Here is a 144,179-nt window from a genome sequence, read left to right on the forward strand (position 1 = left end):
CAATAGTATACAATAATCCAAAAGCCCTTGCGTTGGAGAGAGAAAGATAGTATGTTTTTGCCAAGAATTATTTTAACAAGAATATATTGTGGATCATTTGAACATCATTTAGTCAATCCGTGCATACAAAAACCTTAATATTTTTTTATCACTAAATAATTGTAAAGGTACCACAAAAATAATTTAAGATAAAATCAGTTAGTACACAATAATCCAAAAGCCCGAGAGAGAGAGAGAGAGAGAGAGAGAGAGAGAGAGAGAGAGAGAGAGAGAGAGAGAGAGAGAGAGACAGAGAGAGACAGAGAGACAGAGAGAGAGAGAGAGAGAGAGAGAGAGAGAGAGAGACTCACAATATTTTAATCTCATTTATGTTGTGAATTTACTTCACCTATAATCTTAAATAATCTCTCAAGTATAATCTCTAATAATCTTAAAGAGTTTCTCAAGTATAATCTTCAATAACACCTCTACCTTTGAGTCAATAGTTATACATTACATTGTATAAAGATTGCAAGATTTCTACATGATATTTTGGTGATTTCCTTTAACTCAATTTTTTCTACTCATAGCATTATTACAACCAATTATTAAGGATTTGACACTCTTACTCATGAGAGTTGATATAAAGGTTACAAGGGATTTGACACTCTTACTCATGAGAGTTGTTTGGGACTATAATAAAATTTGATATAAAGGTTATTAAGAATATTTTTCATGTTAATATTTGCTATATGCTTATGAACACAATGCTTTAATAGTCCATGTTTTTCTGCTTCACTTGCCAAAATTTTGAATTGATTTACTACTAAGGTTCTGTTTTATGAGGGCCGTAGTATACTTCCACTTTCCATCAAAACCTTGCACAATTAATTTCTCTATAATTTGGGTCTATAGGTGTTACTAGGCCTAGGGCTAGTCATGAAAAGCTCCCTATCTCCGCCTTTACTAGCTAATACAAAAACATCTACTTAAGTACAAAATATCATAGGTACTTCAACAATGAACATTCTTCATTCCCACATGCTCTTTTCATGATCACAAGTATTCCCTAACCATAGTAAGATTAGACCATTTCTAACCAACTTCATGGTGGCCACATGCTCTTTATATGACTACACCACAACCATAGTAGGGTTAGAACATTTCTTGCACAACCACAATTATGCCGTTGGAGTGCTACATAAGCTATATTAAGAATTTCACTAAGCTTGGATTTGTCCAAGAATACCAATGTAAGGAAGCACATATAAAGTGTGTGAGAATCTACCTAAGGATCCATGAACCACTAGTACCATTAGTAATCTCATCACATGATGATGGAATCTTAAAGTAAGTATATCTCTAGTAGGCAACTTGGAATGATGGAATGGCATTAAGTTCATCATTGTAATTATTCAACCTCATTCATGGTCATAGTAATAATAAGCATTGATTATTGGTACTTATTATAATGCTTGTGGTACACCCAAAAACATTTAATGATTTACTATAGCCATTAAGTTCATCATTGCAATTATTCAGCCTCATTCAAGGTCACAATAATAATAAGCATTAATTATTGGTACTTATTATAATGCTTGGTACCCAAAAACATGTAATGACTTAAGCCAAGTAATAATAGACTTGCCTAAGGTGTATTAGAGCATATTACATTCTATTTTCCCATGAATTTTTAGCAAAAAAATTCATACCATCTATGTTGTTAAAAAACATGGATCTGGGCTAGTAGGCTATGGAAGACCAAAACTAATTAACGTCATATTCAAGTCATTAAGAGAACTAAAAGGCTTGATAAATGATGTAATTCATAATAGATTAACTTAAGGCAAAAGACAGAATAATTGTCTTGCATTAGAGTTGATCCAAGTACATTCTTTTATAGCTCTCATGGAGCTCCTAAATCACAAGCTTGTGCCATTCATGTGTCAACAAATTCTCACACTCTGTGTGCCTCCTTGTGCTTTCCATGTAGCTACCTTTTTGACCATTGACTTCAACTTTTACAAGTAGTCGTACAGATCAACCTTTGAGTTTGGACCTTTAGTATTTCTTCCTTTCTAATGTGCATGTTGTCCCTCTTGCTCTACTCATGTTATACCCTAACACATTGCTATTTCAACACTCCCCCTCGATGTGATGAGGGTCTGTCACCTAACATGCTACACTAGACAAGTACACTCCTAATCATATGTTAGAGTGGTCCATCTAGCTTGCCCCATGGGCTATAATGTTGGCTTTGACTTGACACTTTACACCCGAAAAGGGATGGGGTTATAGGAATGAGTGAGAAGCCATGATGTTGCTTTTTTACTGGCTTAAGTAGCCTTTGATTGCTTGGTTTATTGACTTGTTCCACTTGAAAATCGGAGGCTTTAAGCTGTTGCAAATAGGGTTGCAGGAATGCACACGTGCACACACACACACACACACACAGTGGAGAAGCTCAAGAGAGCACACAATGAGATGATAGATTGATAACGAATGTGTGATGTAAAAAGATGATAAGTATACCCCAAGATGGATGTATACTAGCACAAGGGAAAAAACATCCTAAAGAGGGAAAAAGTGCCCCGGTTTGGCCTAGTGTGTTCACACACATCACTACCAAATATGGCTACAAATCCCCCTAGAAGTGATGATGTGAACAAGGGGTGAGCTGGCACTAGAAGTACAGAGATGTGCCAAGCTCTTTGGACTGTGATAGGGAGTCGGGACTAGTCCTCAAAGGGAAGTAAGTTTAAACCTTTGTGAAAAGCTGCAAACTTCTCTCATGGGAGAGCCTTCGTGAATAAATCTGCCAAGTTGTCCTGTGTTGGCACATAAGCCAAGCTAATTTTCGCTATAGAGCATCTCTCCCTAAAATGATGATCGTGCACCTCAATGTGCTTTGTGCGAGCATGAAAAATTGGATTCCTCTCCCATAGTGCTCTAACTGTTAGTGAAGATGGTATTGTGTCTGAGGAGACTGCTAGGCCAATACCCAAATCAGCAATAAAGTGCTTGAGCCAGACACACTAAACTATAGCTGTAAATGCTGCCTTGTACTCAACTTCACAACTAGAAGTGGTAGGGTTGCTTCTTGTTGATCCATGATATACATGAATCACCAAGGCAAAAGAAAAGACCGCTTGTTGGATACTCGTGTGTCATAACATCCAGCCTAGTATGAGTCTGTAAATGCATGCAGCTGTGATTTACACCCCTTGGGATAAAATAACCCAAAGTGCTTAGTGACCTTTAGGTAACGGAACACCTATTTTAATAGACTGTCAATGCTTTATGCTTGGGTTATGCATAAATATGTTCAATATTGAGATCACATCCTGAATGTCAAGCCTGGTGTTACACAAAAAGATAAGGCATCAAACAACTTCTTGATACAAGCCAACATCAAAAGAGTCACTTGCATCTTCAAGACTTAGTTGTAAACCTAGCTCCATAGGTGTAGCCATAGGTTTACAGTCTTCAAGATTGAACCTCTTCAACAATGCATCTATGTACTTTTTCTACAACATAGCACACTGCCAAAACTCAATGCTCAAATAATAGTGCAACGATCCAAGATCTGACATCTCAAAAGACTTCTCTAAATCAGCTATAAAAGCTGAAATATGATCATATCGGGGCTTGTGATGAGTAGCATGTCATCAACGTATAACACGATGACCAATAAAACATCCTTAGTCCCCTTAATATAGAGGGTACTATCAGTTGGGTTGTTTGTAGAAACCCTGTGCAACCAAGTATGCATGTATCTTTTCATGCCATGCTCTTGGAGCCTACTTAAGACCATATAAATCTTTCTTCAATTTGCATACTTTTCATTCCTGACTTTTTTGAACCAAACCACGAGGTTGAGATACATAGACTTCCTCATGCAAATCTCGATTCAAGAAAGTAGTTTTGATATCCAACTGACGTACATTCCAACCTTTATGTGCTTCAAATGCAATGATAGCGTGCATGGTAGTTATACAACATGTGGGTGCAAAGGTTTCACCATAGTCAATGCCTTTCTCTTGTACATAACCCTTTGCAACAACAAGCCAATCTTTGTATCGTTTAACACTACCATCTGCTCTACGGTTGAGCTCATAAACCCATTTTATACCAATGGCCTTCTTGCTAAGAGGCAACTCTACCAAATCCCATGTTACATTTTTGAGTATCAAATCATACTCAGATTGCATAGCACTCATCTAATTTTCAGATTCCTTTGCTTCATCAAAGGAGACAAGTTCCTCTTTAGCACATAAATTGGCAAAATAAGAGCATAACCTGCATCAACATGAGATGCATGATGAGAATCTGCATGTGTTCTACCAGGCAAAGGAGTGGCCAATTTGCTATTACATAATGTTTGCACCAGCCATTTTGGCATACTTTTTGACTCCATAATTTCCCTTCTTTCCTCATCACTACATTATCCACATTTGTCTCATCATCCAATAGGCTGATTAGTGGTGGGTTGAAAAACATGTTGATTTATAACCTATGTGTGCTGATTTTCATCATTCCTTGGATTACCCAAATGCTCTATATCAATGTGTCCTGCATTGAGCAATGGAAGGAGAGTGTCAAATATGTCATGTGAACATACATTTTACTATTTTTTACATGAAAGTAAGGGCCGAATTTTATCTTCCACAAATACAACATCTCTACTCACAAGAATCTGCTTGATAGCAGGATGATAGAGATGGTAACCCTTACTTTCCGAGCTATATCCCACAAAAATACATTTAACAGCCTTATCATCAAGCTTGCTCTGCGAATTTGCTTACGCACAAGTGCATAAGCAAGACAACCAAAAATGTGTAAGTGAGCCACAGAGGGCTTTCTACCATTCCAAGCTTCAAAAGGTGTAATTGTATGTAAAGCCTTTGTAGGACACCTGTTCAAAACATATGTTGCATACATGACTACTTCTAGCCAGAAACCATGAGATAACTCTTGACTTTTGACCATACAACGTGCCATCTCCATGAGAGACCTACTTTTACATTCAACTACACCATTTTGCTGAGGTGTATAGGGTACAATACATTGGTGTTTTATGTTTTATCCCATGATCAGCCACCATGTATGCATGAAACTCCTTAGACATATACTCTCCCCCTCGATCAGTACGCAGTGTACCAATCTTACATGTAGAAGAATTTTGAACCATAGTTGCAAAGTGCCTAAAGCATATAAAAACCTTTGATTTTTGTTTCAATGGATATACCCAGGTATGTCTAGAATAGTCATCAATGAATGTTATAAAACAGAGTTTGATTTTTGTTTCAATGGATATACCCAGGTATGTCTGGAATAATCATCAATGAATGTGACAAAACAGAGGTAGCCCCCAATAGATGGTGTCCTCATAGGACCACATACATCGCTGTGTATAAGCTATAATTTTTGGACAGCTCTAGTAAAACCATCTTTAGGAAATGATGCTCGCTACATTTTTCCAAGAGTACAACCCTCACAAACATGTTTGATAGGGGCTTCAAGATGTGATAGCTCAGACACCATGTCATTTTTATGTAAAGGCAACAAGCTACCAAAGTTCAAGTGACCAAGGTGTGCATGCCATAGCTTAGCATCACCCATTGCCTTTGTGGCAAAAATTGTACATAGAGCATGCCTTTGTCTTTCATATGCATCTAGTCTATAAAGGCCATGAGGTAAAGTATCATAAAAGCAACAATTGTCTTGCCATCTGATCATGAACAATACATCTGTCATTCTCAAACTGAACCACTAAGCCAGCCTTAGTAATGGGCATAGACAGACAACAAGTTCTTCTTGATCCCTGGTACATATAATACATCTGAAAGCGTGATTGTTCCACCATTTGCAGTAGTGAAAACAATTCTACCAACTCCTTTTACAAGATATGAGGAGTTGTTTGCACATGTGATAATGTTTCCCTGTGAAGCAGATTCAAGTGATAAGAACAAATGATGAGAAGTAATATGCTTACTAGCACCACTGTCAAAATACCAGACATCTACATCTGTAATAGCTATGCATACATCCTTATGCGAAGGGTCATAATTGCATTGCACAATGAAAGCCCAATCATCATGTGCATAGTTTGCAGATTCTTTGTTTTCTACATTGGATGTTGATGCATCAGCACAGCCATACCTGAGTCTTTCTATTTCTCCTTCTCTAGTTGTTTTCTACACTCATTAATGTAGTGACTAGGTTTCCTACAATAGTTGCATTTTTTCTTTTTCTTTGGCTTGTTGCCTTCCTTGTCTACATGCTTGCCCCAATGACTCTGCTTTTGGCTTGTAACTACCCTCCCGAGGAAAGGATTTACCTTTGCCTCTATGTTAACTGGGAGCAAAAGCCTGATCTCTTGTATGCATGACAGATCTATTTTGCCTGGATTGCTCTTCTTGCATGAGACATTTGGATTGCCTTTCATTCATGAGTCTGATGTGTAGTAGAAGCAAAACCTTTATATGAGTCCGGCAGACAGTAGAGGCACCAATGAATTGCTAGGAAGCTAGGACCCGGGTTCGATGCCATTAGACTGCATGACTGGGGTATGTGTTGTGAGCCAATATATATATATATATATATATATATATATATATATATATATATATATATATATATATCTTTCTACAAACACGATCGCTTAATTAAATGTTACTAAACTGTTGATGTCAGTAATTAGCTTCTTAATCAAAGTTGACTTACTAGCTTCTGACTAACTTCTTAATTATATTATCATTGGACCAGTTAATTGTGGCAATCCTTTCTCTCTCTCTTTTTTGGTTGGGGGCTTCACTGCTAATTAAGAATCAAGCCAAACTTGGAGGTAAAACTAATTGTTATGATTTTTCAATTATCTCAATGACTTTCTTCTTCTCAACCCCTCTCAATCTTGAGAAGCTTTCAAAATGATGGTTTTTATTCAAATCAAGATTTCCCAAAGTCTCTTAATGTCTATTTAGATTAATGTTGAATTTTATGCTTAATTTTAATATTTTTCTTTAAGAAAATCTCTCAGTAATGGCAGCAAAGCTATGGTAAAATTTTCAGAAAATAATACATATCTTATTTTTATGCATAATGCTAAAAGAGGACTTCCTACCATATTCTAGTATTAGACATCTTATGCAAAAAGAATGATTTTCATCATATTCATGGGAAATAATTTTTAAGTATTTATGCATAATTATTTGATTATAAGAAAAGAGTAATTTTTTATAAATTTATTTTTATGCAAAAAGAGGAATTCCCATGATATTTGAGATCCAAACAATTAAATGTTAAAAGAGGAATTTTTGGCATAATTTAAAATATGAGTATTTATCAAAAGTGGAATTTTGAGTATTATCATTTTTATTGAGAAATATGGGTAGAATTGATTTTTGTAAATCCCATGAATCTTTTATTCAAAAAGAAGATTATTGAATATATCTTATTTGAGAAATTTGAGAAAGAATGTGAAAATATCCATCGAGAAAATTTAAATAATTTCTTAATTAGAAGAGGGCATCTGGAATCCCTGGGAGGATCAAGGATCCAATAACAAGATGGAAGTTTAGATTTAATCCTCATTAATGAAGCTTAAGGAATGAAAACACAACACGTAAATGCTCTTTCTGAGTTTTTACTATAAAATTCTGATAAGGTTCATTTCTCCTTTTTAAACCTTCAACAACACTCTGATACTTCAATTTAATGGGATTGCAAAAAAGTTACCTTTAACTAAGCCAAGCTATTGGCTGAAATGTAGAAAAGTCCTATCAGTATCAAAAATAGAGAAACCGTACTAAAAATGGATGTGACGAGATGTGAATGAATGTGACGAGATGTGAAAGGATGAGATGTGATGTGAATGGATGTGGTGAGATATGATGTAAATGGATGTGGTGAGATGTGAATGGATGAGATGTGATGTGAATGGATGTGGCAAGATGTGAATGGATGAGATGTGATGTGAATGTGATGCGATAAGATGTAAATGGATGTGATGAGATGTAGATGAGATGTAAATGGATGTGAGTGTGATGTGATAAGATGTGAATGGATGTAAATGGATGTGAGTGTGATGTGATGAGATGTGAATGTGATGTGATGTAAATGTATGTGAGTGATGTGATGAGATGTGAATGGATGTAAATGGATGTGAGTGTGATTTGATGAGATGTGAATGTGATGTGATAAGATGTGAATGGATGTGATGTGGATCTAAATGGATATAGATGATGAGATGTGAATGTGATGTGATGTAAATGGATGTGAGTGTGATGTGATGAGATGTGAATGTGATGTGATAAGATATGAATGGATGTGATGAGATGTGATGTGGATCTGAATGGATGTAGATGGATGTGATGAGATGTAATGTGGATCTGAATGGATGTGATGAGAAGTGATGTGGATCTGAATGAATGTACATGGATGTGATGGGATGTAAATAGATGTGATGAGATGTGTTGTGGACGAATGTGATGTGATGTGGATAGATGTGAATGTGAATGAATGTGATGAGATGTGATGTAAATGGATGTGAATGTGATGAGATGTGGATGTGGATGGATGTAAATGGATGTTAGTGTGATGTGATGGATGAGAATGAGATATGAATGGATGTGATGGGATGTAAATGGATGTGGATGTGGATGTGAATGTGATGAGATGTGATGTGGATGGATGTGATGTGATGTAAATGGGTGTGAATGTGATTTGATGATATGTGAATGAATGTTATGAGATGTGATGTGGATGGATGTGATGTGATGTACATGGATGAGAATGTGATGTGATGATATGTAAATGTGATGTGATAAGATGTGAATGGATGTGATGAGATGTGATGCGGATCTGATTGGATATAGATGATGAGATGTGAATGTGATGTGATGTAAATGGATGTGAGTGTGGTGTGATGAGATGTGAATGGATGTGAGTGTGATGTGATGGGATGTGATGTAAATGGATGTGAGTGTGATGTGATGAGATGTGAATGGATGTGAGTGTGATGTGATGAGATGTGAATGTGATGTGATAAGATGTGAATGGATGTGATGTGGATGTGAATGGATGTAGATGATGAGATGTGAATGTGATGTGATGTAAATGGATGTGAGTGTGATGTGAATGTGATAAGATGTAAATGGATGTGAGTGTGATGTGAATGGATGTAAATGGATGTGAGTGTGATGTGATGAGATGTGAATGTGATGTGATAAGACGTGAATGGATGTGATGAGATGTGATGTGGATCTGAATGGATGTAGATGGATGTGATGAGATGTGATGAGATGTGATGTGGATCTGAATGGATGTAGATGAGAAGTGACATTGATCTGAATGAATGTACATGGATGTGATGGGATGTAAATGGATGTGATGTGGATGAATGCGATGTGATGTGGATAGATGTGAATGTGAATGAATGTGATGAGATGTGATGTAAATGGATATGAATGTGATGAGATGTGGATGTGGATGGATGTAAATGGATGTGAGTGTGATGTGATGGATGAGAATGAGATGATGATATGTGAATGGATGTGATGGGATGTAAATGGATGTGGATGTGGATGTGATGAGATGTGAATGCGATGTGATGTGGATGGATGTAATGTGATGTAAATGGATGTAAATGTGATGTGATGATATGTGAATGAATGTGATAAGATGTGATGTGGATGGATGTGATGTGATGTACATGGATGAGAATGTGATGTGATGTACATGGATGAGAATGTGATGTGATGATATGTGAATGGATGTGATGAGATGTGAATAGATGTGAATGGATGTGACGAGATGTGAATGGATGTGAATGGATGTGACGAGATGAGAATGGATGTGATGTGATGTAAATGGATGTGAACGTGATGTGATGATATGTGGATGTGATGTGAACGTAAGTTAAGGATGGATGTGTTGTGATGAGATATGGATCTGAATGAATGTGAATGGATGTGATGAGATGTGAATGGATGTGAATGAGATGAGATGTGGATCTGGGTAGATGTGAATGGATGAGATGTGACGTGGATGGATGTGATGTGATGTGATGTGGATCTGGGTAGATGTGATTGGATGAGATGTGGATGAATGTGATGTGATGTGATGTGGATTTGGGTAGATGTGAATGGATGAGATATGATGTGGATAGATGTGATGTGATGTAATGTGGACCTGGATAGATGTGAATGGATGAGATGTGATGTGGATGGATGTGACGTGATGTGGATGGATGTGACGTGATGTAATAAGGATAGATATGGATAGATGTGATGAGATGTAATATGATGTGATTGGATGAAAATGGATAAAGGATGACGGGAATAGATATGACTGGATGTGGAATAAGCAATGTGATTTGATGTAGAAGAATGTGGAATAACGAGAAATGATGTGGAACAATGTGGAAAGGTGAGAGTTCGTTAGAAACTATATTTATAAAACCTGTTTTTAAAAGACTATTTTATGTCAAGAATGATGGGGAAGCATTTTGACCATCTTGTAAATGAGGTCGTGGGAGACCTAAGTGAAAAGTTACAACAGCCGATGGAGAGTCAATGGGAGGACGTCTCGCGTAGCAAGGTCGCTCGACTGAGGTCTTGACCAGCCTCAGTTCGATTTAAATGGTGAGCTTCCGGTACGGTGGATGAGGGACCAAGGAAGCGGCCTATGAGTGAAGCGCTAGGTGACCTGCGAGACCCTAGAGGGTGCTGACCATACGGTGCTTGGGCTCTGGGTCGCCGAAGATACCCACACGTGCGTCGAGGAAGAAAATGAAACAATGAGTTGGAGTTGTTTTCTGAACACGAGCATGGATCTGGTTGATTGGCCTTGCTGGTCCTCAACAACGGATGAGTCCATGGCTCTTTTATATGGATATGTTGGTTGATCTTGCTGATCTTGAACGGAGAGCCTATCTGGATTTTTCTTATGTGATCATATTTCCAGGTACTATGAGCTAGGCACTATTGAACAGGCCCGAGTGAGCAGGCGGTGAGCGTTCTGGTTGCCAATGATGCCATAGATACACCAATGAAGGAATGATTGGAAATTGGAATTAAAGCTAGATATTTTGGAGGATTATGATCAGTGATACCATGGTTTCATTAAAAGATTTTTTTAAAGACAATTGAATCTGTGGAAAAGGTAATTTCATATTGGGTGTGTAAGTGGTGTGACTATCTTGAACTTTGCTTGAATCTTGGAAACTCTTTTCCCTGGTACCCGAGACAAAACATAACCAAATTTTTAAATGGATCCTATCAATACAGTGGTTGGACCCATGGGATTAGGCTAGAGTGATGGATCCTTCGAATAAGACTCAATTCTGTTATGTTACGATAGTTGAAGTAAAATCACGGATAATCCTTTTCTATGGAAAAGAATCAACGGTTGTGCCTCTTAGTGGGGAAAAAAGCGTTGGTCTCTATGATCCAAGTGCAAGTTCCTCCCTTGACCCGGCCATGTGACCTGCGGGTTCGGTCGGAATGTCAATGGGTAAATTAAGACTCTTGACTACGTTAGAATAAAGTTTCTTGGAGGAATCGCCTATGCCTTCTGGGCGAGGGAAGTTTTTTCCAGGTTTGGAAGAACCGAAGAATTAGTCTCTTGCCCGGATATCCGTTTTGGCAAGGCCCCAAGTGAGAGGCTCTGCCCTGCACAAGAAGTGCTACTTCCGCTGCTAGAACCCCTGAATTCGTGCGGTGGGGGCAAGGATCTTTCAGTCTTAAATTGAGGCATCCTCCTAGGTGAAGAAAGAGAACCCACGTGTGTGCAGTTAACTTTGCTAACTAAATTTAGCGTATTTCCATGTGATTCAAATGTATTTCGGGCCTTGTTTTAGATTTGCAAGTTTTTTGCAAAGCACTCTATGAAAGTGCTGATTTTGACTGTATGACTTGCAAAGCACTCTATGAAAGTGTCGATTTTGATTGTGTATTTCCAATTTGTGGTTTGGTGAAAAGTTGTAGAAAAAATTTGATTACAGGACTATTTGTGCAAAGAACATAAGTGTTACAGGTGTTAGTGGATATATGTATATGTGACTCATTCACATATAGTGGCATTACAATAGGTTTATATTATCCCAGAAGGCAGTGACTGTCAAAGTTTGTAAAGAGAATGTGGGGGAGAGGGATTTGAAACATTTTCACACCAAGTTCTGCCATGCAACTAGAATGTTGACATCCTATATGTGTCCACTCATTGTGTCTGTGACACTCATCAAAAGCCAATACATGACTTTCCTTGCAACTTGATTCCAATCCTTGAATGCCTTTATATCTCCTAGAGTGGCATTCTCTTCAGGAAACTCTAAAGGCTTCTCATTGTCTCCTTTGACATAGTCCCAAAATTCTTTACCCATCAAAAAATTAGTTATTTTGAACTTCCAAGCATGGAATTTGTTCTTGTCTAGCTTCTCACTAACAATCTAATTGAGTCCTTTAGACATGTTTTCCTGCAACAATCAGAAACCTGCAAAGAGACAATTTCTGTATGCAACCTGTAACACAACAATATCTTTAGCACAACCTATAGGTCACTAAATCTGACCAGAGTACATGTACATACACCCAATATCAATAATATATGTGCAAACACTGTCTGCACTCCCAAAATGCACTGCTGCATTGCAATAACCAGATTTCGACCATAAACAGTTCTCCAACAAAACTTCCTGAAATTGAAACTGTTGAAAATACCTTGCCGTCAGAACAAACGGAGACCAAGACATGCTCGAAACGCAATTTTGGCCGCAAAAGAGAAGTAAAAACTATTTCTTATCACATAGGAACCTCTAAACCTACAAAGACAGCTCCTCAATTGGAGATGTGTAGCTCCCAAAGCTACCGAGGAGTGTTGTATCTAAACCAAGAAGGGAAAGAGATGATGATTCTCTTACCCGTGTACTGCTTCCTTGCTTACATGTTCTTGACTCTTGATTTCTTCCTTAGCTCTCACACAAACCGGAGCTTTGATTCCATAAAGAGAATATAAGGGAGAGGGAGAGCTTTAGTTCCTTTGCAAGCAACCACACATACACACAACAGAGTCCAAGACACAATAGAGAGATGGATGGCCGAATTTTGTTCTATCTTCTTCTCTTCTCCTATAACCATATAACTAAAAGATAAGAGTGCATATATAAAGGAAAAGTGCTCTCCTACAACAACATACAAATGATCGGTCCATAGTGTAAACTAGACTATATGAGTTGGCGCTATAAGTCTGCCATAACTTTAGTACTCCAAAGTGGCTACTGTCACACACAGCCTTTCATCCCCACTAGTGGCATATCAACCATAATCTCACCGACCATACCAGTGACATAAATGTGGAAGCTATCACCCAGGTGGGTAATCAATGTTCATCTTAGCACTAGTTGATCGATATCTCAACAGTTTGTAGGTTATAATTTTAAAAGCATAAAGTCTAGTAATACCATATGATAGAAAAACTATTATTTGGATCAATATCTAATTATGAACTTGATTCCCAAGTTTTCCATTAATTTAAATAGCATAAAAGCATTAAAAAGCCACTTCTTTGGCCTCAAATTTGACAAGCATAGAATTTACTTTTAGATTTAAGAATTGCTTCATGAGAAGCATCATTTGAATATAGAATAGGTCATAGGAATGACCATTCTTTGGGGGAGAGAGAGATATGCTTTACAAAAAACATTTAATTTAAGCATAAATGGAAACTTTATAAAATTTATCACTAAAATTCATTAGAGAGCTTCAATTGCATGAAAGAGCCATTCAATTGAATACTTCTCAAGCTTGAGAGGGGTTGAGAAGTGAGAAACATTTAGAGATTAAGAAAAAGACCATAAACTCACACTTTACCTCTTGTTTTGCTTGATTCTTTAGTCATTGGAGAGGCCCCCAACCAATCAATTGGTTAGTATGTTGAGGAAGGCTCCAAAGAAGGTTGAAGAGAGAGAGAAACTCCATTCTCTCCAAATTGTAGAGGATAATAGAAAATATCATTATTTCAGTATAATACTGGCATGGTATAGTTCTCATATTTTTTTACAAAGGGCTAAGGGTCTATTTATAGGTGAGGGAGGCCTCTAACCAAGTCCAACTAGTTTCTAGAATTTTCCACGTTCAGTTTGGCTGAATTTGAACAAGATTTAGACCAGTTTGGCTCCCTTTTTTATTTGGTTTGATCCAGGAGAGAGGAGAGATAAAAATATCTTATAATTTTTGAGTTTAAAACTCCTCCACACACGTGAAATACTCGCCTCCTTGAAGAGCCCCCTTCTCCTTACCAAGGTGTCAAAAATGTATCATTATACCTAAAATATATCATTTTTTAGTAATATTCATAGTTTTTTACTAATAAACCTTGTACTCAGTCAACTCTTCATCTTATGTGGGCATTTACTCATTTTTGGGTATTTTTCTTTTATAAATTGGATTTATCTCCTCCCCACACTTGGACTAATCCTATTGGCCCCCCAACCATAGGAACCTTAATTGGACCATAAATCCAAAATTTTCAGAAAATCTAGACCCTTAGGCTAAGGTCCTTTATACCTATTTTCAATTAATTCCAATTGCACATTGGAAAGTTCTTTTTGAATTTCTGTTTCAGGGGAAACCATTTTAGACACTAGGAGGATTTTTATATTCAAAAATATCTCAATTTTGGATTACCTCCCTCTAGATATTTTCTCTCTCCAGGCCAAAACAGGATAAAACATGATCTTTCTTTTATTTCAGAGAGGGGAATAATTATAAGATCACAAGGGGAGGTTCTTACACCTTCACACCTCAAAAGTTGGAGGGAGTAATCTTACACGACATCTAAACTGTTGCAAAACCTAGGGTAGATCTGGTCCCCAAGGTGAGTATAGCGAGTGCTGCTAAACCACGCGGTGAAAGCAGGGGGAGGCGGCCATGATGGGTACTGGGGAGAGCTAGAGAATAGATAGTATAAATTAGTTTGATCTATAACTTATACTCATATTTATACTTACACTTAAATTCATAATATTTTTAATAAATTTATACTTGTGTTTATTATATTACTTACAAATACCTATAAACTTATATTTATTTTTATACCTTATGTTTATTCTTGTGTTTATTATATTACTTACAAATACCTATAAACTTATATTTATTTTTATACCTTATGTTTATACTCAAGTAAATAAAGGATATTTTATTAAAATATAATAAATAATAAATCATTCTTCTATTTCATGTTACACATTATGCATCTTTCTATGCATAGAAATTAAATTTAATAAGAATAACACTTTTATAATTAAAAAAATCCATTATGCATCTTTCTATGCATAGAAATCAAATTTAATAAGAATAACACTTTTATAATTAAAAATTTTCCATTATGCATCTTTCTATGCATAAAAATTAATTTTTTATAAGAATAACGCTTTTATAAAAAAAATTCCTTTATGCATCTTTCTATACATAAAAATCAATTTTTAATAAGAATAACACTTTTGTAATTAAAAAGTTTCCTTTATGCATCTTTCTATGCATAAAAATCAAATTTAATGAGAATAACACTTTTATAATAAAAAATTTTCTATTATGCATCTTTTGATGCATAGAAATCAATTTTAATAATTAATATCAGTGATATCCATGCATATTCATAGGTGAATATGTACATGGAGTAATTAGAATATTTCTTTTAGATGCAAAAATGGTGGGAATTACTCTTTTGGAATCACATAAAAACAAACTTTCTTTTCCATAAATTTTCTGGAAAATTTTACCATAACCTCCTTTATATGGCTGACCATTTCTCATTTTGATCATTCTTTATTTAACTTAAATTAACCCAAATTAGATTTATAGAACTCTAATCTACACAATTTTCTAAATTCAAGAGAGTAAACAATAAGAAGAGTTTAATTAATCCCTTAGTTAATCTTTCTAGGATTGAGAAAGGTTGGAATGTAAAGAAGAGAAGGGGGTGGCTTTTTTATCAAAGGCATAGCATTTGAATTTAATTTAAACATTTGCAAAGCATAAAAATTAAGAAAACCATAGATTTTTCATTAAACAAGTAAGAAAATTAGCTTACATGGAGCTTGTAAGCTCTCCTTTGACTTGAGGGATTGAGGGTTCTACTCTTGTTTGAAGCAAGAGTGGCCACCAATTCACTTTGGAGAGGATTAGGCCAAAAACAATTGAATTATTAAAGCTTTTACAAAGGGGGAGGCTTCTATGTATAGGAAAAAGTGAGCCTCTAACCAAGCAAACTGATTCTAGAAATTTTCAGATCAATTTGGTCAATTTTTGACCATTTCTGGGTCAATTCAGCTTACTTTTTGGATCTAGTTTTGAAACAGGAGAGAGGAGAGATGAAAATATCTCATTTTATTGATTAAGAATTGGGGGTAATGATGAGAAAAAAGGCACCTACTTCATGAGGAGAGATCCCCACTCCGAGGTGTCAAAATTCAGTTTTTTTATTGTTTTCTTTGGTCCTTAGTCCACTCTTCATCTTATGTGAGCATTTACTCATTTTTTGGGAGGTTTTTCTTTTGTTCTTCAATTTATCTCCTCCCTATATTTGGATTAATCTTATTGGTCCATAGGAACCTTAATTGGACCATAATCCAAAAAATTTAGAAAATCTTGTCCCTTAGGCAAGGTCTTTTGTGTACATTATAATTTATTTCTAATGCATCTCAGGAATTTCTTTTTAAACTTCTGTCTCGAGGGAATTTATTTTAATAAGAAGAGATATTTTTCCATCCAAAGATATCTAAAAACTGAATTACCTCTCTCTAGAATATTTTCTCTCTGTAGGCCAAAACAGGTAGAAACAAGATCTTTTATTAATCTGAAAAGGGGATTGATTACAGGGGAAGAAATTGGACATCTTGAGGGGCTGGGGAGGAATCTTACATCCTCTCCTACTTGAAAAACGCGAGATATCCTCATCTCGCAAACTGGGGGTAATCCTGCATCAGTTCGGCTTCTTTCTCCCAGCAGGTGGCGTCTTCAAAAGGATAGAACGTCCATTTGACTAATAATTATCACAGAATTCTGTTCCTGAGAACCGTCTCTTGAACATCAAGGATTTCTTCAGGTTGGAGTTCCATCTGCCCTTGGGTTGAAGAAGTTAAGAGTTCATCTCTGTGAGATCCCCCTGTTCCCACCGAGCAACGGATTCGGGTACTAGCAGTGGAAGTAGCACTTCTCGCGCGGGATAGGGGTCCCACATTCAGGGCCTCGTCCACGAATATCCGGACAAGAGACTAATCCGTCGGATTTTCCAAAACCGGACTCGAAAAAACTTCCCTTACCCGGAAAGCACGGGCGATTCCACCAGGATAACTTTTTACTCTAACGTAGTCAAACCCTTACTGATCAAACAGATCCGACTGTATCTATAAAGATACTTGGTCAGATCAAGGAAGAAACTTGTACTTGGATCATTGGGATCAACGCTTTTTTCCCCATCAAGAGGCACAGCCGTTGATTCCTATCCATAGAACAATTACTATCCGGGATTTACTTTATCTATCGTAGTAACAGAATTTGAGTCTCGATTTACGGATCCATCAGTCCAGCCTAACCCCATCCGATCCCATGGGTTAGCCAACCGCCCAACCACTGTAGTGATGGGATCCAATTAAGAATTTGGTTAGGTTTTGTCTCGGGTACCAAGGAAAAGAGTTCCAAGGCCCCCTAGCCGGAAGTTCATGCAAAAATAAAACTAGTCACACCACTTACACACCCAATATGAAATTGCCTTTTCACAAATTCAACCAGTTTTAAAACAATCCTTTAATAAAACCATAGTATCATTGATCACCATCTTCCAATTTATCCAATTGATTCTTAATTTTCCATCATTCCTTCATCAGAGTATCTATGACATCATTGGCAACTAGAACGCTCACCACCTGTCCACTCAGGGGCCGTTTCAATAGTTCCTAGCCCATAATACTCGGCAATATAATCACTTATCAAGATGGACTCTCGTTGAAGATCAGCAAGATCAACCAACAGATCCATATAAAGAGCCATGGACTCATCCATTGAAGACCAGCAAGGTCAATCAACCAGATCCATGCCCGATTTCAAAAAATAACTCTTACTCCTTATTCCAATATCTTCCTCGACGCACGCGTGGGTATCCTAGGCGACCCAGAGCCCGAGCACCGTATGGTCTGCACCCTCTAGGATCCTTCGCAGGTGACCTAGCGCTTCACTCATAGGCCGCTTCCTTGGCCCCTCATCCACCGTACTGGAAGCTCACCATTTTAATCGCACCGAGGCTGGTCAAGACCTCGGCCGACCTTGCTACGTGAGATGTCCTCCATTGACTCTCCGCCAGCAGTTGCAACTTTATCAGTTAGGTCTCCACGACCTTAATCACAAGACGGTCAAAATGCTTTCCCAGCATTCTTGACATAAAATAGTCATTTACAAACAGCATTTACAAACAGTTTACAAATACAGTCTCTATATTAACTCTCATTTTTCCACATTATCCCTCAGCAATCCACATTACTTATTCCACATTCCATTTATATGTGTACTCATCCCATCACATCATATTCCATCTCATCACTTTAGATTCCTTCACATCACATATCATATATTCACATCCATACATATATCCACATCCACATGCACATTCACATCCATACATCCACATCTACATCCATACATCTATTTTCACATCACATCACACATCCACATCTACATCCATACATCTATTTTCACATCCACATCTACATGCACATTCATGCATCCTCATCCATACATCCACATCTACATGCACATTCACATCCATACATCCACATCTATATGCGTACATTCACATCTACATGCATACATCCACATCTCTATGCATACATCCAATCCACATCTCCATGCATACATCCACATCCACATTCACACTCACATCCATACACCTACATCTACATGCATACATCCACATCTCCATGCATACATCCACATCCACATTCACATTCATACATCTACGTCTCCATGCATACATCCACATTCACATTCACATCCATACATCTACGTCTACATGCATACATCCACCTCCACATTCACATCCACATTTATACATCTACATCTACATGCATACATCCACATCTCCATTCACATCCACATCTATACATCTACATCTACATGCATACATCTACATCTCCAATCACATCCACATCTATACATCTACATCTACATGCATACATCCACATCTCCATGCATACATCCACATCCACATTCACACTCACATCCATACATCTACATCTACATGCAAACATCCACATCTCCATGCATAATAAAATTCTTTTAATTAATCTAGGATGATAGTTCCTAGAATATGGTAGGAAATCCTCTTTTCATGCTTTGAATGAAATTATTTTATGTGTATATTTTTATAAAATTTTGCCATAGCTCCGCTACTATAACTAATAAATCTCAATTATTTTAAAAGATAGGTTATCTTTAAGGGAATGATTAGATCTTTCTATGCATAGAAATTAAATTTAATAAGAATAACACTTTTATAATAAAAAATTTCCATTATGCATCTTTCTATGCATAGAAATTAAATTTAATAAGAATAACACTTTTATAATTATAAAAATTTCTTTTATGCATCTTTCCATGCATAAATATTAATTTTTTATAAGAATAACGCTTTTATAATAAAAAAATTTCCTTTATACATCTTTCTATGCATAAAAATCAATTTTAAATACGAATAACACTTTTGTAAATAAAAAACTTTCTTTATGCATCTTTCTATGCATAAAAATCAAATTTAATGAGAATAACACTTTTATAATACAAAAATTTCCATTATGCATCTTTCTATGCATAGAAATCAATTTTTATAATTAATATCAGTGATATCCATGCATATTTATAGGTGAATATGCACATGGAGTAATTAGAATATTTCTTTTAGATGCAAAAATGGTGGGAATTACTCTTTTGGAATAATATAAAAACAAACTGTCTTTTTCACAAAATTCTGGAAAATTTTGCCATAACCTCCTTTGTATGGCTGACCATTTCTCATTTTTATGATTCTTTATTTAACTTAAATTAACCCAAATTAGAATTATAGAACTCTAATCTACACAATTTCCTAAATTCAAGAGAGTAAACAATAAGAAGAGTTTAATTAATCCCTTAGTTAATCTTTCTAAGATTGAGAAAGGTTGGAATGTAAAGAAGAGAAGGGGGTGGCCTTTTTATCAAAGGCATAGCATTTGAATTTAATTTAAACATTTGCAAAGCATAAAAATTAAGAAAACCATAGATTTTTCATTAAACAAGTAAGAAAATTAGCTTACATGGAGCTTGTAAGCTCTCCTTTAACTTGAGGGATTGAGGGTTCTACTCTTGTTTGAAGCAAGAGTGGCCACCAATTCACTTTGGAGAGGATTAGGCCAAAAACAATTGAATTATTAAAGAAATTCAATGTAGATGGCTCAGGGCAGGAGTAGAGTAACAATGCATAAACACCATTAAGTTTTTACAAAGGGGGAGGCTTCTATTTATAGGAAAAAGTGAGCCTCTAACCAAGCAAACTGATTCTAGAATTTTCTAGATCAGTTGGTCAATTTTTGACCATTTTTGGTTCAGTTCAGTTCGAATTGGGGGTAATGATGAGAAAAAAGGCACCTACTTCATGAGGGGAGATCCCCACTCTGAGGTGTCAAAATTCAGTTTTTTTATTGTTTTCTTTGGTCCTTAGTCCACTCTTCATCTTATGTGAGCATTTACTCATTTTTTGGGGGGTTTTTCTTTTGTTCTTCAATTTATCTCCTCCCTACATTTGGATTAATCTTATTGGTCCATAGGAACCTTAATTGGACCATAATCCAAAATTTTCAAAAAATCTTGACCCTTAGGCTAAGGTCTGTGTATGGTAATGTAATCTTGTAACAGTCGGGCATAACAGCCTAAAGGCATCTTGTAAAAGTGCAGACGAAAGGGGATAGAAGGAGGGGAAGAAAGAGACAACAGGAGGCATCTTGTTGTATCTTTTGTATTTGAATTAAGAGAGAAGAACATTGTCTCCTTCTCTGTGTCATTTATGCTTATGCTGTCTGAGAGAGAGAGAGAGAGAGAGAGAGAGAGAGAGAGAGAGAGAGAGAGAGTGTTGTCTGCAGTATCTTTGGTGTAGAACTGTAGTACAGAGCGAATCTATGGGCACTAGGCATTAACGGATCCTCAGCTGGACTAATTTCGTCTTGCCAATCGGATCGACCCCTAACACTCCATCTCCCCAAAACCTACACCAAGTGTTCTAGTAGCTTCGTGGCTCAACACGAGAATTCAAACCTTGCCCTCACGTGGTCTTGACACATCTCATGTGCTACACATGCTAACACATGAGATTTTTCTCATGCAAAAGCTGGGCAGAGCTAACCGAAGGACAATTTTCAATTTTGGATAAGCTAAGTGATGAGAGGAGAGGAGGTGGGCGGAGAAGGAAATAGCCACAACAAACCAAATAGGTCAAAGTGGGTCAAAATGCCAATGGCTCTACTTGTCTAGTGCATATTTCAGGTAACAATCGGTACATCCTTCTCCTAAATATATGTGGGAATATGTATCTTGCATAGATGTGTGAAGTATCTTTTTCTATGAATGTAGGACGAATTAAAAAAGAAGATGTCTTTACATTGTAGCTCTTAAATGTTTTAGTGAAGGTGCCTAATGTGGATGATAATGTGCCCTTAAATCCATAGTGGCATGGAGATGGTCTTTTTTATCCCAATTGATGGCATGCACCTATGTGGCCACCCAACAGATGGCATGCACCTATGTGGCCTCTTTGTTTTCTTGCTAAAATTTGAAGTCTTCAAGGGGCATCAAAGCCCTTCAAACCTTCTAAAGAAGGCCTCTTAGAAAATAGGGTTACAAAAGAAGGCCTCTTAGAAAATAGGGTTACAAAAGAAGGCCACTATTTTAAATATTTCTCTCTATTTTACATTACATGTAAACATACATATTTAGTTAATTTTTGAAGGTCAAACTATGGCCTTCAAAATGAAGGTTAGGGTGGGCCTTCAAATTTCAGCCTTGCAATTTGCTACTTGCACTTGTTCAAGGATTCTATGTATGGGTGTCAAGTCTTCATATACAAAGAGAGTGATTTCCTTTAGAGGTGGAGGACAACCATATGGGTCTCTCCTTTTGACTATGAGTGGTTTGCCTTTTTCCCCACTTGCTAGATATTTTCATTTCATGGCTCTATTGTTCCTTGAATCGCTTTACTGATTTTCTTTTGAATTAAGAGTTTTTATTTCGGCGATTACCTTTTGAGTAAAAGACTCTTAAGAGCTTTTGTTTGTGGTTTGTTTGTCGGTACATCAAGGTGGGTAAGTTTGCCCATTGGGCACTAGCTCTCATCAGTGTTCGAAAAATACATATTTTTTAACCAATCAAAATAAGGATAACTCTTAAATCTATCCGGTTCGTTGCTTCTCAAATCTCTACTATGTTTTATAACTAAAATACATGAAAAACCATTCCCTAAAATAAGGGCTACTTAAAATCTCAGCTAGTTTTTCTTAATTCCGGCCGGTACACATACACTAGAATGCCGTGATTTTCGAGCATTGGCTCTCATGCCTCCCAAAGTGAAGATACCGAGTTTGAATCAACCAAAAGGGCATCTGATTTAGTATCCAATCTTGAAAAAAGTAAATATAAAAAATTGGGGTTCTAATGAGGGAGAGGGAGAGAGCCAGGAAGGGTTAGTTCGAAGTTTTAATGGGACTTGGAGATCTCCCCATGGCCATGAAGCCTTCTTTGAGGGCGTATGCAGCAGTGCTGCGGCTGGTTCGTCTGCTGCCCCCCGAGACCCGATCCTACTACTCCAGGTTTGCTAGAGAGAACTTCGCCACCTACAGCGACGAGGTCGACCCTTCCACCATCGCCAACCTTCTCAACCGCGCCTACGAACACTCCTGCTGGGTCCTTTCCAAGGTACACACTTCCTCCACTCTAAACCCTAAAATTATACTCACACGCCAAATCGTACGTGCATCACGGAACCTCTTAGAAGGACATACACATCTGTGCCCGTCTGCATTGAACCCTAACCCTACACCCACTTATCTCAGAAACTCTAACCCTGAAGAAAGCACAAATCCCAATTCTTTAACCCTAGCGATGCAAAGATATCTGTCAAGGAAAGAGTAAGTATAGATCTGTCCATGCCCGCCCATGCCATGTCTTACTGTAACCCTAACCATTGACTCATCTGCCCATAGAAACCCTCCTAATCCTAACCAACAATAACTGAAGGGGTGCTTTCTTTCCAATTTTTTGTTTTGTTTATAGTATGGAGTGGACAAAGCCGCAGCCGAGAACCTGAAGCAGATCTGTAAGTGATATACCACTGTGTTTAGCCAGTGTAGAAAAGTTCTGTGTTAATAACTGCACTTTTTGTTTGTTTGATCTTGTGGTCTTTTGTGTATAGAGAGACCACATGGAACTATTGCTTGGTTTGATCTGCGGCAGATGGTAGTCCTTTGCAAGGCCTTTATAGAAGATAATTGTGCGGATATTTACTACTCTTTTACAAAAGGAATGGCCTCTGCAAGCTCTCTTGTGAGAGTGCTTGATGATAGAATGTTCTGGCAGACACCTTTTTAATGCTGCCAGTGCCTTATCTACATGTAATAATAGCTTCTTTCTCCAGGTAGAATTGTTCCCATGTTGTTTGGTGAGGGTCTTCTTGGTGATGGTTGTCCAAGATATAGTGGATAGATGAGGAGGGGTGGAGGATATCTTCACTTTTCTTTGCTTGTTTTGATATTTTCTTATGCATGGATGCATAGTCAATGGAAAAAGTGTAACATATGCAATGAGTAACAAGGTGACGTGAATAAAAGTAAGAGGGTACCAAGTGTCATGTGCACAGTGTGTATCTACCGTGTGCTACATGCACGCAAGACTAGCTTCGAGGTTTGGGGAAGCTTGGAGCTAGGCAGGCTGATTTTGGCGAGCTTAGTTAGGGATAAACTAACAGGCGGGCACCCAAGTATGGACGCCCGATGACCGGCCAAGAGCCTATAAAAGGGTGGCCAAGGTTAGTCATTAGTGATATAGAGTCTCGTGAGATTTGTGAGAGCTCTATGGTCTGGAGCCTGGATCTAGTGCAGACGTGCACTTGCTTTACGCAGCCGAGGCCGGCGGCAATCTTAAGGCTCGCGAGGGTAGCTTCGTGGCGGTATGGGACGTCGCGAGGTAGAGATTGGTTGGTACGTCAACCTAGTTAGCTCAGTTCGTGGCTTGGTGGGGACAGCCAAGTCTGTGGGCTTGCCCACGGCTGTCATGGATGGGTGGTGTGTCAAGCCTGCACCCCCTTCTTGTTTATTTATTTGTTTGCAGGTTAGGAGCGTTCTACGAGGAGATCCTTTGGGTTTTGATAGTGGTATCAGAGCGTGCCTCGTGAACGAGCAATTCGGTAGGTAGAGAAGATGAGGTCGAAGAAAGGTATGTGTGCAAGAGCTTGCTGTTTTGTTTATGCATACTGTTGTTTTTTCAGATAGTATGTGCTTTTTCATCAAAGAATCCGTGATGGAGAAGGTGATCTAGTAGGGTTGATTTGTTTTGCAAGAAGGCTAGATTTGTTGTTTGTGCAGTCGCATGAACGGTTGTGAGAGAGAGAGGAAAAAAAAAGCATGTTCGCTTTTGGGTTGAGAGAGAGAGAGAGAGAGAGAGAGAGAGAGAGAGAGAGAGAGAAGGTCGCGACTGTTGTATGTGCAGGGTGGGTGCAGCTGGCCGGGTCTTGCACACGGGTAGTGGGCGCAGTTCGTATAGGCGGGCATCACTAGATGCATAGGCGGCGCAGGCGCACAGCGTTGAAAGACAAACTGTCGGCAGTCCAATCGCAGTCAGTCGTATGCAGGCGGCCAAACACGTGCGTAGGCAGCAGTAGTTTATAGGCATATACTCGCAGTCCGACGGGTGGCAGGAAGGAGGCGATGGTTTTAGCGAAAAAGCAACGGAGCGTGGGTTTTCTTTTTCTCATGCTTTCGTTTTTTTTCTAGACCTTAGTAAAAGAGTTTAAAGCTCCTAATGTTTAAAGGTGTTTTTTTTAAAAAGAAAATAGAATATATATATATATATATATGTATATAAAAACACAAAAGCAAAAGCTCAAGTTGCTTTTGGGGAAGATTATATAAACCCCTTAAGTGGGCTTCTTGCCACACATCTCTCAAGTTTTCAAGCTCTCAAGCTCTCTCAAGTTCTCTCACACTTTTCTTGTGCTAGATCGAATTTTCTTTCCACTTGTCCTCTTCAAGATGTCGACCAAAGACTCCAAGTTGGAGTCCCTTGTCGAACGCGAAGGCTTGCCGGCTACTTATGTTGATCTTTTTGATGATTATGTGTCAAAATCAGATTTCCAAGAGTTTAAAGTAGCTCTTGAAGCTTCTTCTTCGGAACCTCAGGCACAAATCGCCGCCCAGATGCAGGCCTTGCAGAACTCCATCTCTCCCTTGACCACTACTGTATCTACTCTTTCGGGTATGGATACCTTGGCCTCTGCTTTAGGTCCCAACATTACTCCGGAACAGTTCGGGGACAAGCAAAAGTAGCGTACCAAGGAGATCGTGGACATTTGGCTACATAAGGGCACGTCCATTTTCAGTTTCATCCATATGATGATGAAAAAAAGATCCAGTTAGCAGCAGGTTTCCTCTCAGGCAAAAAGGAACTCAACCTTGAGCCAACGACTTGGGCACAATTTGAAGACGTCTTCAAGAAGAAATTCCTCAAGAAAGAGGATGATTATGATGATGTTGCCCGGTTTACCACTTTGACCATGACCTCGCAGCACCTCACTTATGAGGTCTACCTCGAGAAGTTTAGGGACTTGCAGATGAAAGCTACAAAGATGAATCCCACTACTCTTTTGGGGTTCTTCGTAGCCGGTTTACTAGACTCATACCGTTTACAGGTTAAAAATAACAAATGCAAAACATTAGACGAAGCCATTCATTTAGCTTGTATCTATGATGATACAATGGTCTCTTCCAAGTCTAAATCCGTTACCAAGTAGGGGAACTAGCATAAAAGAAAGTTCTCCGCACCTATGGCTAACACGACTGAAGGAAAGTCTTCGGACCAACCTTCGAAGAATTCTAGTTCGACATCAACGAAGAAGAAACGACTCCTTAAGGCTTTGAATCTCAAGAAGGAGGGACGTTGTTTTATCTGTGAAGAAAAAGGGGACATGCGTAATGAGTGTCCGAAACAAAAGGGTGCAAAGACCAACGCAGGACCCAAGACAAAGGTAGCTAACCAGTTGTCTTTGACAGGTACGTCAGTTACTGTACTTTCTCGCCCTAGTACATGTTCTGATTGTCTGTTCAACTCTAAAGTTTTTGGCTTGCATGATCTTCTCCGAGTTTATGGAGAAGTGAATGGCCATAGAATCCACATTCTTCTAGACCCTGGCAGCTCACACAATTTTGTTAACTATAAACTTGTGCAGTAAATTGAGTCTTGATACGACACCCAGCGATCATACCTATGAGGTACGCCTACGTGCGGGAAGGCAAGTATGGGATCGAAAGGTGGAGATGCTACCAATCCGGATTCAGGACTACAAAGATACTCTGGAATGCTATGTTATGCACCTAGAACGTGTAGACTTGTTATTAGGGATTGAGTGGTTTAAGACTCTTCAAGTCCAGATAGATTAAGTTCAGATAGATTGGTTTAGTCATATTTTGTCTTTTCAGCATAGGAACACCCAGTATAGTATTTTAGGTGATTGTATACATCCCTCTTAGGGTCCTCTTGTAAATACAGTTGATTTTGGAAATATAATGGATTCTTCTTTGTATATCGCTTTTCATTGTATATTGATTCCACTTTCTTCATTTCTCATACCTTCTATGGATGTCAATGAATTAAGTGTATTTGAAAGCAAAGAATTACAGAAGATACTTGATTCGTTTCAAGATGTATTTCCTAAGGAAGTACCATCGGGTTTACCACCTGAAAGGGCAGTAAATCATCGTATTGACTTGATACTTGGTGCCCATCCTGTCAATATTCCACCTTAGAGGATGAGCCAAGCTGAGGAAGATGAGTTGTCTAAACAACTTAAAGATTATTTGAGGATGGGCCTAATCTGCCTAAGTCAATCACCTTGGGGTGCACCTGTGTTTTTTTTTTTTCCCCCGAGAAAAGATCCTTTCATTAGTTATAAAAAGATGCCCATAGGGCTACAAAAGATCCTCTCCTACTCGCAAGAAAAACAGAGCAGTGGACAAAGCAAGGCAGCTCGGGAGACTCTCCCTAGGTGCTGAAAAGTACAAGCATCAGTACAAAGAACTGAGGGGCTAAATCATACAATAGGCGGGGGGAAAAGCCAAACAGGTGGCCTGTAATGCCAACGGGGGGACCCCGCGTGTAGAGTATAGAAGGGGTCGCTGCGCCAGGTGGTGTGGAAGGCCTGGCGCCGCAAGATCGCCTCATCCGAGTCACCCCGGATGCGGTCATACTGTCCTCGCAGGGTGTGGATCAACTCCTGCGAAATCCCCCGTACAGTCTCTGCTGCCTGGTGGCTCCAATCTCCCCTCAAAGGCCGTGAAACATCGGGCCCTCCAGGTGAACCAGATGGTGAGGCTGCTGAGGAGCTCCCATCGTAGATCCCTCTCTTGTGTCCAGCTGGCGGACGAGAAATCCGGTGAATGAACAAGGCGAGGCTGGCCCCTAATGAATCTGATGGCTTGGCTGTCCTGCTCCGTCTCATAGCCCATAGCAGGCCCTGACGAAGTCGACCAAGCAGCGGCACCCCACGTATACAAACCCTCTGGAGAGAGGGGCCAGAATACGCAGCATCCGCAGCCAAATCTGCTGTGCCTGAGGGCAATCCCAAAGGCAATGTCTCTGTGTCTCCATAGGGTGGCCGCATCGGACGCAGGCCGTCGGAAGACCGCTGTAGACAAGCCAAGTGCCAACTGCTGATCCCCTATGGGCGACCAGCCACTGAAAAGTCGAGATCCTGCGGGCCTGTCGACTAGCCCAGAGCCGGGCCCAAAAATCCTCCAGGAACTTCTGTGAAAGTCCCCGTAGCCGCTAATGCCCCGCTGCAGCTGGAGAGACCATCCTCCTCGCCGTCAAAATATGCCGCCCCAGCCGAACAGTATATTGGAAAAAGGTGATCTCTGTGGCCTCAAGGGCTGCATGAGGATCATGCCACTCGTACTCACCAGGGTCCCACTGTAGCCGGGGCAAGGGGCGCGCTGCATATGCCCATATGCGCCAATCCGAGAGCACATCTGCAGGGTCTGGGTCAATATGCCACTTCCGAGAAGCGGCGGCCACTACCCGTATCCTCTGAAAGGTGCACTCTGCAACCAAAGGCGACTCCACCTGAAACCGGCCTCTGATAGAAAACCAGAGTGCGGTAAGAGCTAACACCCGTCCACTTGTAGTCTAGATGATAAACAAAACACAGATTGGAGCTAAAGTGCCCAAATCTGAAAACACAACGACACCTGTTGGCCCCAAAGCTTGGCGCCCCTTGCGGTATTTCTTTATTCCATTAAAATAATATGTATGGCTGAGTACAACACAAAAACCAGCCAAGAGTTTACACCTGTAGTCCAATCTGACTGCCCACAAATCCTTCTCAGCACAGAGGATCTATGCACACAGATCTGTGTCCTCAAGCAACACACTGTGCCTCCCTCTGATCAGCCAAGTTCACAAAGCAGGCCAGCCATGGGCATACATCTGGCATAACTCAAGAGCATGATACATCTTCTCAGCTCAAACATACATGTGCTGTTCAATCCCTGTCTTAATCCCTTGTCAATCTGCCATACTCCTCCTCTCACAAGGAGCCAGATAACACATACCTGTAGCAGACATCAAGCAACAGAAAGAGAGATAGATGAACAGAGTCAAGGCTTACCAAGTTCAGCTCGTGAAACAGCTCTTGAGGAAGCAACAGCACCAATCTGTGCCTGCAGGCACTTGAATCCACAATCCTGCTTCACACGTGTGCTTGCACTTGCCTGTATCCTCCTCCTGATGCTCACTCCTATGCTGTCCTTGTAAAGTACAGATCTGAAAATCAGCACAGTACCCGTCTGTACCACCTCGGGATACGTGCCAGGCGTTGTACTTGCATAAACAGCCTGCTGTCCACTTCTGTACCAGCCTGAATCAGCATACACAGGTCTGTCCAGCACCTGTCTGCACCACCTGCAGCACTGTACTTGCTGTACCTGACTGCCCGTACACTGTACGGCAGTCGTACAGTAGGATTTGGGCTGGAAAACAGTCTGTACTGCCTGTACAGAGCTTCTGCGCAGCCACCAGCAGCTGTCCTGTGCGCCGCCAGCAACAGAGGAGAAAGAGAGAGAGAGAGAGAGTGCCCTGTTCTGGCCGTACAGTGCTGTACGGCTGGTTCCTTCAGAAAAACAGCAACAATCTGCAGCAAAACAGCCGCCTTCTCCCTTCTCTTGAGCTTTTCCACGATTGAACACAAGCGCATGAAGGGAGCTCCACTTTTGCTACACGACTCCCCAAAAAGGGAAGAGAGAGAGTGAAGAGAGAGAAAACTCCTTTCCAATTTAATCCCTAGGGCCCCAACTTAATAAGTTCCTAGGACCACTAAGGCCTAGGGGCAAACTTCAATAATCATTCAAACTTAATGTTTTAATGTTCCCCCTTCACACCTAGGGATGTCCACACATCTTAAACACTGTCCGGGCACCCCCCATGTGAATCATAAAATATTCTGACTCTGCAACCACCATGCCCACACTTGTCCTGCTCCATTTTCACAGGGCCATGACACCACCTCCACTCTCTGAAGTCTGCCCTCATCCTGAATCTCATAGTAGAGGCAACTGCCATCCTCAGTGCAAGCTCTGACTGCAATCAGGATCTCCAACTGTGTAAAGGCTCCCATCCACCGTGGGGCCACTAGCTCGAGAGGCATAAACCACTCCTCTGTGAGTGCCTCCTGAATGTCATCCCTCATAATCAACCCCCCTCTGAAGTGACTCAGCGTCTCCACCTGTATCTCCTCTGGGAGACTGCAAAAGGCCTGCCAGTCTCCAAAGCTAGGTGTTGGGCCTGCCGCCAAAGGTCCCCAGGCTAGACGAGGCCGAGAACCCAGCATATGACCCTACATGATTAAGACTTAATTAACAAACATAAGACAAATGTTGATAGAAAGATTGAGATGAGATGTTTGCATTGAGACAGGGGCCTTTCTTAAATAGAGGCCGAAAGGGTACAAATGAAGAGACACATCCCTGGGAAGGGGAGTGGCCCTTGAGTCAATGGTTATGTCCTTTGGACTTAGGGGTATGCCTTTTAATGAATAGACATGTCCTTTGATAGTGACCCATGTGTAAGGGTGTGACCCTTCACAGGTGTCCTTTCAGTTAATAAGGGAATTAAGGAGAGATTAAGAGAGTTAGTCACAATCGTGACATTCCCTCCCACTTAAAATAAGACTCCGGCTGAGAAGAGATGGTTGTCTTTGAAAGAATTCCCGAAGAAGTTCTGGATATTCCTGTAAGTCTTCATCACTTTGCCAAGTAGAGTCAGAATCATCAAGATCTCTCCATTTAACTAAAAATTCTGTAGTGAGTTTATGTCTTGTTTCTTTCTGTCTGACATCAAGAATTATCTCTGGAATTAAGAGTATGTGTTCATCTTCGATTTCTGGAACATAATCCAAATGATCTAAAACTGGAGAATCACCGTCCACATACTTCTTAAGCCAAGAAATGTGGAAAGTTGGATGAATTCTACCCCAAGAAGGTGGTAACTCCAACTTATAACTGAGAGATGAGTTCTTCTTAATAATATGAAAGGGTCCATAATATCTTGGATGAAGCTTTGGGAAAACTGATTTCACTGTCTTGTATCGATGAGGGGCAATATATAATAATACCAAGTCTCCTTCTTGAAATTCAATGTGACGACGACGCTTATTAGCTGTGCGTTGATATTGCTCTTGGACGCTGATCATCTTATCCTTAATCTGTAATAGAATATCTTGCATTTCTTGAATGAGGTGATCTGCTAAGGCCACTTTATGTTGAAGAACAAAGTTGGCAGGAATAAGGGGAGTATGGCCATAAGCTGCTTGAAAAGGTGTCATTCCAATAGCTGAATGATAAGAATTGTTATAAGCAAATTCTACCAACGGTAAATATTCTTCCCATGAAGCTAATCGAGACTGAACATAATGTCGCAGCATTTCTTCCAGAATCTGATTAACTCGTTTCGTTTGGCCATCTGTCTGAGGATGATAAGCAGAGCTAAAGAGTAAATTTGTACCAAGAGAATATCGAAGTCCAGAAATGTCCTGTAAACTTTGGATCTCGATCCGAAACGATAGATTTTGGCAATCCGTGAAGTTTGAAGATATACTGTATAAACAATACTGCAATATCTGAAGCTTGGGCTGCTTTCTTGCACGGGATGAAATGTGCCATTTTAGAAAATCTATCAACCACCACAAGAATCTGTGTATTGCCTTTAGAAGAACGTGGCAATGAAGTGATAAAATCCATACTAACACCTTCCCAGTGTTCATTGGGAACTGGAAGTGGTTGAAGAAGACCAGCTGGAACTTGTTTGCTAGCTTTCATACGTTGGCACGAGAGACACGTTGTGACAAACTTAATAACATCTTGCTTCATTTGAGGCCAGTATGTAGGTGTCAAAAGACGATAAGTCTTGTTGATGCCTGGGTGTGCAGCATAAGTGACCTCGTGATGTTCTTTCACCTATACTCTTCGAACATGAGTATCATGAGGTACACAAATACGGTCCTGATAATATAATAAATCATCCACGATTGTATATGCGCCATAAATCTTTAAGTCGGAAGGAGTTGCATTCTGAGAATTGAGAATTCGAAATGCATTTCCAAAATCACGATCTGTTGAATAACAGTCCTTGAAACTTTGAGGTATATCCATTTCAACTGTAGAAATAGCCAAGACCGAAGCTGACAGCATACGACTGAGGGCATCCGCAACCACATTGGTAAGACCAGGAACATACTCAATTGTCATATGAAAATTGGCTAAGAATTCGACCCAACGTGCTTGCCTAGCATTCATAACTGGCTGCGTGAAGATATATTTCAAAGAATGATGATCTGTTTTCACCACTGAATCTGCACCAAGGAGATAATGTTTCCATGCTCGATAGGCATGAACAATAGCTAAAAATTCCTTGTCATATACCGGGTATCTTCCTTGAATTGCAGAGTGCTTATGATTGTCAAACGCAATAGCACATCCTTGTTGCATTAAGACGGCACCAGTGGCAATATCAGAAGCATCCGTGTAAACATCAAAGGGGAGAGTAGGGTCTGGAATAGCCATGACAGGAGTTGTTGTCAAAGCTGTCTTTAAATTTTCAAAAGCTTCTGTTGCGGCTTCAGTCCATTGGAATGCAGGAGCGGACTTTAAAAGTTCAGTGAGAGGAGCAGCTATTTCGGAAAATCGATGAACCTTTGTGTGATAGAAGTTGGCAAGTCCCAAAAAAGAACGAACATCATGGATGTTTGTGGGAGTTGGCCAATTGACAATAACCTGTATTTTCTTTGGATCCACGGAAATTCCGTCTGCTGAAACAACATGTCCAAGGTATTCCAAGGATGTCTTGAAAAATTCACTTTTGCCTGGATTAATATAAAGAGCATTGTCTTGAAGCACCTGGAAAACGATCTTAAGATGTGCCTTGTGTTCTTCCATATTGCGACTGAACACCAGGATGTCGTCAAGATAAATAATGACGAACTTGTCCAAAAAAGGACGAAAAAGATCGTTTATCAGACTCATAAATGTTGCAGGGGCATTGGTTAACCCGAATGGCATGACCAGGTACTCATAATGACCATATTTTGTGCGAAAAGCTGTCTTATATTTATCACCTTCGCGAATGCGAATTTGATGATATCTAGACTTAAGATCAATTTTGGAGAAGACCTTTGCATGGAGCAATTGATCAAACAATTCATCAATGCGTGGAGGAGGATACTTATTCTTGATAGTTAACTTATTAAGGGCACGATAGTCGATGCAAAGACGCATAGACTTATCCTTCTTTTTCACCAAAAGCACTGGAGCTCCAAAAGGGCTTTTACTTGGTCGAATATGTCCTTTCTCCAAAAGCTCAGTAAGTTGTCGCTGTATCTCTTGAGATTCCGTAAAAGAAACTCGATATGGAGCACGAGTAGGTGGAGCACTGCCAGGAAGAATATCAATAGCATGGTCGATTGGTCGACGAGGTGGGAGGACCGCAGGAAGCTCCTGAGGAAAAAGATCCAAGTATGGAGCAAAGAAAGGTTGCCTGAGATACATCACCTTTGTATCTATGTCCTCGGGAGGGTCGTTTGCTGAATAGACCATTAAAAGTGCTGAGGAACAACCACTCTTGCGGACCCACCGTTTCACTTGAAGAGCTGAAAGGGTTGGTGTAGAAGGTTGGTCTCTGATTCCTTCGAGAGCCACAAGCATATCATTTTGAGCAGATTGTATAGAATGGTTCCGGAAACTGATCAGGGGATCATATTGATACAACCATTCTTGACCAAGGATCATATCATAATGTGCCAAATTCATGACTTGGAAATCCAATTTGTCACGATAGTGTTGAATTCGAAAGGAGAGATGTTTGACAATGGTGTTACACGAGGATGTGGAACCATCGGTAAGCTCTACTTCATAAACAACATTACTTGGAGAAGTCCGAATCTTCAATCTCTGAGTCAAGGTGGTTCCCACAAAATTATGAGAACACCCACTATCAATGAGCACCTGAATAGGGTGACTGGAAATAGAACCTTGAAGAACCAAAACTTGAGTAGACCGCTGAGGCAACGGTGAAGAGGCAGGTTGTGCTGTAGCAGTAGCGGTGATTACTGAAGCATGAGCAATAGCATGGTGATTAAGTGCACGCTTTCCTTTGTCAGCAACTAGGGGTTTCTTCGCAGAAATGGGGGGTTCAGCATTAGAATTCTGTCGATGAGTTGGTCTTTTGGGGCACTCAAACCAACGATGAGGTCCATTACAAATTGTGCATAATCCTGTCTTTTGTTGATCCCGTCCAGAAGGAACAGTAGAAGGACGAGGATTGCGAGATTGGTCACGTCGTTGGTCGTGTCCACGATCTGAACTGCGTGGTTGGAAGGAGTTAGGACGTCGGAACCGAAAAGAGGACGATCCTTCCGATCGGCGAGGTTGTTGAGAATTATTCCATTGAGGATTAGGCCGGGAGTTAGAAGAGCCAGATGACTCTCTGCGACTGTCTCGGCTCATACGAGATCCACTGGCTTTTTGAAAGTCATTAGTTCGACCGGAAGAGGTCGAATTTCGAGAATTAATGTCTGCAACACGCTCGGCATATCGTATGGCATCGGCAAGATCGACAGGGTTATATTTCTGGACATCGGCACGCAGTGTGGGATTAAGCCCTTCAACGAAGGCATGAAGTTCGTCCGCTGGGGACAAAGAATCAATCTCCAGTATCAAGTTGGTGAACTGGGAGATATAAGAGGCCAAGGAACCAGTTTGGTCCAAATGGCGTAAGCGTGAAACCGATCCCGTCAAGTGGGAAAGACTCCGTTGGACATCCACACGCTTAATAGCACAACTTTAAAACCACAAATATGAAATGGACAACTTAAAATAACTTGAACTTTAAATGAACAGAAATGGAAAGATGGACACCAGCACTGGGGCCGGAACGGGCCGACCCCCCCCTCAATATATGATATATTTATTGGGAGTATTTAAAGAATACAATGCTCCATGGGTTCTGAGAACCAGATAATGTCCATGTACATATGAAAACAATACCAAACAAATAGCTCGAACTTCGATGTAGAAGCTCGAAGCAGATCGACCACTAGTGTGGTCCAATCGCTACGGTCCTGTGCTTTCACTGGACTCCGCGGAGAGCGCCACACTGGTGTTCCGAGACCACGCACAGACAGGCGCTCTCGTACTAACGCCTGGCTCTCCCGATCTCAGCACCTTTGGACCGAGGTTCGCCCATATAGCTTGGACAACCCGGCACCGAACGGGTGTAGGCCGAGCGGGACGAATCTTTTACCAGATTTAAACATATAATACTTTACTCAAATCTGAAAATCACTTACTTGAATATGGTTGATAGAAAACCAAAACTTGCGGAATGATGAAGTCTTCCAGGTGATGCGGAGTCTCCTTGTAGAACACCAATGGAGATAGGATGTACCACCTTGTAAGAGAAAACAAGCAGCACCTATTTGCCAATTTACTGCCGCCTGTAAGAGCATGTAAAAGGGTTTTGGCTGCAGCCTGTAGTGTAGAAGATAGGGCAGCCTATTAGTAGCCGCCTGTGCGAACAGCCACAGCAATGCCTTGGTGAAGGTGGCCCACGTCTGAGAGCAGTGGAGGAGAGGCAGCGCAGCCTGTAGGAGCAGCCGCCTGAAGAAGCAGCAATACAACAGCCACCGGGTAGAGGAGGGAGAAGTAGCCGTACAGCAGAGAAATTGCAGCCAGCCGCCAGGGGAGTGAGAGAGACAGTCGCCTGTAGGTGTGGTTGCAGCCAGCCTGTAGAGGGGCAAGCGCAGCCAGTGCAGCAGCAAGCTCAGTCGCTTGTAGATGGGCAGGTGCAGCAGCGGCAGCAGAGCGAACAGCCGTGTAGAGTGGTTTGCCCGAGTACAAGCGCAGCCTGAGGAGCATGCTTGGCTGCAGCCAGTCCACAATCGCCTCCAAGAAAGGAAGCGCAGGTTGGTGAAATAAGCGCCTGAAGGAAGCGATGGATTTTCCACGCTTGAAGGGGTAAACCTTTTTAATAAAATTTAATGTGTAGTTAACTCTTGATATCCACGCATGCATGAAGGTGGGGGAGTTTGGGTAGGTGCCCTTGCCCACCCCCACACTCACTTAAATGGGGCTCCCCACCTTGGCCCCAAAGTGGGTGCCCAAAGTGGTGCCCACATTTAAATGAATGTGAACACTTCACCTTATAAATCAAAGGGTTAGAATTTAAAACATTAAAACAACATGTACCATATACTTACCACCTGTTCACATGCACTGAAACTCGTCAGAATACAGGGCAGACTTCACGACTCACTGGCAGGCGTCCCCGCTCAGTAAGTAACACGTCAGGCAGGCAAACACACAAATACATGTCATGCGAAAACAGTTTCAAACATGCAAAATATGTGTGCATGTGCAAAAAGTAACATGGACATATCTCCCGTTCATGGAACAAGTACAAAATATCTGTCGGCACAAAACTGGCACGACATAAAAACATAAAAACCTGGTCTTCCTATGGAGTGACAGTCCCATAGGTAAGACACAGTTCCAGGCACGAGTTTCCCTATGGTGTGACAGTCCCATAGGTAAAACACGGCACGAATACTGGCTCTTCCATGGCGTGACAGTCCCATGGATCGAACACAGTCCAGGTCATACACGGGTGGCACTGATCTGGCTCCCGTCCATACGACACCATCCTGCTAACACACGGGTGGCACCAGTCTGGCTCCCGTCCATGTCAGCAAAATACTGGCCTCTTCACATGAGACACCGGCCTGGCCTCAAGTGAACGAGACGCAAAAACTAGGAATGGACCAAATGGTCGGCCAATTGGTGACATCCCCCCGGGCTTCTAAAGAGTTGACCTCAACTTAAAAGCCTCAAGATATGTCTGCAACAATTGCGGATAATCTGCAAAATAATCCTCATTTACCCATTTGGCATCAATAGGCAAATAATTCTTAAACTTCACAAGGTATCTCCTGGAAAGCTTTCCTGCAGGTAGCTTTCTCTCCTTGTGAAAAACAATCTGTTCTGGCTGGAGGATCTCCTCAAGCTCTTCAATCTCTGGCGGATCTTCTGTGACAGGCTCATCAGGATCTGGCCCCACATATTTCCGAAATAGACTCACATGAAAAGCATTGTGAATCTTCCAATGACTAGGTAAAGCAAGCCTGTAGGACACTTCATTGATTTTGTGAATCACCTTGAAGGGTCCATAATAGCGAGGAGAAAGCTTAGGATATGATCCTTCTCGTCCTGGCCTCTTCCGAAGCCTAGCCTTCTCAAATTTGAGCAATACCCAATCACCTTCTTTGACTTCCATGTCCCTTCTATGCTTGTCAGCAGCCATTTTATGCTTATCCTGAGATCTTGCAATGGCTGTCCGCACCTGACCAAAGGCAACATCCAAGTCACGAACATATTCATCAGCTGCAAAAATCTCATCCTTGGTACGAAGGATGGGTGGCAAGACCACTCTGCCATAAATAATCTCAAACGGAGCCTTTCCTGTGGAAGCATGGATCGTATTGTTGTAGGCAAACTCAACAAGTGGAAGATACTTCTCCCATGCACTCTTTTGATCTGCCACATAACACTTCAACAAATCCAACACGGCTGAATTTGCAGCTTCACTTTGGCCATCCGTTTGGGGATGATAAGCTGATGAAAACTCAAGCTTAGTACCCATATTATCAAATAGAGCCCTCCAAAATAGGCTTGTAGTCCTGGGATCTCTATCCCCAACAATGGATTTAGGCATACCATGATGCTTGAAAATATTAGCAAGAAAAAGCTTTACCATATGATCAGTTTTGATGGTTTTCTTGACGGGCAAGAAGTGAGCTTGCTTGCTAAACCTGTCCACAATAGTCCAAATAGCATCATTCCCATGCTGGGTTCTAGGCAAATCCATAATAAAATCCATCGTGATACTTTCCCAAGGTTGCGAGGGAATAGGCAATGGCTGAAGCAAACCTGGAGGCTTTTGCCTATCAAATTTCACCTTTTGGCAAGTGATACATGCACGCACATAAGCCTCAATGTCTTTACGCATGCTTGGCCAAAAGAAATACCTCTGAATCATGCGAGTAGTAGGCATAATTCCTCTATGACCAGCATAAGGTGGAGCGTGACATTCGTCCATAACCTTTGGACGCAAATCCTTCACCACACATAGGCAATTATCCTTCATGAGATAACCCTCGTTGATAACATAAGAGGCATGTGAATGACCAGCCATCAAATCAGTCCATATATGGCAAAAATCAGCATCCAAATGATACAAATCTCTCATAGCAGATAGATCTCCATGAGAGGCCACTGAGACTGCAGCAATATAAGGCCTCCTAGATAGTGCATCGGCCACCACATTTTTCTTTCCTGGAGTATGCACAATCTGAAAATGAAACATGGAAAGAAAGTTTGCCATCCTCATTTGCTTCTCTGAAAGCTTGGTTTGAGATAGAAAGTATCTCAAGCTTTGATGATCTGTCTTGACTACAAATTCAGCCCCAAGAAGATAGTGTTTCCAAATCTTTAAGGCGTGAATTACAGCCAAGAGCTCTTTCTCATAGATATCCATATGAAGCTCAGCATCATGCAAACGACGGCTCTCGTATGCAACTGCATGCCCTTCTTGATTTAGGACAGCTCCTATGCAATCACCACAAGCATCACATTCAACCACGAATGACTTGTGCAAGTCAGGAACAATCAATACTGGACCACATATGATCGCATGCTTGAGCTGCAAGAAAGCATCCTGTTCCTTTGAAGTCCATTTGAAAACAGTTTTCTTCTTCGTGAGATCATGTAGAGGAGTGGCAATCATGGCGAAATGCCTTATGAAACGCCTGTAGTACGAACATAATCCCAGAAAACTACGTACTTGATGTACGTTTTGCAATTTGGGCCAATTCCGAATAGTCTCTATCTTTGCAGGATCCATTGTAACTCCATCTTTGGATACAATATGTCCCAGATAATGAATCTCTGAAAGGAAAAACTCACTTTTCTTGGCATTGACGAAAAGTTTATGCTTCCGCAACTCTTCGAACACTGTGACCAAATGAGTTCTGTGTTCCTGCTCATTCTTGGAGAAAACCAAGATATCATCAAAGAAGACTCCTGTAAACTTGCGATGGGATCGGAATATCCTATCCATCATTCGATTAAAGGTAGCAGGAGCATTGGTGAGACCAAAAGGCATTACCAAGAATTCATATAATCCGAAGGCTGTCCTGAATGCAGTCTTATGGACATCTTGTGGCACCACTCGGATCTGGTGATAACCACTCTTCAAATCAAGTCTGCTAAAGCAAGCTGAGCCATCAAGCTTATCCAAGATATCATCAATACGTGGAATAGGGAATCTGTTCTTGATGGTAAGCTTGTTCAAAGCTCTATAGTCTACACACATACGGAATGATCCGTCCTTCTTTTGAACAAGAAGCACAGGAGAGCAGTAAGGTGAGGAACTGGGCTGAACCAAACCTTTCTCTAAAAGCTCGTTTACCTGCTTCATAATTTCTTCTTGCTGTGCAGCACTCACTCGGTATGCGGGTTTGTTAGGAGGAGAACTACCTGGCACAAGATCTATACGGTGATCTTCGGGCCTTTGGGGAGGTAATTCACCTGGCAATGAGTCAGCAAAACAGTCTTTGAATGCATTAAGAAAATTCAGCCTAGCATTAGACATAGCATCCACATTTTGATGATTTGGCACAAGACTATCACGCACAAAAACCAAGTATGCTGAAAGACTCTTTTTCATTGCTTTATTAATTTGGATGTGTGATACAACTGGGATGGAATCCCCTTCTTGGCCAGCATCAATAAAATGCATGCGGCCTTTATGCATAAAAGAAATCATATTGGACTTGTAGTCTTTGCGGGGCTCAAGCCTATGATGCCACGGCTTGCCCAACAATACATCACATCCATTCAGAGGAGCAACTAGGAAATGCTCATTATCAAGATAGCCCTGTATATGGATACGCAACTTCCCAATCAAAGGGGTAACCTGCACCTCTTTGCCAATAAATGCAGCTTCAGCTTCAATCTGAGGTCCCATGTTTTCAACCTCAATACCCAATGCAGCTGCCATTTGCATAGAGATGAAATTGTCAGTTGCACAATCATCAAACATGAATAATGCGGGCTGATCCTTGATTTGCCCCCAAGCCTTGCAAACCATTCTCTCTTTAGCATCATGACCTGTATTACCTTGCACATCAGGAACTGCATGAACATTTGCTTTGGTGTGCTTGTCCTCGTGCTTTGGTTTGCGATCTGGGCATTGTCGGAACATGTGGTCTTTGCCACCACAAGAAAAGCATTTTCCATCCTTAGCATATTGCTCTCTTTGCTCCGGGGTTAATCCAAATTTGTTCTTTCTTGGGCCCTGTTCTTTATTTTCAGCTTTACCACCCTTGTAAGGCTCCCGGAAGTTCTTTTTAGGTGGCTGTCCACCCTTTTGCTGATTTGGGACAGCCTTGTCCTTCCCCTTAGAACCTCCTTGATCTTGCTTGATCTTGAGCACCAATCGCTCTGTAGCAAGGGCAGAAGCTGTGAGTTGTTGCAACGTATGTTTTGGGTGCAATTCAATACCCGATCTATATGCAGGTTGCAATCCAGAACGAAACTTCCTTTTTCTTTCATCCTCTGTGATTAGCATGAAGGGAGTCACTTCCAGCAACACTTTCCAAAATTTGTTAACATACTGTTGCACACTCTCATTATCTTTTTGTTCCAGCCTATCCCACTTTTGAGTGAGAGTTTGCTCTGCATTGGGTGGCAAGAACTGAGCATAAAATCTATCTTTGAATTCCTTCCAAGTAGAGATGGGATCCTTGGTGATCTTTTCGGTGATCCACCAATGGGCAGCAATGCCTTTCAGAAACATGCTAGCATGGCGCACTTTTGACTTTTCTGTAAAGTCCTCATCGCTAAAAGCAATGTCGAACTGTGCCACAAATGCTAACACCTTAGAAGCATCATGTTCACCATGAAAGACATCAAATTTGACAGATTTATCACCTGCTTTGAATTCCTTGAGCTTCCTGGCATGAGGCTCATGGTCCTCTCTTTTTCTTTTCCCCTTATCCAACGGGGTAGCCCTGTCTGCATGGGCTCCATGGGCCGTCAAAGAAGCTTCATGGGGCACGGTGGCATGTGCTCCACGAACTCGAAGCTCAGATGCATGTGACTTACCTGCATATGGCATGGTCTCTCCATGAGACAACTCAGAAGGCAAAATTTTTCTGGAAGCAGACCTGTCACCATGAGATACATATCTGGCATGCATGTGACTTTCGTGCCCTCCATGAGCACTGGCATACATAAATCTGTCAGGCTTAGTGCCTTGGGGAGAGGATGCATGTCGAGAGGTGGCAGTCACCTCTTCCTTTTGCATATAAGATTTCAGCCTCTGGGATGCGGGATCTCCATGCTTCAAACGAGGTGGATTTCTGAATTTTAGCTCTCCGTCATCCCCCTCTTTGATATCACCTTTGCGAAGGAGATAGGCAAGTGCCAACTCCCTTGGTTTCTTGCCCACTTCACGAGCCATTGATTCAAAGGTTACATCAACCATAGCATCAGCCTTCCTGGCTTCAATAGCACTTTGTAGATGAGGATCTTCATGCAAAAACTTCAATTCTTGCTCTTGAGCCTGCAAAAGTTTTCTCATATGTTCCATTTCAGCCCTCATAGCATCAGGGTCTTGTTCAAGCATAACTGTCTTTCCTGGAGACAGTTGACCTTTGGATTCACTATCCATAACCCTTTCAAGGGGCTTGTGCCTACCACGCAGGGCATCAGACCCACGAGAAGCACTAGATGGACCCCTCGAATTTGGTACTTCCAAAGGGTTGCCTTGGCTGTCCATTGTGTTCAAAGTTTGCTAAAAGCGGGATGTCCAGTACACAGGTTCGTTTCCCCACTAGAAAGAGGGAAACAACCGCGCTCTGATACCAATGAAACCGATCCCGTCAAGTGGGAAAGACTCCGTTGGACATCCACACGCTTAATAGCACAACTTTAAAACCACAAATATGAAATGGACAACTTAAAATAACTTGAACTTTAAATGAACAGAAATGGAAAGATGGACACCAGCACTGGGGCCGGAACGGGCCGACCCCCCCCTCAATATATGATATATTTATTGGGAGTATTTAAAGAATACAATGCTCCATGGGTTCTGAGAACCAGATAATGTCCATGTACATATGAAAACAATACCAAACAAATAGCTCGAACTTCGATGTAGAAGCTCGAAGCAGATCGACCACTAGTGTGGTCCAATCGCTACGGTCCTGTGCTTTCACTGGACTCCGCGGAGAGCGCCACACTGGTGTTCCGAGACCACGCACAGACAGGCGCTCTCGTACTAACGCCTGGCTCTCCCGATCTCAGCACCTTTGGACCGAGGTTCGCCCATATAGCTTGGACAACCCGGCACCGAACGGGTGTAGGCCGAGCGGGATGAATCTTTTACCAGATTTAAACATATAATACTTTACTCAAATCTGAAAATCACTTACTTGAATATGGTTGATAGAAAACCAAAACTTGCGGAATGACGAAGTCTTCCAGGTGATGCGGAGTCTCCTTGTAGAACACCAATGGAGATAGGATGTACCACCTTGTAAGAGAAAACAAGCAGCACCTATTTGCCAATTTACTGCCGCCTGTAAGAGCATGTAAAAGGGTTTTGGCTGCAGCCTGTAGTGTAGAAGATAGGGCAGCCTATTAGTAGCCGCCTGTGCGAACAGCCACAGCAATGCCTTGGTGAAGGTGGCCCATGTCTGAGAGCAGTGGAGGAGAGGCAGCGCAGCCTGTAGGAGCAGCCGCCTGAAGAAGCAGCAATACAACAGCCACCGGGTAGAGGAGGGAGAAGTAGCCGTACAGCAGAGAAATTGCAGCCAGCCGCCAGGGGAGTGAGAGAGACAGTCGCCTGTAGGTGTGGTTGCAGCCAGCCTGTAGAGGGGCAAGCGCAGCCAGTGCAGCAGCAAGCTCAGTCGCTTGTAGATGGGCAGGTGCAGCAGCGGCAGCAGAGCGAACAGCCGTGTAGAGTGGTTTGCCCGAGTACAAGCGCAGCCTGAGGAGCATGCTTGGCTGCAGCCAGTCCACAATCGCCTCCAAGAAAGGAAGCGCAGGTTGGTGAAATAAGCGCCTGAAGGAAGCGATGGATTTTCCACGCTTGAAGGGGTAAACCTTTTTAATAAAATTTAATGTGTAGTTAACTCTTGATATCCACGCATGCATGAAGGTGGGGGAGTTTGGGTAGGTGCCCTTGCCCACCCCCACACTCACTTAAATGGGGCTCCCCACCTTGGCCCCAAAGTGGGTGCCCAAAGTGGTGCCCACATTTAAATGAATGTGAACACTTCACCTTATAAATCAAAGGGTTAGAATTTAAAACATTAAAACAACATGTACCATATACTTACCACCTGTTCACATGCACTGAAACTCGTCAGAATACAGGGCAGACTTCACGACTCACTGGCAGGCGTCCCCGCTCAGTAAGTAACACGTCAGGCAGGCAAACACACAAATACATGTCATGCGAAAACAGTTTCAAACATGCAAAATATGTGTGCATGTGCAAAAAGTAACATGGACATATCTCCCGTTCATGGAACAAGTACAAAATATCTGTCGGCACAAAACTGGCACGACATAAAAACATAAAAACCTGGTCTTCCTATGGAGTGACAGTCCCATAGGTAAGACACAGTTCCAGGCACGAGTTTCCCTATGGTGTGACAGTCCCATAGGTAAAACACGGCACGAATACTGGCTCTTCCATGGCGTGACAGTCCCATGGATCGAACACAGTCCAGGTCATACACGGGTGGCACTGATCTGGCTCCCGTCCATACGACACCATCCTGCTAACACACGGGTGGCACCAGTCTGGCTCCCGTCCATGTCAGCAAAATACTGGCCTCTTCACATGAGACACCGGCCTGGCCTCAAGTGAACGAGACGCAAAAACTAGGAATGGACCAAATGGTCGGCCAATTGGTGACAAAGCGAGTACGGGCTTGGATATCCGCATTGGCAGGTATGAACTGCTTACGGAGGACCCGCTCGAATTTTTCCCACGTTGTAACCGTTTTTCCAGAGTGCTGTCGTCGTTGCCACCATAATAAAGCAGTGTCTTTGAGGAGGGATACCGCAAAAATCACCTTTTTGGAATCAGAAAGGGTCATGGATTCAAAGTATAACTGCAGTTTGTAGAGCCATTGGTCTAAGATGCGCTTATTGCGCTGACCACCATAAGAGTCAGGGGGTTTAATTTCCAATTTCTTTGTTTTACTAGCTTGTAAAAGACGATAAAGAGTTTTAAGGTCGTCACCTTCTACCTCCGAAGGAATGACGTCTTCGTCTGCTGGTACTGTTGCTGAAACATCTGCTGCTGGTACAGAACTTGTGTTGGATTGGCGATCCGTGTGAAGCTGCTGGATCTGAGAGGCCAAGGATGTCATAGACTCCTGGAGTTGCTGTAAAGCTGACTGCCATTCCGGAGGGGCTGGTATGTCAACAGGTTCTGCCATGAGAGGAGATGTTGATGTAGAGGCTTCAGGGGGTTTTTGCTGCTGATCACGCCGCTGGGCTCTAGTAAGAACCATCGGCTGGAGGGTGCGGCATCTGTAAATCCCGAGAAGGGAGGCTACGTACTGGGGAAGCGGCTATAGACCATCCAGTATAGTGAGGGCGATCCTCTGGTACTGGGCTCTCACGAGAGTCTGCAACTGGAGAAGAAGGTACAGGAGTAGGGACAGCTACAGGTGTCAAGGGTGTATACTCCGGTGTAGAGGGGCGCACGGTGAATGAAGATGGATGAATGTCTTCAGAATAAGTGCAATATTCATGAAAGATGATGCTACACTCGGGTAGAATAGCACCCAGATAAGGATGACGCCTGAGCATAAAACAATAGTGATCCAGATCTTGTGCAGAAGTACGAACACGTATCACCCACACGTCGAATTCTCGGAGGTGAGAAGCCGGTGTGGCTATCTGTATTCGGTAATGAGTGGGCTGGACATAAGGGGGCACACTCATTGTAACAGGGGTTGGGGCTGGTGGAGAAACACGGGTAGGAGAGGGCACTATGGACTGAGAGGGTGTATCCTGTAAATAACTGAAGTCATAGGTTTCCTCTGCCATAAGCCGTCGGAGAAGAGGGTAGTGTGTGTCCACGTGATCCCTTAAAAAAAAAGGTATTGGCCCTGGAGGAGTGGAGAGCCCGAAAAGGAATAAATGGCAGGTTGCTGATATGTTAATACTCCACTTTAGGTGAAATATGTATACCCAAGAAAATGGAAAGATCGCACCTGACGGTGGTTGCCATAATATTGCTGGAGAAGAAGCACCAAGGTAGCCGTCACACCGCGGAGAACACCATCATAGACCGCAGGTGGATTTTTTTTTTTTGAAAATGTGCTGATTGCTGGCCGTGAGGTGCTCCTTTGATTTTTTTTTTTATAATCGCTGGCCAGCGGCTTCACGTCGGGTTCTCCCATTCTTTTTTTTTTGTATGCGCTGGTCGGTGGCTTGGCTTCCTTACGCTGGCGGGTGGCCGGTCGCTGGTGGTTGCCGGCTACTTCACGTGGCTGGTGGAGCCACGTGTAATAAGGCTTAGTGTAAGCCTTAAGTCATAAGGCTATTGGGTTTTTTTTTTTTTTGTTAATGTGAAACGTTACGTTTTTTTTAAAAAGAAAACGTGAAGCGGCAAGATCGAAAGGTGGCGACCTTGCGTGGAGAGAAATGCAGCCCGAAAAGATGCGATGAGGGCCTCCAGTAGAGCACAGCATACTACAAGCACTTAGATGGGTCTCTGATATAAGTCTCTGCTTCCATCGTTTTTTTTAAATGAAATTGGAAAAATGCTTAATCAAGCAAAATTGGCAAAATTGGGTAGAATTAAATGGGGCATTCTCTCCTGCTCTTCCATTCAACACTTGCTACACCCAATTTTAGGGTTTGGGCGGGCTGATTTTAGGGTTAGGGTTTGGATTGATTTTAGGGTTAGGGTTAGGGCATCTCACAGGGCGGAAAAAATTTTGCTCCAATACCACTGTAAAGCTTTTATAGCTTTATTAACATGATTAAGACTTAATTAACAAACATAAGACAAATGCTGATAGAAAGATTGAGATGAGATGTTTGCATTGAGACAGGGGCCTTTCTTAAATAGAGGCCGAAAGGGTACAAATGAAGAGACACATCCCTGGGAAGGGGTGTGGCTCTTGAGTCAATGGTTATGTCCTTTGGACTTAGGGGTATGCCTTTTAATGAATAGACATGTCCTTTGATAGTGACCCATGTGTAAGGGTGTGACCCTTCACAGGTGTCCTTTCAGTTAATAAGGGATTAATGAGTAATTAAGGAGAGATTAAGAGAGTTAGTCACAATCGTGACAAACACAAGAAGGAGGTTGCTGAGAGAGCCCCGGTCTCAGCAGCTCCCAAGCTCTCAGGATGCTCAAAGCAAATCTGTCCTCCCATCCTCTACTGAGACCTGTCCTCCTCATCTCTATGAAGATCCATCGAATCTCTGGTGCCCAAGTGCCCCTTGCTGGGGGAGCCCGAGCCTGCAGCCGCTGCAAGAGAAGCTCTTTCCAAGGCTCAGCGCCTGGAAGCAGCCCTATAACAATAAGCTTCCCCAATAAGGCTCTACTCTGATCGACTGGATCTATAATGCCCAAGCCTCCCTGGGCCAGCGGAAGTGTAATAACTGCCCAAGCAACCTTTGCCCGAGCTGGCTGACCGTCCCGCCTGGACCAAAGACAGTTTCTGATCAGCCTCTGTACCTGGCTGATGCAAGAACTCGAGAAGATCTAGCAAGACGTAATGTACCACATGGTTGCTAAAAGCACCTGATTTGCCACCACCACCCTCCCCCCAAGGATAGCCGAGCTGTACTCCAATACAAAAGCTTCTTCCGAATGCTCAGAAGAAGCGGGGCAATCTGCTGCTCAGGTGACAAATCTAGTCCAATCTGGCATCCCAAATATCGCACTGCTGTGCTAGGAGAAATCCATCTAAAACCAGGGTCTGGGCTCCATGCCGGAGTGGGAGCGCTGCTGATCCAAAAGGCCACTGTCTTGCGCCAATTGATCAATGCTCCCAAAGCTGCACTAAAGACCTGGAGCGACTGCTCTGCCCGAAGAAGATTGGCCTCATGGCCATGCAAAAACAAGGCCGTGTCGTCAGCAAACTCAGCATCGAGCAGGTCCTCCCCCTGGACTGGAAGCTGGAGTCCTCTCAAACCAACCTCCTCTGCCGTCAAATACATGCTCATAGCCTCAGCAAAGAAGAGAAATAGAAACGGGGCGAGAGGACATCCCTGTCGGACTGATCTGGTCAGCTCAAAACTCGGCCCCCGTCCTCCTGCAATCAACACCTGGCTACGAGCTGTGGAATACAGAGCCGCCACCCCTCTAATCCAACCTGGCTCAAAGCCCAGGCGAAGCATAGTGCCCTCTAAAAAACCCCAATCGACTCTATTGTATGCCTTCTCAAAATCGAGAAGCATCACGACCAAGTCCTCTCCAAGAAATCTAGCTCGGGCCGTCGCCTCCCAGAAGGTGAAAATGTTGTCAAGGATACTACGCTCCTTGACGAATCCTGTCTGGGTAGCATGAATCAACCTCCCCAGGAAGGGCTGGATCCTCAAACTCAAGGCCTTTGCTAAGACCTTGTAGACAGTATTGAGGATCGTAATAGGTCTCCAATGCCGAATATCATCTGATACTCCCTCCCCCTTGGGGATAAGAAAGATCAAGCCCTCTGAAAAGCTCTGTGGCATCACCCCAGTGTCCAAAACATACTGAATGCCCCTGCGGAGGTCTGGCCCCAAAAGGTCCCAATAGCGCATAAAAAAGGCAGGCGTCAATCCGTCCTCCCCTGGGCAACTATGGTGCGGCAGGACCCTCAAGGCCTTAGCAAGCTCAACCTCTGAAAGAGGCTCACCCAGCACTGTACGCATACGATCTGTGACCCTCCTCTGCACATGGCCCACACAGTCTGTCTGCAAGCATCCCGAGCCTCAGTGGCTGGCTCCGCTGAAAGGAGGTCTCTATAGAACCCAGTGGCCATGGCTCTGATCTCCTCGGGCTCAGTAGCTACTGATCCGTCCGGCCTCCCAAGCTGACGGACTCTTGCTCGAGCATGGCGGGGTCCAGTGATCTCAAAAAACTCCCCAGTCACTCTATCACCAAGCTGCGTCCACTGAGAGGCCTGGCGGCGGTAGTAAAACTCATGTCTCTGCTCCTCTGCCTCTCTAACCTCCTGGCGTGCTTGGCTCAGATGGGACGCCACTCACATGCAGGCTGCTGCTCCTGAAGGCGTTGGAGCGAAGCAAGGCTGCGTCTCAGCCGATGTTCCTGCTCGCGAGTCTCTCTCAGCCGTGTCAAAGCTGCCGCGTGCAGAAAAGAGCTAAGCTCGATGAGTCCCTGGGCACACTGGCCTGCTGCATCCTGGTCAGAGCACTGACGATCATGCCAGATCCTCTCAATGTCCTCAGCGAGACTAGGATCTGTAAGTACCCTCTCTGGGATCCTCAACTGCAGGCTGGGCTCCCGTGTCCTCTCAAGTGTCAAAATAACTGGCGCATGGTCTGAAAATGAGGTGCCAGCGAGAATGCCAACGGAGCCCCCTCGCTCCACTAACCAGTCGCCCACATAAAAGCGATCAATCCGTGATAGATTAGTCCCTCCCTGCCGGCGATCCGACCGAGAGAAACTAAGACTGTCCTGAGAGCGGGAGAAGGCCCCATGCTGCCATGCATCAGTGATCCTCATTGACATGCAAAATCGCTCCCAAGCTGCAAGCTCCGTGCCATGCATTGTAACATGACTGCCTCCCACCCTATCGGCCGGGTCCTCAAGCATGTTGAAGTCTCCCCCGACACACCAATGTGCGGCCTCTGGCAATGCATCCGTAACCTGGGTCCAGAACTCTGCTCTGGCACTAGCATGGTTGGGCGCATAGACGTTAAGCACGCCCAAGAGCTCATCACGCATCCTCAGAATGACATACTGTGCTCTACCAGGCACAATGATCCCTCGATCCACAATGGCCTGCCGCCATACATCTGCAATGACCATGCATACTCCTCCCTGTCCACCCAAAGGGCCGAACCGTGCAGACCAAAAGGTGTCCCATCTACCAGGCATCACCGAACCATATCTTCGGATCCTGCTCTCACCCAAGTGGTGCTCCTGCATCATCAAAATATCAATACTGCCACCAACCAGGCATCTCTGCAGCTCCTGCCTCAAGCAACCACGATAGCGTATGTAATGTGCTCCGCCGAGGCCCTGGACATTCCATGAGATGATCCTCATGGATGACCTGCTGAGGTGGTGCTGTCTCAGTCGTTCGGCGGGCCTTCGCAAGCGGCTTGGATGGAGAATAGTCCCCATCCGAGCGGCTACGAATCTGCCCACCCGGTGTGCTGCAAGAATCACGGATCAGGCGCCAGTGGCTGTGTCCCATGGCGACTGCCTCTCGCTCAGACAGAGCAACCTCGTGAAACCGATCCCGTCAAGTGGGAAAGACTCAGTTGGACACCTACACGTTTAATAGCACAACTTTAAAACCACAAATATGAAAAGGACAACTTAAAACAACTTGAAATTTAAATGAACAGAAATGGAAAGATGGACACCAGCACTGGGGCCGGAACGGGCCGACCCCCCCCTCAATATACGATATATTTATTGGGAGTATTTAAAGAATACAATGCTCCATGGGTTCTGAGAACCAGATCATGTCCATGTACATATGAAAACAGTACTAAACAAATAACTCGAATTTTGATGTAGAAGCTCGAAGCAGATTGACCACTAGTGTGGTCCAATCGCTACGGTCCTGTGCTTTCACTGGACTCCGCGGAGAGCACCACACTGGTGTTCCGAGACCACGCACAGACAGGCGCTCTCGTACTAACGCCTGGCTCTCCCGATCTCAGCACCTTTGGACCGAGGTTCGCCCATATAGCTTGGACAACCCGGCACCGAACGGGTGTAGGCCGAGCGGGACGACTCTTTTACCAGATTTAAACATTAAATGCTTTACTCAAATCTGAAAAATCACTTACTTGCAATTGGTTGATAAAAGACCAAAACTTGTGGTTTGCTGAGGATGAAACCACCCTTGATGAAGAAGGAATAGTCTCGTGTAGAATTAACAGAATAAGCACCACCACGAGAGACCACAGTCACCTGATAATGTTCAGCCGCCTAGGAGACAGTTGCAGCTGTGTGGCTTTGTGGAGGTGACAGCCACCTGTTTGCAGCAGCCAGCCGCCTGGAGAGAGAGGCAGGTACAGCAGCGCTAGTAGGGAGTACAGCCGCCTGTTTGCAGCAGCCAGCCGCCTGGAGAGAGAGAGAGACTGTCGCCAGTAGCAGCCAGTCTGCAGGGAAGGCAGCTGCCTATATGGGGGAGCAGCCGTACAACAGCAACAAGGTGAACTCCAGCCGTGTAGAGGAGAAGCGATGGATCATCAACGTCAAGAAGATGCGATGGATGCCCACGCTTGAGAGAAACGATTGCCTCCACGCTTGAATGAGGGAACTTTTTTTAATAAAATTAATGTGGAGATAACCTTAGCTTGCATGTGGGGAATTAGTGGGGGTTGGTGACACCCACCCCCACACTCACTTAAAAGTGAGGCTCCCCACCTTGGCCCCAAAGTGGGTGCCCAAAGGGGGTGCCCACTTTTAAATAAGTGTGAATCCCCTAACCTTATAAATCAAAGGGTTAGAATATAATAACGTTAAACAACATGTACCATATACTTACCACCTGTTCACATGCACTGAAACTTGTCAGAATACAGGGCACACTTCACGACTCACTGGCAGGCGTCCCCGCTCAGTAAGTAACACATCAGGCAGGCAAACACACGAATACATGTCATGCGAAAACAGTTTCAAGCATGCAAAATATGTGTGCATGTGCAAAAGTAACATGGACATATCTCCCGTTCATGGAACATGTACAAAATATTTGTCGGCACAAAACTGGCTCGACATAAAACATAACAACCTGGTCTTCCTATGGAGTGACAGTCCCATAGGTAAGACACAGTTCCAGGCACGAGTTTCCCTAGGTGTGACAGTCCCATAGGTAAAACACGGCACGAATACTGGCTCTTCCATGGCGTGACAGTCCCATGGATCGAACACAGTCCAGGTCATACACGGGTGGCACTGATCTGGCTCCCGTCCATACAACACCATCCTGCTAACACACGGGTGGCACCAGTCTGGCTCCCGTCCATGTCAGCAAAATACTGGCCTCTTCACATGAGACACTGGCCTGGCCTCAAGTGAACGAGACGCAAAAATGTGGGAATGGACCAAATGGTCGGCCAATTGGTGACACCTCGTGTATGCATACATATCCAGGGTCGCGTGCTAAGTCTGCCACTATGCGAACGACCAAATGGCGAATCCCTGAGGCATCCACACTCTCGGGATCCAAGAAAAAATGAGCCAACTCCCAAAGTCGGCCTATCACATCTGTCACCTCCAGATCGCTCACATGGTGGGAAAACTCAACTGCCTGAGTCTTCAAAGTGCACTACATGAACTCGGATGGGTGCTGGCTCATGGGGGCCCTCTGCTCCAAAAAGCCGTGTGAAGGAGTAATCAAAAGCCACCGAGCGCTGTCTAGTGCCGAGGCGACTCAGCCGACTGCGGATAGATGATATTCGTGAAGCCCGAATCGGCATGGTAAGTCTCCTCTGCGGTGCTCGATCAAGATCGGAGCTCAGAGCCCTCCGGACTGCAGTTGAACACCAGGGGACTGCCCGGGCCTCGCGGGAAATTGAGGCGGGCGGGGGGGGGAGGAGGGAGGGGCGAGGGGGGTGGAGAAGGAGCCGCTGCCGAAACCGGAGCGGGAGGCGGCGAAGGTGGAAGCGAGGCAGTAGGAGGGGATGGGGGTGGGGGGGGTGAAGGAGGGGGTGCTGGCATCTCCTGGTCCTCAGTCGTCTCGCAGGGGTCTCCTCTTGTAGGGGAGCAAAGCTGTTCCTCACGGGAACCCAGTGGTGCTGATATTGAGGCTGCGGCTGCATCGGTCTCTGAGCATGTTGCTGTGGCTGTCTCCCTCGACGGCGCCCCTGTCCAGGCTGCCACTCCGAGGTCTCTGTGGCCTGAGCAGGTGTCCCGGAGGCTGCCTGCCGAGCCGCATCTGTGGGCGGGCCATCAGGGGCCTCCTCTGCTGCGGTGGGGGTCGGGGTCTCCTGCGAGGACAGGCCTTGGCCAGATGGCCGACCTGCCTGCAAATAAGGCACTGGTTCGGGAGCCCCGAGAACTCCACTCTCTGATCAATCCATCCCCCCCCTATCCTCGGTAGCTGAATGACCTTCGGAAGGGAGATGTCTGGAACCAAAACTCTGACGGAAGGTAGCCCAGCTGCTCTGGCCACCACTGAAGCTGCTGTGGGGCCAGTCTCTAGCACCGAACCCACCAATGCTCCCAGCCTAGGAAGGAGCGGCAAGTACTCACGGCGGAGTCCAGGGAAGCAAACTGTAACATGGAAGAGGCGCTCTCCCTGCTCGGCCGTTGCTGGGTCAAAGCCATGCTGCCAAGGTTTGAAAAATGCCCGAGCACCCCTGATGTCTAGGGGACTCATGGCTAGGACCTTGGCCACGCTCTGGGCAGTCTCGAACTCGATCTGGTAGTGACCACGGCCCAGTAGCTGAACGTCTAGGATCTTGCCCACATCTGCAAGAAGGCGGGCCTGGAGAAGATCCCGGATCTCCCCTCTGCTGGGGCGAGTGCCGACTATACGGCAGATGGTGGAATGTGCCTGGAGGCGTTCCACCTCTGCGGTGAGGCTCGCTTCCTCTTCTGGCGAAAGAGAGAGCCTGATGGGGGTATCCTCAGGGGCGGGCGAGGGGGCTGCGGTAGAGTCCCTCTGAGGTGGGGCGGGAGGAGCCTCCATCAGAGTCTGAAGCTAAGTCGAAGGCGGAGCGAAGCGGAGAGTCCTGCAAGAGCCGAGCTGCACACAAGGGCGGAGGGGGAGGGCGGAAGGCAAAAAACGAAAAAAGGGAAAAGCCCAGGGGACGGCAAAATCAGAAAAAAAGGGGGGGGGGGGAGGGAAGGCGGCGAAGAGAACAAAACCCCAAGGGGGGAAGCGGAAACAGCGCGCAAGAGAGGGCGGGGGGGAGGATAAGGCGACGGCGGCGAAAACAGGGGGGAGCGGGGCGCTAAAGAAAAACGCGAAGGAGAGGAGAAGGAGCAGGGCGCTGCAGCGTTGGGGCACGCTGTGGACAGCCAGGCGGGGGAGGGGGGGCAGACGCGAGAGCAGGCGCGGGGGGGTTGAGCAGGCGCGATGGAGGGAGAGGGGGGAGGGCGTGCAGTCAAGCGCGAGCAGGGGGGGCGGGAGTGAAGCTTCAACGGGGATGCACCTGTGTTGCTTAGGAGAAAGAAGGACAACACTTGGAGAACGTGTATAGATTACAAGAGATTGAACAAGCTGACAATTAAGAACCGTTATCCTCTCCCTAGATCAGATGACCTGATTGACCGGTTAGCAGGAGCGAAATATTTCACGAAGATAGATTTACGTACTGGCTATCACCAGATACGTATTCATGAAAGGCATGTCGAAAGAACCGTCTTTCGGACCAGGTATGGTCATTACGAGTTTCTTGTATTACCTTTTGGATTAACCAATGCTCTAGCCACTTTCCAGCAAATGATGAACGATCTTTTTCGTGAACATTTGGAAAAATTTGTGGTTGTGTTCCTGGATGACATTTTGATATATAGTCGTACTCTTGAGGATCATGTTAGACACCTCACGATTGTCTTATCTATTTTAAGACAGAATTGACTATATGCTAAATTAAACAAATGTGAGTTTTTTATGACAGACATCATTTACTTGGGACACAAAATCACTAGAGATGGATTGAGCATTATGACCGAGTTCAGAAGGTTCTGGACTGGCCTATACCAAGAACAGTGAAACAACTTCGTTCTTTTCTCGGTTTTGTTGTTTTTTTTCGAAAATCTGTGCGGGAGTACTCTCAGCTCACACTACCGATGACCGACTTGTTGAAAGGTCGTGGACGTAAGTCAAATCAGCCTATCACTTGGAATAACGATTTGGATATGGCCTTTAGACTTTTGAAAGATAAAGTCAAGGAAGCACCTATCTTAGCATTACCTGATCCTAGTCGGCCTTATGTTCTTGAAACTGATGCCAGTGACTATGCTATCGGGGCTGTTCTATTTCAAGATGGTAGACCGGTTGCTTTTGAAAGTAAAAAGCTAGACGACACTCAATCTCATTGGCCAACCCTTGAGAAGGAGCTTTATGCTGTGATTCATGCTCTCAAGGTTTGGAGACATTATTTATATGGCTCCAAGTTTGTGGTATTGACTGATCATCAGTCAATCAAGTATGTGTGTGATGCGGATGATTTGAGAGGAAGGAAAGCTCGTTGGGCTGAGTTAATGCAACATTTGATGGGGAGAATTAGGGTTAGGTCATGTGTGGGAGACATACACAGAGAAGAACAATGGAGAGAGAGAGAGAGTTGTGGGGATAAGTCAACTCATGAGGCATGAGTGTGTGACTCCCCTATCACACATGTATATTGCACTTAGTGCACTTAGTACATTAAAAGTACTAAGTGTACTATGTGCTATAACTTATGGGCTTGTGCACACTATAAGGGTGGGCATAACGCCTTTATCCCAACAACCTCCCACTTAAAGGCAAAGTGCCCTTAAATGAAGGAAAAGAAAAATCAGCATGTACATGATAATATACAAGGCCATATCAAGGCTGAAACTGGCCTCATCCAATGCCCATCAAGTGTCTGCAATGAGCAAACCGCTCCGGAGGCAAACTCTTTGTCAACAGATCTGCCGGGTTGTCATCCGTATGAATCTTAACAAGCTGAATTTGCTTGTTCTCTATCACCTCTCTGATGAAGTGATACTTCACATCCACATGCTTCGTCTTTGCATGAAAGACACGGTTCTTTGCCAACTGAATGGCACTCTGACTGTCACAACGCAACAATGGAATATCCCCTGTATAGCCCAAATCAACCACTAACCGAGATAGCCATAATGCCTCCTTGCAAGCCTCTGTGGCTGCAATATACTCGGCCTCTGTAGTAGATAAGGCAGTGCACTTCTGCATCCTGGATATCCATGACACAGCACCTCCTGTGAATGTAAACACATAACCGGTAGTAGACTTCCGGTTATCTGGATGACCGGCATAATCCGAATCCGTGTAACCATGCACTAATGCATCCTGTTTGCCAAAACAAATGCACAAATCCTGTGTGCCCTTCAGGTATCACACCTTTCACTGCTTCCCAATGCTTAGGGTTGGCCATGTATCTAGAAACCACTCCCACTGCAAATGCAATGTCCGGCCTAGTAGCAACCATGGCATACATGAGACTGCCACAAGCTGAAGCATACGGAACCTTGGCCATATCAGCCCTGTCTCTATCCGACTGTGGGCTGTCCATAGCACTGAGTTTCACATATGGAGGCAAAGGAGTACTAGTCTTCTTCCCCCCGTCCATATTGAACCTCTGCAAGACTTTGCCAATGTATTCCTTCTGAGACAAATACAACACATGCTGATTTCTGTCCCGAAGTATCCGCATACCCAAAATGTGATTTGCATCACCCAAATCCTTCTTGTCAAAGGTTTGATGCAGCCTCTGCTTCAAGGTATCCATCTCCTTACGAGATTTCCCGGCAATCAACATATCATCAACATACAAGATGAGGATCAATAGACTGCCATCCAAAGCTTTCTTGGTGTACAAGTAGTGATCTATGTCACTTCTCCTGAATTTCTGAGATTTCATGAATGTATCAAATTTATGATACCATTCTCTTGGTGCTTGTTTGAGCCCATAAAGACTCTTTTTCAGCTTGCATACAAGCTTCTCCTTTCCACTCACTGCATAACCCTCTGGCTGCTGCATATATATCTCCTCATGGAGATCACCGTGAAGAAAAGCAGTCTTCACATCCATCTGAATCAAGTCCAGATCATCATGTGCAACCAAAGCCAATACAGCTCTAAGTGTGGTCATTTTGACCACTGGAGAGAAGATCTCATCAAAGTCCACACCATATTCCTGCTTGAAGCCCTTAGCCACTAACCTGGCTTTGTATCTTGGCTTTGCATCAGGTGCAACTTTGAGCCTGTATACCCACTTGCATGGCAAAACCTTCTTGCCTGCAGGCAAAGACACCAACCTCCATGTTCCATTTTTATGCACAGAATCCATCTCTGACCTCATGGCACGCTCCCATAGAGCTTTGTCTGCCCTCTGTAAAGCCTCCTTATAACATGAGGGCTCCCCACAGTCAGTAAGCATCAAGTAGTCAACTCCTGGAACAAACCTGTCAGGGGCTCTGGAGGGTCTTGTGGACCTCCGTACCCAATGACCATCATTTGCAGGTTGTTGTCCAGCCTGCATATCACCCATTGGTGGCTCCTGTTCCATGCCATAAGGCTGAAATATCATGCCCGGTATCTCCTCCAACTGTGGTATATCCATAGGGATATCTTCTGCCATGTCTGGCTGTCCATTTGGACCATTTTCAGCACCATTTAAGGGCTGGTTTTCTTGCTGTAATGGCTGATTTACAGCCCTTTGTTGTTGTCCATGATGTCCATCATCATCAAAGATGACTCTGCCAGGCTCCTGTTGCCTTGCAGGCTCCTTATACATGCATGTTTCATCAAAAATGACATCATTGCTGCGTATGATCTTTCTATTCACGGGATCCCAAAGTCTATACCCCATTTCACCTCTGTCACCATATCCTAGGAATATGCATTTGTGAGACTTAGGATCAAGTTTGGTGCGCATTTCCCTGCGTATGTGCACGTACGCAACGCAACCAAACACTCTCAAGTGCTTGTATGACGGAGGCTTCCCTGTCCATACTTCCTCTGGCACTTTCCCACCAAGCCTCGTGTTAGGTGACCTGTTTATAAGGTGAACGGCTGTCATAACAGCTTCAGCCCAAAAACCATGAGGTAATGCAGCATGTGACAACATAGAACGGACCTTCTCTTGAATGGTCCTGTTCATCCTCTCTGCTGTCCCGTTTTGTGGAGGATCATAAGGAGTAGAGAGCTCCCTCTTGATGCCTTTAGCATCACAAAAGTCCTGAAACTGTTTGGACATATACTCTCCACCATTGTCGGAACGCAAAGCTTTCAGTGTTTTGCCAGTTTGATTCTCAACATGAGCAACAAACTTCTGAAACACTGAGAATGTATCACTCTTCAAGCGAAGAGGATAAACCCACACCTTGCGTGTGGCATCATCAATAAAAGACAAAATATTTTGCCCCTCCCAAAGAAAGCTGAGGCATCTCACATACATCTGTATGCACAAGCTCTAACTGAGCATCTTTCTGTCCAAGAGCTTTCTTGTGGGGGCACTGTAGTTGCCTGCCATATATACAATGCTCACAAAACTGAAAACTTGAAAACTTTAGAGAAGGCAAGTAACCCAAACGAGACAATTGCTCCATTTCTTTGACACTCATGTGTCCCAACCGGCTATGCCACATAGAGATTTCCGGCAGCTCGGTTGCATTTACATTAGCATGGTGACAAACACCTGCATGCATGAAATTAAGAGTGTCCACCTTAGAGCCTCTGGCAACAACCAGTGAGCCCTTACTAATCTTCCACTTTCCACGACCAAATGTGGTAACATAATCAGCATCATCAAGCTGTCCAGTAGAAAGCAGATTCTTCTTGATCTCAGGCACATGCCTGACATCATGGAGCATAAGCTGTGAGCCATCTGAAAACACAAGCCTCACATCACCTCTGCCAAGAATCTTGCATGCATGGTTATCACCCAAATAAACCACTCCTTCATTGCCAGCAGTATACCTGACAAACAAGTCTCTGCAACATGTGACATGAAAGGAGGCACCTGAATCAATGATCCATGAGTGCATACCATGACCACCTGTAAGAAGTGAATGGGCATCAAGTGAAGAAGTAAATAGGACCTCATCCTCACTGCCACCTGCATGTGACACATTGATTTCTTCAATCTTGACTCCACTTTTGCCCTTTGGCTTTACATCTTTGGCTTCATCCTTCTCTTTGTCTTTGCCTTTTCCCTTTTCTTTTTGATCATTTTTCCATTTGTAGCATTGCTTTTTAATGTGTCCCTTTTTGCCACAATAATGGCATTCCAAATCCTTTTTGGAGCGAGACTTGCTCCTTCCCCTTTCTTGGCTTTTCCCCCTTTGCTGGGATCTCCCACGTGCATTCATTGCATTGGACTTTCCAACAGAGTTGTTTTTCCTGTTCATCTCTTCTTGAAGAAGAGCACCCTCAACATCTGCATATGACAGCATAGCATGCGAATTGCTAGTGGCTGTCCTGAATGTGTCCCAACTCTCTGGCAAAGTGCATAACAGAAAAGTGGCTATGAACTCATCGTCCATTGCCAACTTTTGATTAATGACCTGGGTGACAATACCATTAAACTCATTTAGATGGGCTGTCATAGAAGCCCCTTCCTTCATCTGAAGACCTATGAGTTTCTTCAACCAATACACTTTGCTTGAGGCACTTTGTTGGGCATACAAGTCCTGCAATCTCTGCCACATTCCCCAAGCTGTCTTCTCTTCACGAATGCTGAAAAGTAATGAGTCTGACACAGACAACATGATAGTAGATCTTGCCAGCTCATTCATATCTTCCCACTCTTCAGCAGTAAGAGAAGCGGGCATCACACCCCTTTCTTTGATAGGCTTGTGCTGCTTTTTCTGGAGCAACACATTGTAGCACTGGGTTTGCCAAATATCATAATTATGTGAGTCTTCAAGCTTCTTGATGTGAAGCAATGAAGAGCTCTCACCTGTGGTTGCCATAGCAAAATGCAACCTGTCAATGCCTGACTCCCTGCAAAATGTGCAAACACTGCACCAAAAGCACACAAAGTGCTCACAGTTTTTCTCCCAAAGTTTATCTCCCACTGGGGAAGCACAAATGCAACTTTTCTCCCACTTTATGTGATGAAATCAGCAAAATCTGGTTGCTGCAGATTTTGGACAGCACCTTAAATGTGCTCTTTTGCCCTTCCAAAGTACTGTACAGCAGTACCAAGTGCTCACCAATGATGTACCAAACCTGTCCCGGCAAGTACAGCAGCTGAAATTGAACCTTTTGGTCACTCAAAACAGTGTACAGCCATGCCAAAACATGCACAAAGCTGTGCCAAATCTGTACCAGCAGGTACAATAGCAATAAATGCTCTCCTGGCTGTCCAAATGAGTGAAAATCAGACTTTTACAGTCCTGTACATTGCATACAACAGTTCCGAACAAAAATTGGGCAAAAGCCCCTTGACTGCAAGCTGATTTTTTGAGGATTCAAGGCATAAATGTCTTGCCTGCTGCTTTGCCAAGCTCAACAAGCATACGAACTTGAAAAGCCCCTTGTTGTAAGATCAATTTTTGATCATACATGGTACATTGACGCACATGAAGGCATCCAGAGTGTTCACGATGCTTCCCCCTGGCCACATATACATCCAAATAATGAAAGCCCCTTGATTTACAGGCACATTGAGTGCTTGTAAGGCATCAACACATTATCCACAGCATCAAATGCGATTGCCTGCATGCAAATCAACCAAATCGGCACAAAAGCCCGTTGATTTGCACTGCAATTTGCTGCAATTTTGCCCAAATGTGCGATTTTTCACATCATACAGCATGTATGAGTGCTTAATTGCACAATTACATCAAAAGCCCCAAATTTCGACATCCAATTTCCTGCAAATTGATCCTGATTGTGACCAATTTCCTGCAAATTGATCCTGATTGTGACCAATGTCACCCAATTTTGCCAATTTTACTCAAAATTGAGCAATTCGACACCTGTATCTGCTCAATTGTTGATTGTACTTGCTCAATTGCAAATCCCAAAAAAAAATTGAGGAAAATACCTTGTAATTTTTTGATTTTTTGTTTTTGTTGCAGGAAAAAAGGGGGTTTGCAGATGCTGCTGCAGAATTAGATGGATGCTCCAATCAAGCTGATGCGTTTGTTGCTGTACGGATGACGGAGGGCTTCTCCATCGCTACTCGTGAGCTTCTTGAACTACTGGCTGACGAACTCCTGGTTTCCCCTCTTCTGCAGAGCCTCAAGAGTCTCAATTAGCAGAGCTTTAAGCAACACTTTCTGCAGCCGCACGTCGTTTCCCTGGACCAATTGCTTCAGAGAAGCTTCCTCGCTAAACTGTGCAGCAGCAAGCCTTCTTGCAGGTACGGCAACCCTCTTCTTCGAACCAGTAGTAGGCAGAGACGATATGTATGGCAACGTCACCAACGCTTTACTTGTCTAACGCCGTGTAGTGCTACACGCTTTGTGGCTTTACGCCTAGCGCGTGCGTATCCAGGAACTCCACGTTCACACGCTGCTTTCGCCTAGCGCATCTACGCCCAGCGCTACACGCCTTGCCTCTGATTCGCCTGAGTTCGCACAGCCGGCGCCATCGCTTGGTGGTTCTTTCGCGATACCAGGGTGCTATCGCCTGAGTTTCCCTCTTCGCTCGCCTAGCTTCGCCTAGCGCAACTCGCCTAGGTGGCCAGCCGACTCCATATTCGAGCTGTTGACGCCCGCCTGTGCGCTTGACTCATGGTGGCCCTTCACACGAAATGCCTGACTGCTGTGCGCTTCAAAGTTGCCATCACCTTCGCCTATTCACAAGCATCTCCGCCATCACTGCTAGTGCCTGCTATCAAGGGGAAGAGGGAAGAGGGAGGGATCACTAAGCTCTGATACCAGTTGATGGGGAGAATTAGGGTTAGGTCATGTGTGGGAGACATACACAGAGAAGAACAAGGGAGAGAGAGAGAGAGTCGTGGGGATAAGTCAACTCATGAGGCATGAGTGTGTGACTCCCCTATCACACATGTATATTGCACTAGTACACATAGTGCACTTAGTACATTAAAAGTACTAAGTGTACTATGTACTATAACTTATGGGCTTGTACACACTATAAGGGTGGGCATAACGCCTTTACCCCAACAACATTTTGATTTTGAGATTCGTTATCGAAAAGGGTCCATGAATAGTGTTGCAGATGCGCTTAGTCGAATTAGAGAGGTGAATACTTTGTTGTTCACCGAGATTTCTACTAACTTATTTCAGTCATTGAGAGGGCTTTTGTCACCAATTGGCCGACCATTTGGTCCATCTCCAGATTTGTGTCTCGTTCACTTGAGGCCAGGCCGGTGTCTCATGTGAAGGGGCCAGTATTTTTGCATAACATGGACGGGAACCAGATTGGTACCACCCGTGTGTTAGGAGGATAGTGTCGTATGGACGGGAGCCAGACTGGTGCCACCCGTGTATGACCTGGACTGTGTTCTATCCATGGGATTGTCACACCATGGAAGAGCCAGTATTTGTGCCGTGTCTTGCCTATGGGATTGTCACTCCATAGGGAGGAAGACAGGGATTTATGTTTCTGTCGTGCCATCATTGTGCTCGATAGAAATGTTTAGTACTTGTTTAATGAACGGGAGATATGTCCATGTTAGTGTTTGCACATGCATTCATGTTTTGCATGTTTGGAACTGTTTTCGCATGACTTGTATTTTTGTGTTTGCCTGTTTGACGTGCCACTTACTGAGCGGGGACGCTTGCTAGTGAGTCGTGAAGTTTGCTTTGGCTTCTGACGAGTTTTGTTGCGTGTGAACAGGTGGTAAGTGTATTGCAATTGTTTATTTTATAGCTTTCTTTCTAACCTTTATTTTCTATAAGGTTGCAAGTTCACATTCATTAAAGAGTGGGCACCCTCCCAAATATTTAATGATGTCCTTGGTAGGGTGGGCACCCATTATGGGCACCTACGTATGGGTCAAGGTGGGGAGGGAAACCCCTCACTTAATCTTATGTGTGGGGGTGGGTGCATGGCCACCTACCCACCCCTCACCTTGAGACTTTGGAACTGGCCGCCTCCATGCAACTGTGTGTTGGGGTAAAGGCATAATGCCCACCCTTATAGTGTGTACAAGCCCATAAGTTATAGTACATAGTACACTTAGTACTTTTAATGTACTAAGTGCACTATGTGTACTAGTGCAATATACATGTGTGATAGGGGAGTCACACACTCATATCATGAGTTGACTTATCCCCACAACTCTCTCTCTCTCCCTTGTTCTTCTCTGTGTATGTCTCCCACACATGAATTAACCTAACCCTAATTCTTCCTGTTTCTCCCATTCAACTGGTATCAGAGCCTTCAACTGGAGCACACAGTCGAGCTGGCAGTGAAGCGCAGCAACGTTTAAGATTTGAGCTTCTTGTAAGGAAAGAGAGTGCTGAGCAGCGCACAGTACTGCACAGAGGGCAGGGCGCCAGGCAAGAAGGCGTGGGCTGCTCAGCTGCTGCCCAGGCACAGCCACGCTGCCCAGCAGGTGCAGCCACGCTGCGAACCAGAACCAGGCGAACCAGCTATTCTGGCGTAACCAGGCGCATAGCCAGGCGAACACGCGTGTAGCGCTGGTTGTAGACTGGCGCTAGGCGAAGTAGGCGGAAACACAGGCGAAGACGTAAACCAATCGGGCGTCAATACAACAAGTGCTGGCCGCTATCGCTGAACGTAGGCAACTGAGCGTGGAGCGAAGGCGTAGGCCAACGCATTCAGGCGAAGCAGTAGGAGGCGCCGTGCGAAGGAGGGCGCCTAGTAGCCAGCCTTTGGTCGGGCGCCGTGCGAAGGAGGGCGCCTAGTAGCCAGCCTGCGCTGCTGGCTGGGCACGAATGAATGCACGCTCGCCTATGAATGCACGCTCGCCTTTCGCTGCCTCTGCCTGGTGTGAAAAAGGAGCAGCTCCATCGGGTGATTAGCCACCCGCAAGCAGAAGCCCAGTGCAAGCAGAAGCCCAGTGCAAGCAGAACCCCGGTGCCCGTCAACAGCACATTCAACAGAAGCCCGTGCATCAGCTACAGCTGCAGGAGCATCAGAGCATCAGATTTCTGCAGCAGCACCAAATTTGCAACAACAAAATTCAGCCTGCAAATTGAAGAAAAATCAGAAATTACAAGGTATTTTCCTCAATTTTTTTTTGGGATTTGCAATTGAGCAAGTACAATCAACAATTGAGCAGGTACAGGTGCCCAATTGCTCAATTTTTGAGCAAAATTGGCAAAATTGGGTGACATTGGTCACAATCAGGATCAATTTGCAGGAAATTGGTCACAATCAGGATCAATTTGCAGGAAATTGGATGTCGAAATTTGGGGCTTTTGATGTAATTGTGCAATTAAGCAGTCATACATGCTGTATGATGTGAGAAATCACACATTTGGGCAAAATTGCAGCAAATTGCAGTGCAAATCAAGGGGCTTTTGTGCCGATTGGGTTGATTTGCATGCAGGCACTCGCATTTGATGCTTTGGGTAATGTGTTGATGCCTTACAAGCACTCAATGTGCCTGTAAATCAAGGGGCTTTCATGTATTTGATGTATATGTAGCCAGGGGGAAGCATCGTGAACACTCTGGATACCTTCATGTGCGTCAATGTACCATGTATGATCAGAAATTGATCTTAAATCAAGGGGCTTTTCAAGTTCGTATGCTTGTTGAGCTTGGCAAAGCAGCAGGCAAGACTTTTATGCCTTGAATTCTCAGAAATCAGCTTGCAGTCAAGGGGCTTTTGCCCAATTTCTGTTCGGAATTGTTGTATGCAGTGTTCGGGACTGTAAAAGTCTGATTTTCACTCATTTGGACAGCCAAGAGAGCATTTATTGCTATTGTACTTGCTGGTACAGATTTGGCACAGCTTTGTGCAAGTTTTGGCATGGCTGTACACTGTTTTGAGTGACCAAAAGGTTCAATTTCAGCTGCTGTACTTGCCGGTACAGGTTTGGTACATCATTGGTGAGCACTTGGTACTGCTGTACAGTACTTTGGAAGGGCAACAGAGCACATTTAAGGTGCTGTCCAAAATCTGCAGCAACCAGATTTTGGGGATTTCATCACATAAAGTGGGAGAAAAGTTGCATTTGTGCTTCCGCATTGGGAGATAAAGCTTGGGAGAACAACAGTGAGCACTTTGTGTGCTTTTGGTGCAGTGTTTGCACATTTTGCAGGGAGTCAGGCATTGACAGGTTGCATATTGCTATGGCAACCACAGGTGAGAGCTCTTCATTGCTTCACATCAAGAAGCTTGAAGGCTCACATAATTATGATATTTGGCAAACCCAGTGCTACAATGTGTTGCTCCAGAAGAAGCAGCACAAGCCTATCAAAGAAAGGGGTGTGATGCCCGCTTCTCTTACTGCTGAAGAGTGGGAAGATATGGATGAGCTGGCAAGATCTACTATCATGTTGTCTGTGTCAGACTCATTACTTTTCAGCATTCGTGAAGAGAAGACAGCTTGGGGAATGTGGCAGAGATTGCAGGACTTGTATGCCCAACAAAGTGCCTCAAGCAAAGTGTATTGGTTGAAGAAACTCATAGGTCTTCAAAGAAGGAAGGGGCGTCTATGACAGCCCATCGAAATGAGTTTAATGGTATTGTCAGCCAGGTCATTAATCAAAAGTTGGCAATGGACGATGAGTTCATAGCCACTTTTCTGTTATGCACTTTGCCAGAGAGTTGGGACACATTCAGGACAGCCACTAGCAATTCGCATGCTATGCTGTCATATGCAGATGTTGAGGGTGCTCTTCTTCAAGAAGAGATGAACAGGAAAAACAACTCTGTTGGAAAGTCCAATGCAATGAATGCACGTGGGAGATCCCAGCAAAGGGGGAAAAGCCAAGAAAGGGGAAGGAGCAAGTCTCGCTCCAAAAAGGATTTGGAATGCCATTATTATGGCAAGAAGGGACACATTAAAAAGCAATGCTACAAATGGAAAAATGATCAAAAAGAAAAGGGAAAAGGCAAAGACAAGGAGAAAGATGAAGCCAAAGATGTAAAGCCAAAGGGCAAAAGTGGAGTCAAGATTGAAGAAATCAATGTGTCACATGCAAGTGGCAGTGAGGATGAGGTCCTATTTACTTCTTCACTTGATGCCCATTCACTTCTTACAGGTGGTCATGGTATGCACTCATGGATCATTGATTCAGGTGCCTCCTTTCATGTCACAGGTTGCAGAGACTTGTTTGTCAAGTATACTGCTGGCAATGAAGGAGTGGTTTATTTGGGTGATAACCATGCATGCAAGATTCTTGGCAGAGGTGATGTGAGGCTTGTGTTTTCAGATGGCTCACAGCTTATGCTCCATGATGTCAGGCATGTGCCTGAGATCAAGAAGAATCTGCTTTCTACTGGACAGCTTGATGATGCTGATTATGTTACCACATTTGGTCGTGGAAAGTGGAAGATTAGTAAGGGCTCACTGGTTGTTGCCAGAGGCTCTAAGGTGGACACTCTTTACTTTATGCATGCAGGTGTTTGTCACCATGCTAATGTAAATGCAACCGAGCTGCCGGAAATTTCTATGTGGCATAGTCGGTTGGGACACATGAGTGTCAAAGGAATGGAGCAATTGTCTCGTTTGGGTTACTTGCCTTCTCTAAACTTTTCAAGTTTTCAGTTTTGTGAGCATTGTATATATGGTAGGCAACTAGAGTGCCCCCACAAGAAAGCTCTTGGACAGAAAGATGCTCAGTTAGAGCTTGTGCATACAGATGTATGTGAGATGCCTCAGCTTTCTTTGGGAGGGGCAAAATACTTTGTGTCTTTTATTGATGATGCCACACGCAAGGTGTGGGTCTATCCTCTTCGTTTGAAGAGTGATACATTCTCAGTGTTTGAGAAGTTTGTTGCTCTTGTTGAGAATCAAACTGGCAAAACACTGAAGGCTTTGCGTTCCGACAATGGTGGAGAGTATATGTCCAAACAGTTTCAGGACTTTTGTGATGCTAAAGGCATCAAGAGGGAGCTCTCTACTCCTTATGATCCTCCACAAAACGGGACAGCAGAGAGGATGAACAGGACCATTCAGGAGAAGGTCCGTTCTATGTTTTCACATGCTGCATTACCTCATGGTTTTTGGGCTGAAGCTGTTATGACAGCCGTTCACCTTATAAACAGGTCTCCTAACACGAGGCTTGGTGGGAAAGTGTCAGAGGAAGTTGTTAGAAGTCATCTCCTGTCTAGATTTATACACCAGGGCCTTTGTTGTGGGTGTGCCCGCCCCTATGAGGTGTTTTCCCATTTTTCCCCACTCTCCGTATTTTTCCCCTATTTTTCCCATTTTTTCTGAGGCTTGGGAGGGCTGCCAAAGGGTGCCAAGAGCAGTACAGTGCTGGCCGACTGGATGTTTATCAGTCGTGGGCACTCTTGCTGCTGGCCGACTGGTTTTGATCAGGTTTTGGCACCAGATAGCTGGCCGACTGCATTTATTCAGTCGTGGACTTCTTTTATCAGTCGTGGGCTTCTCTTATGCTTGCCGACTGCCCTCTAGGGGAGTATATATAGGTCCTCAGCCCCCATACCTCATTTGTATCATATTCGGGATCTTCTTGTGTATATCAGAGCAGAGTTACACGCCTACATCTCTCTCTTTTTGTGCTGTTTTTTCTGCCTGCGTTTTTGCTCTTGTGTTCCCAGATTTGGTCATCATCTCCGCTGCATATTCTGACATGGTATCAGAGCCTAGGCTCTAGATAGGTCTTGGGATTTGTGTGAGCAAGAGGGGGACTGTTTTGTGGCTGATTGGTGGACTGTTTTGGGCTGATCGGGAAGAGAAGGTGCAAGAGGAAGGCGGGCTGATTTGCTGGACAGCCACTTGCAGGTTTTAGTTCTTCTTTGTTCCCACCCACCCACCCTTTTCAGAGTACATCCCCGCTATGGCAGATCTGTTTGAGATGGCCGAGAGACACGTGAAGATTCCGACTCTCCCCACGTTCCCGATGGACCGTCAGTTGGACGGGAGCAACTACGGCAGATGGAAGGTGATGATGGAATCCGTTCTGGAGTCTTACGATCTCGCCGATTTCGTCGTTGTTGGTGTTCCACGGCCGGAAGTAGAGGAAGGGGAGTTACCGTCAACCCGAAAGGACCGGGAGGCCCAGACGCAGATGTGGGATCGCGTCAACGCCAGGGTCCGGTCATTTATATTCCTCAATTGCACACCACAGGTGATCAACCATGTGAAGCACATGACGCTGGCAAGAGGCATATGGGAGCACTTGGCTTCTTTGTACAACAGGGTGTCACCCATGAAGCGGATATCCTTGGAAGTGCAGATGCGGGTTATGAACCCTGCAAAGTCTTCGACGATGCGGGAACACATTAACAAGCTGCAGGCCCTTTAGCAGGAAGTCCTTCAAGCTGGGAAAGAGATATCGTCCGAAGATATGGCCATCACGTTACTTTCCCACTTGCCTGGTCAGTATTCTGCTTTCTATTCCTCGTTGATCACTAGTGGCAGGCTCAGCACCATTACTTGGGAGGAGCTTGTGCCAATGGTCTTGGACCAGGAAGAACGATTCACGAACCCTCCTCAGGGTGGAGGTTCGGAGGCCTTTACTGGCCAACGGTCGAAAGGCCGTAACTCGGGTAAGGGGAAGGCTTCATCGGAGAAGTCTTCTGAGAAGAAGTCCGACGACGCTGACCGCGAGAAGCTGAAGGCAGAGAGGACCTGTAATGATTGTGGCGAGAAAGGCCACTACTGGAGGCAGTGTCCCAAGCGGAAGACCGAGAAGGGTGAAGACTCCTCAGCAATCACGAAGACTCCGGTTTTTGTGCACCTGGAGGTGATGGACACCGATGTTTCATTTTCTTCAGGCAGGGAGGAGATTGGAGGACTCTCCGCAACGGATACTCGGGAGTGGATTCTCGATAGTGGTGCTTCCAGGCACATGACTCCTTCCCGTTCCGGTTTACAGGATCTCTGCAGGTTTTCTGGTCATATTCTTACTGGGGATACGTCCACTATCCCAGTTCACAGTGAGGGCAGGATGGAGATAGTTCCCGATGGCAGAGGGGGGAAGCATTCCTCCCAGGTGTTGTATGTTCCGGCACTTGGTTTTCATCTGTTGTCAGTGCATCAGGTTTGCAAGACTGGCATACGGGTGGAGTTTGATGAGCATTTTGTTGCTCTCCGGGACAAAGCAACAGGCCAAGTGGTTTGGGAAGGTGGAGTGGAGAATGGAGTCTACAGGCTTTCAGCACTCTCTCTCCCAGGTCCTCAAGATTGTGATGAGTGGCAGTGTGGTAATAGCTACTCAGGTGTGGATACGCTGCAGGTGCGGGCTTTCCGAGACCAGATGGTGGATAGCTTGCCAGTAGATGGCAGCAGTTGGCAGGAACTTTCCAGTACTGATGTTGGTAGTTCTTGTGTTCGTGAGTCAGAGGAAGCTGAACAGGTCACTTATGCTCTGATGTCTCGTAGTGTTCGGGACATAGAACCTCCAGTAGATGAGGATGTTCTTTCCACGGGGACCTTTCGGAAAGCCAGGCAGGTGGCAGGTGCTTACTTGCAGAAGGAGGTGGTTTCTCCAGGCTTTGTGGTTCCGGATTCAGAGGGGGTGGTTGACAGGTTTCATCAGGTTTCCAGGACTGCTTGTGCACTGTAACAGGTGTTGATCCTTGTGAGCAGTGTGATGTCTCTGTGACTCAGAAGCTGGATGGTTCATTGATCTGGTTGATGGACACCGGATTGGACGGGAGCTTCCTGATGAGGCAGTTGAGCTCTTGGTTGCAGATGTCTCCTCGGGAGGCAGGATTGCGTTTCCTGTGGTTTCTGCGACATGCGAAGGATCATGGACTCTTGTACACAGGAGGGGGATTGTTGGATGGAGTCCGACTCCGCGGTTGGAGTGACTCGGTTTGGGGAGGAGATCCGGACACGAGGAGATCTACTTATGGCCCAGGAGCAGTTTTACGGAGCAGGAGGAGGTTACATTGCAGGTTTGGGCTTCCACTTGAGGAACCCATGGTCATCCAGAGGCACTTTGTTCGTGAACAGATTGTTGCTGATGACATCTTGCTGGAGTTCTGTTCAACGGAGGACAGTACGGTGGACCTCTTCACGAAGTCGCTCTCAGGATTTGCTCAGGCGGCACCCCAGCTCCCAGTGGTTGGTCACACAGCCAGGAGCTGAGAGGGGGTGTTAGAAGTCATCTCCTGTCTAGATTTATACACCAGGGCCTTTGTTGTGGGTGTGCCCGCCCCTATGAGGTGTTTTCCCATTTTTCCCCACTCTCCGTATTTTTCCCCTATTTTTCCCATTTTTTCTGAGGCTTGGGAGGGCTGCCAGAGGGTGCCAAGAGCAGTACAGTGCTGGCCGACTGGATGTTTATCAATCGTGGGCACTCTTGCTGCTGGCCGACTGGTTTTGATCAGGTTTTGGCACCAGATAGCTGGCCGACTGCATTTATGCAGTCGTGGACTTCTTTTATCAGTCGTGGGCTTCTCTTATGCTGGCCGACTGAAGACAAACAGGGTTAGGGTTAGGGTTTACACAGGTTCAAGCAAGCGTGAAAAACCAGGAGAAGAAGTGAACACGACTGCTGTATATCTCAATGATTGAAAAAAATCAAGTACAAGCCACATGATAGTGACCCCTAAAGGATAAGTGTTCACATGTCCGGCCATAAATGTGCCGGGTGGACCAAAACACTTATAAACTGCACATAAGTGAAACTGAACTAAACTGGGGGAAAAAACCTCCACTAACTGAAGTAAAAAGTGCCCCAGTAACCTACTCATGATCACTAGCACTCCTCTGGGTGCATACACAGCATAAAACCCAACAAACCCCCCTGGAGTGATATGTGGTCACTGTACATCATCCACCAAAAGGAAACAAATTCAAAGCATTGCGGAATGCTTCAAATTTCGGACGTGGTAATGCCTTGGTGAAGATGTCTGCCACATTCTGATCTGTAGGACAGTAGATCAGACTGATATCTCCTGCCTGGAGTCTCTCCCGAACAAAATGATAGTGAATCTCAATGTGTTTCGTGCGAGCATGAAACACAGGATTCCTGGCCACAGCAATGGCACTCTGACTATCAGTATAGATAGGTGTAGGCTCCTCCACTGAAATATCCATATCAGTCATAAGACGATGCAGCCAAACACACTCAACAGTAGTAGTGTAGGCTGCTCTGTACTCTGCCTCACAAGACGAAGTGGCCACTGTGGTCTGTTTCTTGCTTAGCCAAGAAATGCATGAAGCGCCAAGGAAGAAACAATTCCCACTAGTGGAATGTCTGGTATCAAAATCACCAGCCCAATCTGAATCACTGTAAGCATGTAACTGCATGTCACCCCCTTCAGGATAAAGCAACCCAAGAGACAAGGTACCTTGCAAATAACGGAATACACGCTTCACAGCTTGCCAATGTGACAACCGTGGGCTGTGCATGAATCTGCTCAACTGAGAGACTGCATACTGAATATCTGGCCTTGTATTACACAAGTAAATAAGGCACCCAACAGCCTGAGCATATGTAGTGGCATCAAAGGAAACACTGTCATCTTGTAGTGACAGTTTCATCCCAGGCTCCATAGGAGTACTAATAGGCTTGCAATCCTGAAATTTAAACTTCTCCAGAAGTTTAGCAACATAACGTGATTGCAACAACCCAATGCCTCTGTTATCCTGCACAAACTGTATGCCCAAATAGTAATGTACAAGGCCCAAGTCAGACATGTCAAATGTCTGTTGCAGTATCTCCTTAAAAGCTGCAATTTTGTCATCATTTGATCTCATGAGCAAGAGATCATCCACATAAAGACTGATGACCAGCAGATCTGTCTTTTCTTTCTTCACATACAAAGTGGCCTCTGATGGACTGTTCACAAATCCCTGAGTGAGTAGAAAAGCATCTATTTTTGCATACCAAGCTCGTGGAGCTTGTTTCAAACCATACAAGGCCTTTTTCAGCCTGCATACTTTCCCCTCATGACCATGTTCTGCAAATCCCATGGGCTGAAATACATATACTTCCTCCTCGAGGTCCCCATGTAGGAATGCAGTCTTTATGTCCAACTGGTGAACAACCCAACCACGATGTGCAGCCAATGCAATGACACACCTAAGTGTCGACATACGGGATGTAGGAGCAAATGTCTCCTCAAAATCAATGCCCTTTTTCTGTGCATAGCCCTTTGCAACTAGACGGGCTTTGTACCTGTCAATGGATCCATCTGCATGTCTTTTCAACTTATAGACCCATTTAGTACCAATGGCTTTCTTGCCTTTGGGCAGATCAACCAAATCCCATGTTTGATTCTTTTTAATAGAATCAATCTCGTCCTGCATGGCTTTGTTCCAATGCACATTATCTCGTGCATCCACAAATGAATCAGGCTCATCATCATCCTGTAAACTGGCTGCCATGACCAGATTCAAATCCATGATGTGTGCATGCTCATTGGTCCTTGTCTCCCTACGAGTACGACCAACAAGAGGACCCTCTAAATGGCTGTCCTGTAATGTCCTCAAATACCATCTAGGTATATGTCTGACCTGTGGTGCCTGCTGTCCCATATTTGGTTCAGCTTCTGGCTCATTTGGCTGCTGAATTTCTGCACCACCTACATCATTTGTTGGCCGTCCAGTACCCTCATGAGTTGGATCACCAACTGTGGAATGAAACTCCATGGGTAGTAGACCTTCAAACACATCATTTTCAGCCTGATTTGCCTCATAACCAGCCATGGATATTTCTGATTTTTCATCAAAAATCACATCCCGACTGATGAATATCTTCTTGGATAGTGGGTCATATAACCTGTAGCCCTTGCTCTCACGGCTATACCCAACAAAAATGCATTTTGTGGCTTTATCATCAAGCTTCCTCCTTAACTCTTTGGGTATGTGTGCATATGCAAGACACCCAAAGATACGAAAATGCGATACAGAAGGCTTGCGGCCATGCCAAGCCTCAAAAGGAGTAATAGAAACCAATGCCTTTGTGGGACATCGATTTAAAATATGACAAGCACACATTACTGCTTCCACCCAAAAGATATGTGGTAGTCTTTTTGCCTTTAGCATACATCTGGCCATCTCCATGAGTGACCGATTTTTCCTTTCTGCAACCCCATTCTGCTGTGGAGTGTAAGGAGTAGTATACTGATGTTTTATACCTCTACTCCCAAGAAAGGAATTCAGCACATGTGACATATATTCCCCCCCTCGGTCAGAACGGAGAGTCTTCACCTTGCATCCTGACTCTGTCTCAGCAAGTGCTACAAAGGCCAAAAATGCATCATATACCTGTGATTTTTGTGTCAAAGGATAGACCCAGCATATACGAGAGAAGTCATCAATAAATGTTGCAAAATAAAAGCAACCGCCTAATGACTTCGTCTGCATGGGACCACAAAGATCACTGTGTATAAGTTGCAACTTTGCAGTTGCTCTTAGAGCCTGATCACGTGGGAAGGAAAACCTGTGCATTTTTCCCAAAATACATCCTTCACAAATGTGATCTGGAGGCTTCTCCATGAGAGGTAGATCTGTAAACATATTATGTCGCTGCATAAGCATAAGACTACCAAAATTTACATGCCCCATGCGAGCATGCCATAACTCTGCATCAACCATAGCTGGAGTAAGAGTGAATGCATGATAAGCAGACTGATCCACTGGCTGAAATGCATCCAACTCATAAAGTCCATGACATAATGTACCAGTAAGCATCAAGGTCAAGGCATTTGCTTTGTCTCTGACCATGCATTTATCATCATCAAAGTGGACTTGCATTCCACAATGTGCTAAAGAAGAAATGGACAACAAATTCTTCTTTATCCCTGGTACATATAAGGCATCTGTAAGGCGGAGAATGGAGCCATCAATGGCTGTAAGCTGAATCTCCCCAATGCCACACACTGGATATGAAGCATTGTTGGCACACTGAACAGTTTTGCCAACAGGGGCAGGGCTAACATGACTAAACAAATCCCTGCGAGATGTGATATGCTTTGAGGCACCACTATCAAAATACCAAGTACATGCATGCTCTGTCAAACTGAGTGCCTGTGAAGACCAAGAGGCATCATAGCTGCATGTAAAAAAACAGTAATCCCTGTCCTCAACAAAAGAAGCAGTCTCTGGAGGAGCTTTAGGAACATCATTAACAGACATCCCAGCTTCCTTTGCCTTCTCTTTGGCAATCCTCTTCCTACATTCCGTGATGTAGTGACCTGGCTTCTTACAGTAATGACATTTGCCCTTCTTCTTGGGCTGTCCATCACCTTTCTTGGTATCCTGTGAAGAACCACCATCACCTGAGTTTTGATTTGCACTCTTTGGCTGAGATTTCCCTTTCCCCTTTTGACCTGTAGTAAATGCTTGTTCAGCATTTGTGTTCATATTCATATTCTTCCTCATTTGCTCCTCTTGTAGTAAGAGAGCAACAAGTTCCTGATACTTAAGGGGTTCAACAGCATTCCTCATGCTGAGGTTCAAAGAGGTATGGAAAGCCAAGTAAGATCTTGGCAAAGAGTGCAAGATGGTGGACACAAGCTGTGTCTCAGGAATAATCTCATCCACATTGATGAGTTGCTCTCTCAAATCCTGCAGCTTGTTTAAGTGGCTAGACATATCATCTCCTTCATTCTTCCTTCCTTCATTCATCTTCTGATTTTCCAGCTCTCTTTTCAAAAATGAGATCCTAGCCTCATTACGAGCAGCATACATTTGCTCCAAAGTCACCCATGCATTCTGTGAAGAGCCAGCTGAACGAATATGAGGTATAATGGACCTCTGAACTGACAATGCAATGAGTGACAAAGCTTGTGCATCCATGGCATCCCATGTCTTTTGAGCATTTGTTCTCTGAACAGGCAATGGCTGTCCTGGAGCCTGTACCTGTTGTCCTCGTCCACGAGCACCCCCTTGGGGAGGAGTCTCTGGAGCCAATGGACCTGGACGTGGTTCATCACCACTAACAAAATCCCAAAGACCTTTTGCCACAAGCACATTTTTCAGCATAAAACTCCACAAGGAGTAGTTCGTGCCATCCAATTTGTCTTCCTTAGACAAATATGTGAATACATCACTTTGCTGTTGATTTGCCATTATGCTTTACGCACAATGTTGTACCTGTTTACCAAAAAACCCAATAGCAAAAACCCTAATAACAACTGTACTCCACTGAATACAGTTCACCCAAATCTGCCTGCACTCTCAATCCTCTGAATGTGCAGCTCAATGCACCAATGACTGAGTAGAGCAGCAAATGGCGTACACAATGCCAAAATGCCCCAAAAATGCCCAAATTTGCTGCACCCAAACTGTGCAAAAAAACCTGTATATTTTCTTGCTAGAAAATCTGCCTGTTGTGCCTGTATATTTTCACAGAGAAAATAAAAATGCCCAAAAATCAAAACTTGTAATGCTTACCAGCTGAGATTTCAACAGGTACAAGTTGACTGTAGTGTGCAGATACGTGGACTGTTGTACTGTGCAGGTACTCGTAGCAAATACAGTCGACTGTATGCAGGTACAGTACGAAAGCAGTCCTCTGTAAGCAAGCAGGTACAGTACGGAGGCAGTCCTCTGTAAACAAGCAGGTACAGTACGGGTACTACCGTACTGACAAAGTTGACCAGAGATGTGCAGGTACAGTCGGCGCTGTCTTGTACAGTTGGCGCAGGCAGCTTACAGGCGTATGGCTGTGCTTGACTGTACGGTGGCTGGTACACGTACGCTGAGGTTGTAGGCGGCGTGCTGTACCCGACAGAAGGCTATGTGCAGTAGTTGTAGGCGGCGTACTATAGTACCCGACTGAAGACGACCAGGTACGGGCAGCAGGCGCAGAGGTTAGCTGACGGCGCACAGGTGAACGGGCTAAAGGCCAACTGAAGGCGACTAGGCACGGCGAACTGGTACGGAACCTGCAGTGTACCTGCTGAAGGCTGCGCAGGCTTTGTACGGGCAGCAGCAATACAGAGCTTCAATGCTCTGCTGAAGACGGCGCAGGCTGTGTACGGGCAGGTAGTGTAGAGCTTCAAGGCTCTGATACCAATTGAAGACAAACAGGGTTAGGGTTAGGGTTTACACATGTTCAAGCAAGCGTGAAAAACCAGGAGAAGAAGTGAACACGACTGCTGTATATCTCAATGATTGAAAAAAATCAAGTACAAGCCACATGATAGTGACCCCTAAAGGATAAGTGTTCACATGTCCGGCCATAAATGTGCCGGGTGGACCAAAACACTTATAAACTGCATATAAGTGAAACTGAACTAAACTGGGGGAAAAAACCTCCACTAACTGAAGTAAAAAGTGCCCCAGTAACCTACTGATGATCACTAGCACTCCTCTGGGTGCATACACAGCATAAAACCCAACACCGACTGCCCTCTAGGGGAGTATATATAGGTCCTCAGCCCCCATACCTCATTTGTATCATATTCGGGATCTTCTTGTGTATATCAGAGCAGAGTTACACGCCTACATCTCTCTCTTTTTGTGCTGTTTTTTCTGCCTGCGTTTTTGCTCTTGTGTTCCCAGATTTGGTCATCATCTCCGTTGCATATTCTGACAGAAGTATGGACAGGGAAGCCTCCGTCATACAAGCACTTGAGAGTGTTTGGTTGCGTTGCGTACGTGCACATACTCAGGGAAATGCGCACCAAACTTGATCCTAAGTCTCACAAATGCATATTCCTAGGATATGGTGACAGAGGTGAAATGGGGTATAGACTTTGGGATCCCGTGAATAGAAAGATCATACGCAGCAATGATGTCATTTTTGATGAAACATGCATGTATAAGGAGCCTGCAAGGCAACAGGAGCCTGGCAGAGTCATCTTTGATGATGATGGACATCATGGACAACAACAAAGGGCTGTAAATCAGCCATTACAGCAGGAAAACCAGCCCTTAAATGGTGCTGAAAATGGTCCAAATGGATAGCCAGAGATGGCAGAAGATATCCCTATGGATATACCACAGTTAGAAGAAATACCGGGCATGATATTTCAGCCTTATGGCATGGAACAGGAGCCACCAATGGGTGATATGCAGGCTGGACAACAACCTGCAAATGATGGTCATTGGGTACGGAGGTCCACTAGACCCTCCAGAGCCCCTGACAGGTTTGTTCCAGGGGTTGACTACTTGATGCTCACTGACTGTGGGGAGCCCTCATGTTATAAGGAGGCTTTACAGAGGGCAGACAAGGCTCTATGGGAGCGTGCCATGAAGTCAGAGATGGATTCTCTGCATAAAAATGGAACTTGGAAGTTGGTGCATTTGCCTGCAGGCAAGAAGGTTTTGCCATGCAAATGGGTTTACAGACTCAAAGTTGCACCAGATGCAAAGCCAAGATACAAAGCCAGGTTGGTGGCTAAGGGCTTCAAGTAGGAATATGGTGTGGACTTTGATGAGATCTTCTCTCCAGTGGTCAAAATGACCACACTTAGAGCTGTGTTAGCTTTGGTTGCACATGATGATCTGGACTTGATTCAGATGGATGTGAAGACAGCTTTTCTTCACGGTGATCTCCATGAGGAGATATATATGCAGCAGCCAGAGGGTTATGCAGTGAGTGGAAAGGAGAAGCTTGTATGCAAGCTGAAAAAGAGTCTTTATGGGCTCAAATTGGCACCTAGAGAATGGTATCATAAATTTGATACATTCATGAAATCTCAGAAATTCAGGAGAAGTGACATAGATCACTGCTTGTACACCAAGAAAGCTTTGGATGGCAGTCTATTGATCCTCATCTTGTATGTTGATGATATGTTGATTGCCGGGAAATCTCGTAAGGAGATTGATACCTTGAAGCAGAGGCTGCATGAAACCTTTGATATGAAGGATTTGGGTGATGCAAATCACATTTTGGGTATGCGGATACTTCGGGAAGAAATCAGCATGTGTTGTATTTGTCTCAGAAGGAATATATTGGCAAAGTTTTGTAGAGGTTCAATATGGACGGGGGGAAGAAGACTAGTACTCCTTTGCCTCCATATGTGAAACTCAGTGCCATGGACAGCCCACAGTCAGATAGAGACAGGGCTGATATGGCCAAGATTCCGTATGCTTCAGCTTGTGGCAGTCTCATGTATGCCATGGTTGCTCCTAGGCCGGACATTGCATTTGCAGTGGGAGTGGTTTCTAGATACATGGCCAACCCTGGCAAGAAGCATTGGGAAGCAGTGAAAGGTGTCATGAGATACCTGAAGGGCACACAGGATTTGTGCATTTGTTTTGGCAAACAGGATGCATTAGTGCATGGTTACACGGATTCGGATTATGCCGGTCATCCAGATAACCGGAAGTCTACTACCGGTTATGTGTTTACATTCACAGGAGGTGCTGTGTCATGGATATCCAGGATGCAGAAGTGCACTGCCTTATCTACTACAGAGGCCGAGTATATTGCAGCCACAGAGGCTTGCAAGGAGGCATTATGGCTATCTCGGTTAGTGGTTGATTTGGGTTATGCAGGGGATATTCCATTGTTGCATTGTGACAGTCAGAGTGCCATCCAGTCAGAGTGCCATCCAGTTGGCAAAGAACCCTGTCTTTCATGCAAAGACGAAGCATGTGGATGTGAAGTATCACTTCATCAGAGAGGTGATAGAGAACAAGCAAATTCAGCTTGTTAAGATTCGTACGGATGACAACCCGGCTGATCTGTTGACGAAGAGTTTGCCTCCGGAGCGGTTTGCTTATTGCAGACACTTGATGGGCATTGGATGAGGCCAGTTTCAGCCTTGATATGGCCTTGTATATTATCATGTACATGCTGATTTTTTCTTTTCCTTTACTTAAGGGCACTTTGCCTTGAAGTGGGAGGTTGTTGGGGTAAAGGCATAATGCCCACCCTTATAGTGTGTACAAGCCCATAAGTTATAGTACATAGTACACTTAGTACTTTTAATGTATTAAGTGCACTATGTGTACTAGTGCAATATACATGTGTGATAGGGGAGTCACACACTCATATCATGAGTTGACTTATCCCCACAACTCTCTCCCTCTCCCTTGTTCTTCTCTATGTATGTCTCCCACACATGAATTAACCTAACCCTAATTCTTCCTGTTTCTCCCATTCACTGTGGTGGGCCGGCCAGTTGTTTATCATGCACCCCCTTCCATCGCTTAGGAGTGAACCTCCTCTTGCTTATATTCAGTTGTGCACAGGCGAATCAGCATCATCTCTCCGCTTGTCCTCTCCAACGCTGCACGACTGGTCGACTGTACTGCTGGGCTGCGCATAGTTCTCCTCCCCCTGCTCTCAGACTGTTGCATGCTGTTGGGCTGTGCACAGGCCTCTTCTCCGCTTGCCCTTAGGTTGCTCCACGCTGGTGGGCTGCGCCCACTCTGGAGGCTGCAGGCGGCTGCGCTCAGATCTCCAGGCGGCTGCGCCCAGGCCTCCTCTCCACTCTGCAGGCGGCTGCGCCCAGGCCTCCTCTCCACTCTGCAGGCAGTTGCTGCCGGACACCTCTCCACTTGCTGACGGCTGCGCTCAGATCTCCAGGCGGCTGCGCACTCTTCTCTCTTGCCAGTAGGCTGCCGCGTCCTAATGTCCATCTCTAGCAGCTGCAATTAGGCGCCTCGGGTATTTGTCTTCCACTAGCGAGCTACAGGTAAGTGGATTGAGATTTAAGCAAAGGACTTTGATGTAAATTTGATAAGGGATACTCTCCGCTGCTAACACCCGTTCGGTGTGCCGGGTAGTCCAAGCTTCTGGAGAACCACGGTCCATGGGTGCCGAGATTGGGAGAGCCAGGCGTTAGTATGGGAGCGCCTGTTTGTGCGTGGTCTTGGAACACCAGTGGGGCGCGCTCTGCGGATTCCAGTGAAGGCACAGGACCGTAGAGACTAGACTACTCAAGTGGATTGCTCTCCTTCGAACGTCTACTCGAGTCTCTTGTTTGGTAACTGTATTCATCTCAGTTGTACATGGACATGCGTGGTCCTAGAACACCAGTGGGACGCTCTCTGCGGATTCCAGTGAAGGCACAGGACCGTAGAGACTAGACTACTCAAGAGGATTGCTCTCCTTCGAACGTCTACTTCGAGTCTCTTGTTTGGTAACTGTATTCATCTCAGTTGTACATGAACATCATCTGGTTCATTGAACCCATGGAGCATTGTATCTTTTAAATACTCCCAATAATATATCATATAGTGAGGGGGGGGTCGGCCCGTTCCGGTCCCAGTGCTGGTGTCCATTGATCAACATTTCATTTCATTTCAGTTTTTAGTTGTTATTAAGTTGTCCATTCAAATTGTGATATTTAAGTTGTGCTATTACGCATGTGGGTGTCCAACGGAGTCTATTCCCACTTGACAGGATCGGTTTCAGCTTTGCAAAACTGATAGTTATTTTGGTCCATTTTGGCAGAAGATCCAGGATGGGAGCTCATTGATTGACCAAGACTCAATGACTGAGCAGTCTACCATTCAGGCTGCAGGAGGTCAGTGGATGATTCGGAATGGTTTACTATTCCGTAATGACAAAATTTATGTACCATAGATCCCGGACATTAGGTCCAAGATTCTTAAGGAGTGTCACGACGCCCCTTCTGCTGGACACCCTGGGGTACACATGACGCTATCGTTAGTGAAACACACTTTTTATTGGCCAAAGATGAAAGGGTATGTAGAAGATTATGTTCTCAAGTGTCAAGTTTGTCAAGCAAATAAAGCTGAACGCTTTAGACAGGTTGGGTTGTTGCATCCTTTGCAAATCCTAGGTAATAAATGGGAAAGTATTTCCATGGATTTTATTACCGGATTGCCAAGAACACATCTGTTGGGGTAAAGGCATAATGCCCACCCTTATAGTGTGTACAAGCCCATAAGTTATAGTACATAGTACACTTAGTACTTTTAATGTACTAAGTGCACTATGTGTACTAGTGCAATATACATGTGTGATAGGGGAGTCACACACTCATTCCTTGATGAGTTGACTTATCCCCACAACTCTCTCTCTCTCCCTTGTTCTCTCTGTGTATGTCTCCCACATGAACTCTAACCCTAATTCTCTCTCCCATTCAACTGGTATCAGAGCTATGGTCATTCCCTCCCCTCCCTCTTGATAGCATCTCAGGCTGCATTTCAGGTTGTGGAGCAGGTGCTTACAGATAGCATCTTCGGCCAGCATAGAACAGTGAAGCTAGACGGCTGCAGGGTGGCCAGCATAGAACAGTGAAGCTAGACGGCTGGCTTTCAATCGTTGGGTGGCGCACCAGGAAGGGGGCGAACATTCAACGTGTAACGAAGGGGTGTCAGTGCTGGGCGTTAGACGGCGTAGAGCTACCGGTCGGAGGCGCCGTCAACGAACGAACACGTGTCCATACTCAGGCGATGAACCAGTCGTCGCAGGTAGTCGAGCGAACACGTACGAAAGCGAACACACAAGGCTTTGGTCGACGGCTGGCTATGTGAGCGAGTACCTGTAGCGCAAGCCACTGAAGGAGGCGGCGAAGGCTGCAACGCCTACGTGGTGGTGGTCCGGCGAACTCAGGCGAACACACACGTGAGCAAAGCACTCACGCGGGCTACAGGGTAGCGCATAAGCGAGGAGGCCAGCGCGCACAACTCCCGGCGCCCGTCAACAGCACATTCGCTCCACGTCAGCCAGTGCTTCATAGCAGCCAGCCATCTGTACATCAGCTACAGCTACAGCAGCTTCATCACCCCCCTTCTGCAACAGCATCACGATTTCTGCAGCAGCACCAAATTCAGCAAACCCCCCCTTTCCTGCAACAAAAAATCAGAAATTACAAGGTATTCTGCTTCAAATTTTTTTTTTTTGGATTTGCAATTGAGCAAGTACAATCATCAATTGAGCAGGTAGAGGTGCCGAATTGCTCAATTTTGAGCAAAATTGGCAAAATTGGGTGACATTGGTCACAATCAGGATCAATTTGCAGGAAATTGGATGTCGAAATTTGGGGCTTTTGATGTATTTGTGCAATTAAGCATTCATACATGCTGTATGATGTGAGAAATCGCACATTCGGGCAAAATTGCAGCAAATTGCAGTGCAAATCAAGGGGCTTTTGTGCCGATTGGATTGATTTGCATGCAGGCAATCGCATTTGATGCTGTGGATAATGTGTTGATGCTTGACAAGCACTCAATGTGCCTGTAAATCAAGGGGCTTTCATGTATTGGATGTATATGTGGCCAGGGGGAAGCACCGTGAAGACTTTGGATGCCTTCATGTGCGTCAATGTACCATGTATGATCAGAAATTGATTTTAAATCAAGGGGCTTTTCAAGATTCTATGCTTGTTGAGCTTGGCAAAGCAGCACGCAAGACTTTTATGCCTTGAATCCTCAAAAATCAGATTGCAGTCAAGGGGCTCTTGCCCAATTTCTGTTCGGGACCGTTGTATGCAGTGTTCGGGACTGTAAAAGTCTAATTTTTACTCATTTGAACAGCCAGGAGAGCATTTATTGCTACTGTACCTGCTGGTACAGATTTGGCATAGCTTTGTGCAAGTTTTGGCATGGCTGTACACTGATTTGAGTGAGGAAAAGGTTCAATTTTAGCTGCTGTACTTGCCGGTACAGGTTTGGTACATCACAGGTGAGCACTTGGTACTGTTGTACAATACTTTGGAAGGGCAACAGAGCACATTTAAGGTGCTGTCCTAAATCTGCAGCAACCAGATTTTGGTGATTTCATCACATACAGTGGGAGAAAAGTTACATTTGTGCTTCCGCAGTGGGAGATAAAGCTTGGGAGAACAACTGTGAGCACTTTGTGTGCTTTTGGTGCAGTGTTTGCACATTTTGCAGGGAGTCAGGCATTGACAGGTTGCATATTGCTATGGCAACCACAGGTGAGAGCTCTTCATTGCTTCACATCAAGAAGCTTGAAGGCTCACATAACTATGATATTTGGCAAACCCAGTGCTATAATGTGTTGCTCCAGAAGAAGCAGCACAAGCCTATCAAAGAAAGGGGTGTAAAGCCCGCTTCTCTTACTGTTGAAGAGTGGGAAGATATGGATGAGCTGGCAAGATCTACTATCATGTTGTCTGTGTCAAACTCTTTACTTTTCAGCATTCGTGAAGAGAAGACAGCTTGGGGAATGTGGCAGAGATTGCAGGACTTGTATGCCCAGCAAAGTGCCTCAAGCAAAGTGTATTGGTTGAAGAAACTCATAGGTCTTCAGATGAAGGAAGGGGCGTCTATGACAGCCCACCTAAATGAGTTTAATGGTATTGTCAGCCAGGTCATTAATCAAAAGTCGGCAATGGACGATGAGTTCAAAGCCACTTTTCTCTTATGCACTTTGCCAGAGAGTTGGGACACATTCAGGACAGCCACTAGCAATTCGAATGCTATGCTGTCATATGCAGATGTTGAGGGTGCTCTTCTTCAAGAAGAGATGAATAGGAAAAACAACTCTGTTGGAAAGTCCAATGCAATGAATGCACGTGGGAGATCCCAACAAAGGGGTAAAAGCCAAGAACGGGGAAGGAGCAAGTCCCGCTCCAAAAAGGACTTGGAATGCCATTATTGTGGCAAGAAGGGACACATCAAAAAGCAATGCTACAAATGGAAAAATGATCAAAAGGAAAAGGGAAAAGGCAAAGACAAAGACAAAGATGAAGCCAAAGATGTAAAGCCAAAAAGCAAAAGTGGAGTCGAGATTGAAGAAATCAATGTGTCACATGCAGGTGACAGTGAGGATGAGGTCCTATTTATGTCTTCACTTGATGTCCATTCACTTCTTACAGGTGGTCATGGTATGCACTCATGGATCATTGATTCAGGTGCCTCCTTTCATGTCACAGGTTGCAGAGACTTGTTTGTCAGGTATACTGCTGGCAATGAAGGAGTGGTTTATTTGGGTGATAACCATGCATGCAAGATTCTTGGCAGAGGTGATGTGAGGCTTGTGTTTTCAGATGGCTCACAGCTTATGCTCCATGATGTCAGGCATGTGCCTGAGATCAAGAAGAATCTGCTTTCTACTGGACAGCTTGATGATGCTGATTATGTTGCCACATTTGGTCGTGGAAATTGGAAAATTAGTAAGGGCTCAGTGGTTGTTGCCAGAGGCTCTAAGGTGGACACTCTTTACTTCATGCATGCAGGTGTTTGTCACCATGCTAATGTAAATGCAACCGAGCTACCGGAAATCTCTATGTGGCATAGCCGGTTGGGACACATGAGTGTCAAAGGAATGGAGCAATTGTCTCGTTTGGGTTACTTGCCTTCTCTAAACTTTTCAAGTTTTCAGTTTTGTGAGCATTGTATATATGGTAGGCAACTACAGTGCCCCCACAAGAAAGCTCTTGGACAGAAAGATGCTCAGGTAGAGCTTGTGCATACAGATGTATGTGAGATGCCTCAGCTTTCTTTGGGAGGGGCAAAATATTTTGTGTCTTTTATAGATGATGCCACATGCAAGGTGTGGGTTTATCCTCTTCGTTTGAAGAGTGATACATTCTCAGTGTTTCAGAAGTTTGTTGCTCTTGTTGAGAATCAAACTGGCAAAACATTGAAGGCTTTGCGTTCCGACAATGGTGGAGAGTATATGTCCAAACAGTTTCAGGACTTTTGTGATGCTAAAGGCATCAAGAGGGAGCTCTCTACTCCTTATGATCCTCCACAAAACGGGACAGCAGAGAGGATGAACAGGACCATTCAGGAGAAGGTCCGTTCTATGTTGTCACATGCTGCGTTACCTCATGGTTTTTGGGCTGAAGCTGTTATGACAGCCGTTCATCTTATAAACAGGTCACCTAATACGAGGCTTGGTGGGAAAGTGCCAGAAGAAGTATGGACAGGGAAGCCTCCGTCATACAAGTACTTGAGAGTTTTTGGTTGCGTTGCGTACGTGCACATACGCAGGGAAATGCGCACCAAACTTGATCCTAAGTCTCACAAATGCATATTCCTAGGATATGGTGACAGAGGTGAAATGGGTTATAGACTTTGGGATCCCGTGAATAGAAAGATTATACGCAGCAATGATGTCATTTTTGATGAAACATGCATGTATAAGGAGCCTGCAAGGCAACAGGAGCCTGGCAGAGTCATCTTTGATGATGATGGACATCATGGACAACAACCAAGGGCTGTAAATCAGCCATTACAGCAGCAAAACCAGCCCTTAAATGGTGCTGAAAATGGTCCAAATGGACAGCCAGAGATGGCAGAAGATATCCCTATGGATATACCACAGTTAGAGGAGATACCGGGCATGATATTTCAGCCTTATGGCATGGAACAGGAGCCACCAATGGGTGATATGCAGGCTGGACAGCAACCTGCAAATGATGGTCATTGGGTATGGAGGTCCACAAGACCCTCCAGAGCCCCTGACAGGTTTGTTCCAGGGGTTGACTACTTGATGCTTACTGACTGTGGGGAGCCCTCATGTTACAAGGAGGCTTTACAGAGGGCAGACAAGGCTCTTTGGGAGAGTGCCATGAAGTCAGAGACGGATTCTCTGCACAAAAATGGAACATGGAAGTTGGTGCATTTGTCTGCAGGCAAGAAGGTTTTGCCATGCAAGTGGGTTTACAGGCTCAAAGTTGCACCAGATGCAAAGCCAAGATACAAAGCCAGGTTAGTGGCTAAGGGCTTCAAGCAGGAATGTGGTGTGGACTTTGAGGAGATCTTCTCTCCAGTGGTCAAAATGACCACACTTAGAGCTGTGTTAGCTTTGGTTGCACATGATGATCTGGACTTGATTCAGATGGATGTGAAGACTGCTTTTCTTCACGGTGATCTCCATGAGGAGATATATATGCAACAGCCAGAGGGTTATGCAGTAAGTGGAAAGGAGAAGCTTGTATGCAAGCTGAAAAAGAGTCTTTATGGGCTCAAACAGGCACCAAGAGAATGGTATCATAAATTTGATACATTCATGAAATCCCAGAAATTCAGGAGAAGTGACATAGATCACTGCTTGTACACCAAGAAAGCTTTGGATGGCAGTCTATTGATCCTCATCTTGTATGTTGATGATATGTTGATTGCCGGGAAATCTCGTAAAGAGATGGATACCTTGAAGCAGAGGCTGTATCAAACCTTTGATATGAAGGATTTGGGTGATGCAAATCACATTTTGGGTATGCGGATACTTCGGGACAGAAATTAGCATGTGTTGTATTTGTCTCAGAAGGAATACATTGGCAAAGTTTTGCAGAGGTTCAATATGGACGGGGGGAAGAAGACTAGTACTCCTTTGCGTCCATATGTGAAACTCAGTGCTATGGACAGCCCACAGTCAGATAGAGACAGGGCTGATATGGCCAAGATTCCGTATGCTTCAGCTTGTGGCAGTCTCATGTATGCCATGGTTGCTACTAGGCCGGACATTGCATTTGCAGTGGGAGTGGTTTCTAGATACATGGCCAACCCTGGCAAGAAGCATTGGGAAGCAGTGAAAGGTGTCGTGAGATACCTGAAGGGCACACAGGATATGTGCATATGTTTTGGCAAACAGGATGCATTAGTGCATGGTCATACGGATTCGGATTATGCCGGTCATCCAGATAACCGGAAGTCTACTACCGGTTATGTTTTTACATTCACAGGAGGTGCTGTGTCATGGATATCTAGGATGCAGAAGTGCACTGCCTTATCTACTACAGAGGCCGAGTATATTACAGCCACAGAGGCTTGCAAGGAGGCATTATGGCTATCTCGGTTAGTGGTTGATTTGGGCTATACAAGGGATATTCCATTGTTGCATTGTGACAGTCAGAGTGCCATCCAGTTGGCAAAGAACCCTGTCTTTCATGCAAAGACGAAGCATGTGGATGTGAAGTATCACTTCATCAGAGAGGTGATAGAGAACAAGCAAATTCAGCTTGTTAAGATTCATACGGATGACAACCCGGCTGATGTGTTGACAAAGAGTTTGCCTCTGGAGCGGTTTGCTCATTGCAGACACTTGATGGGCATTGGATGAGGCCAGTTTCAGCCTTGATATGGCCATATGGCCTTGTATATTATCATGTACATGCTGATTTTTCTTTTCCTTCATTTAAGGGCACTTTGCCTTTAAGTGGGAGGTTGTTGGGGTAAAGGCATAATGCCCACCCTTATAGTGTGTACAAGCCCATAAGTTATAGTACATAGTACACTTAGTACTTTTAATGTACTAAGTGCACTATGTGTACTAGTGGAATATACATGTGTGATAGGGGAGTCACACACTCATTCCTTGATGAGTTGACTTATCCCCACAACTCTCTCTCTCTCCCTTGTTCTCTCTGTGTATGTCTCCCACATGAACTCTAACCCTAATTCTCTCTTCCATTCAACATCAAGGCCACGATTCTATTTGGGTTGTGGTAGATCGCTTGACAAAAAATGGCTAGATTTTTACCGACTCGGAAGACTATTACAGCTATGCAATTAGCAAGGCAGTTTATCGAGCAATTGTTTAGACTGTATGGGTTACCGCAGGACATAGTCAGTGATAGGGACTCAAGTTTACGAGTGATTTTTGAAAACTTGTTTTTGAGAAGTTGGAAACAACTTTGAATTTGAGTTCCTCAGATCATCCTCAATCTGATGGCCAGACAGAAAGAGTGAATCAGATTTTGGAGGATATGCTTCGAGCATATGTATCCAAAAGACAGAGTTCATGGGAGGATTATCTTCCTATGTTAGAATTTGCATATAACAGTACTAAGCATACGAGTACAAGTTTTAGTCCTTTCATGCTTATGTATGGTTTTCAACCTAGATCACTTGTTATAGTGGGTTTCTCAGGACTTCAGCATGATGCAGCACGTAATTTTTTGCAAGATATGCAAGAAATCTTACAAGTTGCGAAGGAATCTATTAGAAGTACTCAAGACCGAGACAGATTTTATTCTAATAGACATCGTTCACCCAGAGAGTTATCTGAAGGAACGATGGTATATTTGCGAGTTCCGAAACATTCCGAGACTTTACGGACAGGTCGATCTTCGAAATTATCCCCTACATACTGTGGACCATTTCGTGTTACACGACGGATTGGTTCAGTTGCATATGAATTGGATTTGCCTTCTCATGTGAAAGTTCATCTTGTATTTCATGTCAGTAGACCTAAGGAAGTACTGGGTGGAACAGACGAGTTAGTTACTCCTGAAGAAAACATAGATGTCGAGGACATGACATTTGTTCCACACGAACCTGAAAGGATTCTTGGATTTCGTAAAAGAAGATTGTGTAATACGCTCATCACGGAATACAAGATCAAGTGGAAGGATCGTGTTGAGGAGGACGCTACATTGGGAGACATTGACTACCTTTCAGAGTGATTACCCTGGCTTCTTAGTGAGCTCTTAGAGGAAGGGGAGTATGTCATGTGCACAGTGTGTATCTACCGTGTGCTACACGCATGCAAGACTAGCTTCGAGGTTTGGGGAAGCTTGGAGCTAGGCAGGCTGATTGGCGAGCTGAGTTAGGAATAGAGTAATGGGCGGGCACTCAAGTATGTTTTGGAAGGTTGGCGATTTCGAGCGTGTGATCTATGGCTAGAAGGTGTGTTGGATTATCTCATAAGTGGAAGCATGGGAAGTTCAAGAGCCATATATAGGCTAGAGTAGCAAATTATCTCCTCTGGCCGGTGTTTTGGGAAGCAGCTCACCGGGAGATGGGAGCTCGGTGGAGGGATGCTGCAGTGTCCGTTGGGGTGTTTGTGGAGCTCGATGGTGATGCGTCTCCTACGTGCGTAAGTCTTCCGCTGCATGTGTGGTCCTGGGCGGCTCAGGCATGTCTGGTCTTGGGCGACCCCCTCATGCCTCGGTGGCTTGCAGAGCTCGAATCGAGGGAGGGTGTTGGAAGGTTGGCGATTTCGAGCGTTTGATCTATGGCTAGAAGGTGCCTTGGATTATCCTAAAGTGGAAGCATAGGAAGTTGAAGAGCCATATATAGGCTAGAGCGGCAACTTGTCATAATTATCTCCTCCGGCCGGTGTTTTGGGAGGCAGCTCACGGGGAGATGGGAGCCCGGTGGAGGGATATTGCAGTGCCCGTTGGGGTGTTTGTGGAGCTCGATGGTGATGCATCTCCTACGTGCATTAGTCTTCCGTTGCGCATTCTGACAGTATGGACGGGCGGGCTCCCAAGTGTGGACGCCCGATGACCGACCAAGAGCCTATAAAAGGGTGGCCAAGGTTAGTCATTAGTGATATAGAGTCTCGAGAGATTTGTGAGAGCTCTATGGTCTGGAGCTTGAATCAAGTGCAGACGTGCACCTGCTTTACGCAGCTGAGGCCGGGAGTAGTCTCGAGGCTCGCGAGGGTAGCTTCGTGGCGGTATGGGATGTCGCGAGGTAGAGATTGGTCGGTACGTCAACCTAGTTAGCTCAGCTCGTGGCTCGGTGGGGACAGCCAAGTCTGTGGGCTTGCCCACGGCTGTCATGGTTGGGTGGTGAGTCAGGCCTTGTTTGTTTGCAGGTTTCGAGTCTCGAACAAGGAGTGTTCTACGAGGAGATCCTTTGGGTTTTGACACCGAGCTGAAGTTTAGAAGACCTAGCAAGGTGCAGTGGCTAAAAGTTGCTATGCCAAAAATTACTGGCTCTATTTTTATGTTTGTGAATGATTACTTGCTCTATACGTATGTATATGTGTGCGCATGCGCATTTGTTTGTGCACATGCAACAAAAGTAACATTGTTGCCAATCACGCGTTAGTGCAGTGGTAAGGAAGGAGTTTGAGAGTCCCTAGGTGATGGATTCAACTCCCCCCCTGTGCAAGCGATGGCATCTAGTGTGTGTAGTAGTGTAATTTCAAATTTCCAGCCAAGCCCCCCCTTGCTATGCAATTCAGAGAATACATTAGCATTAGAACACTGTAGCATACTTAAAACTCATGTCGATTGTCATTTTGCTAGAAAGGTTTCCATAAATTCACTTTTAGGTGCAAAACCAGACTTGAGGGCAGGGTTGCAGCTTTTTCTTCCATATTTTTTCTCTTTATCCTCCACTGAGATGCATCATATTGTGCCCCCTCGTAGGCAGTACAATTTATGCAAAGCCAAACATGGAAATCCAACAAATATCGAGGGATCTCAAATTCACTGGTGGGTCTTTGTTTTTGTAGTGAGGGCAAGCAGGTGGACTAGTGCCGTGCTTAAGCAGGTCTGTTCCTAGAGATGGTACAGGAGCAGCCCAAAGTTTTAATTACCAAATTTAATACAGGAGGAATAAGGTTCTAATGCTGTCTTTTAGTATGAGTTGAAATTTCTGAAGATTGTATTAAGGCAACATAATGAAACTTTTTATCTGGCTAAGTTCTTGGATGCATTTGGGATGGTAGTAAATAGCATGGCAATATCTTTAAACTTCATCTTGTGCATGCTTTGTTTGCTAAGACTACTGCTTTAATTTTTTGTAAGGCATTGGTTGAAGTTTGACTTTTTATTGGAGCGTCTTTGGTAGAGAATAAGGCGAGATATAACTGCTTGGCCATGAGTCTCCGTACATGTAATGGCTGTTCTTCTTTTGGATAACATAGCATCATATGATAGGATTATTGTTTTCATAGACTTGGTGAGCTTTCTTAAAGACATGAATAGTTTTAATATGAAAACTTGAAAGAATCAATCAGTTTGGTCCAAAAAGAGGTACACTTTATCACTTAGAAGTTTATAAAGGCATCTTTTATCACCTAGAATTTTATAAAAGGATGTATTCAGGTTGCCAAATTCACAAAGAATTTTTTAAAAATTACCTCTTGATTGCACATGATATATAGGGTTTTAAAGAAGTGAACCCCCAAGTTCATATATAGTGTGATTTGCATAGCATGTGTCATGTGCTAGACATGCACTGGTGGAGCCTAGAGCTATTACTGAGGAGAGCAATCAGATAAAGGGAGATCAGAACCAAAGGATAGGAGCATGTGTTGCTGGTTTTGGCAGGTGATGGACTATTGTTGGACATAGAGGGCTGTCTGCCAGTATACCCAGGGAGAAAATCCAGTCAGCTGCAGTAAATAGTGTGATGGTTGTCCAGTTAGCTGGCCGACCAGCAGTCGGCCAGTTTGTTGTTCCTTTTTCCAGCCTATAAATAGCATTGATGCTCAACGTTTTGTCTCATTCAGCCCTAGCTTGGGGTTGGGTCTAGACATAGGCTTAGACTAGGTGTTATACCTTTTCATGGAAGGCAGCCAAGGGCTGCAAGAACACTTACACCTTTTTGTACCATAATACTCAGCTCTCTCTCTCTCTCTCTCAGCGCCTGCAGTCTGTTGGCATACCAGCAGATATGACATGGGGCATCTATGCATTATATGAGCAGGTTTTTGGGCGAGTCAGATGTCCAGGAGGTATGTCCGAGACTATTGCTAGCACCATTGGTGTGAAGCAAGGATGCCCACTTTCCCCCACGCTATTTGGGTTATACATTGATGAGGTGGCTGACTTCATTACACGGGGAGGCGGAGATGGAGTTGATTTAGCAGGTACCTCAGTACATATTATGCTCTATGCTGATGGTATTGTATTAGTGTCTGAGTCCCCAGGTGGTCTACAGCAGCATCTACATGCACTCCATGATTTCTGCACACAGAGGGGTCTTACTGTGAACCTTGGGAAAACCAAGGTTATGGTCTTTCATACATCGAGACAGGGCAGGAGTCAGCTGACATTCACTCTCGCAGGATGCCAGGTGGAGGTGGTGACATCATACGTGTACCTAGGGGTTACCTTCTCTGCAGCAGCCACACGCTTTACCATGGGTTCAGCAGCCAGAGCTAGATTGACACGGGGATATGCAGCATTGGCTATGCTAGAGAGACAGTGCCACCAGGCGCATTTTCAGGAGCCCCGGACGAAGGGGTGGCTATTTGACACATTAGTCACACCGGCATTGATGTATGGAGCAGCAGTATGGGCGCCAGGCCTTGCTACCCATTGGTGGACACAGATAGAGAGACCACAGGCCCTCATGATGGCACGCATGATACACAGCAAACCGTCAGTACCTCATGACATTATCCGAGCAGAGTTTGCTGCGCCTCCTATGATGGTAGAGGCCATATTTCAGACTATATGCCTGCTAGACAGATTCAGAGAGATGCCACAGGACAGATTATCATACAGAGCTTTTCAGGCATCTAGACAGTTGGCTGAGGCAGGAGACAGAGGATCATGGTATGCACAGGTCACACATTGGTTCTCACAGCATGGCCTAGACATGGATCATCTACCACCGTTCCAGTATGACAGGGATGCACCACATATCCGTCTCTCTCATAGTGAGAGGAATAGAGTATTGAGACAGGATCTATGGCAGCTCTATACACGAGAGACATGGATATCGCCTACACAGCCTCTTCCACCGAAGATGCTATACTACAGAGATCACTTCATGAGTATCACTGATGATGGATTTATAGAGAGGCCTAGATACATGGAGGGCTTTTTACCACACGGCTCCCGAGTGGCTATTGGTCAGCTCAGAGTTTCATCACACCGATTGGAGATTGAGACTGGCAGAGCAGCACGGATCCCCCGAGAGGAGAGGGTATGCAGATTGTGCAGAGAGGAGGTGGAGAGTGAGGAGCATTATGTATGCAGATGCAGAGCATATACAGCCATCAGAGAGAGATATCCCATTTTATTCAGAGAGCCACATTCCCTACGCCAGATCTTTGAGGCAGCAGACCAGCGCATACTGGGGAGATACATTCTAGACATACAGCGCCACAGAGAGACATTATTACAGGCTCAGACAGCTCCAGAGGGGGGGCGACAGACACAGAATACTACATTTTTTCAGAGATCCATACCCCTCCCAGCCTCTACACGGCATGGAATTACTCTCCAGAGAGCAGAGACACTTAGAGCCCGCAGGAGACAGAGGACACCTGGCTTTCGGACACCACGCCTATACCACAGAGAGATGACAGAGATCAGAGCTCAGTTTCACAGAGAGGGTGCGGAGCGACTGGCTCGCTTCAGAGCACACCCAGGCATGTTCTTCAGGGAGCTGTGGACACCCCCTTCACTGATGTATACCATTTTATACCCCCAGTATGGTACAGGATGGAGCTAGCTAGGTTGCATATCATGATTGTATACTCCATGCATATAGCTTTGCATTCTCCTAGTAATAGAGCTCCATCCCCTGCACACCCAGATTCAGCTTTTTTATTCAGTACTTTTTCATTTTGTTGGGATGACAGAGGATACCCCATACATGTACTCCGATTTGTCTCATAGGCCGAGTTCGGTCTTTTGGAAGACGTTAATAAAATCTTTCTTTCTTTCTTTCTTTCTCTCTCTCTCTCTTCTGCATGCGTTTTGCATTAGCATGTTCCTAGATGGTGCTTAGGGTTGAAAGAGAACTCCTAGAGCTTGCGCATGTTCCTAGATGGTGCTTAGGGTTGAAAGAAAACTCCTAGAGCTTGCGCATGTTACGTTGGTATCTGAGCATTAGGCTTAGCAAAGCTAGACACTGATTCATTCCCAGATGAAGATGCATAGGTCCAAGGCACATGAAAGTCTACAAGTACGAGGCCCAAGATGAGGAACACAAGACAGGGAAGAATTTCCAAGACGGTTGGTGGTGTTCCACAAAGCCCAAGGGGATGGCATTCTTGTGAGTTGGGTGTCACTTGGGGCACGCCAGGAAAGGCTTTTAGGCACGGTTCCAGGGGAGGCTTATCCTCCAAGGGGTGGAGTGAGAGTGCCAGACTCATTTCTCAGGAAAGAAGACCAGAGACATTGTTCAGGGATAGGGTAAGAACGGAATGGAGATTGGATGGAACAGATGCATAGATCTTTATTAGAGTTATAGTGGATTTGGAGACTGGATCGAGTGTTTAGTGAAAAGGTTGCCAGAGTAGGAAGGATGATAGAGGGACTTTTGGAATAGAGAATGGGATGTTGATAGTCATCCAAAAATACAGATTGGAATCTTGTCATCAAGTTTAGCAAAGGGAGATGTCATGTGCAAGATATGCATTGGTTGAGCTTAGAGCTAGCACTGAGGAGAGCAACTTGATAAAGATAGATCAGAACCAAAGGTTAGGAGCATGTGTTGCTAGTTTTAGCAAGTGATGGATTGTTGTTGGACATATAGGGTTGTTGGCTAGTATAACCAAGGGAAAAATCCAGTCGGTTGTAGAAAATAGTGATGCTTGTCCACCAACAGTTGGCTAGTTTTTTGTCTTTTTCTTGTGGATAAATAGCATTGATGCTCAACGTTTTGACTCATTCAGTCCTAGCTTGGGGTTGGCTCTAGACATAGGCTTAGACTAAGTGTTATACCTTTTCATGGAAGGCGGCCAAGGGTTGCAAGAATACTTGTACCTTTTTGTATCATATGAAATATACTGAATACTCATCTCTCTCTCTTCTCTCTTCTACATGCGTTTTGCATTAGCATGTTTCCATATGGTGTTTAGGGTAAAAAGAAGACTCCCATAGCTTTCACATGTCACAGCATGAGTGGCCAATTAGTTAGAGAGAATAGAGCTCTATGGGTAGCATTGGTTGAAAGCCATGCACGGTATGATTAGTCAACTTGTCAAAGGAGGGAACCCCATGCATAAATTCAAGTGTGAAACACATCTTTACTAAGTTAGTAGTGAACATAGATAGTTTAATCTGCGAAGCTATTTGTCTACCCTTTTTTGTTTTCTATAGAGATGTATTAAGAGCGTATATCAATGAGAGTTATGTGAAGCATAAGTGAAAGCTTTGGGCTATATGCAAACCACATTGAAGGAGACAAGCAAGGTTTTCTCAGCTACTTAATTTTTCTTCATGCTAGTCGCATGCTTCATCTCACCGTCGCCCAAAGCTTTTGCTTCTCATAGTTTTTACTGGCACCACCATGGGTGCTTGAGGGTAGGGTTCTTGTTGATGGTGTAGATATCAATTCTTGAAGTGGTAATGGATTGGCATTCTATCTTCAAGATTTTTGTGATGGGCTCATTAGACATTAGACAAAGTCGATCGGGTTATCATACCACCATTGTAAGGAATTTGTAAGATAGCTACTAGGATGTGGGCATCCAAGGAAATAGGATGGCTTTGGACCATCTTGCTATTTTTGGGCGACAAGAAGCTAATGAATTATATACAAACATCTTCATCCACCATGTCTTTTTAAAAAGATGTGAATTTTTGAAGACCTACCAAATGCATGCATGAATTCCTATTGCACCAAAAGGGAAAATTCATGGTGTGCTAAGAGGTACGTCCATAATGGTTGCATTTGTGACATTGATGCCATCGTGTGTGCAATGTTCACAATCTTACTACAAAATAAAATGATTGTAAGAAATATAAACATGTTCATTTGAACTTGAGCACGTAATATGATCCATGCACAATACGTGAGAAATATACACATGAAAACACAAACAATGCCAAAATGAATTTCGCATGAAAAATACTCACAAAATTGGGAGAAACACAAACACTACAAAATAATGGAAAGAATAACAAAGGCATGTGACCACTAGGTAGGGTGGGGAAGGATAAGGCTTGAAATTCATAAATGAGCATGGCCCCAACAATGGTGCATTCTAGAAGCATGTAAGGTCACATGCAATCACAAAATCGCACACATACACTCACTAACATGGGAAAGCCACACGTGGAAACTATGGTTTTACTGTGGAGGAGGGGGAAAGCACCAACACAGTGATCTTGGAGGAGACCAAGTGAAGGGTATCTGTGCAAAACGGACATCCCAACACCCACACACTAGGCGGGAAACTAGAGTGTTGAATGGAACCACCAACATAACAACACCACTATGCTAGAGCACGTGGAGAAAGCACTTGCAAAATAGCTGTGCTTAAATGCACACACATACTTTTGCAAGCAAGCCACACAAATGGTGAATGAGAAAATACGAGAGCCCTACATACAATCACACAACATAAGAGATACATGCACATGCATTCATACCTAGGTCTTATAAAACCGTATTGAACTATTTCATTGACGACATTGGTTTTGCACGTGTATGTGATGCATAGTTGATGAAATGATTTTAGGCACCGAACTATTTTGATGACAAGGGTGGGTATGGATATGCATATATGTGCATGTACTATGTAGTCGGTGATGAGAGTATGAGTAAGTTCGATGATAAGGTGTGACTTATGCATAGGTCACCCTAGCTAGAGAATAATAAAAAATAAAAATAAAAAAATGGTGTGATATTGCTTTCTTTTGGTTAGGAAGTTTGGCATTTTTTTTTTACTTTTTTCGATGTTTGGTATGTGAGGCTTTTCTTATCTTATCTTATAGATTTAGTGTGTGTGTGTAAGTGGGTGTTTGAATTTATCTGTGTGGACTTATGTGTAAATTTATGTATGTTGATATGTGTGAGTGTATGTGTTAATTTGTTTGTTTTTTTTTAAATTAAAAAAAAGTGCAAATGTTTTATGGATGTTTGCATATATGTTTGTGTATTAAAAGGGGGGGATTTTGATGTGTGTGCTTTTTTCTTTTTCTTCCTTTTTTAAAAGGTGAGGAGATCACAATTCTTAGTTATAAAGGGAAGGGAGTAATTATTCATGAAGAAGCTTCTTCCGGGGATAAGAGATTGGGATGCAAAATTCTAGAGGAAGAACTAATGACGCTTACCTAAGGTAATAAAGGAACATATAGTTTCCGAAGTCTTCAAAGAATCTTTACTCCTTAATTGATTGTAAGAATTCCCATGGGAGAAAGTATTGCTTGAGGCAATATCCATTGGGTGTTCTGACTCATCCATTACTTGAATTTTTAGGGACCCATTGACGAACACTTCTACTACTTTGAATGATTCCATCCAACTTTGTTAAAGCTTCCTTGGAAACTTCTCGTATCTGATATAGTAGGCAAGGATAAGCTCTTTTCTTAAACACCTTTGGCTTGAGGAAACTATCATGGTAAGATTTTCTTCTTATTTGTGTGGCCTCTATGCATTGCAAGGAAATCCTTTGGATTTCATCCAAATGCTTTAAATGAAATACCTTTGATTCATCGAGTCTTGTTATCCTAATCTTTCGGATGAAGCTACTATGAGGGATGGTAAATCTAGCTCCACTGGGAACATTGCTTCAATTCCATACACTAGCTAGAAAAGGGTTTGGCAAATTGTTATCTTATGTGCAATCCTATAGGTCCATAATGCTTCTACCAACCTATCATCCCAATCCCACCTATGGGCTCCACCGTTTGAGTAAGGATAGTGCATAAGATCTTGTTAGTTCTTGACTTATCCGTTTGAGTAAAGATAGAGCATAAGATCTTGTTGGTGACCTTGTTTTGTCTGTTTGCTCGAGGGTAATAAGGGGTAGACTTTTGATGATGGATTTTATACATCTCAAAAAGTTCTTCAATGACTTGGATAATGAAGTGGGATCCTTGGTTACTTAACCAATTCTAGGGGGCTACCAAACATTGTAATGTTGTTCTTGTATAGGAATAAGGCCATATTCTTTTCACGATAGTCTTCGTTGTCTTCGCTTCATACTACTTTGTCACATAATCCGTGCACATTTGCCTTCTCTCTGTTGGCTCAAATGGACCCACAAAGTCGATACCCCACTTTTTAAATAGCTTTAAGGCAAGAACAAGGTTAAGTGGCATAGCTCTTGTCTTGGATGGATCACCCATTCTTTGGCAAGCATCAAATCTCTTGCAATATTCAAAAACATATTTATAAAGGATTGGCCACTAATATCCCATTAAGAAGGAACTTCCTAGCAGTTTGCTTCTCCTGTAAAGTGTTCACAACAAGACTCATCATGGAAAGATCTCAATATAATTGAGGTTTCACTTTTTTTTAATACATATTCTTAGAACTCCATGTTTACCTTGCTTGAAGAGTGCACCGCTAAGGAGAGTGTAGGGAGCTGTTGCTTCTTCTTTTCCCTCTTTAAAAATCATGGGGGAATTATGGGGTAGCAAGAAAATTAGTAATATTAGTATACCATGGAATGCTGGTTTCTACCAAGAAGAGGGTGACATTTGGGAAGTCAGGATCCACGAGCTTCATTGCTTCATTTTGGGGAATTCGAGATAAGTGGTCAGTAAGAACATGTGCTTTCCTTAGCTTTGTGTGACCACTTCAAAATCAAACTCTTGGAATAAGAGTGTCCACCTCATTGCATGGCTCCTTGACATTTGGCTTGTTGAGAAGGAAGGTTTAAGTTTCATGATCCACCAAGTATTACATTTGTCACATATGCCGTGTAATAGGTAGATTCACACAATCTCCTACAAAAAAAACACCTCAATGATTTAAAAAAAACCTTTATTTTCATGGCCGAGTGGCAACAATTAATTAATCTATGCGAAAAAAGATTTTGGTGGCATATTAAGCGCTTTTTTTCATTTAACTTTTTTTTTCTGGGAGGCTGGTAAAAAGGGTGGCGTGGGGCGGAAGCATCTCAAAAAGCAAACAGACACGTATGGCGGTGCCATAATCCATATATATATTCACGGAAATCAACTTATTATCGTACTTTCATTTTTGCCTTAAGCTCCACAGACTCAAAATATATATATTATTACCATGATTAGCGCGTCATCATTAAGCGTTCACCCATTATCTGCTCTACTCGTTGCGACCTGAAATGAGTGGTTGGGAGGTAATGGCAAAATTTCTCCAAAGCAAACACCATGGCTAGGCACACTAGCTTAGTGATAGTATTGTCTCTAGGATGACGACGGGCAATACATAGTAGAAATGAGAGAGAGAGAGAGAGATGGTGAAGGCAAGAAATAAAACAAGAGAGGGGACTGTTCTACAAGTGGGTGTGAGGAGGTGGTGGTTAGTGTGGGTAGTTTTGGAGGAGGGTGTGAGGAGAAGGTGGCTAGTGTTCGGGGTTTTGAAGGGTGGGTTTGTGAGTTTTTTCGTGTAACTTTTCTTGTAACTATCTTTTGGGAAACGAGGTAGGGTGAGAAGGGAAAGGAGAGAGTGTGTGAAAGTCTTGAGTCCGGATATACCACAGGATGGAATTATATTGGTTCTTATGCTAAATGAATGTAATAGAGGTTGCTTAGCTTTCTCATGTATTGTTATAAGTGAATATGTAATTGTGCTGTTCAGAGTACTAAGCCACTTGGCTTAGTAACTTGAGTAGGTTACTATGTTGTTTAAGGTACTAAGCCACTTGCATGTATTGATAATAAGTGACTACATTACTGTGTTGTTCAGGGTACTAAGCCACTTGGCTTAGTACCCTGAATAGGTTATTATGTTGTTTAGAGCACTAAGCTACTTGGCTCAGTACCCTGAATAGGTTATTATGTTGTTTAGGGTACTAAACCACTTGCTTATGTATTGATAAGTGAATAGGTTACTATATTATTTAGGGTACTAAGCCACTTGGCTATCATTTGGAATATACATGCCCAGGAACTCTCTTCTTTTTGCATTCTTATAACCCATAGCATGCTAGATTTTCCTTGCTTCTACCTCTCATCTTGTCAATAATTTGGATGCTGTCTGGACTCTAGTCCAATCATCGGGATTTTGATTGTGATAGTTCTTGTAGACTTGGTGAGGTGCTAGACACATCACCTCATTGCATTGGACATAACCAGAAAGCACGACTGCAAGACATCTTGACTGGGTGGTCTTGAACCACTAAAGTATCGGGTTTGACTAGATGGTGATACTTTTGGCAATCTTGCTTGTTGGGACAATAGTGCTAGGAGAGAGGAAGTTGGGAAATAGAAAAGGTGGTAGTATTAGCTTGCATTTGGTTGATTGTGTAGAGTTTAAACTCTTTACTTGTCTAGTGCTTTGAGATATTGGGCTCATCTAGTCAAGGCATCATTCCTCGTTACATATGGTTTGAGAGTTTGTGTGTCCTCTTCCCCTTCCGAGTGGAATGCCTGTCTGCTTTGATATGAAAACTAAAGAGGAACTGGAAGATCTTTCTTGGGAGTGGTGTGATTAGGAGTTGTGAATAGGAAGACACAAGAGTGGGTCTGTAGCATTGTTAAGTAGCATGAGGTAGAACAAGAAGTAAGGGGCACAACTGAAAACAATGCCTAGAGTAAGTAATGCATGTCCTGAGAGTTGGGAGTCATAGCATAAGTCTGGGTAGAAAGAATTCATAGAAGCTGCATGGGAGACGATAGACACAAGAAAACTAGAATAAGTTGAAGATGGAGAAAGTCACTGGAAAGATTGGTCACATGGTAGCTCAACCCCAAGGGTAGGATAATCCGGATCTTGAACAAGAAGTTGGTGGTGGAGAAGAACTAGAAGGATAATAACAAAGATAAGAAAAGGTTAAAACTAGTTCTTAGATATGCCATGGCTTTAAAGTACCCAAAATTCATAGGCAAGAGTAATGAAGATTCGGATGCACATGTGTTCTCGTTTGAGACCACTTTCTTGGCTCTACCAGAGTTCCATTACCATAGTTCTTTGCCATAACACTGGGAGGAAAAACAACAAGCTAGTATGCACAGTATGGTTTGGATTATTTCTAGACCTTTGCAATACTAAAGGATGTTGTCCTAAAAAGATTCTAGAAGGACAAGATAACCACCCAAGTGATTGATAAATTGTAGAGGCTAATTAAAAAAAAGCTGCTAGTAGAGGATTATGCCTTGAAATTTAGGACCTTTAGCTTATGAGGTTAGATGAGTCTAACCACCATTCGTAGAAGCACTAGAGGTCATAAGCCACTATGGAGTGTGTAATTCAAAAAAAAGCTTTTGTGAATGGTTAGGCTCATCTAACCATCTAGCCACTCTGAATCAATGGTTTGTGAGAGGACTGAGTCAACACTTTGATAAGCAATGGCATCCACAAGATAAGAAACACTCACATTTGAACAAGTAGTGGTAGCAAACAACTGCCAGGGCAGAGAGTATTGAAGGAAGAACCCCTAAGAAGAAAAAGAAGAGTCAAAAAGGTAAAGGAAGGGAGGAATATTTCTCAGGGTCTGATTCTAGAGAGACGACATTGAAAAGATTGGGGGAGGAGAGAGAGGTTAAGCTCTTGCAAGCACACACACACACTCACAAAACAATGGAGAAGATGACATTGAAAAGATTTGGGGAGGAGAGAGAGCTCGAGCTCTTGCAAGCACACACACATACACACTTCGATAAGTAGTGGCATCCATAGAATATAGAAACACTCACATTTGAACAAGTAGTGGCAGCAATTGTTAGGGTAGAGAGAGTATTGAAGGAAGAATCCCAAGAAGAAAAGGAAGAGAGTCCAGAAAGGTAAAGGAAGGGAGGAATCTTCCTCAAAGTTTGATTCTAGAGGGATGGCATTGAAAAGATTGGGGGAGGAGAGAGAGCTTGAGCTCTTGCAAGCACACACACTCACAAAACAATGGAGAAGAGACACACACAGATGGAAGGTTGAAATCTTCTTCTACTTATTTCTCTTAAAAGAGGTCTACAAAAGATAAGTAAAAACCAACATAAGTACTAGAGTGCTATGTACAAGCTATCCATAATGTAAACATGCTAAGTAGGTGAGCTAGCAAGATAAGAATGGCATAACTCGCTTGGACTAGGTAGGTGTACTCCAGTTATAGTATCACTGGTGAAGATTCGCATGTTAGCTACCAAAACAAACGTGCCAGTGGTGTAAAGGTAGAATTGTCACCCAGGCACGTCATGAGTGTTAGCTAATGTTGAGCTTGATATCTCAGTACTCCCCCTCAAGCTTGTGTTGAGATTAGCATTTTATCACTCCCCCTCAACAAGCTTAACTCCATCTCCAAGACTCCAAGATTTCTCTTGGTGAAGATGTCAGCAGCTACGTGCTCCTCTATGTTGACGTACATGAGATCAACATCTCCTTCCAGGACCTTCTCTCTGATGAAGTGATAATGGATCTTTGTGTGTTTGGTCCAAGCATGAAACAGTGGGTTCCCGGCCACAACTGTATGCTACTCAGGTTATCACAATAGATGATAACCTGTTCATCCACATGTAGCCCCAAATCTCAAAATAGCTTACGCAACTAAGCTACCTCACATGCTTCCATCGTAGCACTCCTTACTCTGCCTCTGTACTCAACAAGGCAATTTTCACGAGCGGTTTCTTCTTGCTGCTCCATGTTACAACACCACTCTTAAAAGAAAACATAGACCCAATAGTAGATCTTTTGTCTAAGATGCTACTAACCCGATCTACATCAGTGTATCCATATACTTGTAACTGTATATTCCAGCCTCATAGAAGAGGCCATAAGCGACTGTGGAGTTTCTAAATCCTTAACAATGGCAGGTGCATTATGAGTAGATTCCCCTGCTCAACTCATGGTCTCATGGTTTCTCATGTAGTGTAGTGTGCATCTACACCATCTAAATGCGGCTTTTGAGGAACCTCATGTATGCATATAAAGGTGAGCTACCTAACCATCATATGTCAATCTCTGAACATGGTTTTTGACCCTTCCCGACTTGCATGGTCCTGGATCTGTCCTTGGTGTCCTTGCGGCTACCTTAGACTTCCTTGCACACACTAGGTGTCTTGATAGTTGGAATCCCAAACTCCTCATCAAGGTTCTGCTCTAAGTCACTAGACTCTCCATCAACATATGAATTCCTTGCTAAAATGTCAAGCATACCAAGAGACTCATCAACCTTATCTTTACCTTTATATATGATGCACTTGTTAAACTTGAAGGACTGATTTTGTGATGTAGCCTACCGCTCCATGGACCACATGCTCTTATGCATTAGTTTCCAATCGATTCTTTTATAGCAACATATCAACTTCTTATCTCATCAAAGATAACATCCCTGCTCACCCTCATCTCATGTGTGACAGGGCTATACATTTGTACCCATTTTTCTCAACGGAATAACGAATGAACACACATTTTTTCAGCCTTTGGATCTAATTTACTGTGTAGCTTATCATGAATGTGTATATATGTAATGCATCCAAATACTTTCAAGTGTGACAAATCTAGTTTTTTGTCAGTATACTTCTCCTTTGGAGTCACACCATGCATTATTGCCATCGTGGGAGTCTTGTTCATAATGTAAACTACAGTCATACAATTGCTTTAGCCCAATAATGGTGAGGCATGCTCTTCTCATCCCCATCAATGCATGACCAACCTCTGTAATGTGTATTCTTCCACTCAGCAACACCATTTTACAGCGGAGTACACGTGCATGTGAATCCCATGTGAATTGCCTTTGAATTCCATGCTTTCTCTCAAGTACTCATCAACAATTGAACTCATTGGAGAAGTATCCTTCCTCTCCCATTTGACCTTAGGCACTTAACTTGTAATTTTTTTTCTTTTTAGCCAATATTCTGAAATTCAGAAAGTGAGTAAACACTTTACTTTTCTCTTTCATGAAATAGACCCACACCTTCCTTGTGTGGTGGTCATCAATGAAAGATACATAGGAACATCCTCCCATTGATGCCTTCTTTGTGGACGCCGATACATCTAAGTGCACCACATCAAGTGCTCTCTTACTTACATTATTTCTATCATCATGTGGTGGCAATACTTTTTTTTTTTAGGGCTTTCAAAATTGATATACTTCACATACTTTATGCATTCCATCCACCTTAAACTTTGGCAAACTATAATAATTTTTAAATTTTGTAGAGACTTCAATCATTGCTAATTTACATGATTAATACATTTGTGCTAGATATCTATATGAACTACAACATCTACACCTTGTGCACACATAGTAGCTTTCACCTTAGGCATACTGTCCACTCTTTTTTCCTTTGCAAACCAAATGACATTTGTTGTTGAAGTCAACATAGCAGCCCTTAGGGCTAAAGCATATTTGCAAACCCTGCTCAATCATCTGCCAAAAAAAAATTCAAATTCTTTGTTATGTTAGGCACATGAATTACATCAGCCAAGTACCTCATCTTACCATTTTGCATAGCTAATGGCACATTCCCAATGTGAGCAATATGATAAGCCGTGTCATCTCCCATCTCTATATATCTTGGTTTTTTTAAATTTTTGACATCTCTAAACTACTCATTATGACAGATAATGTGGTTAGAGGATCCTAAAACCACATACCATACATCATCACCATTTGTGGATACATGTGCAGCCATTGAATTAAACATGTGTTGCATGCTCACATCTATCTTCAGCTTGCTTTCTTGGAGATGTATAATTATTTTGTTGACAACTTGTCACTTTTTTAATCACTCTGCTTTTGCAAAATTCTATTGCAAAGTGACTTACTTTGTCATAGTAAAAGTAATCCTTTAAACTTGATCGTGATTATTATCTTTGCCAATTGCCTTGGCCTCTTTGGCTCTCCTTGCTTTGAGACTGGCCTCTTCCACCTGTGTGTGTTTGATGTTGCTCTGTTGTAAAGAATCATTGGACTTTCATTGTCCATAATTTTGATTTTCAAAATGGCCACTACCTTGGCCTTGACCGACCTCTATCTCTACTTGAATTTGAGTAGAAGGCCTGTTCTCAAGTGTTCTTGCTTTTGGAAGAAAGAGTCTTCACCCAAAGAGTTCTCTTTTATGATTAGCATAGATACCGAATCTTGAAAGTTGGGAACATTCTCTCTTACAACAATAGAGGTCTTGAATGGCTTGTATTCTTTACCAAGTCTATTCAAAAAGATGCTCGCTAAAGTCATCGTACTCCAGTAAGATATTAATTGATCCAAGGAATTCAACAACATCCTTGATCTTCAATGTATACTCATTGATGGACATGTTCTTCTTCTCCATTATATGCAGCTCTTGTCTTAGTGTCTTTGCCTTTATGTTGGTCTACGACATCTTCACCAGGTTTTTCCATGCAACTACTACTAGATAGTTAGTATCCTGTATATACCCTATCATAGTTTCTGTCACACTCATTGAAATCCAATACATGACTTTCCTTGCACCTTGGTTCTAGTCTTTGAATGCCTTTATCTCTTTTGAAGTAGCGTTCTCTTTAAGCAATTCTCAATATAGACCCAAAATCATTTTCCCATCAAGAAATTGGTCATTCTGAACTTCTACGCATGAAAGTTTTTTTTATAAAAATGCTTCTCTTGGTAATTTGGTTAATATTGTATATCTTTGCTTACAACAACAAAAAATCTACACGTGAATAATTTTTGTATGTAACCTACAACACAACAATATCTAGCTATAACTCCTATAAATGGTACTTTTGTACAATATCTAGCTATAGCTCCTATATAGGAGGTACTTTTGCACAATTTGTGTGTCACAACACATGACTAAAGTACACATATATATACCCACAATCAATAATATATGTACAATCACTGTTTGCACACCCAAAATGCACTACTACACTGCAATAACTAGAGTTTGAATAGACACAATTTTAAACCAAAACTTCTTAGAAGTGCAGAAAAACATCTTGCAGTGGTTAAACATTTTTCTGACATTGCTTTAAACTTCTTGTCTTGGAGTTCAAACCTTACCATGTCCTTTGAGAGCACTCTAGCAACTGAGCTATCCATCTCATCATTTTTTGTTGTAAGTAGGTGTTGGATATCCTTATAAGACCTGATTCATCGTCTTCTATTGTCCACCTCCAACCAATGACCAACCCATCCATTGGTTTTATCTCCTTCAGACATGCTCTTGGCCTTAATGCCGTGTTCTTCAACATTCTTTGCATCTTCTTATTCGCTTTCTCAAGAACATGCACTCTCTCACTTATTCCGATATTATGTACTTCCACAATTTATATTGCACCCTAAAAATTTTCACATTCTTTCTCTTTCTCAATCAATGATTTTGAGAGTTGTGTTATCATCACTTCCTTACTCATCAACATAGTTTGGGTTGATTTGTAAACATAATGTGGTTGGTTGGAGTTGGACTATGTGCAATTGTGTGCTTGTGTATCCATGTGTGTGTGTGTGAACATCCATAAAAAAGGTGTACACACTCATTTATATGGTTGTGTTTATGTGTGTGTGAACCACCTCTTATGGGTAGATAAGAATGGATTAAATAAGGTCAAATGGTTTGGTATTGGGAAAGGCCTTTATATACATGGGATTGTACTTCATTTCATATCAATCAATCAATTTACAAGATATCATTGAGTTCGTGCATGTACTTGGTCTTCATCCTTTGCATTATTTTACTCTCTCTCCCTCTACACTACACACAGCCAGCCATGTCTTTCATCTTTCAGCCCCCATAGGCTTGCACATAAACCCTAACCCTAGTAGGCCTGAACCAACAGTTGGAAAGCCTTCTTGTATAACCTAAGAGACTTGCATAACCATCATATATATACTTGATAAAGGAGATTAATCTTGAAAATAGAGGGGGTTGTTTTGATAGAGGTTCAATAGCATATATCGATCTCTCTACTCATAAATCCACATGCTTTTTCCTTACATCTCTATTCTCTTGCATTATTAATTGTTGCACCAAGGTAACCTTGATATTCTTTCTTATACATAGAGTATACTCAACATCAAGTTGAATGTAAATGTCTTTTTTTTAAAAACTTTGTGTATACTGTAGCTCCATCAAAATAATCAATATATGTATGTAATTTATAACAACATTGACTCAAAATCAAGTACAATAATCAAAACCATTAAACTTTAAAAATATAATGTTTATCTTAAAACATTGATAAAGAATTAATATTACATATCATTAAACAAAGTATTTTATTAAATCTTTCAAACAACATTTAAATCTAGAAGATTTAAAAATAATAATATTGACCTCCATAGCTTCGTTCTTCTTTAACCTTGTAGTGTGATAGGAAAGATCAATGAAGAGTAAGATAGTTTTTTGGTTTTTTGGTTCCAACTCTACAACACTCGAAAACCAATAAACACTTCATCTTTAATCCTTTTTTCTCACCCTAATCTCTGCTTGCAAAAAATGGAAACATCTATCACCAAATTAATATGAGAGAGAGAGAGAGAGAGAGAGAGAGAGAGAGAGAGAGAGAGAGAGCTACACATAGAGAAAGGAGGGAATCTAGAAATTCATACTACAAAGTCAATAGTATTTCAAAATACGAAACAAAAACATTGGATTATTGGAAATAAGCCTTGCAATCAAAGAATACACAGTATTTCTCAAACTATCAAAAACTTAAAATACTAAGCTAAATTACATAAATTGTTTAAATCTGGCACATTTAAGGTAGTTAGAGTGTCAGTAGCATCAAAAGGTATAATTCACCCTAGACTTGATTAGGATATACAATAACAATAAAATATTCAATAAATCTATAATATTAGTAAAACATGGTCCACAAGAGTGTACAAAAGAGGAAGAGTCAAATCTTCATATTATCTTTTATCTCTCTCCTATCTACATGGAAGAGAGAGAAAGCTCTTAGACGACACTTTCTCTATGCACATTTTGCCTAATGAGATAGGAAAGATCAATGAAGAGTAAGATGGGTTTTTGTTCCAACTATGTGGCACTAGAAAACTAACACACTCTTCATCTTTAATCCTTTTTTCTCACCCGAATCTTTACAACAAATAGGAACATCTATCACCTTGATGTGAGAATGGAGAGAAAAGAGAGAGAGCTACCCCCACAGTGAAAGGAGGGAGACTAGAAATTCATGCTACAAAGTCAATATTATTTCAAAACACTAAATAAAAACATCGAATTATTAGAAATAAACCTTACAATCAAGGAATATGCATGGAATTACTCAAGCTAGCAACAATTCAAAATACTAGGCTACATTATATGTAAATTGTTCAAATCTAGCACATTTAAGCTAGTTAGAATGTATGTAGTATCAAAGGTTATATTTTGCCCTAGACTTGGTCAAGGTACACAATAACAATAAAATATTTGATAAATCTATATAATATTAGTAAAATGTGGTCTCGAAGAGTGTAGAAAAGAGAGGGAGAGAGTCAATATCTTAATATTAATTTTGCCTCTCTCTTATCTACATGGAAAAGAGAGAAAGCTCTTAGATGGCCCTTTTTTGGTGAAATTTTTTTCGAATGGATGTCCATCGCACAACTTGATCAAGTTATGTTATATCTACTACATGGATGTCTATGTTATAACTTGAGCAAGTTATGCAGTGCTTAAATGTCCACCACCACGCAACTCCATCAAGTTTGGCAAAGTATGAACTCGATCGAGTTACGTCTAGAGTCTTCGTTGAATACCACTTGGCAAGATGATATTGGAAGCAGAACTCAATTGAGTTATGTCAGCTTTGTCTCATGTTGACAGTACAATCCCAACGTGATAACAGTAAGATTCCTCCCTCTAGCTTTTGAGGTGTACAGGTGTAAGAACCTCCCCTTAGGATCTTGTAATTATTTCCCTCTTTGAAATAAAAGAAAGATTCTGTTTTATCCTGTTTTGACCTAGAGAGAGAAAATATCTAGAGAGAGATAATCCAAAATTGAGATATCTTTGGATATAAAAATCCTCCTAGTTCATGGAGTCTTCATCAACTTACCAAACCAATTGATTGGTTGGGGGCCTAAACTTGGATTAAAGAATCAAGCAATCTAGGAGGTAAAGTGTGGTTTATGGTATTTTTTTTAAAAATCTCCAAATGTTTGTCTCTTCTCAACCCCTCTCAAGCTTGAGAAGCATTTAATTTAATGGCTTTTTAATACAATTGAAGTTCTTTAATGAATTGTAGTGATAAAACACATAAATCTCCATTTATGCTTAAATTAAATATTTTTTTAAGCATGTCTCTCTCTCTCCCCCAAAGAATGGTTAGTCCTATGATCTATTCTATATTCAAATGAAGCTTCTCATGAAGCAATTCTCTAATCTAAAAGTAATTCTATGCTTGTCAAATTGAGACACCAAATAAGTGGCTTTTTAATGCTTTTATGCTATTTAATTCATGGAAAAATTAGGAATCAAGTCCATAATTGGATATTGATCCAATTAATGGTTATTCTATCATATGACATTACTAAACTTTATGTTTTCAAAATTATTGAGAATTATCAGTAATAGCAGCGAAGCTATGGTAAAATTTCTGAAAAATTAACACATAAATCATTTTCATTCATAATATGAAAAGAGGACTTCCAACCATATTCAAGGATTAATCATCCTAGATTAATTGAATGATTCTCATTATAATCATGAAAAAATTTATTTTTATGTTTATGCATACATAGTTAATTAGAAAAAAGAGAAATTTCTATTAATTCATTTTTATGTTAAAAGAGTAATCCCAATGACAATGGAAACCCATGTATTCCAATGAAGTAAGAGAAAAATTGGGATGCCAAAATAATGCATATTTTATTTAAAAATTAAAGAAGGATTTTAGTTAAATTTATCTTTTTGCATAGATAAATTTAAATGATGAAAGAGGAATTCCCACCATATTGGAATTCAAATATTTAAATGAGAAAATGGTAATTTTTAGCATATTGAAATTAATGGGTATTTTATTTAAATTCAAAGATAAATTTTAGATAAATTTATTTTATCTATGAGAAATATTTAAATGGTAAAAGAGGAATTCCTATGACATTTGGAATTCCATCATTTAGATGGAAAAAGAGAAATTCCTAGCATATTGAATTAATGAGTATTTTATTTAAATTCAAAGATGAATTTTAGATAAATTTATTTTATCTATGAGAAATATTTAAATGGTAAAAGAAGAATTCCTATGACATCTGGAATTCCATCATTTAGATGGGAAAAGAGAAATTCCTAGCATATTAAAATAATGGATATTTTATTTTAGATAAATTTATTTTATCTATGAGAAATATTTAAATGTTAAAAGAGGAATTTCTATGACATTTGGAATTCCATCATTTAGATGGGAAAAGAGAAATTCCTAGCATATTGAAATAATAGATATTTTATTTTAGATGAATTGATTTTATGAGAAATATTTGATTGATAAAAGAGAAATTTCCATGACATTGGAATGCAAATAATTAAATGCAAAAAGAGGAATTCCCATGGTATTTGAGATCCAAGAAATTAAATGAAAAGAAGAGGAATTTTTAGTATAATTTAATTTATGATTATTTATTAAAAATAGAAATATGGGTAGAATTGATTTATGTAAATCCCATGAATTCTTTAATTCAAGAGAGGAATATTGAATATAATTCAATTGAGGAATTGAGAAGGAATATAGAAATAGTCGTTCAAGCAAAGGAGCCTTTAATTAGGCCAAGCAATTGGTAGAAATTTAGAAAAAGTCCCATTATCGAAATCAAACTAGAAAAAGCTACTAAATGGGATTAGCATACGAAATGGATGTGATAAGATGTAAATAAGATGCGATAAGATGTGAATGGATGTGATAAGATGTAAATAGGATATAAATAGGATGCGATAAAATGTGAATGGATGTAAATAGGATGCGATAAAATGTGAATGGATGTAATAAAATGAAAATAGAATGTGATAAGATGTGATGTAATGGAAATGGATGTGAATGTGTATGTGAAAGAATGGATGTGGATGAATATGTGAAAGAATGGATGTGATGTGTATGTGAAAGAATGGATGTGGATGTGTATGTGGAAGAATGGATGTGGATGTGTATGTGGAGGAATGGATGTGGATGTGTATGCGAAAGGATGTGATGTCATGTGAATTGGATGTAAATGAATGATATGGGATGTAAATGGATGAGATGTGATGTGATGCGAATCGGGATAAGAATGAATGAGATGAGATGTGAAATGAATGTGATGTAAATTGAGATAGATGTTGTGAATGAATGATATGTGAATTGGGATAAGAATGAATGAGATGAGATGTGAAATGAATGTGATGAGATGTGATGTAAATTGAGATAGATGTGAATGAATGATATGTGATGTAAATGAATAAGGTGTGATGGGATGTGAATATGGGTAGATGCGAGTGGATGAGATGTGATGAGGATAAATGAGGAAAGATGTGATGAGATGAAAAATGATGTGATTGGATGAGAATAGGAATACATATGAATTGGATATGGATTAAGTAATGTGGACAGATGTGGAACAATGTGAAAGATGAGAGTTCATTATAGAAACTGTATTTATGACCTGTTTTTAAATGACTGTTTTATGTCAATAATGCTAAGGAAGCATTCTGACTGTCTTGAGAATGAGGTCGTGGTTGGAGACCTAACTGATAAAGTTGCAACAGCTGACGGCGGAGAGTCAACGGAGGATGTCTCGTGTAGCAAGGTCGGCCGAGGTCTTGACCAGCCTCGGTTCGATTTAAATGGTGAGCTTCCGGTACGATGGATGAGGGACCAAGGAAGCGGCCTATGAGTGAAGCGCTAGGTGACCTGCGAAGGAACCTAGAGGGTGCTGACCATACAGTGCTCGGGCTCTGGGTCACCGAAGATACCCACACGCACGTCGTGGAAGATATTGGAACAAGGAGTAAGAGTTGTTTTCTGAATTCGGGCATGGATCCGGTTGATTGACCTTGCTGGTCCTCAACGGATGAGTCCATGGCTCTTTTATATGGATCTCATGGTTGATCTTGCTGATCTTCAACGGAGATTCCATCTTGATTTTTATAAGTGATTATATTGTCGGATACTATGAGCTAGGAACTATCGAAAAGGCCCCTGAGGGACAGGTGGTGAGCGTTCTGGTTGCCAATGATGCCATAGGTACACCGATGAAGGAATGATTGGAAATTAGGATTCAATCAGATATTTTGGAGGATTATGATCCGTGACACTATGGTTTCATTAAATGATTGTTTTAAAGATAGCTGAACCTATGAAAAAGGCAATTTCATACTGGGTGTGTAAGTGGTGTGACTGGCATTAAATTTGTATGAATATCTGGCTAGGGGCCTGGGAACTCTTTTCCCTGGTACTCGGGACAAAATCTAACCAAATTCCTAATTGGATCCCATCACTACAGTGGTTGGGCGATTGGCTAATCCATGGGACTGGATGGGGTTAGGCTGGACTGATGGATTCGTAAAATGAGACTCAATTCTGTTATACTATGATAGATGAAGTAAATCCCGGATAGTAATTGTTCTATGGTGGAAAAGAAATCAACGGCTGTGCCTCTCGATGGGGAAAAAAGCGTTGGTTTCTATGATCCAGGTGCAAGTTTCTTCCTTGATCTGACCAAGTGACTCACAGGTTTAGTCAGTAATGACCCTGACTACGTTAGAATAAAAATATCATGGAGGAATCGCCCGTGCTTTCTGGGCGAGGGAAGTTTTTCCGGGTTCGGTTTTGGAAGAACCGAGGGATTAGTCTCTTGTCTGGATATTTTGTGGGCGAGGCCCCGAGTGAGAGACCCTGCCCCACGCAAGAAGTGCTACTTCTGCTGCTAGCACCCCCGAATCCGTTGCGCGGAGGGGGCAAGGATCTTTCAGCTGGTATCAGAGTGAATTGACTAAAGTGGATCAACTGAAAAGCCAAAAATGTCAAAAATTTGTGAAGTAACAGTAAAACGTTGTAATTGTGATAAAATTCATACAAACTGATTTTCAGAATGAAGATTCATAAAATTGAAATTGGGTCTTCAGATGAAGTACCGCAATTGTATGGAAATCCCTGACTTGCTTGAGGCCTAGTCATGATGGTATTTACCTTATAATTCCAAGGACTGTGACTACCCGTATATACCAAGGGTATAACTGCAACTCTTTACTGGCAGTATATATATACGAGTAAATCTAAGACCTTGAAATTATAAGTAAAAATGCTATCCAGATGATGAATTCGAATGTGGTTGACATGATTTTAAAATTCTAGTTGAGAATTGATGAGTTGATTTGGATTCTGATTGAAAAAAGATGATTCCTGAATTTTGGTTAAAAAGCGATCAGTTGAACAAAGCCACAATGAGGATGAATGGGACGAGTCCCTGTGATGATGTTCGTAAACTGGAATGACGATAATGACTTCATCAAATCACTATGAGATTAGTGGATTGTGCTGACAGAATGCTACTGTTAACACTTGACCTAGTGGATCCAGTTATGGGATAACAAATTAAAAACCTGCATAACTGAAACTTCCATGGAGGAATGTTCAGATGGAATTTTTGGTCTGATGGACCGTTATTGTGTTAAGAATATAAATGATATGTTCTGAATGAATTGTTATGTGATAATGAGTTCTATATCAAGGATCTTTATCCCATGATTTTGTGGAGAGCTGACCAATCTAAAGAACCCCAGAATCAGTTGGATCTAAAGTCAGATTTGAATTGTAAATAAAAGGACTTAACAAGAATTTTCATATTGATAGGATCATGGATCGATGTAGGAATGATAACCCCCAACTCGATGAGGAAGAGCTCGACTTGGATGTTCATAAAACTCTTCATAGATTGCAGCCTCGACCTTTCAAGGGTGAAGGGGAAAACTTGGGCGAGACTATGGAGAAGTGGATCGAAGCAATGGAAGAGTACTTCGATGTCACCGGGTACAATGAGAAGAGCAAAATGGCTCTTGCAAGGCTGAAGATAGTAGAAATAGCCAGAGTAGCATGGAGAAACCACTGTGAGACAAACCATGTGGATTGAAACACTCAGACATGGAATGATCTCAAAATTTACCTAAATAAGAGATTTTGTCCTCCCGACTTTTTGGAAACAAAGATGAATGAATTCTTAGAGTTAACCTAGGGGAGCAAAACTATTGAAGTATATTACCAAGCGTTCGCTCTCCTCCTCAAATACTGTCACCACTGCTGGATGAAGAACAGCTGATGGCTAGGTTCATTCGGGGATTGAACGAACCTTCGAATATCTTAGTGAAGAATGCTAAGTCAATTTCCATGGCCGAAGCATTGCGGATGGCGAAGGATTTTGCCAAGGCCTTTGATGTCAAGGTCCCGTCGAAGCCAACACCATCACCTTTCAAAAGGTTTTTAGCTCCAGAAGGTGATTCCAACCTTCCACCATCTAAGAGATATAAGGGTCAAGCCCAGGATATGGGAAGTTCTAGAATGGAAAAAATGTCCTTTTCCTGGAACTCAATCCCTTGGAATTCAACTTCAGAAGTTCCACCCTTGAACAAGGGAGTGAAATGCTATAACTGTCAAGGATTTGGACATCGCAGTATGGATTGCCCAACTCCTTCTGGAATAATGTTTTCAGGGTGGAAAAATCAGGGATCAAGATTCCAGACTCTAGCTCCTTCCTTCCAGAGTAATCAGGTTTCTTTCCGCCAAAATCAGAGAAATCCCAAAGGTAGGCCCTCTGATAACCTGCAGTTTTAATCCAAAGTAATGCAAGACTTCAGCCTCAGAATAGGGGAAGTCAAAGAGAGATGTTCCCAAATCGGCCGCCCACTTCCAAGGCAGTAACGCTAGAAGTGATTGAAGAAGAAGAAGATGATGAAAGAGATCATACTCCACCTACGAGATGAGGACATCTCGCGTTTTTTAAGCGCGGTAGGAGGTAAGATTCCTCCCTCCAGCTTTTGAGGTATACAGGTGTAAGAACCTCCCCTTCTGATCTTGTAATTATTCCCCTCTTTGAAATACAAGAAAGATTCTGTTTTACCCTATTTTGACCTAGAGAGAGAAAATGTCTAGAGAGAGATAATCTAAAATTGAGATATTTTTGGATATAAAAATCCTCCTAGTGTCTAAAATGGTTTCCCTTGAAACAGAAATTTAAAAAGAACTTTCCAATGTGCATTTGGAATTAATTGAAAATAAGTATAAAGGACCTTAGCCTAAGGGTCTAGATTTTTAGAAATTTTTGGATTATGGTCCAATTAAGGTTCCTATGGTTGGGGGCCAATTGGATCAATCCAAGTGTGGGGAGGAGATAAGTCCAATTTTTAAAAGAAAAATACCCAAAAATGAGTAATTTCTCCCTTAAGATGAAGAGTTGATTGAGTACAAGGTTTATTAGTAAAAAACTGTGTATTACTAAAAAAATGAGATATTTTGGGTATAATGATTCAATTTTGACACCTTGGTAGTAAGGAGAAGGGGGCTCTTCAAGGAGGAACCTATTTCACATGTGTGGTGAAGTTTTAAACTAAAAAATATTGTGATATTTTTATCTCTCCTCTCTCCTGGATCAAACCAAATCAAAGGGAGCCAAACTAGGTCCAAATCTTTTCCAAATTCAGCCAAACTGAACCTGGAAAATCCAAGAAACTAGTTGGACTTGGTTAGAGGCCTCCCTCACCTATAAATAGATCCTTAGCCCTTTGTAAAAAAAATATGATAACTATACCATGCCAGTATTATTGTGAAATAATGATATTTTCTATTATCCTCTAAAAATCCTCTACAAATTGAAGAGATTGGAGCTTCTCTCTCTCTTCAATCTAACTTGGAGTCTTCATCAACTTACCAAACCAATTGATTGGTTGGGTGCCTCTACTTTGATTAAAGAATCAAGCAATCTAGGAGGTAAAGTGTGGTTTATGGTCTTTTTTTTAAAAAAATCTCCGAATGTTTCTCTTCTCAACCCCTCTCAAGCTTGAGAAGCATTCAATTGAATGGCTTTTTAATACAATTGAAGTTCTTTAATGAATTGTAGTGATAAAACACATAAATTTCCATTTATGCTTAAATTAAATGTTTTTTTAAAGCATGTCTCTCTCCCCCCCAAAGAATGGTCATTCCTATGACCTATTCTATATTCAAATGAAGCTTCTCATGAAGCAATTCTCTAATCTAAAAGTAATTTCTATGCTTGTCAAATTGAGACCAAATAAGTGGCTTTTTCCTTACATCTCTATTCTCTTGCATTATTAATTGTTGCACCAAGGTAACCTTGATCCTCTTTCTTATACATAGACTATACTCAACATCAAGTTGAATGTAAATGTCTTTTTTTAAAACTTTGTGTATACTGTAGCTCCATCAAAATAATCAATATATGTATGTAATTCATAACAACATTGACTCAAAATCAGGTACAATAATCAAAACCATTAAACTTTAAAAATATAATGTTTATCTTAAAACATTGATAAAGATCTAATATTACATATCATTAAACAAAGTATTTTATTAAATCTTTCAAACAACATTTAAATCTATAAGATTAAAAAAAATAATATTGACCTCCATAGCTTTGTTCTTCTTTAACCTTGTAGTGTGATAGGAAAGATCAATGAAGAGTAAGATAGTTTTTTGGTTTTTTGGTTCCAACTCTACAACACCCGAAAACCAATAAACACTTCATCTTTAATCCTTTTTTCTCACCCTAATCTCTGCTTGCAAAAAATGGAAACATCTATCACCAAATTAATTCGAGAATGGAGGGAAGAGAGAGAGAGAGAGAGAGAGAGAGAGAGAGAGAGAGAGAGAGAGAGAGAGAGAGAGAGAGAGAGAGAGAGAGAGAGAGAGAGAGCTACACATAGAGAAAGGAGGGAATCTAGAAATTCATACTACAAAGTCAATAGTATTTCAAAATACGAAACAAAAACATTGGTCTATTGGAAATAAGCCTTGCAACAATCAAAGAATACACATAGTATTTCTCAAACTATAAAAAATTTAAAATACTAAGCTAAATTACATAAATTGTTTAAATCTGGCACATTTAAGGTAGTTAGAGTGTCAGTAGCATCAAAAGGTATAATTAGCCCTAGACTTGATTAGGATATACAATAACAATAAAATATTCAATAAATCTATAATATTAGTAAAACGTGGTCCACAAGAGTGTACAAAAGAGGAAGAGTCAAATCTTCATATTATCTTTTATCTCTCTCCTATCTACATGGAAGAGAGAGAAAGCTTTTAGACGACACTTTTTCTATTCACATTTTGCCTAATGAGATAGGAAAGATCAATGAAGAGTAAGATGGGTTTTTGTTCCAACTATGTGGCACCAGAAAACTAACACTCTTCATCTTTAATCCTTTTTTCTCACCCGAATCTTTACAACAAATAGGAACATCTATCACCATTGATATGAGAATGGAGTGAAAAGAGAGAGAGCTACCCCCACAATGAAAGGAGGGAGACTAGAAATTCATGCTACAAAGTCAATATTATTTCAAAACACTAAATAAAAACATCAAATTATTAGAAATAAACCTTGCAATCAAGGAATATGCATGGAATTACTCAAGCTAGCAACAATTCAAAATACTAGGCTACATTACATGTAAATTGTTCAAATCTAGCACATTTAAGCTAGTTAGAATGTATGTAGTATCAAAGGTTATATTTTGCCCTAGACTTGGTTAAGGTACACAATAACAATAAAATATTTGATAAATCTATATAATACTAGTAAAATGTGGTCTTGAAGAGTGTAGAAAAGAGAGGGAGAGAGTCAATATCTTAATATTAATTTTGCCTCTCTCTTATCTACATGGAAAAGAGAGAAAGCTCTTAGATGGCCCTTTTTTGGTGAAATGTTTTCCGAATGGATGTCCATCGCACAACTTGATCGAGTTATGTTGTATCTACTACATGGATGTCTATGTTATAACTTGAGCAAGTTATGCAGTGCTTAAATGTCCACCACTACGCAACTCCATCAAGTTTGGCAAGTATGAACTCGATCGAGTTACGTCTAGAGTCTTCGTTGAATACCACTTGGCAAGATGATATTGGAAGCAGAACTCAATCGAGTTATGTCAACTTTGTCTCATGTTGACAGTACAATCCCAAAAATGTGATAACTGTAAGATTCCTCCCTCCAGCTTCCTTTTGAGGTGTACAGGTGTAAGAACCTTCCCTTCTGATCTTGTAATTATTCCCCTCTTTTAAATAAAAGAAATATTCGGTTTCTTTGATCCAGGTGCAAGTTTCTTCCTTGATCTGACCAAGTGACTCACAGGTTTGATCGGATCAGTTTGGTCAGTAAATGACCCTGACTATGTTAGAGTAAAAATATCCTGGAGGAATCGCCCGTGCTTTCTGGGCGAGGGAAGTTTTTTCAGGTTCGGTTTTGGAAGAACCGAGGGATTAGTCTCTTGTCCGGATATCCGTGGGTGAGGCCCCGAGTGAGAGGTCCTGCCCCCCGCGCAAGAAGTGCTACTTCCGCTGCTAGCACCCTCGAATCCATTGCGAGGAGGGGGCAGGGATCTTTCAGCTGGTATCAGAGCGAATTGACTAAAGTGGATCAATTGAAAAGCCAAATGTCAAAAATTTGTGAAGTAACAGTAAAAGGTTGTAATTGTGTGATAAAATTCATACAAATTGATATTCAGAATGAAGATTCATAAAATTGAAATTGGGTCTTCAGATGAAGTACCGCAATTGTATGGAAATCCCTGACTTGCTTGAGGCCTAGTCATGATGGTATTTACCTTATAATTCCAAGGACTGTGACTACCCGTATATACCAAGGGTATAACTGCAACTCTTTACTGGCAGTATATATATACGAGTAAATCTAAGACCTTGAAATTATAAGTAAAAATGCTATCCAGATGATGAATTCGAATGTGGTTGACATGATTTTAAAATTCTAGTTGAGAATTGATGAGTTGATTTGGATTCTGATTGAAAAAAGATGATTCCTGAATTTTGGTTAAAAAGCGATCAGTTGAACAAAGCCACAATGAGGATGAATGGGACGAGTCCCTGTGATGATGTTCGTAAACTGGAATGACGATAATGACTTCATCAAATCACTATGAGATTAGTGGATTGTGCTGACAGAATGCTACTGTTAACACTTGACCTAGTGGATCCAGTTAAGGGATGACAAATTAAAAACCTGCATAACTGAAACTTCCATGGAGGAATGTTCAGATGGAATTTTTGGTCTGATGGACCGTTATTGTGTTAAGAATATGAATGATATGTTCTGAATGAATTGTTATGTGATAATGAGTTCTATATCAAGGATCTTTATCCCATGATTTTGTGGAGAGCTGACCAATCTAAAGAACCCCAGAATCAGTTGGATCTAAAGTCGGATTTGAATTGTAAATAAAAGGACTTAACAAGAATTTTTGTATTGATAGGATCATGGTGGAGGTCGTCGGTGGTAGGAATGATAACCCCCAACTCAATGAGGAAGAGCTCGACTTGGATGTTCATAAAACTCTTCATAGATCGCAGCCTCGACCTTTCAAGGGTGAAGGGGAAAACTTGGGTGAGATTGTGGAGAAGTGGATCGAAGCAATGGAAGAGTATTTTGATGTCACTGGGTACAATGAGAAGAGCAAAATGGCTCTTGTAAGGCTGAAGATAGTAGAAACAGCCATAGTAGCATGGAGAAACCACTGTGAGATAAACTGTGTGGATTGAAACACTCAGACATGGAATGATCTCAAAATTTACCTAAGGAAGAGATTCTGTCCTCCCGGCTTTTTGGAAATAAAGATGAACGAATTCTTAGAGTTAACCCAGGGGAGCAGAACTATTGAAGTATATCACCAAGTGTTCACTCTCCTCCTCAAATACTCACCCACCGCCATCGCTGGATGAAGAACAGCTGATGGCTAGGTTCATTCGGGGACTGAACGAACCTTTGAATATCCTAGTGAAGAATGCCAAGCCAGTTTCCATGGCTGAAGCTTTGCGAATGGCGAAGGATTTCGCCAAGGCCTTTGATGTCAAGGTCATGTCGTCGAAGCCACCACCATTACCTTTCAAAAGGTTTTTAGCTCCAAAAGGTGATTCCAACCTTCCACCATCTAAGAGATATAAGGGTCAAGCCCAGGATATGGGAAGTTCCAGAATCGAAGAAATGTCCTTTTCTCGGAACTCAATCCCTTGGAATTCAACTTCAAAAGTTCCACCCTTGAACAAGGGAGTGAAATGCTATTACTGTCAAGGATTTGGACATCGCAGTATGGATTGCCCAACTCCTTCTGGAACAAGGTTTTCAGGGTGGAAAAATCAGGGATCAAGATTCCAGACTCCAGCTCCTTCCTTCCAGAGTAATCAGGTTTCTTTCCGCTAAAATCAGAGAAATCCCAAAGGTAGACCCTCTAACCAACCCACAGTTTTAATCCAAAGTAATGCAAGACCTCAGAATAGGGGAAGTCAAAGAGAGATGTTCCCAAATCGGCCGCCCACTCCCAAGGTGATTGAAGAAGAAGAAGATGATGAAAGAGATCATACTCCACCTACGAGATGAGGACATCTCGTATTTTTTAAGTGGGGTAGGATGCAAGATTCCTCCCTCCAGCTTTTGAGGTGTACAGGTGTAAGAACCTCCCCTTCTGATCTTGTAATTATTTCCCTCTTTGAAATAAAAGAAAGATTTTGTTTTACCATGTTTTGACCTAGAGAGAGAAAATGTCTAGAGAGAGATAATCCAAAATTGAGATATTTTTGGATATAAAAATCCTCCTAGTGTCTAAAATGGTTTCCCTTGAAACAAAAATTCAAAAAGAACTTTTCAATGTGCATTTGGAATTAATTGAAAATAAGTATAAAGGACCTTAGCCTAAGAATCTAGATTTTCAGAAACTTTTAGATTCTGGTCCAATTAAGGTTCCTATGGGCCAATTGGATCAATCCAAGTGTGGGGAGGAGATAAGTCCAATTTATAAAAGAAAAATACCCAAAAATGAGTAATTGCCCCCTTAAGATGAAGAGTTGATTGAGTACAAGGTTTATTAGTAAAAAACTATGTGTATTACTAAAAAAATGAGATATTTTGGGTATAATGATTCAATTTTGACACCTTGGTAAGGAGAAGGGGGCTCTTCAAGGAGGCACCTATTTCACATGTGTGGTGGAGTTTTAAACTAAAAAATATTGTGATATTTTTATCTCTCCTCTCTCCTAGATCAAACCAAATCAAAAGGGAGCCAAACTAGGTCCAAATCTTGTCCAAATTCAGCCAAATTGAACCTGGAAAATTCTAGAAACTAGTTGGACTTGGTTAGAGACCTCGACCACTTAGCAAGATGATATTGGAAGCAGAACTCAATCGAGTTATGTCAACTTTGTCTCATGTTGACAGTACAATCCCAACGTGATAGCTGTAAGATTCCTCCCTCCAGCTTTTGAGGTGTACAGGTGTAAGAACCTCCCCTTCTGATCTTGTAATTATTCCCCTCTAAGCCAATATCAGATAATTTGGGAAAAATTTCACACTTTGGGAAGTAACTTTTCAATATAGTTTTGGCCATATCTTGAGCATACTAACTCCAAATTTGTCGGAGATTTTAGATTTAGATTTTACTCTTAAAGATCTTTCCAACGATATGTCACATGAGAGGGTTTTGATAAAATATTGGATAAGTTCACCATGATCCCATTTTCTTAATGGGAATGGAATTTTTCCCAAATTATCTAATATGGTGTTCTCTTTGAAATAAAAGAAAGATTTTGTTTTACCCTGTTTTGACCTAGAGAGAGAAAATATCTAGAGAGAGATAATCTAAAATTGAGATATTTTTAGATATAAAAATCCTTCTAGTGTCTAAAATGGTTTCCCATGAAATAGAAATTCAAAAGGAACTTTCCAATGTGCATTTGGAATTAATTGAAAATAAGTATAAAGGACCTTAGCCTAAGGATCTAGATTTTCAGAAAATTTTAGATTATGGTCCAATTAAGGTTCCTATGGGCCAATTGGATCAATCCAAGTGTGGGGAGGAGATAAATCTAATTTATAAAAGAAAAATACCCAAAAATGAGTAAATGCCCCCTTAAGATGAAGAGTTGACTGAGTACAAGTTTTATTAGTAAAAAACTGTATATTACTAAAAAATGAGATATTTTGGGTATAATGATTCAATTTTGACACCTTGGTAAGGAGAAGGGGGATCTTCAAGGAGGCACCTATTTCACATGTGTGGTGGAGTTTTAAACTCAAAAATATTATGATATTTTTATCTCTCCTCTCTCCTAGATCAAACCAAATCAAAAGGGAGCCAAACTAGGTCCAAATCTTGTCCAAATTCAGCCAAATTGAACCTGGAAAATTCTAGAAACTAGTTGGACTTGGTTAGAGGCCTCCCTCACCTATAAATACATCCTTAGCCCTTTGTAAAAACATATTAGAACTATACCATGCCAGTATTATAGTGAAATAATGATATTTTCTATTATTCACTAAAAATTCTCTACAAATTGAAGAGATTGGAGCTTCTCTCTCTCTTCAATCTAACTTGGAGTCTTCATCAACTTACCAAACCAATTGATTGGTTGGGGACCTCTACTTTGATTAAAGAATCAAGCAATCTAGGAGGTAAAGTGTGGTTTATGGTTTTTTTATAAAAAAATCTCCAAATGTTTCTCTCTTCTCAACCCCTCTCAAGCTTGAGAAGCATTCAATTGAATGGCTTTTTGATACAATTGAAGTTCTTTAATGAATTGTAGTGATAAAACACATAAATTTCCATTTATGCTTAAATTAAATGTTTTTTTTAAAAGCACGTCTCTCTCTCCCCCAAAGAATGGTCAATCCTATGACCTATTCTATATTCAAATGAAGCTTCTCATGAAGCAATTATCTAATCTAAAAGTAATTTCTATGCTTGTCAAATTGAGACCAAATAAGTGGCTTTTTAATGCTTTTATGCTATTTTATGAAAAAATTAGGAATCAAGTTCATAATTTTTATGCTTGTCAAATTGAGACCAAATAAGTGGCTATTTTTATGCTTGTCAAATTGAGACCAAATAAGTGGCTATTTTAATGCTTTTATGCTATTTTATTCATGGAAAAATTAGGAATCAAGTTCATAATTGGATATTGATCCAATTAATGGTTATTCTATCATATGATATTACTAAACTTTATGTTTTCAAAATTATTGAGAATTATCAGTAATAGTAGCGAAGCTATGGTAAATTTTTTGAAAAATTAACACATAAATCATTATGAAAAGAGGACTTCCTACCATATTCTAGGATTAATAATCCTAGATTAATTGAATGATCCTCATTAAAATCATAGAAAAATTATTTTTTATGTTTATGCATACATAGTTAATTAGAAAAAAGAGGAACTTTTAGTAATTCATTTTTATGTTAAAAGAGTAATCCCAATGACAATGGAAATCCATGTATTCCAATGAAGTAAGAGAAAAATCGGGATGCCAAAATAATGCATATTTTATTTAAAAATTAAAGAAGGATTTTAGTTAAATTTATCTTTTTGCATAGATAAATTTAAATGATGAAAGAGGAATTCCCACCATATTGGAATTCAAATATTTAAATGAGAAAATGGTAATTTTTAGCATATTGAAATTAATGGATATTTTATTTAAATTCAAAGATGAATTTTAGATAAATATATTTTATCTATGAGAAATATTTAAATGGTAAAAGAGGATTTCCTATGACATTTGGAATTTCATCATTTAGATGGGAAAAGACAAATTCCTATCATATTGAATTAATGAGTATTTTATTTAAATTCAAAGATAAATTTTTGATAAATTTATTTTATCTATGAGAAATATTTAAATGGTAAAAGAGGAATTCGTGTAACATTTGGAATTCCATCATTTAGATGGGAAAAGAGAAATTCCTAGCATATTGAAATAATGGATATTTTATTTTAGATAAATTTATTTTATCTATGAGAAATATTTAAATGTTAAAAGAGGAATTCCTATGACATTTGGAATTCCATCATTTAGATGGGAAAAGAGAAATTCCTAGCATATTGAAATAATAGATATTTTATTTTAGATGAATTTATTTTCTGAAAAATATTTGATGATAAAAGAGAAATTCCCATGACATTGGAATGCAAATAATTAAATGCAAAAAGAGGAATTCTCATGGTATTTGAGATCCAAGAAATTAAATGGAGAGAAAAGGAATTTTTAGTATAATTCAATTTATCATTATTTATCAAAAGTGAAAATATGGGTAGAATTGATTTATGTAAATCCCATGAATTCTTTTATTCAAAAGATGAATATTGAATATAATTCAATTGAGGAATTGAGAAGGAATATAGAAATAGTCGTTCGAGAATAGGAACCTTTAATTAGGCCGCCAAGCGATTGGTAGAAATTTAGAAAAGGTCCCATTATCGGAATCAAACTAGAAAAAGCTACTAAATGGGACTAGCATGTGAAATGGATGTGATAAGATGTAAATAAGATGCGATAAGATGTGAATAAGATGCGATAAGATGTAAATAAGATGCGATAAGATGTGAATGGATATGATAAGATGTAAATAGGATGTGACGATAAGATGTGAATGGATGTAATAAGATGAAAATAGAATGTGATAAGATGTGATGTAATGGAAATGGATGTGGATGTGTATGTGAAAGAATGGATGTGGATGTGTATGTGGAAGAATGGATGTGATGTGTATGTGAAAGAATGGATGTAGATGTGTATGTGGAAGAATGGATGCAGATGTGTATGTGGAAGAATGGAAGTGGATGTGTATGTGGAAGAATGGATGTGGATGTGTATGCGAAAGGATGTGATGTCATGTGAATCGGATGTAAATGAATGATATGGGATGTGAATGGATGAGATGTGATGTAATGTGAATTGGGATAAGAATTAATGAGATGAGATGTGATGTAAATTGAGATAGATGTGAATGAATGATATGTGAATCGGAATAAGAATGAATGGGATAAGATGTGAAATGAATGTGATGAGATGTGATGTAAATTGAGATAGATGTGAATGAATGATATGTGATGTAAATGAATGAGGTGTGATAGGATGCGAATATGGGTAGATGCGAGTGGATGAGATGTGATGAGGATAAATGAGGAAAGATGAAAAATGATGTGATTGGATGAGAATAGGAATACATATGAAAAATGATGTGATTGGATGAGAATAGGAATACATATGAATTGGATATGGATTAAGTAATGTGGACAGATGTGGAACAATGTGAAAGACGAGAGTTCATTATAGAAACTGTATTTTTGACCTATTTTTAAATGACTGTTTTATGTCAATAATGCTGGGGAAGCATTTTGACCGTCTTGAGAATGAGGTCGTGGAGACCTAACTGATAAAGTTGCAACAGCTAATGGAGAGTCAACGGAGGACATCTCGCATAGCAAGGTTGGCCGGTCTTGACCAGCCTCGGTTCGATTTAAATGGTGAGCTTCCGGTACGGTGGATGAGGGACCAAGGAAGCGACCTATGAGTGAAGCGCTAGGTGACCTGCAAAGGATCCTAGAGGGTGCTGACCATACGGTGCTCGGGCTCTGGGTCACCGAAGATACCCACACGTGCGTTGTGGAAGATATTGGAACAAGGAGTAAGAGTTATTTTCTGAATTCGAGCATGGATCTGGTTGATTGACCTTGCTGGTTCTCAACGGATGATTCCATGGCTCTTTTATATGGATCTGTTGTTGATCTTGTTGATCTTCAACAGAGATTCCATCTTGATTTTTATAAGTGATTATATTGTCGGGTACTATGAGCTAAGAACTATCGAAAAGGCCCCTGAGGGACAGGTGGTGAGCGTTTTGGTTGCCAATGATGCCATAGGTACACCGATGAAGGAATGATTGGAAATTAGGATTCAACCGGATATTTTGGAGGATTATGATCCTTGACACTATGGTTTCATTAAATGATTTTTTTAAAGATAGCTGAATCTGTGAAAAAAGGCAATTTCATACTGGGGGTGTGTAAGTGGTGTGACTGGCATTAAATTTGTATGAATATCCGGCTAGGGGGCTTGGGAACTCTTTTCCTTGGTACACCCGAGACAAAACCTAACCAAATTCCTAATTGGATCCCATCACTACAGTGGTTGGGTAGTTGGCTACCATGGGACTGATGGGGTTAGGCTGGATTGATGGATCCGTAAAATGAGACTCAATTCTGTTATAGTATGATAGATGAAGTAAATCGCGGATAGTAATTGTTCTATGGAAAAGAAATCAACGGCTATGCCTCTCGATGGGGAAAAAAGCGTTGGTTTCTATTATCCAGGAGCAAGTTTCTTCCTTGATCTGACAAAGTGACTCACAGGTTCGGTTGGATCAGTTTGGTCAGTAATGACCCTGACTACGTTAGAGTGAAAATATCTTGGAGGAATCGCCCGTGCTTTCTGGGCGAGGGAAGTTTTTTCGGGTTCGGTTTTGGAAGAACCGAGGGATTAGTCTCTTGTCCGGATATTTATGGTGGGCGAGGCCCTGAGTGAGAGGCCCTGCCCCGCACACAAGAAGTGCTACTTCCGCTGCTAGCACCCCCGAATTCGTTGTGCGGAGGGGGCAAGGATCTTTCAATAACCATTATTATACAATGACTTTGAAAGGTCCTCCAAAAGAGGTTGTTTCAAGAGAATGTGGGGGAGAGGAGGAGCTTGAGTTACTTCCAAGAAAATACACACACATAAGAGAGAGCAAGAAATAAGAGAGAGAGAGAGAGAGAGAGAGAGAGAGAGAGAGAGAGAGAGAGAGAGATGGTTGAATTTTCTTCTATCTTCTTATTCTCACAATCTAGTATATCATAAAGATAAGGGAGTATTTACTATAAACAGGAGAGAGATAGATGGCTAAATTTTCTTCTATCTTCTTATTCTCTCAATCCAGTATATCATAAAGATAAGAGTATATCATAAAGATATTCTATCAATCTAGTATATACTATAAGGGAATATATACTATAACAAGAGAGAGATAGATGGCTGAATTTTCTTATATCTTCTTATTCTCTTAATCCAGTATATCATAAAGATAAGTGTATATACTAGAAAGTAATCTTCTACTAAAACATACAAGATCGGTCCATAGTGTAAACTCACCTATATGGGTTGGCGCTATAACTATGCCATTAGTAATCCAAGCGTAGCTGTCACATATTTTGTTGTCATTCGCAAACTAAGGCATATCAACCATAATCTCACCAATCGTGCTGATGGCATAAGCTATCAACCAAAGCGGGTTATCAATGTCTACTGCAACACTAGTTGAGCTGGATATCTCAACACTCCTCCTCGAGCTTAATTCCACACACTACACATCTCTTAAACCTATGGAGCTTTTCTATACTCGATGCCTTCATGAAGATGTTAGCTGCATGATCCTATGTGTTGACATATACAAAATCCACATCACCTGCCCACCAACAACATTCATGCACCCATGCAACTGTATCTTTGTTCCAGCCTCATAAAAAAGCCTATAATCAAATGTGGACTTTATGTACCTGAGAATCTGTCTAGCCACATCCAACTGAGGCTTCATAGGGGCCTATAAAAAATGACTCACAAGTCTAATAACATAGCTCAAGTCTAGCTTAGTAAATAGTTATGTAGATCAAGCTACCTACGTGCCTATACATGTAGGGTCCTCCAAAAGCTCACTTGTATTTGCAATGAAAATCTTTGTGTTTTGCTTCAATGGTAGTGAAATAGGCTTGTAGCTTGTCATACCATACTTAGACAACATGTACAAGACATACACACCATACTACCTCTACAACAAAATGCCATGAGGTGATCTCACCAACTCTACACCCAAGAAATACCACAACTCATCCAAATCCTTCATCTCAAACTTTTGCTCTTCAAAAGCATCCTGACATCATGCATGTCAACATCACTATCACCAGTAATTCTACATTGGATATCTTAAATCCAATGGTAACAAGATATTCCGTGATCTTGTTTGACCATGCTTTGGGCACATGCTTCAAGCCATACAAGGCTTTGCATAACCTGCACACAAAATAATCCAATGGCCATTGCATCATGTATACTTCTTCTTTTGCAAATCGAGTGCAAATCATCTGATGTAAAGAAAGCATTATTTACATCCATCTGATGTAAAGACCAACACTTTGCTACATCCATAGCAATGATAGCTCTCATGGCTTTCATTCTGGTAGACCACATTGAATGTCTCTTCATAGTCAATGCCATAGGTCTATGCATAACCCTTGGCAAACGACTCTTGCCTTATACCTACTCACTCATCTGAGTTATGGCTGACCTTATATACCCACTTACATCAAATTACCTTTGTTTCCTTTTCCTTAGGTAAAGGCACTAACTCCCATGTTACATTTGCATCTAATGGTGCCATGTTCTCATCCATGGCATCTTTTCACTTTTTTATTTTTAAGTACCTACTTAAAACAAGTCGGATGTAACTCCTATATTGCTTTAACCATGTAAGCACAATGATGGGTTATATATCCATCATACCTCAACCTATCAACATGGTATCTAACCCTTGTAGACCTGAGTACATCTAAATCATTGTGCTAGGTCTCCTCAAAACAACCATGGTGGTTCTTCTTGATTCTCCTGGTTGCACGAAGAGTAACCATTGACAGAATGCTAAGCTCCTCATCAAGGATCTTCTCAAACCATTAGAGTCACTACCCACATATGAGTGACTTGTTGATAGATTAGGCACAAAAGGTTGATCTACCTTTTCCTTCCCTTTATGTGATACATGTGTACCTACACATATTCTCAATCTATTTGACCATAGACTAACACTAGATTCAATGCTAGAGGATTCTTTAGGTCTGTGTGATTACTACTTATTTTGGGGTAGCATCAAGGAAAAAAATAGGGGCTATTTATAGCCCAATGGATATTTTTCAAGGGTCTTCAAAAACATTTGGCTATTTTGCGAAAACCCATTTGTTAAAAGATTTGCCTAAATTTTCCCAATTTATTGGGGTTTTGGATAAAGATTCGCTAAAAATACACTAGAAACTAACATTTTACGTAAAAAATTTGAAAGATTTGCCCTAAATTCTATGCTTATAGTTTTATGAGAAAGGTATATTCACCAACCCATCCACACTTAAACATTCTTGAAGGTGCCTTATTTTTTACCCTAGGTAGCATCATCACTTCTTACATCTGTATCTCTACATAAGCTACTCCTCTCATCAAAGATAACATCTCTACTTTCTTGCATCTCATGAGTGGTAGGGATATAACATCTATAACCTTTCTTCTCACATTAAAGATAACATCTCTACTTCCTCGCATCTCATGATGAGTGGTAGGTTATACTATCTATGATGCATTTCTACCTTTAAATCCAACTTGGTTCTCACTTCATCGGGAACATATACATATGTAATACATTCAAACACTTCCAAGTGAGACACATCTAGTTTGATACGTGTAAACTTCTATTTAGGTGTCATGCCATGAACAATTATTGTAGTGGGGGTCCTATCCATTATGAAAATAATAATTGCTACTTCTTCAGCCCAAAATTAGTCTAGCATACTCTTTGTAAGATTACTCCCTCCAGCTTTTGAGGTGTGCAGGTGTAAGAACCTCCCCTTCTGATCTTATAATTATTCCCCTCTCTGAAACAAAAGAAAGATCCTATTTTACCTTGTTTTGGCTTGGAGAGAGAAAATGTCTAGAGGGAGGTAATTCAAAATTGAGATATTTTTGGATATAAAAATCCTCCTAGTGTCTAAAATGGTTTCCCCTGAAACAAAAATTCAAAAAGAACTTTCCAATGTGCAATTGGAATTAATTGAAAATAGGTATAAAGGACCTTAGCCTAAGGGTCGAGAATTTCAGAAATTTTTGGATTATGGTCCAATTAAGGTTCCTATGGGGGCCAATAGGATCAATCCAAGTGTAGGGATGAGATAAATTGAAGAATAAAAGAAAAACCCCCCGAAATTGAGTAAATTCTCACATAAGATGAAGAGTGGACTAAGGACCAAAGAAAAGAATTAAAAAAAATAAATTTTGACACCTCAGTGTGGGGATATCCCCCATGAAGTAGGCACCTTTTTCTCATCATTACCCCAAATTTTTAATCAATAAAATGAGATATTTTCATCTCTCCTCTCTCCTATTTCAAAACTAGATCCAAAAAGTAAGCTGAACTGACCCAAAAATAGTCAAAAATTGACCAAACTGATCTGGAAAATTCTAGAATTAGTTTGCTTGGTTAGAGGCTCAACAAAGAGATATGTGAAGAGATAGACAAGTATGGTGTCAATGCAGTGCAGCTATATTAAATGAATGAATGCGGTTACAATGAGATCCAAATGGATCTGTACTGCTGAATATGCTGACTATGTGCTGAGAATGCGGGCTGAACTGCTGTCCACTCTTTCCCTCCCCTTTGTAAAAGCTTAATGGTGTTTATGCACTGTTAGTCTACTCCTGTCGTCCTAAGCCATCTACATTGAATTTTTTAAAAATTCAATTGTTTTTGGCCTAATTCTCTCCAAAGTGAATTGGTGGCCACTCTTGCTTCAAACAAGAGTAGAACCCTCAACCCCTCAAGCCAAAGGAGAGCTTACAAGCTCCATGTAAGCTAATTTTCTTACTTGTTTACGAATTTTTAATGAAAAATCTATGGTTTTCTTGATTTTTATGTTTTGCAGATGTTTGAATTAAATTCAAATGCTATGCCTTTGATGAAAAGGCCACCCCCTTCTCTTCTTTACATTCCAATCTTTCTCAATCCTAGAAAGATTAACTAAGTGATTAATCAAACTCTTCTTATTGTTTACTCTCTTGAATTTAGAAAATTGTGTAGATTAGAGTGCTATAATTCTAAATTGGGTTAATTAAGTTAAATAAAGAAAGATAAAAATGAGAAATGGTCAGCCATACAAGAGGAGGTTATGACAAAATTTTTCAAAATTTTGTGAAAAAGAAAGTTTATTTTTATGTTATTCCAAAAGAGGAATTCCCACCATTTTTGCATCTAAAAGAAATATTCTAATTACTCCATGTACATATTCACCTATGAATATGCATGGATATCACTGATATTAATTATTAAATTTGATTTCTATGCATAGAAAGATGCATAAAGGATTCTTTTAATTATAAAAGTGTTATTCTTATTAAATTTGATTTCTATGCATAGAAAGATGCATAAAGGAATTTTTTTAATTATAAAAGTGTTATTCTTATTAAATTTGATTTCTATGCATAGAAAGATGCATAAAGGAAATTTTTTTAATTATAAAAGTGTTATTCTTATTAAATTTGATTTCTATGCATAGAAAGATGCATAAAGGAATTTTTTTAATTATAAAAGTGTTATTCTTATTAAATTTGATTTCTATGCATAGAAAGATGTATAATTTTTTTTTAATTATAAAAGTGTTATTCTTATTAAATTTGATATCTATGCATAGAAAGATGCATAAAGGAAATTTTTTTATTATAAAAGTGTTATTCTTATTAAATTTGATTTCTATGCATAGAAAGATGCATAAAGAAATTTTTTTAATTATAAAAGCGTTATTCTTATAAAAATTGATTTTTATGCATAAAGAAATTCTTTTTATTATAAAAGTGGTATTCTTATTAAATTTGATTTTTATGCATAGAAAGATGCATAAAGAAATTCTTTTTATTATAAAAGTGTTATTCCTTAAATTTGATTTTTATGCATAGAAAGATGCATAAAGAAAATTTTTTAATTATAAAAGCATTATTCTTATAAAAACTAATTTTTATGCATAAATAGATGCATAAAGAATTTTTTATTTATTTTAAAAGTGTTATTCCTATTAAACTTGATTTTATGCATAAATAGATGCATAAAAGGATTTTTTTAAATACAAGTGTTATTCCCATTGAAGTTGATTTTTATGCATAAATAGATGCATAAAGAGTTTTTATATCAAAATTAGAATTCTCTTAAATTCTATGTTTAAATTCTATGAGTATTTGATAAATGAATAATTAAATATTCTAAGAGAAATTTCTATCGTTTTATATTCACACGAATTGTAAGAAGAAAATTCAGGGAATCTATCGAGATCGAAATATTTAGATAAATGATTAATTTATTCCGCATTAGAATTCGTATCTAATTTAGAAATCAGTTAAGTGAATATTCCAAGAAAGAAATTCAGTAAAATAGTAATTGAATTATCAAACCTTTTCGAGAAAGATAGTTCAAGAAAAATCTTATCCGACTCGAATCTTGAATCAGACTACGACCAAGACCAAACTCTTTCGTCAGTTTCGAGGAAAAAAGGTGTGACCAGTTTAGAAAAATACACTCAAAACTCTGCCAAATCTGAAACTAAGTTTGAGACCCTTCGAATTGATATGTGGATCACGGTTATAGAATTAGAGAAATTTTGGTATGAAATTCAGAATTCCGATCAAGAAGTTTTGGGGATACTGATTCAAGAAATACTCCTTGTATTCAAAAGAAAATCAAACTGAAAACTTGCTTAGAAACCCTGTTTTCTTAAAGGACCGTCTTACGCTGCAAGAATGGATGGATGAGATGTGATGTGAATAGATGTGATGAGATGTCATGTGAATCAGATAGATGTGAATGAATGGATGAGATGTAATGTGATGTGAAACGGGATGTGAATGAATGGATGAGATGTGATGTCATGTGAATCGGGATATAAATGAATGATATGGGATGTGAATGGATGATATGTAATGAAGAATGGATGTGGATGTGTATGTGAAGAATGGATATGGATGTGTATGTGAAGAATGGATGTGGATATATATGTGAAAGAATGGATGTGGATGTGTATGTGAAAGAATGGATGTGGATGTGTATGTGAAGAATGGATGTGGATGTGTTTTGAAGAATGAATGTGGATATATATGTGAAAAAATGGATGTGGATGTATGTGAAAGAATGGATGTGGATATGTATGTGAAAAAAATGGATGTGAATGTGTATGTGAAAGAATGGATGTGGATGTATGTGAAAGAATAGATGTGGATGTATGTAAAAGAATGGATGTGGATGTGTATGTGAAAGAATCGATGTGGATGTGTATGTGAAAGAATGGATGTGGATGTGGATGTGGATGTATGTGAAAGAATGGATGTGGATGTGTGTGAAGAATGGATGTGGATGTGTATGTGAAAGAATGTGATGTGATGTACAGAGATGTGATGTGACATGAATATATGTGGATGTGAAGTGATAGATATGAATGTATGGAGGATAGATGTGGGTAGTCGTACATGTGAACGATTGGATGGATGTGGATGAATGAGATGAGATGTGTATGAATGAGATGAGATGTGTATGAATGAGATATGATGTGGATAGATGTGATGTGATGTGATGTTATGTGGATAGAATGTATGTGATAGATGAGATGAGAATGAATGTGATGGATATGAATGGATGTGATGTGATGGATGTGAATGGATGTGATGGATATGAATGAATGTGATGTGATGATGGATGTGAATGGATGGAGGTGATGTGATGTGAAGTGGATAGATGTGAGTGAATGAGATGTGATGTGAAGTGGATAGATGTGAGTGAATGAGATGTGATGTGAATCGGGATAGATGTGAATGAATGAGATGTGAGGTGAAATGGATGTGATGTGATGAGATGTGGATATGGGTAAATGCGAGTGGATGAGATCTGATGAGGATAAATGAGGAAAGATGTCCTGAGATGAAAATGATGTGATTGGATGAGAATGGGAATACATATGAAATGGATGTGGATTAAATAATGTGGATTGATGTGGAACAATGTGGAAAGATGAGAGTTCGTTATAGAAACTGTATTTATGACATGTTTTTAAATGACTGTTTTATGTCAAGAATGTTGGGGAAGCATTTTGACCGTCTTGTGAATGAGGTCGTGGAGACCTAACTGATAAAATTGCAACAGTTGATGGAGAGTCAATGGAGGACGTCTTGAGTAGCAAGGTCTCGGTCGAGGTCTTGACTAGCCTCGGTTCAATTTAAATGGTGAGCTTCCGGTACAGTGGATGAGGGACCAAGGAAGCGGCCTATGAGTGAAGCGCTAGGTGACCTACGAAGGATCCTAGAGGGTGCTGACCATACGGTGCTCGGGCTCTGGGTCACCGAAGATACCCACACGTGCGTCAGGGAAGATATTGGAACAAGGAGTAAGAGTTGTTTTCTGAATTCGGGCATGGATCTGGTTGATTGACCTTGCTGGTCCTCAATGGATGAGTCCATGGCTCTTTTATAGGGATTTGGTGGTTGATCTTGCTGATCTTCAACGGAGATTTCATTTTGATTTTTATAAGTGAATATATTGCCGGGTACTATGAGCTAGGAACTATCGAAAAGGCCCCTGAGTGGATAGGTGGTGAGCGTTCTGGTTGCCAATGATGCCATAGGTACACCGATGAAGGAAAGATTGGAAATTAGGATTCAACCGGATATTTTAGAGTTTTATGATCAGCGATACTATAGTTTCATTAAAAGATTGTTTTAAAGACAGTTGAATTTGTGAAAAAGGCAATTTCATATTGGGTGTGTAAGTGGTGTGACTAGTTCTAAGTTTGCATGAATATTCGGCTAGGGGGCCTGGGAACTCTTTTCCCTACTACCCGAGACAAAACCAAACCAAATTCTTAAATGGATCCCATCACTACATTGGTTGGGCGGTTGGCTAACCCACGGCGGGATTGGACTGATGGATCCCTAAAATGAGACTCAATTCTGTTATGGTACGATAGATGAAGTAAATCTCGGATAAAAATTGTTCTATGGAAAAGAATCAACGGATGTGCCTCTCAATGAGGAAAAAAGCATTGGTCTCTATGATCCAAGTGCAAGTCTTTTCCTTGATCTGACTATGGGACTTACAGGTTCGGTCAGATCAGTTCAGTTAGTTAAGGCTCTTGACTACGTTAGAGTAAAAATATCCTGGAAGAATTGCCCGTGCTTTTCGAGCGAGGGAAGTTTTTCCGGGTTCGTTTTGGAAGAACCGAGGGATTAGTCTCTTGTCCGGATATACGTGGGCGAGGCCCCGAGTGAGGGACCCTGCCCCGCGCAAGAAGTGCTACTTCCGTTGCTAGCACCCCAGAATTCGTTGCGTGGAAGGGACAGGGATCTTTCACTCTTTTTAGATATCAAGGAACGTGCCACTTTTGTAATGTGCCTATTTTGCCTTTCTACAATACCATTCTTTGAGTGTACCTACATACATGCATGTAAACTATCTCTTTTGATTCCAATATTATCAAGAAATCACTGAACTCATTAGAAAAAAACTCATTGGAAATCACTTAACTCATTGGAAAGAAACTCTCCCCTATCTAATCTCAGGCATTTTATTTGCATACCTTTTTCCTTCTTGACCAAGGCTTTAAATCTTTGAAAGTGAGAAAACACCTCAATTTTCTCCTTCATGAAACAAACCCACACTTTTCTCATGTGATCATTAATGAATGCAACATATTACCTACAACTTGCAATTGTTACAGTTTTGGTTGGTCTCCATACTTATCAAGCTGGCATGCTTCTTATACTTTATGTATACCATCAACCTTAAACTTCAAAAAATGTGCAATAATATTTTGGACTTGTGTTGACTTCAATTTGCTTATATTCACATGACCAATGTGCTTGTGCCATATGTCAATATCTACAATAACACTTGTCCCATGTGGCAAATATGGTTGCCTTCACCTCAAGCATGTTAACACATCCAAAGTAAACATCCTACCATTTCTGTTACCCTTTGCAACCAAGTGGCACTGATTTTTGAAGTCTTTTGTAAAAAATCATTTGCAACCACGTGGCACTGATTTTTTGAAGTCTTTCATATAAAATCCTTGAGGATTGAACCTGACTTATAGACCTTTCTCAACCATATGTTGTCCACCAACAGAAACCAAGTTTTTCTTAATATTTGAAATAAGAAGTATATCATCACCCGTTTTCACATATTCTTGTTTTTTCATTTTTTTCATATCTTTAAACCACTCACCGTGACTTGTCACGTGGTTAGAGGTGAAACATAGTCCACATAAACAAAATATCTCCCGATGACACATCTCCTCTTGTGGAACTAAGCATGCTGCATCACAAATAACTTCTCACTTTTATCATTACCATGTTTACTTAATGATGCATAGTTGCTTTGCTGTAACTTTCCACTTTTTATATCATTCTTCTTTTTATAGCAATCCTTTGTAATGTGTCCTGGTTTTCTAGAGTAATTTCATGTTATTTGCTCTATGATTTCTTTTTCAACCTCCTTGTCTCCTCTAGCTTCCCCTAACTCTAGAGTGGTCTCTTCCACGTGTATGAGATTGATTTTCTTATTGTTACTACTAGATTTTCTTGTTACGTTGCTGGTTTTGATTTTCAAAACAATTTGCACCTCGGCATTTCGATGATGATATTCCTCTACCTCTACCTATATCTGAAGGCCTACTCATATGAATTTTCAAAGGATGAACCTCCTCCAATATTCATTTCCCCATACATGAGGAGAGCAATCAGTTCCTAAAAATCAGGAAAGTTCCCTCTCAAACTCCAATGGAGGTCTGAAACTATTTATATAGCACACAATGGGTAGTTGATCTCGTCAAACTTATCCTTAGTGAAATCATTCTAAATACATCATTGTGTCTGCTATTCTGTCTAAAAATAACTAATCTCTAACACAGAATGCAAATATCGCAACTAGATATTGTCAATACCCACTGAATGTAACCAAAATGGCTAGCTACTAGTAGATCACTAATGATGATAGAAACCTACAAAGTGGCTAGCTAGTAGATCACTAATGATGATAGAAACCTACAAAGTGTATGAAAAATTATAGAGTATAGAGCGTGGAAATGATACTTAGTAGGAATGCAGATATCGATGATAATGTGTTGACAATGTTGTTTGAAGCTGTTGAAGATGAACTTGAAGATGCAATGTTAAAGATAACGATGGCACTATCTGCACACCAAATGCTACTACTGTGTTGTGCAAAAAACCCAAAATCAAACAAATAAAATTAAATTGACACTCCTCCAAGGTGTCTAGCAAAAACCTTATAGCATGCAAATGAGACCCACAAAATGCATCGAAAATGCTATGAATTGTGCAAAAACTCTGTTAACATAGTTAATAATTAATGAAAATGAGCCCCACAAAAAACACATAAAAAATGCTCTAAAATGTGAAAAAACTTTGTTAACATAGTTAATAATTAATGTTAGCATAGCTAATAATTAATGTAGTTAACAAAACACTATATGGTTTACCTTCTCCACCTAAGAGGATAGCTCAATTTGAGACAATCAAAAGAGAAACTCGACAAGGAGATAACAAGGGGGTGAGAGCCAAGAGAACCTGCTCTCTGATACTAATTGTTAGAGTGGAGATCAATGTAACACACGCATAGATGCAACAAAAGCAAGGAGACATAGATGGAAGCACAACACTTAAAGTACATTGATGAAAATGAGTGAAGTACAAGTGAAGTACATTGATGAAAATGAGTGAAGTACAAGTGAAGTGACATGATAAGGTCATTTACACACTCATAAGAGTGTATATATGCTCGTGGGGAAGAAACATTCTAAAGAGGAAAAAAGTGTCTCAGCCCATTATTAGCTTACGTCTAAACATCACTACCATATAAACCCTATAATAATTTCTATAATGATATCTATCATAATCCCTATTGTAATTTGTATCACAATCTCTTTTATAATCTCTAGCATAATCCCTATTACAATTTGTATCACAATCTCTTCTATAATCTCTATCATAAATCTTTAATTAATACTTAATTAATAAATTAAATCATAATTAATAAATAATAGAGATGTTGGGGCCATACCTCAACCCCTAAAAATGATAAATAATTGAAGAATTACTAAAATCATACCTTACAAAAATTTATAGAAATCTGTCAATGAATGTTTCGCTCATAAATTGCACTCCCAAACTCCAACTCAAGTACCAAGTTACAACGTCAAGGAGATTATAGGGAAAAAATCTCATCTACAACACAAAACATGCAAAAAATGAAAATTCAAGAAATGTGTATAATAACATGTTTTTTTCTATAACATGTATGAAGTTAAGATCTTATGTCACAATTAGCTTCATAAGCAATACATATATACAAATATGGAGTTGCTAATCATAACCTCAATAGGTGAAGAAGAGCAACTTCACATGCAATGTACAAATTCAGAGAGTTCACAAGAATAGATTCTAAATGGAGGATTATCTATAGATAATCTACTTTATAACTTTAAATATTTTTAACACGTCACGTCTTAAGCAACTCCCAACAACGATCTTCAATAGCCATTATATTTTTGTTAAGCTTATAGCTTACTATTCTTTTGGCTAAATTAATGTCGCAGCTGCTCCATGAGTACATATCCACACTCATGCACTAGAGAACATTTTCACCAGAGCCTTACCATCGACAAATTTCCAAGAACATCTTTGGATGGGGGGCCATGGTGGACGAAAGCCTCGTTAATGGTACAACCCATCGCCTGGAATTTTCCTTCAAATTACAAACCTCTCTAAATGACACTACCATCTTCACAAATCAATGATCTCTAATCCTTAGTGAAGATATCTATATTAGCCTTGCAAGTCGACATAATTCTTTCAATCCTCGCTAACTACTTCAACAAAGAGCGGTTCAATAAGAGTCTATATGATTCAATTCTTGTACATAAAAACATAAAAAGCATATGGGAAGAAGCAAACAGGAATATGCCCTACTCAACAACATTTGATAAGAATCCTACCACATAAAGGGACATCATCGAAGGCCAATTTCTTCAAATGATGAATGTTACTTCAATGAATCAAATAAGGAATTGAGAAACACAATCTCATTTTGATGATTTTCTCTACGTTCCTCTAGATCCTTCCTTCGCTCCTCCCCCATGATTAACATCTCTTAGCTTCCCCACTAACACAAATCACATGTAACCTAGCGTATGATTGCCAAAAACAAAGGGAGCCAAAAAAAAACCATGCTCATAAAAATATACAAATGTAATCATTCGCAAAAACCCCCACCCACCCAACCATTAGGAATTCCCAAAAAATCACTAACCTTTTCATTTACTAACCAGCCCTTCTCATTTCTTCTGGAGGAATAACGACCATTGAATGTCACTCAACATCAAAAGCCATCAACAAAGCTTATCAATTCTCCCCACACAAAGGTCTTCCACGCGATCATGAGGACACGATCGCCATCAGGAAGGGGAGAAAGGGTTAACAAGAGCTGATACCATTATCTTATATCAAGGAGTCAAGGTAGATACACCGATGAAAGGTCATACATTCAAGATATGAAGCAATGGCGTCCAAATCTACAACTTGGATGGGTGCCCGTAATGGTTTGACGGAATACTTATGGCGATTCCTACTTTAAGATCGTGTCGTAGTAAGTTAGGATGAAGTCCTAAGTGATGTACTTCATGGATATATTATGAGAGTAGTCATTGTAATAGCATTATGCCTCTTATGAGCCTAAAGTGCCTGGACGGCCATAATTTAAGTGAGTGTGAATACTTATGGCCATGTATATAAGTGAAATTCTTTCATAATACAATATACTCTCCCATTTTGCAATAGAGTCTTGCTCTTTCTAATCCTTTTGCTAATCTCTCTCCCTAATGCATGCTAGTAAGTGTGTGTGAGTGAAGTGAGGCGAGAGGAGGGACGAGTACACATAGTGCAATGCGATGGTGTGACAACGCTCTCGTGAGACGCGATGGAATTGCTTATCAAGGAGTTGTAGAGCTTGGAGATTTCAAGGGTTACGAGCTCGGCCATTGGAAAGATCCTCACAACACTTGCGGTTCACCAGGTAATCTCTTATTGGATGTGTTTCAAGGAGGGTTAGGGTGAGCCATAATAGGCACAGAGAATCTCCACAGGTTCAGGAGCTTACTTGGAGTGCAGTGTGTGGAGTTGAGGTCAAGGGGGAGTGTTGATATATCGAGCTCAACTAGTGCTATGGGCAGACATTGATGACCCTCAGGGTGATAGCTTCCACACTTATGCCACTGGCATGGTTGGTGAGATTATGGTCGATATGCCACCAGTGGATGATAGACTGTGTGACAGCCACTTTGGAGTACTAGAGTTATGGCATAGTTAGCGCCAGCTCATATAGTCAAGTTCACACTATAGATCGACCACTTTGAATGTTGTTTTAGGAGAGTACTTTCCCTTTATGTATGTATTCTTATCTTTTAGTTATATGGTTGTAGAGAAGAGAAGAAGATATAAGAAAATCCAACCATCCATCTCTCTTGTGTCTTTTGCACTCTCTTGTGTGTGTGTGTGGTTGCTTGCAAAGAACTCAAGCTCTCTATCTCTCTCCCCCCCACATTCTCTTTACATATGGCCTCAGAGAGGCTGGTTATATCACACTTTTTGTAGAGACAAGAGGGGTGAAGTATACAATGGTTCTTTCTCTAGAAGAGTGTGTCTTCTTGTTGGAGCGTCTTTGATCTCGATGTAGTTTGCTTGCTTCTTTTGGTGATAGTAATCTTCGTCTAGGTGACTAATTTTTCCACAGTAGCCCACAAACAACCTTCGTTTTATCTTTATTGTGACATTCATTCTTTGTGTGACCAATTTTTCCACAATGATAGCATCTTGGAAGTTGAGGCATTGATTGATTTTTCCTTTGAAATCTCCCTCCCTTTGCATAAAGTGCTTACTCACTTGAATATGATTTGAATAGTTCTTTATCCTTGAATTTTGATTCATGTTCAAGAAAAGATGACTCTATGTCTTGAATTTTTCGTGTTGGGCACATTTTTAAGTGTAGCAACAACAAGCGACTCATATGGTTCTTTGTCAACACTCTTTAATAGCACAACAATAGATTCATCTCCTTTAATATCTTTCTTCAAAGCACTAAGTTGTTGCTTGATACCTTTAAAATTTTTGATGTGTTGTGCCATGATCTCGGTGTCCTTCTTATCAAGCTTGTAAAATTGCATTAGAAGGTTGATCTTTAAGATCTTTGAGTCAGTGCCGAAAATCTTGTTAAGCTCCTACCCTGCCAATTTGGCATCCTTGATGCCAACAATGTGACTAATCACATCACTGAGGTTTTGAGCAATAAGGCCCAATGCTTTGTTGTTTTGAAGTGACTCAACCTCCACTTGTTCATCCTCAATTAGGTTCCAAATCCCCTTAGGCGCACAAGCAAGTACATGGTCTTGCTTCCATGTGTAAAACCCATCTTGAGACAACTTCTACATGCTCCATAATGATAGCGTCTTGCCATGAGCTTGTGAAAAATCTCATGTGGCAGTGCCTCTTACAAGTAAAGACTTGAATACAAGAGAGTGGTTGAAATTCAATGCAAGAGAGTGGAAGGGGTTTGAATGGCAATGACAAATCTTCAAGGCTTAAACCTACCCTAATTTTTTAAACTTAATGCTCTAATCTTTTAAATATCTATTAATCACAGTTAATGCTAATAATTAGTACTTAATCATGGTGAGTAGGGAGGGCAAGAAATTGAGCTTATAGGTAGCAAGTTTGATAGGGCTTTTAGGATGGCTAGTTTTTCCTTGATGATAAGCAAAGGCCTAAACAAAGCACCAACTTTAGGTGTAGAAACGCGGAATTGGGGCGATTCTCCTTGACTGGTTTCCAATACCTTGCAGCTGTACAGTGGACCAAACTTGCTCAATTTTGGGCTACGAGTTTCTTGAATGATTGTTTAGCAAGATCCTAAAAGGGCTTGGCGTAATTGTAAGTAGAGAGTTAGAATTGGCAATAACAGTAGTGCAGCTTGCAAGTGAAATTTGGGTAGAGGTGGTGATGAAATTTCTCTAATTTCATTGGTGAGACTCTTAAGGAATCTCCCCTTAAAAAGAATTTGGAAATGGTTTATGGAACAACCAATGCCAAGCTTGACAAATTTGAGCCACTAGTGGGTGCATAGATAAGGTGAGATTAATGAAGCTTAATAGTGATTAATGTGACTGAGATTAAGTTGGAAAAGGATTAGAGAAAGCTAGAACTAAGCTAATGGGAAGCGTAAACCTCACTCTGATACCATGTTGAAACTTGTGAATCCAAGCTCCCATGGAGAAGGTGATGATAAGAAAGACATAATTATTCCTATACTAACTAATAATGTGATTAGTGCTAATCTAAGCTAGAGAGGATGATACCTAAACAAAAACATGATGAATAACCTAAACTAATTAAGCTTTAGACTCAAGCATAATTAGGTTACAAGAACCTCAAGGTTTCCTTCCTCTAGAAGTGGTCAAATCATGTCCAATGCCACAATGTTTCAAACATTTAGTATCAATTGGGTTTATCCCAAGCTGCATGAACAAGTAGTCCAACAACTTTAGTAAGAGACATATCTCTTTTATTATACCATTAGGGACAAAGTATTCCACAAAACACCCAACATCACAGTACAAGCATGACTCCCACCTTCTCATGGAGCCCATTAAAGAAAATTCTTTACCATGGAACCAAGTTTTAGTTTGGGTGAGGAACAAGGAACACATGGGAGAAGGGTAAAGAGCCAACATCAAGCACACATAGTGCAAGTCGGAGTTCCACCTTTTCAAGGAGCCCATTATAGAAGCTTCTTTACCACATGAAACCAAGTTCTAGCACATCTATGTTTGAGTGAGGAATATGGAATATGAGGAAGGGCAAAGAGGTATCCAAGACTATCTCAAACTCAAGGGATCCACAAGGGCATTCACATAATGTGTCCTTAGCTGTAGTAGTGAGCATGTAGCCTCAAATCAATATGCCTGCAGCGCGACATAGGACAAGTGCCTCGCAGTAAGCCTGTAGCCTCAAAGCAATATGCTTGTAGCATCAAAGCTAGGTCGACATAAGACAACTACCATTGAAAACTACACGGCCCAAAACCGCATAGTCCACCACTGCATGGCCCAACCCCATGGGGGCAAGAAATCCTAAGCCCTGGAATAGAGGGTTTTGTGCAATCACTCCCTTACTGCCATGTGAATATGTAGAAGACATGCTTAGGATGACATTTGAAATGTGAAGATGAGTTGCGATAAAACATAGCACCTATAGGATCAGAGCTAGGAAAAATGAAGTCAATAACCCATATCTCAAGGATGACCAAATTTGTTGGAACTAGAGATCCCATTCAGTACACCTAAAGAAGTTTGATTAAATTTACGAGGCCATGGGAAGGATAGGTGATGCCACCAATATCTATTCATTCCGACTTTGCCTTGAAGGCAAAGTATGCTAGTGGTTTAGGTCCCTAAACTCACTTGAAAAGGCTAGCTATGAGGACTTGAGACACATATTCATTGTGGGATTTTCACCCAAGGATTCTCACCCAAGGGAGCCAAATGAAGCCCCATTGCACAAATCTATAACCTCAAGCAAGAGAAGGGAGAGACAAGCAGGATCAGCCACATGGCAAGGTTGGACACAACTGGATGGGATTTGATAGAGTACAAAAGTAACGTGTCCCACGAAGGAGATGGCTGGATCGAAGAAGAAAAAAGTGGCAAGGTTAGGTTGTTGCACCATGTTGATATGCGGGCTGAGATGGTGTGGAAGGTGGGGGTTAAGATAGAGTTTGATAAAAAGATATTGAATTGAAGCAATTAAAGGGCCTGGGTATGGTTGATAAGGGTAAGGGTATCCATCGGGGGACTGACTCATGGTTGGCAATGGCAAGGTGGCGAGGTCCGTGGTGGCTTATGAGAGAAGCGTCCAACTTCTTTTAATCGTGCCCTTCCAAAATAGGTTATCATATGAGGCAATAGTCTCCAGCTTATGGATTTCATTGTTACCACAATAAAAATTATTTTACCAATTTTGAAAAACACTTTGGTCATATTTTATCTCAAAATGTGCAAATGTTATTAAAAAAACCCTTCAAAATTTGAAGGTTCCAAGTTTTGTGGACTTTGGTGAGAAAAAAGTTTTTTTGTGAAGTTGGGTAAGGATTAACGTCGTGTATATATATATATATATATATATATATAGAGAGAGAGAGAGAGAGAGAGAGAGAGAGAGAGAGAGAGAGAGAAAATATATATATATATATATATATATATATATATATATATATACATATATATATATATATATACAGGCATTATTTATTTATTATGCGCAAGAGAATCCAACGTATAATCATTGTGGCCTTACAGCATGTCCTTTTTGGCGTCCTACGTGGAAGAATCTTTTTGGCTGGCGCGCGCATGAATATGCGCGACTCAGACAACGACACGTGTGCAACGACTTCTTCCATATTGGCTCCAGAATCCAATGATCCATAGCTTTGCCAGGTCGCGCTGAGCTGGCTGTCCGAACAGAGATGGGTCCCAGTTGTGCGTGTCTAGTCGAAAAAACCTTAATACTAATGCTCTAACATTAGACCTTACCCAAAACGTTCCTTTGAATTAATTAATTAATATGAAAAGGGCACCAAAATCTTTTTGAAAGTGAAGGTGCATTGGTTCTCTTTCCATGAATACTTAGATTACATACATGAATACTTAGATATACATACTAAAAATGAAAGATTTTAGAATCTTCCATTTTTAGGTTTTGATATATTTGCATACTAAAAATGGAAGATAACATCTTCTCCATGCAAGCTCTGCACGCAACCTCACTCTGGTGGATGAAGAGGATCTAAACATTGAACCAGCAAGACTCAAGTTGGGACTCACAACAAATAAGGGCATTGCAACAAGTGTTGCATTGATAGATATGGGATCGAGCCACAATTTAATCTCATATGATACTTGGATAGCCTTAGGCAAACCAAACTTGGAACACACGGATGCAAAAGTTCGTAGTGTGCACTTAACAACCCACAAAGGCCATTGGGTATTTAAATGTTAACATTTCCATCAGTAATAATCCCTTGGTTGGAAAGGTGTTTGTAATGCTTGTAGGTACAATGGAAGAGGACGATCCTAGATCTGTGCCCACAGGTACAATATCCAATGGGAAGACACAACAATGGAAGAGGAAATGATCTTAGGACGATCCTGGATCTGTGCTACCCACAGGTGCAATATCCAATGGGGAAGACAGAACAACATCGCTAACCATCGGTACAAAAGTACTATCCATACCATTATGGACCGCGGCAAATCAGGGCAAACAAATCGCTGAGGGAGCAGTACCTCGAAAACCAGAATCTACACCCACCACCATGTTCAAATTGCTTACACAAAGCCCAACATACAAGAGTACATACAAATGGGTACCCAAGATTCACCCAAAAGGTCAACCTGAGAAGAAGGAACAAATGAATGATGAACATTCTCATAAGAGAGCCCGATTCAAAAATCAACCATCGACACCACCTACAAAGTGGTAGAAGATCAAGAACTTGCAGAGGCTTCATAACTGCTGTCATCAACAGTGGATCCAAAAGGACCTACTGCGAGCACAAGGCTACTATCAAAGAAATAAAACAATATGGTTACCTAAAAGAAAATCTATGATGACAGATGCCACAACAGGTTTGGATCAATATACAAAAGAAGGTAAGAGCTTTCAGCGTCAACTCCCCAAAAGGACAAAACCCCCACTTGCACTTGTGTGGGGAGAAGAAAGCAAATTTAGCAACCTGAGTTGACAAGAAACAACAATACCCACAGTAAATAAAGAATGGAACAATATGTGTGAAGAAAAAACAAGGGTGTCCCCAGTATAAGCAATACACAACACCGCAACAAAAATATTTAATTGGGTGGAAGGAACACTAAAAATCTCCCAATTAGAATTAAAAAATTTTCATCAAACAATGCCTAAAAATACCAAAGAAAACCTTTGGTTTCCATGGTAAAAAAATCAATGCATCATCATGTGCGTGAGGGTGTGTTTGAGTACAAAATTTCAATTTTATAAACTTCATGTGAAACAGCAGAAAAATACTTCACGACGTGAAGTACCCAAAATGTTTCACGACGTGAAGTATTTATAT

General features: G+C 41.6%; 1 protein-coding gene across 2 annotated transcripts; it reads left to right on the forward strand.

Moving 5' to 3' along the window:
- Positions 1-22,574: 22,574 nt before the first annotated feature.
- On the forward strand, positions 22,575-92,034 carry LOC147608967 (LYR motif-containing protein PHYPADRAFT_186863-like). 2 transcript variants are annotated; one of them, XM_086788548.1, is made up of 3 exons: positions 22,711-22,967; positions 23,325-23,367; positions 88,767-89,293. In XM_086788548.1, the coding sequence occupies exons 1-3, from the start codon at positions 22,752-22,754 to the stop codon at positions 88,850-88,852; spliced, it is 345 nt and encodes a 114-aa protein (XP_086644674.1). In that variant the 5' UTR covers positions 22,711-22,751; the 3' UTR covers positions 88,853-89,293. The 2 variants fall into 2 exon arrangements, with proteins under 2 accessions (XP_086644673.1, XP_086644674.1); XM_086788547.1 differs by lacking the exon at positions 23,325-23,367 and having other exon boundaries at positions 22,575-22,967; positions 88,767-92,034.
- The last annotated feature ends 52,145 nt before the right edge of the window (positions 92,035-144,179 follow it).

Source organism: Cibotium barometz, chromosome 52, assembly GCF_041138505.1.
Source record: "Cibotium barometz isolate CiBa-2024 chromosome 52, ASM4113850v1, whole genome shotgun sequence".
In the NCBI taxonomy this organism is placed as follows: Eukaryota; Viridiplantae; Streptophyta; class Polypodiopsida; order Cyatheales; family Cibotiaceae; genus Cibotium; species Cibotium barometz.

Coding starts and splice junctions, on each gene's coding strand:
- LOC147608967 (XM_086788547.1), top strand. CDS start 90,019: ATGACATGGGGCATCTATGCATTATATGAGCAGGTTTTTGGGCGAGTC.